A 144,179-nucleotide genomic window follows, 5' to 3' on the forward strand; every position below is an offset into this window, starting at 1 on the left:
TCTTCCCTTTTATACAAATGAAATGACTATCCTGTCTCCCATCACATACACCCTGAGACTCCTCATAACAAAAACACATACAAATGTAAACATATGTATATGTAATTCTTCTTATCGAATGATTCTTAGTCTACAGTTTGGTTTTGGAGAGTGGTGCTGACTTACAAACCTCTGTGGAAAAGTTATGAGACATGGTCCCCTCCAGGGTTATACACATATATGTATATATCACCCCCTGTCTTAGAGGGCTGTGGCAGGAGGACTTGTGTAGCCAGTGGTATGGTATTCATGCCTTTGTGTAATCCCCTCCCCTCAAATGTTGGCAGGACCTGTGACTTGTTTCTAAACAGTAGAATGTGGCAAAGGTGATGGATTTTGACGTGATTTTGTGCAGGTAATTACATAAGAGTGTAGTGTCCATCTTTCTAGAGCCTCTTTCTCTCTTTCACCCTGTCTGACTTTAAAGAAGCAAGCTGCCATGAAACCTACAGCTACGAGGAAATAAATTCTGCCAACAACATGAAGAAGCTTGGAAGCAGATCCTTCCTGTAAAAGAAAAAAATCTCCTGTGTTTCTCCTTTACTACCACACCTCACTTCACTTCTGACACCAGATGTGTGGGCTTTCTATGCATCAAGCAGTTCTCTGTGACACCAGCTGGGTGTCCTACAATTGAACTCAATTCTGACACTCTTCACCTGGAAATAGCATCAGATCCCATAGGTTAAGGACTCAGTCACACAAGACGCCCACCACCCAACTGCAGATGCCAATCACAAGTCCCAGGTTGTCACCTATACTTCTGATGGACTGTCTATAAATAGGGGTTCCCACAACCCACTCCTTGGGTTTGACAATTTACTAGAATGATTCACAGAAATCAGGAAAACACATTTACCAGTGTATTATATAATAAAGGATATGGTAAAGGATACAGATGAACAAACAGATGAAGAGATGTACAGGGCAAGGTAAAGGGGAAGAGGCATGGCACTTTCATGCCCTTGCCTGGTGTACCACTCTCCTAGCACCTCCATGTGTTCAACAGTCCAGAAGCTCTTCAAATACTGTCTTTGTGGGTTATTATGGAAGCTTTATTACATAGGCATAATTGACTAAATCATTGGCCATTGGTGACTGATTCAACCTCCAGCCCCTCTCCCCACCTGGAAGGTCTGTGGGTGGGACTGAAAGTTGTTGGTTCCCCTGGCAACCAGCCCCATGCTTAGGGGTTTTCCAAAAGTCACCTCATTAACATAAACTCATGTGTGGTTGAAAGGGGCTTGTTATGAATAGCAAAAGACACCGTTATTGCTCTTATCATTTATGAAATTCCAAGGGTTTTAGGTGCTCTTTCAGAAAGAGGGACAAAGATCAAATATATATTTCTTATTCCAAATCACAGTATCACACTTCCCCAGTCAAGCTTCTGATAAAAACCCAGCCCTGGGTGACACCTTGATTGAAGCCTTGCAGTACCCTAAGCAGAAGACCTAGGTAAGCTGTGCCAGGACTCCTGACCCACAGAAACTGTGAGATAATAAATGTATATTGTTCTAGGCTCCTACGTTTTATGGTATTTTATTACATAGTAGACAACTAACATGGATTTTGGTACCTGAAAGTGGGGTGTTGCTGTACAAATAGCCACAAACATGGGAATAGCCTTGGAACCAGATAGTAGGTGATAACTAGAAGGATTTTGAGGAGCAAGGTAGAGAAAGCCATAAATTTCTTTGAACTGTTAGTATAAATCTGGGCTTTGAGTGTGATGTCAAGAAAGACTCAATAGAAAATGAAGAATAAGTTATTGAAAAGTGAAGGAAGTGGGATCCTTGCTTTGTGGTAGGCAGAAAACGTAGCAAAATTGTCTACTGCAGTTATGTGGAAAGCACAGATTGTAATTGATGAATGTGGTAATTTAGCTAAGGAGTTTCCAAGCAAAGTGTTGAAGATGCTGCCTGGTTTCTTCTTGCTTCTTAGAGTAAAATGTGAGAGAAGGGATAAATTGAGGAAAGAGCTGTTAAACAAAAAGGAGCTAGAACTTGATTTTAAAAATTGTCAGCCTCTCCACATGGTAAAAAAGTGTTAAAAGTGAGAAATGGCTGTCTAAAGTGTAGAGAAAAAGCTGAGTGTGCAATTATACAATCTTTTGCTAAAACTTCAAAAAATCCAAAGGTCATACTATTCAATCACCCAAACGGCCCTTTCAAGATATTAAGGATGCCCCTCCGAGATCTTGAAGTATAGGGCTTCTAGAAACATAAGTGGTGTTGTGTCTCAGCAATCTCTGCAGGAGCTAAAGATAGAGAAAAAATTATCTTGAAAAGATAGGTGGGTGTGGCTTTTGTCTCATAGAGTGAACTCCAATGAAACCCATGGGAGACCCACAAAGTTATTGAGAAAATTATTTCAGTAGAAACACTGCCAGCAGGAACTGAATGGGACAGAGAGAGTGCAAAATGAAAGAAGGCTGCTGAAACAAGCCCCCCACTGACCCAGTTTTTCTGGCAAGAAGCAAGCTGATAAACTACTCAGCTGCAAACATGTTTTACCTTTTATGAAAAAAGAAGAATGACACAGAAAGTAGAATCAAGGGCTCAGAGATCACAGCCAAGAGCCACAGAGAATTATCCCCTACATCCTGAAATATTATCAAGGATCTTTGAGCACTTGATCAGCTGGATTTTAAAACTGCTATGGACATTTTTAATCTTTCATTTTAGCCTTGAGCTGGAACATTTGTACTATTATCCATTGCCTGTCCCATCGTTGTATGTTGAGTATTTTGAAATAGATAACTTGTCTCATTAGGTTCATAGTTCCACAGATGGAGAGGAATTGTGCCACAGGAGTTATACTTAGCAGACTATACCTGAGCACATCATCCTCACCTGGATCTGATTTAGACAATGAAATTGTGAAGCTAATGCTATAATGGGATGAAACTCTTGGGAATCTTGTGAGGGGGTGAATGTATTTTGAGTGTAGGAGAGATGTGAATCATTAAGGTCCAGAGTTCAGATTGTCAGACAGACTGTAGTATAAGCCCCGGTTCCTGCCTTCTAGAATTCACACTTTTGTGTAATCCCCTTGCATCCTCGATTGTGGGAGGGACCTGTAACTTGATTCTAACCAATGAAATGTGGCAAAGGTGATGGGAGAAATGTGATTACATGAAGGTAATTAAATAAAAATACAGCACTCATCTTGCTAGAACTTCTTTCTCATGCTGTTACTCGCTTTGAAGAAGCAAGCTGTCATGAATCCGATTGTCACAAGGAAATAAATTCTGCCTCAACCAGAGGGGTCTTGGAAGCAAGTCCTTCCCCAGTTGAGCCTCTGATGAGAATCCAGCCCTGAATATCAGCTTAATTGTAGTCTTATGAAACCCTAAGTGGAGGATCCAACTAAACAGTTCCTGGACCACTGGACTACTGCACAGAAACTTTGCAGTAAGCATGTGTTGTTTTATTTAAGCCACTATATTTTGGTTCCATAGGATAGGAAGTTAATACAGAGGCTCCTAGAAAGAAGGAAAACCAAAAGCACATGTGACAAATAAAAATAACAGATAGCATTATACTTCTACACTGGCAATGTTTTTTATCTGCTGCCAAGTTTGCTATCAAACTAGCACACCTCCCCCTTCAAGTATTTATCAACATCCATCCATCTATTCATTCATTCAATAAACATTTGTTATGTATCCAACACTGTAGGGGTTTCTGTCACAATAGGTTTCACACTCCTTCCAGGTGCTTCCATGTATATGTAAGTAATTAGATGACAAGGCATGTCAGCTAAGTTTCCTGAGAGTAATATTTAAAATGTGTGTGTGCACAGTATCAGTCCTTTCTAGTCATTTGCTCACGGAACTTACCTATGGTCTGCTGGAGGACACAGATAATAAGTTAAAATTATAATAAATAATTGTACACGGCATGGACATATATACACTATCAAATGTAAAATAGATAGATAGTGGGAAGCAATTGCGTAGCACAGGGAGATCAGGTCAGTGTTTTGTGACCACCTAGAGGGGTGGGATAGGGAGGGTGGGAGGGAGATGCAAGAGGGAGGAGATGTGGGGGTATATGTATACGTATAGCTGATTCACTTTGTTATAAAGTAGAAACTAACACACCATTGTAAAGCAATTATACTCCAATAAAGATTTATATTAAAGATATAATAATAAAGATTTCTATTAAAAATATAATTGTACAATCACATTTATGATAAAGGATATAAAAGAAAAGTATGGGGTTATCTGAGAGCAGAATAGGGGACCTAACTTGATGACAGGTGTCAGGAAAGGTTTCCTGGAGGAAGTGACATATAAACTGAGTCTTGACATGTATGTAGAAGTTTGCCACTAGCAGGTAGGGGGAGAACGGGTCGTGGGTGAGATTCTGTGAGAGGAAATGGTATGTCAAAGAGCACAGGGCAAGAGAGAACTTGGCGTTTTCTAAAGAACTGAAGAGAGACCAGTGAGGCAGGAACATGGTGATATCAGGGCAGAATTGTGGGAGAAGAGGGCAGAGAGGTTGGCAGTGTCCTACTTATGCAAGACCCAGTGAAATCATCTGTGACCTTATTTTGATTTTGAAAACTTTTAAGTGTGTAGATAGAAGATGGTTTTCTTTATTAGAGACAGAAATGTTAAAATGGGAAAAGGCCACAGACAGTCAGTAAATATAAGTATCTTAGATTTCTGACAGGTGTGAGGGAGAGTACAGGGTGGGAGGAGTGGGTACACTGAGCTCATTGCTGTGGGAATTAGGACAAAAGACAGACTCCTACGGTAGGTGGCAAATAAGTTCAGTTCGGATAAAGAGAAGTGGGAAATTATAAGACAGGTTCCCAAGAGATCTTGCGAGGGAGAGAGAAGAGGGCTATAGTGCAGCTTAGAGACACCACCAGCTTCTCAGGCACCCAGCAAGGAGCAGTGCAGGGAGTCTTTGCCCATGGCATTTTGGTAGTGTGTTTTTATTTTGTTTTGTTTGTTTATTTATGAGAAGTAGAGTAGAATATATAACCATTTCATGTACTGGGAGTTCCACACCTCAGTGTGGTGCAGAAAGACTCTCCCAACTTGAAGGCTAGAATCCTGGTTGCCTGGCTCCTCCCAACCATCAGCGTCACCTTGGGTCAGTCTTCTCACCAGTCTCACCCCAGTTGCCTCACTGGTTATGGGAGTAAACAAGCTCAAAGTTTCCAGAAGGAAGGATTATTGCATAAAGAAAGATATTGGAAAGTCAAATACCCCAGAGACTCCTAATCTACTGTTGGTTTTTTCCTTTCAGTTGCCAATCTGCCGAAGTCCTCAGATGGCATTATTATTATTATCATGAAGACTTTCTTTACAGTGCAACAGTTTTAATTAGCTTCATTTCCTGTTTTTTCCCCTCAGAGACCAGTGCATGACATCTGATGGTACTTGCCTGCCCAAGGAAAGTGTGATAAAGGAAAAACTAGTTACTAGTAGAGCTAGAAACTCTGGGAGAGAGTGGCCCGGTCAGGATAGGGGTGAGGATGGGAGAGAAAGGAAGACAGCCCAGCAGACAAAGCCTGCTCTGGCTGCAGCTTCCACATCAGCACCCAGTGACCCAGCTGTGAATAATGCTGTTGGCCTGGAGAGACCATCCCCTAGCTGAGTCTGGAGTGTTTCCCTAGCCTTGCATCAGCCTTGTTGTTTATCTGATTCTTCACTTCCTGGATTGTTTTGGCTAGAAGAACTTCTTCAATACTTGATGTGCCAACCTAACTGTAATTCATAAGACAAAAGGCTGCTGAATGCTCTTGATTTTCCTACCTTACGGACGAAATCAGGTCTGAAGAGTAAGAAGCTACCTGACCTTGGTGACCTCAATGCCAAACGCTTTGGGATATCTCACGGGAAACTGTGTTGTTGCATTTTTTTAGGATTCAACATTTTTTTGTTGTCATTTAAAAATTCTTTCAGGGAAAAGTCTTCCAAAATTCCAGGCCAAAGAGCAAGATACAGTGTTCAAATGTGCCTCTCATTAGCTGTGTGTTCATGGCCAAGTTATATAACCTATCTAATCTCAGTTTCCTCCCTGGTAAAGCATAGCTAATAATAATAATACCTACCACATGGGAGTACAATGAGGACTAGATAAGATAATGCATATTTACCAAATAACAACTTATCACCAGGAGTTTAGATCCAGGAGAGCCAAAACCAGCATTGTGAGGATTGGTGTTGCAGGAAGGAAGAGGGAGGAATAGGGCAACATAACTGAATCGTAATTATGCAAAATCATAGCCTAGTGGGTCTGACACATGGGTTTGACACATGTTTTAGTGTCAAACCTAGGAACAACTCCCAGTTCTATCATTTGTTACATGGGCAGTATTTTCCTCTCTGAGCCTGAGTTTGCTCTTCTGCAAAACTGTAATATAAATTGTATTTGCTTTATAGGGTTGTCTTGAGAATTAAATGAGATAGTGCATTGTAGCAGACACTTGCTAGAAACACAAGAAACCTGTTTCCTCTTCTTGCTGGATCACCAAATGAATACATTTCCCAGCCTCCTTGCATCTAAGTGAGGCTGTAAACTAAGTTGTGGTGAATGTAATGTGGGTGGAAGTGACATATGCTATGTGGTCTAAGCCTTACCCCTAAAACCTCTCTGTGATCCTCTGTACCCTCTTTTTCCTCATCTGCTGGGTGGATGCAGAGGATCCAGGAGAGGACTCCAAAGCTCAGGCAGAACCACAATCTGGAATGAACCTGGGTCTATGAATGATTACACAGAGTAGAGCACTCCTTCCTCTGCCCCTGCCAATCTGCGTTGTATTATGGTTTGAACTACTGAGATTTTTAGAGTTGTTTGTTAAAACATTTAATGTGTCTTGATTTATTCATCCTCATGAGGCACATAGTAATTCCCCAATAAATATTAGCTATTACTATTATTATTTCCTCCCTGCCTGGAATGGCTGAGTGGGAAGTTCCAAGCCCATCACACTTAAATGAGGCTTTAATACTACAAGACTATTTTTGTTCTCTCCCCTGGCTGGAACATTGACTCCCAAATCTCTGGATTTCTCCCTAAAGAAACTAAATGATTCATTCCTTCATTCATTTATCAAATTAGTAAGCCTTCACTGAATGTCTACTGTTTATATAGTTTGATTAGATGCTGGGAAATACAGTGAAGATAACACTGTCTTCATGGAATCGTCAATTTCATAAAGAGAGACTGACACAGAACTAGCTATATTATCATGCAGAATAAAGTGTGCACCTTAATTCTCACCAAATCATCATAAGTTGTGGCCTGTGATACTTTACTTCATAAGAAATCAGTAATATTCCTTCAGCGTTCAACCCAGGGTGGAATTATGGGAAAGTTTTGCCACTTTCCTGGCAACCTTCACCTTGACATTGCATTCTTATGAAAAGAGAAGGAGAAGAAGGGAAAGAGAAAGGAGTGTTAAGCAGTAGTTTTGTTTCACTGAAAAACCAAACATGTGTTTGTATGGTGCCACTCTGTGGCATCTTGCAGCTTTCCCAGCCTTCTTTCCTTCCTTCCTTCCTTCTTTCCTTCCTCTCTCCCTCCCTCTTTCTCTCTTTCTTTTGTTCTTCCTTCCCACACTCGACCACTCGTGCACCATGGGACACCTGCTGCTTCTGCACTGTGCTCTTACGATCTGCTCTCCCAAGGCAGGATGAACAGTTATGACAGTCTAGTGCTGTTTCTGTTCAACTTTGTCACCTCCCCTTCCTGGAACTCAGATCATCAAATACACGGTATTCTTTTCTATCCATTACAAACAGCACTAACATATCAAGGAACTTATTTTTGCTGATCCTGGACCTACACAAGCCATCACAAACATTCTCATTACAGACTTCCAGGCAGGTCCACCAAACAGTCATAGCTGGCCCAAGAGTAGATGATCTCTGGGCATCTTCGGTAAAAATAATTATCTCTTATCCTCTTAAACTTATTTTTTAAAACACTTTTGGATATATATACAATCTGTTAAACACCTTGAGGGTGAGATGGTCTATGTTATTTTGTACCCTTCCCCCACTGTGCTCAGCTCTCAAGGAGCCCTCGACAAATACTTGAGAACTGAGAACCCTCCTCCTCTTTTTCCTTTCTTCTGATCTATGTTTCTATTCCCTCACCAATAGATTCTTTCTCATCACAGGCACCAGTCTCATCAGCACTGCCTGTTTGACCAGAAATAACATGACCTCACAGGTTCATCTAGTCCATCCCTCTGCTCCCAAATAAACTTCCTCACTGTCATTCCAGCAAGGTCAAGTGCAGAGTCTATTGGAGAAGGACACTCCTTTCTTGGAATGCCTTCAGGTAAAACCAGCAGAAGGTCTTTGAACCTGTTCGCTGATGACTAGTTGGCTCAAAGGATTCCAAACCCTGACCATGGACTTTTTCCTCTGACTCTACCATTAGGTCTGGTTGTGTGCCATACCAGCTCAGAGGCAAGACTTTGTAAGTGTGCCTTGTGATTCTTCATTATTTTTAAGGCAGATCTGTTTCTCATTGACTGGGACTCATTGGGCCCCTCCTTTGCCTTGTCATGCTCAGGACAGCCAACCTGGCAGCCTTCCAAGGACCAAGCTTACCCGGAGGTGCTGTGGCCTGCCTCTCCTGACAGGCCTGGGCTGAGGCTGCCTTTGTTCTTTCACAGTGGGTTGCTTTTTCCCTGGACTTGGATGGCTCAGCAAAAGTTATTGGATGTTCTGCAGGGTGGGAGCCCTGAGTTGCAGAGTTTATGTTGGAAACTGTGTACATGGTTCTGGGTTATCCTCATGGTGGCTGCATTTTTCCTTTTTGTCTGCCAGGGTGAATAGTACGGCATGGGAGTGAGCTGGGGAAGGGGTCAGGCACAAGTTCATGCAGACTGCACTGTATCATGGAGACCCCTTTCCCAGGGTTAACGCTACTAGTGGTACAAGGGGAGAGGTTGCCAGTTAGGTGGTGAGGAGACAACTGTTTGGACTTGATCATTGACTGTAAAGCCACCCTCAAGCACAGGCAGGGGAAGGGAAAAAGAGAGACACAATAAAGGAAAAACAAAAGATGGTAGTATATCATTACTAGATTACTTCAGCCTCATTTGAGGTGCTATAGAATCTATTATAAACATGAAATAATTCACCTCACACTGTATAAATGTGTGTGACCTAAATGCTGCTTCAGGTTTGCTCTCCCCTCAGAGATTTTCCTACTCTCAGGCCTGAATTCCACTCTTCAGTGAGTCACCATCAAAAGCCCTTTGCTGCTGGAGACCTTCAAGATGACAGAGGACTGAGATGTGGAGATCGCCTTCCTCCCCACAAATACATCAGAAATATGTCTAGGTGGGGAACAACTCCTACAGAACACCTACTGAACGCTGGCAGAAGACCTCAGACCTCGCAAAAGGCAAGAAACTCCCCACGTACCTGGGTAGGGGAAAGAAAAAAGAAAAAACAGAGACAAAAGAATAGGGACAGGACCTGCACCAGTGGGAGGGAGCTGTGAAGGAGGAAAGGTTTCCACACACTAGGAAGCCCCTTCACTGGCGGAGATGGGGGGTGGCAGGGGAGAAGCTTCAGAGCCATGGAGGAAAGCGCAGCAACAGGGGTGCGGAGGGCAAAGCGGAGAGATTCCAGCACAGAGGATCGGTGCCGACCAGCACTCACCAGCCAGAGAGGCTTGTCTGCTCACCCGCCGGGGCGGGTGGGGCTGGGAGCCGAGGTTCGGGCTTCAAGGTCAGATCCCAGGAAAAGGACTGGGGTTGGCTGCGTGAACACAGCCTGAAGGGGGCGCCACAGCTAGCCGAGAGGGAGTGCAAGAAAGAGTCTGGAACTGCCTAAGAAGCAAGAGACCATCGTTTTGCGGTGCGAGAGGAGAGGGGATTCAAAGCACCGCCTAAACGAGCTCCAGAGATGGGCGCGAGCTGCGGCTATCACCGCAGACACCAGAGATGGGCATGAAACGCTAAGGCTGCTGCTGCCACCACCAAGAAACCTGTGTGCGAGCACAGGTCACTCTCCACACTTCCCCTCCTGAGAGCCTGTGCAGCCCGCCATTGCCAGGGTCCCGTGATCCAGGGACAACTTCCCCGGGAGAACACATGGCGTGCCTCAGGTTGGGGCAAAGTCATGCTAGCCTCTGCCACTGCAGGCTCGCCCTGCAATCTGTACCCCTCCCTCACCCCGGCCTGAGTGAGCCAGAGCCCCCGAATCAGCTGCAACTTTAATGCCCTCCCATCTGAGTGAAGAACAGACGCCCTCAGGCAACCTACACGCAGAGGCGGGGCCAAATCCAAAGCTGAACCCAGGAGCTGTGCGAACAAAGAAGAGAAAGGGAAATTTCTCCCAGCAGCCTCAGCAGCAGTGGATTAAATATCCACAATCAACTCGATGTACCCTGCATCTGTGGAATACCTGAATAGACAACGAATCATTGCAAAATTGGGGCAGTGGGCTTTAGGAGCAACAATACATATATACAATTTTCTTTTTTTCTCTTTTCGTAAGTGTGTATGTGTATGCTTCTTTGTGTGATTTTGTCTGTATAGCTTTGCTTTTACTGTTTGTCCTAGGGTTTTGTCTGTCCTTTTTTTTTTTTTTTTTGTATAGGTTTTAGCACTTGTTCTCATTGGTGGATTTGGTTTTTGGTTTGGGTGCTCTCTTCTTTCTTTCTTTTTTATTACTTTTTAATTTCTTTAATTTTTAATAATTATTTTTTACTTTAATATCTTTATTTTATTTTTTCTTTCTTTCTTTCTTTCTTTCCTTCTCCCTTTCTTCTCAGCCGTGTGACTGACAAAGTCTTTGTGCTCTGGCCGGGTGTCAGGCCTGTGTCTCTGAGGTGGGAGAGCCGAGTTCAGCACACTAATCCACCATAGACCTCCCAGCTCCACATCATATCAAACAGCGAAAGCTCTCCCAGAGATCTCCAGCTCAATGCTAAGACCCAGCTGCACTCAACAACCAGCAAGCTACAGTGCTGGACTCCCTATGCCAAACAACTAGCAAGACAGGAACACAACACCACCCACTAGTAGAAAGGCTGCCTAAAATCATAATAAGGTCACAGACACCCCAGAACACACCACCAGACATGGTCCTTTATAGCAGAAAGACAGAATCCAGCCTCATCCACCAGAACACAGGCATGAGTCCCCTCCCCCGGGAAGCCTAAACAACCCAATGAACAAACCATAGCCACTGGGGACAGACACCAAAAACAATGGGAACTATGAACCTGCAGCCTGCAAAAAGGAGAACCCAAACACAATAAGTGAAGTAAAATGAGAAGACAGAGAAACACACAGCAGATGAAGCAGCAAGGTTAAAACCCACCAGACCAAACAAATGAAGAGGAAATAGGCAGTCTACCTGAAAAAGAATTCAGAGTAATGATAGTAAAGATGATCCAAAATCTTGGAAATAGAATGGAGAGAACACAAAAAATGTTTAACAAGGATCTAGAAGAACTAAAGAGCAAACAAACAATGATGAAAAAAATAATAAATGAAATTAAAAATTCTCTAAAAGCAATCAATATCAGAATAACTGAGGAAGAACATATAAGTGACCTGGAAGATAACATGGTGGAAATAACTACTGCAGAGCAGAATAAAGAAAACAGAATGAAAGAATGGAAGACAGTCTCAGAGACCTCTGGGACAATATTAAATGCACCAACATTTGAAGTACAGGGGTCCCAGAAGAAGAAGAGAAAAAGAAAGGGACTGAGAAAATATTTGAAGAGATTATAGTTGAAAACTTCCCTAATATGGGAAAGGAAATAGTTAATCAAGTCCAGGAAGCACAGAGAGTCCATACAGGATAAATCCCAGGAGAAACATGCCAAGACACATATTAATCAAATGATTAAAATTAAATACAAAGAAAAAATATTAAAAGCAGCAAGGGAAAAACAACAAATAATATACAACGGAATCCCCATAAGGTTAACAGCTGATCTTTCAGGAGAAACTCTGCAAACCAGAAGGAAGTGTCAAGATATATTTAAAGTGATGAAAGGGAGGAACCTACAACCAAGATTACTCTACCTGGCAAGGATCTCATTCAGATTCAAAGGAGAAATTAAAACTTTCAGAGACAAGCAAAAGCTAAGAGAATTCAGCAGCATCAAACCAGCTTTACAACAAATACTAAAGGAACTTCTCTATGTAGGAAACACAAGAGAAGGAAAAGACCTACAATAACAAACCCCAAACAATTAAGAAAAGGATAAAAGGAACATACATATTGATAATTGACATAAATGTAAATGGATTAAATGGTCCAACCAAAAGACATAGACTGGCTGAATGGACACAAAAACAATACCCATATATATGCTACCTACAAGAGATCACTTCAGACCTAGGGACACATACAGACTGAAAATGAGGGGATGGAAAAAAATATTCCATGCAAATGGAAATCAAAACAAAGCTGGCATAGCAATTTTCATATCAGATAAAATAGACTTGAAAATAAAGACTATTACAAGAGACAAAGAAGGACACTACATAATGATAATGGGATCAATCCAAGAAGAAGATATAACAATTGAAAACATTTATGCACACAACATAGGAGAACCTCAATACATAAGGCAAATGTTAACAGCCATGAAAGGGGAAATCAACAGTAACACAAACATAGTAGGGAAATTTAACATCCCACTTTCACCAATGGATAGATCAACTAAAATGAAAATAAATAAGAAAACACAAGCTTTAAATGACACATTAAACAAGATGGATTGAATTTATATTTATAGGACATTCCATCTAAAAAACACAGAATACACTTTCTTCTCAAGTGCTCATGGAACATTCTCCAGGATAGATCATATCTTGGGTCACAAATCAAGTCTTGGTAAATTTAAGAAAATTGAAATCGTATCAAGTATCTTTTCCAACCACAGTGCTATGAGACTAGATATCAATTACAGGAAAAAACTGTAAAAAACACAAACACATGGAGAATAAACAGTACACTACTTAATAACCAAGAGATCACTGAAGAAATAAAAGAGGAAATCAAAAAATTCCTAGAAACAGATGACAATGAAAAAACAACAACCCAAAATCTATGGGATGCAGCAAAAGCAGTTCTAAGAGGGAACTTTATAACAATACAATTCTACCTTAAGAAACAAGAAACATCTCAGAAAAACAACCAAACTTTACACCTAAAGCAATTACAGAAGGAAGAACAAAAAACCCCAGTTAGCAGAAGGAAAGAAAGCATAAAGATCAGATCAGAAATAAATGAAAAAGAAATGAAGGAAACAATAGCAAAGATCAATAAAACTAAAAGCTGGTTCTTTGAGAAGATAAACAAAATTGATATACCATTAGCTAGACTCATCAAGAAGAAAAGAGAGAAGACTCAATAGAATTAGAAAGGAAAAAGGAGAAGTAACAACTGACACTGCAGAAATACAAAGGATCATGAGAGATTACTACAAGCAACTGCCAATAAAATGGACAACCTGGAAGAAATGGACACATTCTTAGAAAAGCACAACCTTCCAGGACAGAACCAGGAAGAAATAGAAAATATAAACAGACCGATTACAAGCACTGAAATTGAAACTGTGCTTAAAAATCTTCCAAAAAACAAAAGCCCAAGACCAGATGGCTTCATAGGTGAATTTTATCAAACATATAAAGAAGAGCTAAACACCTATCCTTCTAAAACTCTTCCAAAATATAGCAGAGGGAGGAACACTCCCAAACTCATTCTACAAGCCCACCATCCCCCTGGTACCAAAACCAGACAAAGATGTCACAAAGAAAGAAAACTACAGGCCAAAATTTCTGATGAACATAGATATAAAAATCCTCAACAAAATACTAGCAAACAGAATCCAGGAGCACATTAAAAGGATCATACACCATGATCAAGTGGGGTTTATCCCAGGAATGCAAGGATTCTTCAGTATACGCAAATCAGTCAATGTGATACACCATATTAAAAAACTGAAGGATAAAAACCATATGTTCATCTCAATAGATGTAGAAAAAACTTTTGAGAAAATTCAACACATATTTGTGACAAAAACCCTCAGAAAGTAGGCATAGAGGGAACTTACCTCAACATAATAAAGGCCATATATGAGAAACCCACAGCCAACATTGTTCTCAGTGGTGAAAAGCTGAAACCATTTCCACTAAGATCAGGACCAAGACAACGTTGCCCACTCTCACCACTATCATTAAACATACTTTTGGAAGTTTTAGCCACAGGACTCAAAGAAGAAAAAGAAATAAAAGGAATCCAAAGCGGAAAAGGAGAAATAAAGCTGTTACTGTTTTCAGTGTATACATAGAGAATCCTAAAGATGCTACCAGAAAACTACTAGAGCTAATCAATGAATTTGGTAACCTAGCACATTACAAAATTAATGCACAGAAATCTCTTGCATTCCTATACATTAATGATGAAAAATCTGAAAGATAAATTAAGGAAACACTCCCACTTACCACTGCAACAAAAAGAATAAAATACCAAGGAATAAATCCACCTACGGAGACAAAATACCTGTATGCCGAAAACTATAAGACAGTGAGAAAAGAAATTAAAGATGATACAAACAGATGGAGAGATGTACCATGTTCTTGGATTGGAAGAATCAACATTGTGAAAATGAATATACTACCCAAAGCAATCTACAGATTCAATGCAATCCCTATCAAATTACCAATGGCATATTTCACAGAACTAGAACAAAAAATTTCACGATTTGTATGGAAAGATGAAAGACCCCAAATAGCCAAAGCAATCTTGAGAATGAAAAACGGACCTGGAGGAATTATGTTCCTGGACTTTAGACTATACTACAAAGCTACAGTGATCGTGACAGTACGGTACTGGCACAAAAGCAGAAATATAGATCAATGGAACAGGATAGAAAGCCCAGAGATAAACCCACACACATATGGTCACCTTATTTTTGTTAAAGGAAGCAAGAATATACAATGGAGAAAAGACAGTCTCTTCAATAAGTGGTGCTGGGAAAACTGGACAGCTACATGCAAAAGAATGAAATTAGAACATTCCTTAACACCATACACAAAAGTAAACTCAAAATGGATTAAAGACCTAAATGTAAGGTCAGAGACTATAAAAGTCTTAGAAGAAAACATAGGCAGAACACTCTATGACATAAATCACAGCAAGATCCTTTTTGACCCACCTCCTAGAGAAATGGAAATAAAAACAAAAATAAACAATTGGGACCTAATGAAACTTAAAAGTTTTGCACAGCAAAGGAAACCATAAACAAGATGAAAAGACAACCCTCAGAATGGGAGAAAATATTTGAAGATGAAGCAACTGACAAAGGATTAATCTCCAAAATTTACAAGCAGCTCATGCTGCTCAATATGAGAAAAACAAACAACCTATCCAAAAATGGGCAGAAGACCTAAATAGATATTTCTCCAAAGAAGATATAAAAATGGCCGAGAAACACATGAAAGGATGCTCAACATCACTAATCATTAGAGAAATGCAAATCAAAACTACAGTGAGGTATCATCTCACACCAGTTAGAATGGCCATCATCAAATATCTACAAACAATAAATGCTGGAGAGGGTGTGGAGAATAAGGAACACCCTTGCACTGTGGTTGGGAATGTAAATTGTTACAGCCACTATGGAGAACAGTATGGAAGTTCCTTAAAAACCTAAAAATAGAACTACCTTAAGACCCAGCAATCCCACTACTGGGCATATACCCTGAGAAAACCATAATTCAAAAAGACACATGGGGGCTTCCCTGGTGGCACAGTGGTTGAGAGTCTGCCTGTCGATGCAGGGGACGCGGTTTCGTGCCCCAGTCCGGGAGGATCCCACGTGGCGTGGAGCGGCTGTGCCCGTGAGCCATGGCTGCTGAGCCTGCACATCCGGAGCCTGTGCTCCACAATGGAAGAGGCCACAACAGTGAGAGGCCCGTGTACCACACACAAAAAAAAGACACATGTACCCAATATTCATTGCAGCTCTACTTACAATAGCCAGGACATGGAAGCAACATAAGTGTCCATTGACAGATGAATGGATAAAGAAGATGTGGCACATATATACAATGGAATATTACTCAGGCGTAAAAAGAAACGAGATTGAGTTATTTGTAGTGAGGTGGATGGACCTAGAGACTGTCATACAGAGTGAAGTAAGTCCTAAAGAGTAAAACAAATACCGTATGCTAACACATATATATGTAATCTAAAAATAAATAAATAAATAAAAATGGTTCTGAAGAACCTAGGGGCAGGACAGGAATAAAGATGCAGACGTAGAGAATGGATTTGAGAACATGGGTAATGGGAAGGGTAAGCTGACATGAAGTGAGAGAGTGGCATGGTCAGATATACACTACCAAGTGTAAAATAGATAGCTAGTGGGGAGCAGCTGCATAGCACAGGGAGATCAGCTCAGTGGTTTGGTACCGCCTAGAGGTGTGGGATAAGGAGGGTGGGAGGGAGACGCAAGAGGGAGGAGTTACGGGGATATAAGTATATGTATAGTTGATTCACTTTGTTATGAAGCAGAAACTGACACACCACTGTAAAGCAATTATACTCTGATAAAGATGTTTAATAAATAAATAAATAAGCCCTTTGCTGTGCGGTCTGCATCTCCCAATTTTACTTCCTCAGGCTTTTCAAGGTCTTCCCTCTGGAGACTGTGGCCTCCTCTATCCACATCATTTACCTCAAAGCTGCTGATTTCCTTGGGGGGAAATAAAATCCATTGGTGCAAAGTATCTCAGGAATGCAGAAAGTTCACTAAAGCCTTGGGGGGTGATCCTAACAGAACTTCCTGCCACCACCTTGTAATTCACTACCCTCATTTTGCTTTGACACCTTCTCATAGGTCTGCGCTCCCACCTTCCCACATTTCTTTCAGTGAGGAGCTATCTTTTAACTCTCTCTTTTCTGCTCTGACACTATTTGACAGTGTCCTTTCCCCAGTTAGTTCTGTGGAATATAAATTACCCTCCATGTGGATAGCACTTTACAGTTTACAAGCTTCATTTAAAAAAGAAAAAAAAATCTTCACAACAATCCGATGAAACTCAGATATTAATTCAGCTAATACCTGGTAGAACTGGGCCTTAAATCTAGGCAGTATTACTCCATGTCTCTCTACCTCTCAGGAAGTGATGGGAAGTTTGTAGAGTGAGGAAGGGGAAGTAGGGACCTGTGTCTCCCAGGGTGAGCAGAGGGGTGAAAAGCTATGCAGGGGCAGAGGCCAGGGCTATGATCAATGCAAATCTCACAGGAAACCTCTTGGTTCAAGTCCCTTCTGTTTTTTCTTTCCTGGGCCTCAGGATTTGCCTGTTACAGTCATTTTCTTGTTCTCTAACTGTAGTTTCTGACAGCAGTTGTTCTCCATTTATCCATTTTTTCCCTCATTCATTCACTCACTCTTCATCCAACATTTCTTGGTGTCCAAAACACTCTAGACAGTGGTGCTTCTCTTGCCTTGGCTTTCTGTGGGGGGACTGTGGGTGCCTGCACAGCCACAGGGTGGATGTTTCTGTCCTGGGATCCAGAGACAGCCTCTTGGAGAATTCTAGCAACAGAAGTTAAGTGGGTCCCTGCCCTGCAACAGCTCAAGCTCCCCATTGTCACTGACAGCCTCAGGCAAAGACCAAGGCCACATAGTTTTCTATTAACATATGTAAGATGGAGGAAACATATTTTCATTCCAGAGAACATTCCAAAATCCCCCATCTTCCAAGAACTCAGATGGAAGCTGGAGGTGGTGGTGACACAGCTGATCTGCCCCCTCCTCCTTTATATGCTTCCCACACATGGCTTCTAGATCACCTGGTTTTCCCTCTGCTTCACTGGTTGGTCCTTCTCAGGTTTCTGCCCTCAGTCCTTTGTCATCTTTTCTTCTCTAACTACACTCACTCTCTCGGTGGTCTCATCCAATCTCATGTATTTAAATACCATATATATGAATGGATAAAGAAGATGTGATATATATGTATATATACACAATGGAATACTACTCAGCCATAAAAAAGGATGAAATAATGCATTTGCAGCAACATGGATGCAACCAGAGATTATCATACCAAGTGAAGTAAGTCATAAAGAGAAAGACAAATATAATACCATATGATATAAGTGGAAATATGACACAAATGAATCTATATATGAAATAGAAACAGAATCAGGGACATAGAGAACAGATGGGTAGTTGCCAAGGGGGAAGGTGTTGGGGGAGGGGTGGAGTGAGAGGCTGTAATTAACAGTAATTAACAGAGCAGTAACAGAGCAGTAACTAACACAACATTGTAAATCAACTGAACTTCAATTAAAAATATTAAATACCATCTATATGCCAATAACCCCTGTATCCCAAATCCAGGCTAGTGTATCTAACTGTATAACCAGCATCAAAACTCTGATGTTTGAGACATCAATCTTAAGAGTCTAACAGAAACTCCTAATCTTTCTTCATAAACCCGCTTTTTCTACAGCCTTCTCTACTCTTCCAGCTGCTCTGGCGACAAACTTGAAGCCATCTTTGACACCTTTCTTTCTACAATTCACATGTAATCCACTGATTTGATGTGAATCTAATTCAGAATCTCTCATTTCTTATAATTCCACCACTAGTATCATTTTCCAGGTCACTATTACCTCTCTCCTGGTTTCTTGCAACCCTTTCTACCTGGTCTTCCTGCCTCTGCCCTTGTCCCCTACCATCTATTCTCAGGACAGCTACCAGAAGGATCACTTTAAAACATAAATTAAATCATGTGACATCTCTCTTCCCCTTTAAACCTTAATGGCATCCCTTGATACTCAAAGTCAAAGCCTTTACAATGGGGTAGTAAGTTGATTGCATAAATGGTCACAATTCTCCAGCTCTCCCTGTATCTGCCTCCTTTACAAAGCTACTCTATAGCTCGTCTCAGTAAGAGGTGGAAACAATTTCCCCACCCCTTGAATCTGGGCTGGCCCTGCGATGTGCTTTGGCAGAATGCCGTGTACAGGATGATGTGCCACCTCTGAGCCTGAGGCCTTCTTGGAACCCCGCAGTGCCCATGTATACAAGCCCAGGCTAGCCTGCAGGATGGCGAAAGATGTGTGGTCCAGTCGCCTCCTCCCCCAACTGGCAGCATGTCAACAGTCAGACAAGAGAATGAGGCCATCCCAGAATAGCCAGCCTTGGGCCAAGCTACCACCTGACTCTCAATGAGCAAGTCCAGCTGAGGTAAGCCCAGACTGGCCAAGATCATCAGAGCCCAGCTGAAACACAGACTCATGAGCAGTAGAAGCAGCTTATTGATTTAAGCCACTGGGTTTTGTGGGTTTTTTTTATGCAACATTTTTGTGGCAATAAAAAAATGATACAAATGACCTACAAGGTCCTTCGTGATCCACAACTTCCCTTATTTTTCTGACTCCATCTTCTACTACTTTCTGGAAGTCTTGTTCACCATGGTCCCAGCCACAGTGATCTCCTTGCTTTTCCCGGGCTATACCAACTATGCTCCAGCCTCAGAGACTTTGTACTTGCTATTTCCTCTGCCTGGAATGCTTTGCTCTCCATACCCCTGTGGAGATTTATTTTGAGGCCTGCTTGAATGACATCTCAGCAAGGGTGATATTCAAAATGTTTTTTAAACATTATGGCATGAATTTTGACCAATCAGAATAGTCAAGGGCACAGAGCAGAACCAGGGTTCTGGTTGTCCCTTGCTGAGCCACGAATTTGTCTTTTAATAGCTGGATTGTGGGAAGTGTTCCAAAAGAGGGGCCAGGAGAGCCAACTTGGTGGCATGAGCAACAGCAGGTGGGCTGCAGGTCATGCTTGTTTACCAATTGGTAGGAACTATTTTAATATTTTAACAGAGAGATCAGCTCTGACTATCAGGAAGATGTTCCCTCACTACCCATCCCTTATCTCCCTTACCACAGTGCACTATTTAGACACATTGTTTTACTTAATATCCCTCCAAAGCACTTTTATCACCATCTGATCTATTTGTCTATTTACTCTTTTATTACATTTTTGCTCTTCTCCTCCCTCTAGAACAGTGTCATTCAACAGAAGTTTCTCTAATGATGGAAATGTTCTTTTCCTAAGCTGTCCAGTACAGCATCCGTGAGCCACGTGTGACTATCGAGCACCTGAAATGTGGCAATGGCGACTTAGAAAATTGAACTTCTAATTTTATTTAAATTTTAATTGCTCAAAATTTAAATAGCCTCATGTAGCTATTATATGTTATACTGAACAACCTAGTTCTAGAATGTACTAAAAGTAAGGACTTTTGTGTCTTATTCACTAGTATATCCACAATGCTTAGAATGAAAGTGGCTTATAGGAATTGCTGAATGAATGAATGAGCAAGCAAATGAATATGGTGGGTAGGGATGGCAGTAGATTGCAAAAGGAGGTGTTCACACCAAATGCTTTAACACCCATTGAAAGTTATGACCAAGATGGGTGTGTTTTTGGGGATATAGACGCTTCTCACCTACTCCCCATATCAACCTCTCAATTTGGCAGGATGTACTGAGAAGGGAAAGATTCCTTATGTGGATCACAGTGCACTAATTTTTACTCTCCCCTCAATCAGTTGGCAAATGGGCTGGGCATAATAAAAGGTTTTCTTTGGCCTGTGCTTGTGCAATATCAATGGGAGAAAGAGGGACTCTGTGACACTGGGGCTTTCTTATCCCCAGTCTTTAGGGATACCTGTGATAGAGTTCAGATGCTGGAGGATGACCCCCCAAGGACAACGGAGAGAGCCCACTCTTGAGAACTGTTCTTCCCACTGTCCCTATGGGGGTGGGAAGATCAGCAGAAACACCTCCGCTTGAGCCTCAGGCAGGGCTCAGCAGCTCTTGGGGACCCAGGCAGCCAGTTACAGGCACACCCACAGTAAGCAATTCCCAGCCACTGGTGTCTGCATACCCATCCCTGCAACCAATATTAGTTAATACCATATCCTTATGTACCAGCCGTCCTGGTTTTCTTGTGACAGTCTTCTTTACACTGTTGTCCCAACACCCAGTCTGTGCAGTGCCCCTTTCACTCTCAAAAGTGTCCTGATAAATTATAGAAGTTGATGAATTATATGGTTATCCTACATCTTGTGTGTTCTTAGTATACATCAGACATTATCCTAAGCATTTCACATATATATTTTTTTTACATTTACACTTTGTAACCCACAGGGCAAATATTACCTCCACTCACGCTAGAATCTGAGAGATTGAAGGACTGGTCTGCTGTCCTGGCAATCAACAGGTGTAGACCAGTGACTGAGTAAATAAGGCGTTCAGGAATGTAACACAGACTGGGCACCTCCTCCCACCTCCTGAAACATGTTTCCATTGGTGAGGAGACCCTACCAGGGAAGAGTTTTCCAATGGGGGATAATTGCTTCTCTCTTGAACAATCAGTAGCATGACAGTTTCCAGGGCAAAGGCGCCCACGTCTGCTCTATGGGACCACTTCCAGAATCCAGTAGAACAATGCTCACTCTCGGGCCTTATTTCCTGATAGCTGATGTTTATCCCATGGAATGATTCAAAACCCTTGGAAGCAGGTGGAGCCTTCCAGGGTGAGGTCCAAGAAAAGCTAGCAGAAGCCCTGCTGCAGAGAGCGTTGGATGAAGAGGCCCTAATCCATTCCAAACCTGGAATCTTCTTGGTTGACTCTGGGCATGTCAAGTGAAGGCTGAGGCCGAGGCAGGCAAACCAGAATGCAATGTGCCAACCATAGTTGTGTGATTCAAAGGGGAATCAAATTAACTCACGGAGTTGGATGATTTCCAAATTGCTTATAAATGTCATAGAAAGGCAGTCGCAACACGATGGCTGTATTCCCTCTTTTTTCACTTTTCTTTGGAGTCTCTTAAAAAGAAATTTTCAGCTCAGTGTATCATTGAAAATGCTAACAATAGTTTACCACTGAATAGCTCTTTATAATATATAAAATGTCTTTCACATCTATTACCTCAATGGGTCTGACACCAGCCTCATGAGGTAGACAAGTCTGTTATTAATAACTTTGTTTTAAAAGCGAGGGCACCAAGGTTCAGTGAGGTTAAGCAATTTGCTAGAATTCACTGTGCTATGATAATAATAAATATAATTTACTTAAGTGCTTTGCGTACACTGTCTCATTTAAAGCTCACAGCCTGTTACGAGGTAGAGATGCTATTCTCCCTAGGAACACTGAGACTGGGGGAGGTGCCAACCCACTGTCAAGTCATTTATCTAGAAAGAGGTACCGCTGGGACAGGGGTTGAGTCCCCACTCAGAACCCAATGTGACGTGGATCCCGTGCCCTTTGCCATATGCAGGGGAAGGTTTATGTTTTCAAGGCATTATTTTAAATGGGAAGAATTGTCTTACTGGGAAGCCTGAGACTTGTATTGGGCAAAGCAATGTGAGCAGGAAGAATCCCGGAGGTGAGATGGGATGAGAGAGGTTGGGTCTGAGAGATGCAGTGGGAGCAGATGACCCTGTTGAAACTGGTCAGCATGGGCCCTCATGGGACCTCATGGAGCTTCCTGGGCCCTGGCACACAGCACACTCTGTGAAGCGGGGACCACATTTCTCTTACTGTCCCAGAGCATACTGGAGGCTCAATAAATAGTTGCTTAGTGAGTAGAAGAATGGATGGATTTACAATTTATAAAATAAAATTAAAAAGTAAAAATCATTTTTAATGGCTACCTGGATAAATAATGGTAATCATCCACTTACCAGGTGCTTGGTTAAGGACTTACTAAATATTATCTCTTTTCCTTACATAACCATCTCATCTCAGTAGGCTGTATACATGAAATGAATTTATTATTATATTTAAATCACTATTTCTAACAGGGCTATGTTGACCATAGCTTCCAATTCCTTGATGATATGTTGGGTACAAGCTATATTTCGGGGTCCCTTTTTGTTATCCAAAGCTCTGTATAGTTTCAAAATTTAAGCTCAGGCTCAAAACTCAAAACTTTTCTCTTCTCCCTCCAGCATTGGCTTCTCGGGGCAAAGGCAGGGGCTGGCAGGTTATGCCTTGACTTTGGGATGTTTCCTTACCAGCTGCACCTCAAGACCAAGCCTCCTGGTGAGGATGGGGGCAAGAGATGAGAACTGAGGTGGAATCTTCTATAACTGGCCGTAGGGTGGTGACCAAGTGTCCCAGGCCCCACAGTGGTTTGGTCTGGTTCTGCTGCTCCTGGAGACTCCACTGGTATGATGTAGGAGATGTAAGTAGTTTTCCTGAGGGTGAGATGGAAGAGCACTTCACCTTGACCCCCTTCATCATCAAGGACCCTTCAGAGAGGGGGCCTGTGCTTCTATCTACTCTACCAGTGGTCTACATTCCTGCCTCTTTTCCATGTAGGGCTTTGCCTCATTTGGCCACTCGGTGACTCCTGTTCCTTGTTTTGACCCATGGACACCATCCATGGATCAGGAGAACCATCAGGGTCATCTTTCTAACTCCCCAATGACTGTGAGAACTGGATATATTGGTGGCCTCCTCCATCTTTTTCCTGGGCACAATAATCCAGGGTCCCTTCTTACCCCACTGAAGTGCTCCAACAAGACTTCGTCCTTCAGAAATCTCCAGAAATAAGTGGCATCCGTTCCCTATGTTTATTTACAACTCAAAACTTTGGGGTATACATGGCAGACTCTCCCAAGAACGCCCACATTATGCCCAGCTTACCTCCTGTGGCAATCCTAAGCAGGCTTGCAGATTCCGCATCTCAGCAAGAATACGGCAGGGCCACAAGATACCAGGTTCCCTTACTCCACATACTCCTGGATCTGTGGGTGATTCTCTGAGAACTTCAGTGCTTCCCTTGGCTTTGTGGGAAGGATACCTCTCTACCTTGCCCCTACCCCTTACCACTGAATGTACACAAGGCTACAGACTCCACCCAGATCTGACCCCTCATTTCCTTCCTTCTCCTTTCCCCACATTCACTCTGTGTGTAGACCAAGGTGGGTGACGAGAGGCAGTGGCAGTGATATTAGGTGAATCTTCCTAGACTGATTTTGTCTCCTCTTGGAAAGCGTAAGGTGGGGTGTGGGGGGAGGGGTGCGTGGAGGCAAATGGCTTGAATTATTCAAGACACACTCTCCCTTTTTAGTCAACTTATTTGGGAGTAATTTATATACAATCAAATGAACCCATTTTAAATATTTGTTTAAGTGTGCATTTGAAAATATATATGCCTATGTAGCCACCGCCATAACCAAGAAACAGAGCATTTCCTTCATCCCCAAAAGTCCCCTGGTACCTCATCTCAGCCTCTCTCTATTTTATTCCCCCATGGCCTTTAATTGCCCCTATTGGGACACTCAATGTCCTGTAACATTCTTAACAACATTGTGATATTATTAGGTAACATTTTTATTATCTGGAAGCCATAAAAGGGGCTCACACTAAATTGTTTTTCCAAGGAAAGAGGAAAAAAGCATTAGCTTGCTAAGAAGACTAGGGTAAGAGATGTGAGACTGTATCAGAAAGGGCTGGTGGTACAAAGTGGATGAGGCCTTCTGATGGCAGAGGCAGTCAGGGGCCTGGTCATCCTCACTGGCCATGTGAAGCAGATCTGTATAGTTCTAGAAATTCAAGCAACCACCTATGTCTAGTAGTTAAAGTTCCATTTCTCTATGTCAAAATGATGTGTGGACAGAGATGCCTCCACTGTGTGTGTGGAAAAAGAGAGAGGAGAAAGGGGAGAGAGAAAGAGAGAGAAAGAGAAAGAGAGAAAAAATAATAATATTTACATTTGGGTGGGCTTGGCAAATATCCCTCATCTAAAAATATTTATCAGAGTTACCATATGATCCTGCAGTCTCACTCCTAGGCATATATCTGGAGAAAACTATAACTTGAAAACATACATGCATTCCAATGTTCTTAGTAGCATTATTTACAATAACCAGGGCATAGAAGCAAGCTAAATGTCCATCGACAGATGAATGGATAAAGAAGATATGGTACATATATACAATGGAATATTACTCAGCCATAAAAAAGAATGAAATAATGCCATTTGCAGCAACATGGCTGGACCTAGAGATTATCATACTAAGTGAAGTAAGTCAGAGAGAGAGAGACAAATATCATATGATATCATTTACATGTGGAATCTAAAAAATGATACAAAATAGAATCAGACAGAAAAACAAACTCATGGTCACCAAAGGGGAAATGGGGAGGATGGATAAATTTAGAATTTAGGATTAACAGACACACATGACTATATATAAAATAGATAACCAACAAGATCCTACTGTATAGCACAGGGAACTATATTCAATATCTTGTAATAAACTATAATGGAAAAGAGTCTGAAAAAGAATAGATATATAGCTATAAGTGAATCACTTGGATGTACACCTGAAACATTGTAAATCAACTACATTTCAATTTTAAAAAATCTCTTGGCCTGTCAACTGCCTAAATTTTTTAAAAATATTTATGAATTTATCCTTCATATATAATGTAATGTGTGGTTTTTTGGTTTGTTTTTGTTGGGTTTTTTAAATAAATTTATTTATTTATTTTTGGCTGTGTTGGGTCTTCGTCTCTGTGCGAGGGCTTTCTCTAGTTGTGGCGAGCGGGGCCACTCTTCATCGCGGTGCGCGGGCCTCTCACTATCACGGCCTCTCTTGTTGCGGAGCACAGGCTCCAGACGCGCAGGCTCAGTAGTTGTGGCTCATGGGCCCAGCTGCTTCGCGGCACGTGGAATCTTCCCAGACCGGGGCTCGAGCCCGTGTCCCCTGCATCGGCAGGCAGATTTTTCAACCACTACACCACCAGGGAAGCCCCATAATGTGTGTTTAAAAAAAAAAAATGTAGGGGCTTTCCTGGTGGCGCAGTGGTTGAGAGTCTGCCTGCCGATGCAGGGGACACGGGTTCATGCCCCGGTCTGGGAGGATCCCACATGCTGCGGAGCAGCTGGGCCCGTGAGCCATGGCCGCTGAGCCTGTGCGTCCAGAGCCTGTGCTGCACAATGGGAGAGGCCACAACGGTGAGAGGCCCACATACCGCAAGATAAAGAAAGAAAGAAAGAAAGAATGTAGAACTAGGAATCAGGAAAATTGAATCTCCACCTTGATTCTCTCATGAAGGGCTTTTAATTCTGTCCATGTTGTTTCTCTTCCATGTTCCTCATAAACCTCACTGGTAAATGTATTGGGTTGGCCAAAAATTTCATTCAGGTTTTTCTATAAGATGTTATGTTAAAACCCGAACGAACTTTTTGGCCAACCCAATATATAATAATCGTGTCCTAACAGTATAAAAGCTCTTGCAAAAGTAAGAGGCATTTTGCAGCTGGTCTTGTTTCCTTATGGCTGGGACCTGATCCTTCACTTTGCAGTTTACTTCTTTTAGTTCAGAGTAAGGCCCAAAGTTACTACTGATTTATCATTTAAATAAAGGGCAAAGACATCTCAAAATATGGAGGTGGTATCTAGAATGATCCCTGGTTTTCCCTAAAGAACATTTGTTTTATCCTTTGTCAAAACAAGGAGGAAAATGAGAAGAAATTTCTAATTGCCAGGGAAATATACCAAAAGGAATATCCTTTTTTTGTTGTATAACTAGGTGACTTCCCTTAAGTCTCTAGCACTTAACTAGCATAGAAAATCAGAGAATTTTTTAAATGCTTAAATTAAATATTTACATACACAGAAGAATATTTATAGCACACAAATGAAGTATATTTAAAAAAGACAAAAATGAACATCTGCACACTCACCTCTGCAGTGTAAGAAAGGAAGAAATTATTACCAGTAGGTCATTGGAAGGCCCCATTAAGCCCTCCCTGATGCAATCCCTCTCCCTCCCCAGACTTAACCATTATGGTGGATATTGTGTTTACCTATCCCAGGGCTTATTTTAAAACCAAATACGATAATATCCCTTAACTTTTTCTAAGTGGACTCAGGTTGAGGGTATAATTCTGCAACCTGCTTGTTCTGTGCAGTTTCACATTTGTGAGGTTTATCTATGTGGATGCATGTAAACTGACTTCAGATATTTTCAATCCCATGCAGTGCTGCATTATATACTGTGTTGCAATTTGGTTACCGCTTTCTTACTGGTGAAAGTTTGGGTTGTTTTCCATTTTTACCATTATAAACAACACTATTTTAAACATTCTTGTCCATGTCTTCTGATACATATGAGCAGGAGATTTTCTAGATTTTAGTCCCAATAATGAAACTGCCATGTCTCAGTGTATGACATATTCAGTTTTTCTAGATAATGCCATATAGGTTCCAGGGTTATTGTGCCAATTTCAACCCCTACTAACAGCATATTAGGGTTGCTATTGTTCTGCACTCTTCTCAACTACGTATTCTCTGGCTTCTTAATATTTTTCCAAACTGATGAGTATAAACTGGCACCTCACTGCAATTTTACTAATGAGGCTGAGAACATTTTCATATGTTTATTTGCCATTTATGTTTCCCCTTCTGTTATCTACGTGTCCATTTCTTATTATAGTATCTGTTTTATTCTAATATGAGGAATTTAGGAGCTCCTTTCTGTCTTTTATAAATAGTAATCTTTTATTAGTTATATGCTGCAGATATTTATTTTAGCTTCTGATTTTCTTTCCATTTCCTTTATATTGCCTTGTCACAAACAAGAAGACATTCTGTTCATTATGGAACTAATTTTTTAACTTTAGTTGAACTTATCAATCTTCTTTTATGGTTGGTATATATTAAAGCAAATTCTTCCTAAAACTGAAATCATAAATATATTCTCCTACATATCATTCTAAAATGTTATATTTTGCCTTTTACCTTTATGCCCTAATCCATTCAGAACTGATTAGGTTAGGTGGGAATTCAGTTTTATTCTTTTCTGTAGGATAACTCATTGCCCCTCCTTTATGTATTGACTAGTCTCTCCTTTCTCCACTGATTTGCAATTACACCTCTGTTATGTATAAGGAAGACCCGTACATGCAGGTCTGCTCTGGGCTCTCTCCACTGAACTGTTTGTCCCTCACTTGACCAATACCACTTTGTTTCATTTTAATATTTTAATAATAACTAGTGATATACGGTAGGGCTCTCCCTCCCTACCTCATATTCTTCTAAAGGACTTTTGGGAATGTCTTTCCCTTCTGTTTTTCCATTTAAATTTTATAATCATGTCAAGGTCTATGAACATCCTATTAGGATTTTAATTGGGATTGCATTAAATCTATAGATTCACTAAGGAGAATTGACATCTTTGTGATAGTAAGTCTTCCTTATACATTTATTTAGCTCTTCTTTTAATGAAGTTTATAATTTTCTCCACAAAGTTCTCACATAATTTATTAGATGCATCCCAGGAAAATCTAATAAATATATATATTTGAAGATATTACAAGTGGCATTTTAAATTATATATTTTGGTTTGTATGGTTAGTATGTAAAATTCAATTGATATATTTTAATGTTAGTTTTTTATCCTCAAAGCCTACTAAATTCTCTAATTCATTATGATGTTTTTCTCTAAATTAGAGGAAAATAAACGCTTAGGTTTATTATGTAGCCAATCATATAATTCATAAAAAAACACCAGTTTTGTTACTTGCTTTTTGATCTTTTACATGTTATTTATTTATTTATTTTTGTTATTTATGTATTGACTATGACCTCCAATACAGCATTTACTATGAATAGTGATAATGAGAATCCTTACCTTCATCTTTTCCCCCCCAGCTTTACTGAAGTATGCTTGACAAATAAAAATTGTATATATTTAGTTTGTACATGTGATTCTTTTAAAATGTGCAACGTGATGATTTAACATATATACAGGGTGAAATGATTACCACAATCAAGTTAATTAATACACCCATCACCTCCCAGTTATATATATATATTTTTGTTCCCATGAGGAAAAATTTCAATGTTTTACCATCAAGTGGGATGTTTGCAGTTAATTTTATTTTGCAGTTACTCTATACCAGGTTAAGACAGTTTTCTTCCTAGTTTGATACATTTTTTTCATGAACATATGACACATCTTAAATGATTACTTTCTACATCTCTTGAAATGACTGTATACGCTCTCTCCTTTTACAGGCTCATGTGAGAAATGATGTGGTGTCATTGGGATGCTGCAGATACTGGCTAGCAGTTCTCTCCACCCATTTTTCTTCTCCCTGGGCATGCAGAGAAGGTATGCTACTGGCCGCCCTTGCTGTCAGGTGGCACATGTGACTGAGACCAGGCCAATGGACTGAGTGGTATGTACCACTTCCAGGCCTGACTTAATACAATCTCCCATGGGCTATCAACCCTCCGTATTTCTCTTCCACAGCTTAATGTGCCTTAGTGTGGGTTCTTGGAAGGCAATTACTAAAGATGGTAGAGCTGTCTCTACCTTAAAGATGGGAGTCGTCTCTGCCATAAAGATGGGAGGTTCCTGGGTCTCTCAATCCTCTTACGGAGGCAAATCAACTGATTTGGACTTTTCATGAGTAAAAAGTAAACTTCTATTATGTGAGTCAGTATACATTTTAGAATTTATTATGACAATTTGCTGACCCTAATCAATAAGTGGGAAAAAACAAACTTAGTCTTGATGTATCATCTTTTTAAAGATTGTTATATGTTGCTAAATAGAGTTTGCCAGTATTTCATTTAGGATTTCTTGGAACTAATTGCATGAAGGAGATTGGCTCGTCATATTATCTTTTTCATATTGTCATTGTCAAGTTTAACTCTCCAGACTGTGCTAGCTCTGAATTAGAGAATGTTCCTCTTTTCTGGGCACTAGACTAGTTTGCATATGTTTCTAATTATTTTTTCTTTTAATGTTTGGAGAAAGCTTTTCCAGCCTGTTTTATTTATGTGGGAAGATTTTTTTTAATGATTTTTAATGGTTATAGGCTCATATTTTTAATTCCTCTTAAGCAAGTTTTGGTAAATTATATTTTCCTGGGAACTTTTCCTTTTTATCTAAGTTTTCAAATTTTTGACACAGAGTTGTTCATATCATCTTACATTTTTAATCCTATAAAATCTGTGGGTAGACTCCTTTATCAGGTACCATTTTTTTATTGATCGGTCTTGCCTATGATTTGCTTTCAAAAAGGCTAAATTTTTGCTTTGCAGCTCCTCTCTTCATTTCTGCCCTCATCTTTATTATTTTTGTTCTTCTATTTTCTTTGTGTTTATTCTGATTTCCTTTTTCTAATTTTCAATTTTGATGCTTAGCTCATTAATTTTCAATGATTTTCCTTTATAATAAATGATTTCAAGGCTACAAATTACTCCCCTCAAATCATTTTAGCTACATCTCATTAGTCCTGAAAAATATTTTATTATTGTTTCATTCTGAATATTTAAAATTTTTTCCTCTTTTTTCACCTCACAGTTCTTAATTTCCAAATAGAGGATCTTTTTCTAGTAATCTTTTGTCATTAATCTCTTAGTTAATTGCACTTTGGTCAAAGAACTAGATCTAAATGATATCAATCTTTTGATATTTATTGTTATCAGCAATAGGTTGGTCATGTTTTCTAGTTGGTAATACACAATAGAGTGGAAGTTCTATCATGAAATTTTGAAGGTGGAAGACCAACGAGTATAACCTCTGAAGGAAGTGAGGCTCAAAGAGATTGAATGACTTGTCTGAGTTACTATTAGTAGTTAATAGCAGGGCCAGGATATTGGAAAATATTTCTCAACTTCCTACCAGTGTACTTTCTACTGTGCTTGCTACCTCCAGAACAATCTAAAACATTTTTATGTTCCATGAGTACACTAATTAATTATTGAAAAGTTGAAGTAACTACGCAGGTCTGTTTTGTATTTTCAAACAAAAATTTCGATTATTTCATTGATAAAAAGGTCTTTTAGTTTCACCAAAGTGACATATGTGCTTTATAGGATGTGGGATATTATATATATATATATATATATATATATATATATATATATACACACACACACACACACACACACATACATTGTATATTCATACAGTACATGCACATTAATATCTTAAAATTTTATCAGACTACAGATATGAAAAAGTATTTATTGTATAATTCCATTTATATGCAGTTCCAGAACTGACAAAATTTATTTATGGAGTTAGAAAACACAAAACTAGTTGCCTATTTGGAGGTTAAAATTGGCTGGAAGGGGGTATGGGATGGTGGAAAAATGCTTGATGTTTTATTTAGAGCATTGTTTATATGATTAGGTATATATTTTCTCAAATCCACAATTTTTTATTCAGCATAATATTTTGGGGTTCATCTGTGCTTTGTATGTGTAAGTAGTTTGCCCTTTTTATTTCTGACTAGTATTTCATTGCAAGACTATACCATGGTTTATTTATTCATTCTCCTGTTGATGAGCATTTACGTTGTTTCTAGTTTGAGACTTTTCTTTTGGAAGTTTTATAGATTTAGCTCTTATGTTTAGATCTGTAATTCATTTAGAATTAATTTTTGTGTGTGGTGTAACGTAGAGATCGATGATTACTTACTTATTTTTTCCCCATGTGTGTATCCAGTTTTCCCAGCATTATTTGTTAGGATGGCATTCCTTTCTCCATTGAATTACTTACAGATTTGTTGAAAGTAAATTGACCATTAATGTTTGGATCTATTTCTGTACTCTTAATTTTTCCCATTGATATATTTGTCTAGACTAATACCACTTCCAAACCTGCCTGATTTCTATAGTACTATAGTTTCTCTCGGATTCAGATAGTGTGAGTCCTCAAACTTGCCATTCACTTTCAAAATTGTTTTGGCTACAAGGCATCCCTTGGAGATATTGCAAGTTCAGTTCCAGACCATTGCAATAAAGTGAATATCACAATACAGCAAGTCACATGAATATTTTGGTTTCCCAGTGCATATAAAAGTAATGTTTACTTGGTATTTTACTCTATTAAGTGTGCAATAGCATTAAGTCTAAAAAAATGTATATACATTAAATGAAAAATACTTTATTGCTAACAAAATGCTAACCACCATCTGAGTCCTCAGCCAGTTGTAATCTTTCTGCTGGAGGAGGGTCTTTCCTCATTGTTTATGGCTGCTGACTGATGGTTGCTGAAGGTTGGGGATGCTGAAGAAATTTCTTAAAATAAGACCACAATGAAGTTTGCTTCATCGATTGCAGCAAATCAGAGAATTCATGAATGACTTCTCTGTAGCATGCAATGCTGTTTGATAATATTTTACCCACATTAGAATTTCTTCCAAATCAGAGTTAATCCTCTGAAACCCTGCTGTTGCTTTATCAACTGAGTTTATTTAATGTTCTTAACCCTTTTGTTGTCATTTCAACAATTTTCACAGCATCTTCAATGGGAGTAGATGTAATTTTAAGAAACCACTTTCATCCGTTAAATTTGTATAATGAAATTGTGGCACTTCAGTCACACCTTCAGGCTCTATTTCTAACTTTAGTTCTCTTGCTATTTCTACCACAACTGCAATTACTTTTTCCACTGAAATCTTGAACTTCTTAAAGTCATCCAGGAAAGTTGAAATCAACTTCTTCCAAATTGCTATTAACGTTGATATTTCAACCACTTCCCATGAATCATGAATGTTCTTAATGGCACCTAGAATGGAGACTCCCTCCCAGAAACTTTTCAATTGACCTTTGCCAAGTCCACCAGAGGAATCACTATATATGGCAGCTATAGGCTTACAAAATGGATTTATTAAATAATAATACTCGAAAGTTGAAATGACTCCTTGATCTATGGGCTGCAGAATGGATGTTGTGCTAGAAGACAAGAAAACAACTTAAATCCCCTTGTACCTCTCCATGAGAGCTCTCAGGTGACCAGGTGTGAGCAGCAGTATTTTGAAAAGAATCTTTTTTTCTGTGCAGTCACTCTCAATAGTGGGCTTAAAATACTCAGTAAACCATGTTGTAAACCAATGTGCTGTCACAGACTTTTGTTGTTCCATTTACAGAGCATAGGCAGAGTAGATTTAGCATAATTTGTAAGGGCCCTAGGACTTTTGGAATGGTAAATGGACATTGGCTTCAACTTCAAGTCACCAGTTGCATTAGCCCCTAACAAGAGAGTCAGCCTTCCTTTGAAGCTTTGAAACCAAGCATTGACTTCTCCTCTCTAGCTATGAAAGCCCTAGATGGCATCTTCAAACATGAAGCCTTTTAGTCTATGTTGAAAATCTGTTGTTTGGTGTAGCCTCCTTCACTATCTTAGCTGGATCTCGATAACTTGCTGCTGCTTCTACATCAGTGCTTGCTGCTTCACCTTGCACTTTTATGTTATGGGAACAATTTCTTTTCTTGAACCTCATGAACCAACCTCTGTTAGCTTCAGACTTTTCTTCTGCAGCTTCCTTACCTCTCTCAGCCTTCATAAAATTGAAGAGAGTTTGGGCTTTGCTCTGGATTCAGCTTTGGCTTAAGGGAATGTTGTGGCTGGTTCGATCTTCTATCCAGACCAAAAGAATTTATCTATAGAGCAATTAGGCTGTTTTGTTTTCTTATCATTTGTGTGTTCACTAGAGTAGCATTTTTAACTTCCTCCAAGAACTTTTTCTTTGTATTTACAGCTCAGCTAACTGGCACAAGAGGCTTAGTTTTTGTCCTATCAGCTTTCAACGTGCCTTCCTCACTAAGCTTAATCATTTCTAGCTTTTGATTTAAAGTGAGAGACATGTGACTCTTCCTATCATTTGAACACTCGGAGGCCATTGTAGAATTATTAATTGGCCTAATTTCAATATTGTTGTTTCCCAGGGAACAGGAAGGCCTGAGAAAATGGACAGAGACAGCGGTTGGTGTAGTAGTCAGAACACACATAACAATTATTAAGTTTGCCATCTTATATAGGCATTGTTCATGGTGCACCAGAACAATTACAATAGTGACATTAAAAAATTACTGATCACAGGGCTTCCCTGGTGGCGCAGTGGTTGAGAGTCTGCCTCCCGATGCAACGGATGCGGGTTCGTGCCCCGGTCTGGGAGGATCCCACGTGCCGCTGAGCGGCTGGGCCTGTGAGCCATGGCCGCTGAGCCTGTGCGTCCGGAGCCTGTGCTCTGCAATGGGAGAGGCCACAGCAGTGAGAGGCCTGCGTACTGCAAAAAAAAAAAAAAAAAAAAAAAAAATTACTGATCACAGATTACCATAACAAATAAAATAATAATGAAAAAGTTTGCAATTTGAGAGAATTACCAAAATGTGACACAGAGACATGAAGTGAGCAAATAGTGTTAGAAAAATTGGCACCAATAGACTTGCTGTCACATGGCTGCCACACACTTTCAATTTGTAAATAACACAATATCTGTGAAGTGCAATATAGAAAAGTGCAATAAAATGAGGTTTATCTGTATTCAGGTTCATCACATTTTCATACAAACTTTAGAATTAACTCTAAATTTTTACTAGTGCAACTATATATATAGGACTAGTGCAACTATATATATAGTTGATTGTGTTGATTCTAGTCTATTGATTCGGTTTCTCTGGAGAACCAAGGCTAATACAAATCTATAGATCAATTTGTAGAGACCTGATATCTTAACAATATTTAATCTTCTAATTCATGCATATGTCATTTCACTTACTTAGGTTCTCTTTAATTTCTCTCAGCATATTTTACAATTTTCATGTCTTGAATGTCTTTTTTAAGATTAAATCCCAAATATTAAACAGTTTTTTGATGTTGCTGTGAATAATATTTTTTAAACTTTAATTTTTCAATTGTTTGATGCAGCATACAAGAATACATTTTACTTTTGTATATTGATCTTTTATCCTATGACCGTGGAAGGACTAGTGCAATGAAATAATCAAAGAAGTATTTTAGGAAGAATAATCAGAAGAATCGCTCACTGCATATTGGTTGGATGCAGCCCCATGAAGATATATGAACCTTAATCTGACCCAGGACCACAGACCATACTTCTGACCTTGGACAGCTGCCTGCACATTTGTGCTCAGAGTCAAATGTGTTTGCTTTGAGGCCGAAGGACGTATATAGATGATTGCAAACCTATCCATCTCCCTGGCTGGCAAAGCAGCTCAAAGCACATACCTTAGAAATGGAACTGTAGCAGTGTCCTCTTGGTCTGTGAAGATTGGATGAACACTGCTGTTAAATTGCACCTCCTGCCAAAGCTTTCTTGCACATAAGTTGGTGGGAGCTGAGGAGCCAGTGTTGACTTTTTTGGTGGGGTGGGGGAGGGGGAGCTCAATTGAATTCTCAGGCTATTCATTTATATAAAAATTTCTCATCAGTTGCTCCTTTCTTCATCCCAGACTTCTGCCACTGACTCAGGAATCTTGCTGGGATCCTCATACTCCATATCACTTTCTATTTCTATCTTCATAAATCACTGGGCTGAGCTTGGGAGAACTTTCAAACTCCCCTTTACTTCTCTTTTTGTATGAACACCCCAAAACGTTAAGCCTATTATTTTACTAAAGCAGGGAGGTTGATAGAAAGCTTTTACGTTCCTTAGAAAGTAGCAAGAGAAAAATCAAAACATCCTCACCTTAAACATCCAGTTCTTTTCTATCTTTTTGGTAACTCACCTCCTTATTTTGATAAATATAACAATTTCATGGCTTTCTTCAACATTATTCAGAATTTCAAGACAAATTATATATCATGAATGGAAACAAACCAGTGTTACAGCATATGTATTTTCAAACTCTTAACACTTGCAAAGATTCTGACATGCCTGTTCTCTACCAGTTGAAACATATTTATTTTAAGTATCTTTACTGGTTTTACACTGCAAAAGAATGCAAGATGTAGATAAGATTTACTGGAACCTTGAGACAACAGACACTGTATCTTATTTTATAAAGTGTAGATTTTTGATCTTGACTCACTTGTAAGTCACCTGATATAGCTCTGACCGTTGTTACATTTGTAGAACTCTTCAAAGTTTTCCTCTGTACTCTGAACTTACTACATATAGAGCCTGGTTTAAGGAAAGGTAGAAAAGCTTTGCCTTTGGTACTTTTAGATGGTTCTAAGAGGTGACTAACCCCACCCCTTCACTTTGTAGTTGAAATACTAACACTCAGAGAGGCTGAGTGACTTGGGAAAGTCACACAGCTAGCTGGGGACTGAGCTTGGATGAGGACCATGTCTCCTGATTCTTGAGCAGGATTCTTTATGTTACTCCACATAGCTTTCATCTTTCTCCTCCACTTGAGATCTTAATTTTCCCAACAGGACCCTAGCATCCTCATCCGGTCCCATCACAGTGCCCTACTGACTCTGCCCTCCCTTATCAACCCTCTACATCTTTCAAATCAAAGACCCTCACCCTGTGTCCTACTCCTAGGGGTCCTAACAGGGCTTAGTGTTGAATCAAAATAATTGGTATGGAGTACAAATTGGTATGAGGATTGGTATGAGTACTAATGACTATTCCTTGTGTCCTATTCCTAGGGGTCCTATCAGGGCTGGAGGTTGAATCTAGAGCGCCATTGTTGGACTGAGTATAAATGTGTGTTCAGGGCTCAATATACTGCCTTGTGTCTAACGTAGTTTTAATGCCTCACTTCATATGAACAACTAATAATATTTCTAAGAGTTAAATTTATTGACATCTTACTATGTGCCAGACACTGTGTTTAAGGATTTTATATAAATTATGTCATGGATATCATGTGCATTATGTCATTATCTCATTTGAGTAATGAATTATAAGGGACAAGCCCAGTGAATGATATATTTAGAGACAGGTGGGGTTATCCTACTCCCTTTTTAATGATATCACTCAGCCTGATGCCCTGGGCATGGGGCCAACAGATGAGAGGAGCCTGCCTTCACTTCCAACTCCTTCAGCTCTCTGCCTAGTGAGTCCTCTGTGCACTCTGGTGAATGCCCAAGCAGTGAAAATTGCTGCCTGGGTGGGATTACAAGAGTTGCTCTTCTGGACAGGATTCCTAGAGCTGGGATGGCTAACATGACTGGGTATTCCAGTGTTCTGAAGCTCACTGTTTGCTAATGACTTGGGGAGTAATAGCCGGGCTGCAGATTACCATGTGTGGCTTAAGTGGAGAAGTGTCTAGAAAAGATGCTCTTGATGTAGAATTTATCATGGTTTTCTACCCATTCGCAAATTGCCTTAAGACCCATTTTCATGCTTTGTCAGAGTAGAACCAAACTATCAAAAACAACTGTTAAGAAAAATCCATATCTCATGAACATTTTATAGTGACATTATTGTAGCTCTAGTTTGAAAAGATTATTTTAGGGTTTATTAATATCTACAGTGAAAGATCCAATATGGAAACACCATCATCGGCAGAGCACCTAAGGATTGAAAAAGCAGCACACTAAAGCAACTTTGACTTTCAAAGATAGATGCTTTGGGGGCTCTTCTCTCAGGTGCAGGTCTTATACGTCAGGGTGCCGGATGTGGGATTCAAACCCTCCTCTCCTCAGGGAGAAGCTAGGGATTGTGAGTTCCCTCCTAATTGTGGCTTGCCATCCCAGCGGTGGGATTTATGGTGAGACTGTGTCTCAGCCTCTTTTATCTGCTTTGATGTGGGATTTTTTCATTCACATGGTGTGCAAAAGTTGATCAGCAAGTTTTAAAGTTTTTTTTGCAGAGGAAATTGTTCCATATGGAGCTGTTGATTTGGTGTGTCTGTGGGAGAAGATGGGTTCAGGCTCCTCCTATGTCACCATCTTGAACCATTCTGTGTCAACTTTGAGAAAGGGCATAGGGAAACTGAGACTATAAGTAATTAAGTAAATTACTGAAGGTAGGTGTTTGGGTCAAATGCAAATGCAATGATCTCTTCTTACCTACCTAATTCATACTGCTGTTATGTTGGGGTAATCAAGCCATGAAAATATAAAGGTTTCTTATGGTTCACTAGGAGTCAGTGATTTTAGATTGAGGACAACTAATTTAGTGCCCTTTGAGAATGTGTTCAAAATTGCCAGGATGCTCTGCATTGTCTTATTTCGAACAATTACTAACAGGAATTATTAGACAACGCCTAATCTCCTACTATATGTGAACTGATTTGCTTTCCATCTTTTCATTATCTGATTCATCTATCATTGTATTGGAAAAGTATAATATGTAGACTTCTGCAAAACTACTTCCCTTTGTGTATGTGTGTGTGGCTCCATGGAGGAAGACTATAAAGAAGGATTCATTCATTAAGTCATTCAACAGGTGTACAGTAGACCTGATCATCTGAGCCAGCTAAACTCAAATCATCCACTGGGGCTCAAAGCTGTCAGTCATCACCTCACTTTGTGTCAACAATGAGCTAAGCTCATCACTCAGACTAGCAAAAGAATAAGTGGGAGGGTCCAAGTGGGTGAGAAATGTATTTCAGTTTGGGGTGTTTTTACTAAGAAGACAAGATTTTAGCTAGTTCAGGTCCCAGATGTGGGATAGATGACACCAGAAAACATACAGGAAGCCAGAAGGAAAGGATTCCTGGAGAAGTGACTGGACATTTACATCAATCTGTCTAAACTGGACCATGGTTACTTATCTTAGAATCTGAATTGTTATCTTAATATCATAACATTGGTGACATTATAAAGTTCTTTGCTTCATTTGCTAGAACTTGTAGGGATCAGAAAATTGTATCTTTAAGAAGTGGTAACTTTTATGTTGTTTGACTATTTTTACTTATTTTTCTTAGTTTTTTTCTAGAACCCAAGAGGGGAAGTGATAAAAGGAGATTTTTTTTTCTCCCTCAGGTTTAGTCAGTATCTTCTTGGGGCCCATATATAATGAAATATTTCCTTGGAAACTCTTCTCTACTCTAAACTGGATGACTGTTGTTTAAATAAAGAGCTTATTCCCTTAAATTCCCTCCTTGGAATTACAGCTAGAGAATTTAGGATGGAGAGTTTCTAGTCCAGGGTAAGCAACTTTATGGTACAAATGCCTCTGCTTCCTTCTCTCGTGCTCATGACAGAACAACCAAATGAGCAGTTTCCTACTGAGCCTGGGTGTGGAGACAGTAATATAATTCCTGCTTTATAGATGAAGAAACAGAAATTTAAAAGTTAAATAACTTTCTTAAGTCTCTATGACTCTGAAGCCATCATTCTCCAGGGAATCACTACTAATTGATAAGAGCTGGCAACTAATACAAAATTTATTTACCATCCAAGATCTAGTTTACCCTCATTAATTTTCCATGAAAAGTGATGAGTCGAGACAGTCTGAATAATGTTGGTGAAAGTGTTTTGCAAATATGTAAAGAATGCCAAAGATGTTAATTGTTCTTATCAAGGACACAAGCCCAGCTAGTTTATAGCAATTCTCAAACTGTGGTGTGCAGCGGAATCACCTGGACAGCTTGTTAAAACACAGATTGCTGGACCCCACCTCAGAGTTACTGATTCAGTGGGCTTAAGGGCCAGCCTAAGAATTTGCATTTCTAACAAATTTTCATGTAATGTTAATGCTGCTGGTTCATGAACCACACTTTGAGAGCCACTGGTTTATAGCATACCTGAGCTCAAATATGATTACCATGAAATTTCTCTTTTGCATTGTTGCTAAGCTCAAAAATAATTGACTGATTTTTGTAAATATTTTTCTGCCACTGTCAAGCCTCTGTTCATGCATATTCAATGAAATGTTCATGTTGATAAATGTAAATGTGTAATCATTGAACCAGAGCCAGCAGAGTTTAATTGAAAGAAAAATCAAACCTAGGAATATGAGAAAAGTATTAGTCAGAGGCCAGGGTAAGGATGGAGTAGGTCACAGGAAGCTAGAAAATAGGAACCATTTGCAAAGGGATATGTTAGACAAGGCTTGCTGTCAGGGAGGAAAGCAGAAAGATTTCGGCATCAAAGAATAAAATAATACCTCAAGTACTGATGAACTGATCTGCAATGGAGCCATTCGCTGTGCATGAAAAACAGTCAAGTGGACTTTGGCTCAAATACTCGTAGGGCCACCAAGTGAAATAGAATTTAACTTATCCAAGGAGGCTGTGGAGAACAGAACTGGCTCCAGTGGGCCAGACTTTAGGGAGGCAAGTTCTGAAAGAGCTTTGTAACAACCATTGCGTATGAAGATGGATTGGGCTGCCTCCAGAACAGAGACTTTCTTAATACAGAAATTGTTTAAGTAGAATCAGGTGACCACTGGGAAATGAATTTAAGCAATAAATGTGGAGGTTAGACTTAGAGATGTGGAGATTAGATTACTCTGAATTCTTCTGGGACTAGGGAAACCCAAGAACACTTTAATTTAAAATAACAGTAGAAACAAGATGGCAGACAAGGTGAGAATGACTTCACTGATGTCTGTAAAGAGGCTGGGCTTTGGACTCAAATGGGTTTGGACTCAAACAGGACTCAGCTCAATTCGCAGCCCCGCATTTCCATGCTGCTCTCTACCCCATCTACCTATCAGAGACAGAGATGCAGTCTTGGCATCTGTAGATCAAGGGCAGAAACAGCTGTCTCAGAGTATCCTAGTGAGAACTAAAAAGTGTGTCACATGGAAATTGTTCTTGACACACAGTAGGAGTTTAATAGATGTTCATTGTCTGCCCCTCTCTCCCCTTTAGTAAGGTAGAGCAAACTTGACCCAGGGAAAGGCTGAATTTAAGAAATCCAGACTACTCAGTCTCTAAGATCTGTCTGTGAGGAGTACTCACACAAAGAAGACGTTGAACTTTGTATCTTGGATCTGAGACCCCTGAGATCTCACTCACTTGAACAGCAGTTTCTCCAATGATCACGATGGTCTGAATTTAAATTGGTAAGAATCAGTTAGTACTAATGAGTCATGCAGAAAGGAAGAGAGGATTTGGGGCTGAAGAGCCTTCCTTCAGTAAGATATGCCCTGCCCTAAGGCTTGGATGGCAAAATTGAATACTAATGGCAGTACAGAACCTCCCAGCACTGGACAAGGCAGATAGAAAACAAAGCAGATGCTGAGACAGGATATTCATGTCCACTGTGTGGATCTGGGTCTGGGAAGGAGTGTGTTTTATTCAGCTTTCATCCAAGGATCTAAACCTAACTGAGCTTGCCTGAAAAACGTTGTTAATACATGTATTTTCTGAGGTTGTATGTGTAGATATGTTACTATATCCATCACATGTTACCAGGCTAGGAAAGAGGGGATTATGAAAAATTTGTGTTCAAAAGAGGTACTGGATCTGATTAGGTAGAGAATTATTGACATGGACAAATAGTGCCTGAAGTTTCATTGGCTACTTTCAGTTGTAGCTGGGGGAGGAGCCTAATCAACCTGAAGAGAAGGGCAGGGCGTCTGTTCCTTAACTGGGGAGACGATCTTTCTTCTACTGCTTGAAACAGATGCAGCTTGCAGCCATCTTGTGACTATGAGGGGACAAAGCTACATGCTGATGGTTCCTGAGCAGTGGGGTCACAATCCTGAGCCACACATCTGGAGCCTCCTTGCATAGAGACTTTTCGATATGTGAGATAATATATTTCTTAATTGTTTAAGCTACTTTTAATTACGTTTCTTAGACTTAAACCCAAATGTACTCTAACTGTAAAGAGTGAAATGGAAGACTGCTGGTTCTCACTATAATCTTCTCTGAACCACTTGATTTTTTTAAAAAATAAGTATGCACTTGTATTGTTTTGATTTTTTTTCAATAAAATTTTAAAGAATCCTTGTTTTTTTTTCCATAAGGATTGAAGATGATTGATGTAGATATTAATCTTTCTTTTAGGCTTCATAAAAACTGAGAAGAGTTTGGGTTCTTGGAATTTCAATGACTAAATCAGCCAGTTCATTCAATCTATTTACTTAAAAAAACAGTTAATTCCATTAAGAGTTTAGAAATGGTAAATCTTTTAGCTATCACAGAATAAGCAATAGTTTAAATGGCTTCATTATTTTACTTTCTAACCAGTTGTGTGGCATCATGCAAATAGGGTATTATAACATCAGAATTTAGTAACTAGTAATATTGTACTAAAATATGATTAATACATTATGCAGCCAGAACTCAATGAAGCAATTTTCAATGCCCTATAAATAGCGAGACTTTTTGCAAAAAGAGGGTCATATTCCTGGCAAACGTGTCACAGCTAATGCCTGTCAACTGACTAATGTTCGTTAGCATTCAACACATTAATAGATTATCTTTCTGTGGGCCCTTCTGTTCTCGATTTATAGTTCATTGTGGTATGGTGTAGTAGAAATAGCATGTTCTTGGAGGCCAAACTTGGGCTGAAATGCCAACTTGGATACTTATTAACATGGTAACTTTTGTCAAGTTACTTGTTGCCTCAAAGCTTCAATTTCTTTATCTAGTCAATAGGGACAGAAAACCAAACTATTTCATTAGATTGTTGTGTGGATAGAATTTATAGGTAAAGAAACCAACAATGTGCCTTCACATATTAAGTAATCAATACATGTTATTTTCTTTTCTTTCCTTTCTCCTAATTTTCCTCGTGAGATCTTCTCAGAACCTCAATGTTTAGAATAGAAGAGGGAATCTAAGTATGACCGAAGTGAAAGGATATTCAGAAATGTCTATAAATGTCTAGTTAGCTGGTGACACTGGTTATTAGAGGCCGATTTACATGGTTCAGAGAGTTTCCAGGGAAAGAAGGCAAGCTTTCTGTCGTTGGGACCAGACACAACTGAGCACGTCTGGGGTACAGCTGCAATCACGAGCTGCTACACTTCTGGTCATGGTGGAGGCATGTGGCCTGCACAGAGCTCACAAGAGGGAAGGGTGATGCAGTAAATGTTGATCACAGTTTTGTTTTGTTCTGTTGTCCCAGTCTCTGTCTGAATCCTAGAACAAAGAACCTGTAAAAAATGCAAAAACAAGTTTTCAATAATTCAATGAATCTTTTTTTTTTTTTTTTTGTGGTACGCGGGCCTCTCACTGTTGTGGCCTCTCCCGTTGCAGAGCACAGGCTCTGGACGCGCAGGCTCAGTGACCATGGCTTATGGGCCCAGCTGCTCCGCGTCACGTGGGATCTTCCCAGACGGGGGCACGAACCTGTGTCCCCTGCATCGGCAGGCGGACTCTCAACCACTGCGCCACCAGGGAAGTCCAATGAGTCATTTTTAATGACTCATCTGAAGATGGCAGGCTGCTTGGGGGCACCTTAAACGAAATGCAGTGAGAAGGCTGAAGTCATTCTCTCTTCTCCAAATGCCCCCTCTCACTCCTGCTATAGGACAGCCGTGGTACCATTAGAACTCAGAGAGTTAGTGATGGGGCTGGTGGAGCTATGAGGGTCCAACAGACATAGAGGCTCGGCAGTGGCTGATCTTCTAAGGTGCTTCCAGCCTGGACAAGTAACAGAAGGGTCCATGGTGCACAGAGGAGAGGAATCTCAGAGCAGGAATGAGGGCCTGTGTGTCCAGATACATATGTGAGACATAGGCCTCCAAACTACAGCTGGGTATAAACTTTAAATTATTTTATCACTTTTTTGGGCATGAAGATATTCACAGAATGATACTGAGAAATTATTGCAACTCATAATTTTAAAAATTATTTATGGGGGCATATATATTGCATATCAATATAGTGTACCCCTGAAGTTCATTTAATTTTGTGATTGATGAAACAACTGCAAATTCTGAAAAGCAAAGGGTTAAATTTTCACATCCCCTAATTGAAAGAGAAAAAAATGAAGTGAACAATTGTTAGTTTGGAGTTGAAGTGTCAGCTCATGTAGATGATGTAGACAAGGACCCCAAATCACATCTTGGGCACATAACCATGATTAGCCCCAGGAGTAATGATCTCAAGTCCATTTATTGAGCACTTGCTCTATGCTAATCTCTGAGCTATGCATTTGAAATAAAATATGTCATTTATACATTCTATGTGCAGCAATAGCCCTCTGGGGTCGGTGTAATTTTCCCCATACGGATGGGGCTCTGAGGGCTGAAGTGACTTAAGTCACTTGGTGGTTGAGTAGAAGAGTTGAAATGTAAACCCAGGTCTTTCCAGCTATAAATCCATGCTCTAAACCACTATCCAGAGTTCTCATCTGTGTCAAGATTGTGTTTGATTTAGTTAAAGTGTTGATAACTGGGCCCACTACTAGGTCTTTAGACTGGCAGCATTGGTACCACTTGGGAATTTGTTAGAAATGAAGTATCCCTAGTCCCGCCCCAAACCCACTGAGTTACAATCTGCATTTTAACAAGATCACCAGGCAATCTGTATATGTATTAAGGTCTGAGAAGTACCGTCCTACATTATATTCACCTTCTCTGCCCGGGTACTTTTCAGTGTATCCATTTAATATAAAAACAGTATAAATCCATTGTCTAAGACCATCTCACAGCTTTGAGGAAGAACTAGCTAATGCAAAATTTATTCCTTTCTCTTTTTGAATGGATTTATATGACATGAGAACAATTGGTTGAAAAGTGCACAATTCAGGCAGGCCTATTATCTGATACCACGGTTGCCCCAACGATTCTTTTAAGAAAAAGTCTATATTTCAAAAGAAATGACCTCATTCACAGTAGTTGTGTGAATAGCTACAGCCAGCATGTTTCTTTAGACAAGGCCAGAAGGATCACTCCACGCCTATCTGGCCCTCCACCACCATAATGTTAACTCAGCATGTAGTCAGCCTTGTATCAGCTGGTTGCTGCCTATTTGTCTAAGGAAACAGTTCCAGGACAGATCATATTCACAAGAGACGCTGCCTTACTGAGGGCTCCAGAAATGTTAATCTTTGAATAACTTCTCTACAAAATCCAGAACAAAAAGCTGTACATAGCTGAATATCTAAAGAGTCTATGGTAATTGTGGTAAAAGAAGTAATTTTTTTTCATTGTTGTTCCTGGCATCTAGGAACCTAAAAATATCTTATTACCTAAGAACATTGTGAGAGAAAACTTGAGTTAATTTGCTCCTAAGGTGACAACCCACCTGACATTTAGGTACCTGCTTTGCAGAAGACTTCAAAGGTTTTATAAACCTATTCCTGGATAAGAGAGAAGGAAACCAACCACAGGAGAATGGTAGTGATAATTAAGACAATGTTATGATTCACTAAGAAATGGCTGGGTTATGAACAATGAACACTGTGGCATGTAAATTACCTAAGAACAGAGTCTAATGGTGTGTTCTTTCTTATTAATTGCTTGTTTGGTGATATGGTCTGTAAAAGTTATTTTTTAAAAGAAACAAAAGAAGTCCACTGCCTCATTGTAACCTTGGCAAATTTCACACATTGCTAAATTTTATGAGTGTCTTTAGCTAACCCAGGATTTATCAGCATGAACTGTAATTTGGTTTTATATGTTTGTATGATAATCATGAGATATGATTCCATATGGAATTTCCATAACTCTGAATGGCCTTCTATTAAATATCAGAAGTTGATCATTCAGCACACTGATTATGTTCACTCATTCATGTAAAATGTTCCCATCTTTGATATTATCTCTTCTAAATCAAACCCAAAATAAAATTTGTTTTGTCTAAATGAATACATTTTGAGCCATGGACTGTGTTTACATGCAGCTGCTGAAGCAGACTTCAGGGAGCCAGATATGATCATTTTGGCCATCTTCCCAAACAATCCCAATCACAGAATCTAAATGCCAGATGGAATCGTACAGTGGCCGTGATGATAGGATCACAGCTCAATCAATCAGCGAGTGTAACTGACATCTATCCAGCTTCACCAGCTGGTGGGTGAGAAAAAGTATTAAAATTTACAATAAAGTTTCCCAAATTTCAATAGCTCTGCACCCCCTACCCCCACCTGTTCACATAGATAGTCCAGTTCTTTTCAGATATATTTGTCCTTAAATATTTCTGAGTCTTTTTAGGAGGGCTTATAGGTGGAGCCTGAAGGCATCCTGGTCCCCACTAGTTTATAGACATGGGAAAGACCACTTTTCTCCAAGAGCCTTTCAGGGAACGAGGAGTGGACTGCCTCCCATTGAAGCTGAGTCACTGCTTGCACTCAAGGCCTTTTGCTCAAGGAACCACCAACACCCCTCTTCTCTATTGTCCATTTGTGTTGCACCCACTGCTTGCCAACTTCCTCTGGAGCCCCGAGCTCTGTGTCCGGATGCACAACAGTCCATGTATCTGCCGAGCTCCTTTGGGCCACCTACCTCTGGGCTGCCTTCATCTGGGTTTCTGGTGATCCCTTCTCCACCCAGTAAGAGAACTGACTTCCATTTCTTGTGTCAGTCACTCTCAGGGAACAATCTCAGACCAGAGAAGTATAGGGCCCTGGCTGACAAGTTTCTCTTTCGTTTAAGAAGTCTTCTCCTTCACAGAGTACACTCTCATATTATATGTGAACCACTGCCCCCAACACTCACATTCAGATGCGAAGGGGATCAAAGGATGGGCTTTACTAAGGATTGTATTTACTTTTCAAAATGCATGGCTCTCTGGTCAAGGTGGAGTGGAGAACGGAACTGGCATCTGAGACCAATTCACAGCCTCTCACTCTCTTCTTTGTGAATTGAAGATGTCTGAGTCTGCATGTTAGAGCCAGACTTATCTACTCCATCATGAGGAAACTGAGAGGGCGGACACATTGCTGGGGGGAAGTGGCAGAGTAGGGTAAGGAGGAAAAGGAGTGTCATGTAACTCCATGGTGTGGAGGCTGACATCTACTAAAAAGAGCCACCATGTGGCAATAATATTCATGATCCATCCACTTTGTGAACATAGAATCACAATGGCATTTGCATCCCAGAGAGAGATCAAGTTATGAGAAATATGCTCACACCATTCTTCTAACCATTCATGAATTCAACAGATATTTATTAAGTTCCTACATTGTGTCAGAGACATAGATAGTGTGGATGGATGTATAGATACATAGGTAGATAGACAGACAGATAGGTAGGTAGATAGAGTCTATGAAGAAGGTATTCTTATTTCCATGGAGTTGGATATTAAACAAACACACAGATGATGAATATATTCATACAGATTTTATTGTGATTATGAAGGACAATATAACAAGGGAGTTATGGAAGATCTTGAGGAATGATAATCATATTGTATAAAATTATATAGCACATCATGTTACTTTGTGCCAGGCATACATATTTACTCATATAATCCTCAAGGAAACTTTATAAAATAACTACTACTCATATCACCAATTTTATAGACAAGGAAACCTACAGAGATATTCATTAATTAGTCCAAGGTCACACAGCCTGTAAGTGGTGGATCATGGATTTGAACTCAGGATTTAGGTTGAGACTGAAAGATAAGTAGGATTGAACCAGATGAAGAGTGTGTAGTTTGTCAGACCAAAAGAATAGTATGTGTGAAGGTCATTAGGCAGTAATAACCTGGTGCATTTGAAGAAGTGAAAGACGTGAATGTAGTAAACAGAAGGACAATCACAGCACATGAGGCTGGGGACCTAAACTGATCATGTGGAACTTTTTCCCTTCTTTTTTACAAATTATGGTATAATATACATAGAGCAAAATCTGCCAGTTTGAGTGTATAGTTCTAATACACACATATATTGATACACATATGTTGATGTACACATGGTCATGTAATCACCATGACAATCAAGATATAGAACAGTTTTGTGAACCTCAGAAAATCCTCTATTGCCCCTTTGTAGTCAATTCTGTCCACTCTTTTGGCACCTGCTGATGTGTTTTCTGACCCTAGAGTTTAGCCTTTATGAGAACGTATGAAACGGGGTATATCGTATGTAGCTTTTTGAGTCTGGCTTCTTTCACTTAGTGTAATGCATTTGAGATTCATTCATTCATGTTGTTGTGTGTATCAGTAGTTTGCTGCTTTTTGTTGCTGAGAAGTATTCCATGCAGCAGTTGAAGGACATGTGAATTGTTTCTAGTTTGGTGTTATTATGAATAAAGGCACTGTAAATATTCATGTGCAGGTTTACTTGTGAATATAAATTTTCATTTCATGTGGGTGGACACCTAGGAGTAGAATTGCTGGGCCATGTGGTAAGTGTATGTCTAATTTTACAAGAAATTTTCAAACTCTATTCCAAAGTGTCTGTGCCATTCTGCATTCCTACCAGCAATGCAACAAATCTGTAGTTGCTTCACATCCTTACCCATGTTAGTTATTATCAGTTTTCTTTAATCTTTAAAAATTTTAGCCATTCTAATAGGTGTGTAGTGGTATGTCATTGTGCTTTTAATTTCCATTTCTCTGATGGCTAATGATATTGACATCTTTTCAGGTACTTATTTGATAGTGTCATTCAGGTCTTCTACATCCTTACCAACTTTCTGTCTACTTGTTCTACTGATTACTGTGGAAGTAATCTTGAAGTCTCCAACTTAAGTTTGTCTATTTGTCTATTTCTTCTTCCCATTCTGTAAGATTTTACTTTATGTAGTTTGAAGTTTTGTCCTTAGGCACATACACATTTAGGATTTTTGTGTCTTTTTGGCGAATTGATCCTTTTTAACACTATATAATACTCTTCTTTACGCTTGCTGGCTATAGTGTTATAGCCACTTCAGCTTTCTTTTGAATAGTTTCTATGCATGTATACATTTATATGTATATGTTTTTCAACCTTTATTTTCAACATATTTTGTTGTTTTATTTAAAGACAGCTCTTTATACAGACAGCACATGGTTTGCTTTTTAATTCAATTTGACAATCTTGGTCTTTTAATTGGCATATATAGACTGTTTATGCAATTACTGATACTGTTGGAACAAAACTGACTATCTTGTCAGTTGATTTTTATTTGTTTCATCTTTGAAATTATTATTCCTCTCATACTACCTCCTTTTGGATTGAGTATTTTTATGATTTTATGTCCACTATTGGCTTATACCTTTTAATAACATTTTTAATGGTTGCCCTAGGAGTTACAATATAGAACTTTAATTAACCACAGTCTACCTTTGAATAATACTTTACCACTTCAAGTATAGTGTACAAATGTTACAACTGTGTAGTTCTCATTTCTCCCTCCCCACCTTTGTGCTACTTTCAGGTACTCTATAGTATTTTGTTTAAACATAGTATATATACACAATACATTGCCACTATTTTTCCTTGAATAGTCCATCATCTTTTAGAGTAATTAAAATGAGAAAAAATAATTTTATATTTAGTTTAATTAATTCCATTTACAATACTCCTCATTTCTTCATGTAGACTCAAATTTCTATTATCACATTTCTTCTGCCTCAAGAACTTCTTTTAACATTCCTTATACTGCAGAGTTTCTGGGAATAAATTATCTCAATTATCATCAGAAAAAATCTTTATATATTTTCATTGTGTATAAACTTGTCTAGATTGTCCTTTTTCCCACATATTTTAAAGATGCTGCTCCATTGTTTTGTGGCTTGAATGGTTCTGACAAGAAATCTATAATTTTCATCTTTGTTCCTCTGCATGTAATGTGTGTGTGTGTGTGTGTGTGTGTGTGTGTGTTCTGCCTGATTTCAAGGTTGACCCTTTGTCTTTGGCTTTTAGACGTTTGAATATGATGTGTCTATGTGTACCATTTTATTTTCTATTTTAATTTATCCTTCATAGTGTTTTCGGAACTTCTTGGATTTGTAGTTTTGTATATTTCATTGATTTTGGGAAATTCTCCTCTTATATCTTCAAATACTTCTGTCTTTCTCTTCTTCTAGGATTCTAATTATATAGACTTTTTAATATAGTACCATAGCTCACTTGCTCTCTCTTGCTCTCTCTCTCTTTTTTCTTTTTGGTTTTCATGTACCATAGTATAGAATACTCTGTTTCTAAAGAATGTCCTTTCCCTTTGTGTTCAGTTTGATAATTTCTAAAGACCTGTCTTCAAGGTCATTAGACCAATGAGCCCATCAAAGGCATTCTTCATGTCTGTTACCATGTTTATCATTGTTAGCATTTCCATTTGATTCTTTCTTATGATTTCCAGTTCTTGGTTGATACTACCCATGTGTTCATACATGTCCACCTTGTATACTACAGCTTTTATCATAATAGTCATATTTATTTTTACATTTCTATCTGATAGTTCAAACATCTAGATCATATCTGAGTCTGATTCTATTGATGTCTTTGTCTCTTGACAGTGTATTTTTTCTTGCTTCCTTGTGTGAATCATAATTTTTGGTTAAAACCTTGACATTTTATATGGGACAGTAGAGACTGAGATAAATACTATTTACTCCTGGAACTGAGCATGCCTCTTCTCTTGTTAGATATTAAGTATTCAGGGTTGAGTCAATCTAGTCAGAGGTCGAGCTGGGTTTGGGCTTTGTTGTTGTTTTGTTTACCCTCAGCACCTCACAGCATTCATATTCCTCTAGAATTACTTTTTATTTAGGATTCAGTATGGTTTTTTGAGGATTTTTCTTAATGTTCCTATTCTACTTACAACTTTAGACATTCCCAGTGAACCTTGGAAAGAGAGTCTTTCTCCACACTCTTGTCCCATACCCAGTAGTAGGCTGCTGTTATAAGTTACTCAGTGCTTTCTAGTCTGCTTTAAGGGCCAGGGTAGAGGTGTTTCCTGTTGTCCTGGTTTAGTCCCTGTCTTAGGCGGGTACTGAGTTTCTGGGTCTCAGTGGTGGGGGCGTCTCAGTGAACCTGCCTGCCTCAGTGGAAAATGATGTCTAATGTTCTGGGCTAAGATCTTTTCCTAACATTTCCCCAGAGGTAGATTTTTTTCCATGCACTTTCCCCAGCTGCAATGGGTCTTCACCTGTGCCCTGAGGGTGACAGGGTTTGCTGTGCTTCCACTGGAAGTTTAAGGCCTTTGTTCCATGGAGGAGACAGGGAAGAACAGTCTGGGAGGGGCTTTGTTCTTTCTTGCAGTAGGTGTTTTTCCCTTTCCCCAAACCTTCACCACAAGGGAGGTTTCCTCCAGTCTCTTGCTTTGATCCCATCTCTCATATGAACATTCAGTGAGGTCTGTGGAGAAAAACCTGCTATTGTATCTACAGCTATGAGGGGTTCTATAATCTAGTGATAGTCTGTGCTTAGCCTTTCACAATTTGTCAAAAATTCCAACTTACCAGCTTTTTCTTACTAGCATGTGTGGTATTCAGCATCTGGTAATTAAGAGCCCATTCCTCATCTCTCCTTGGAGATACCTGTCTTTTCTTAGATTTCAGGGTAGTTGATTGCCTTGTGACTTCAGTTCTTTGATGCATTCAAGAAAAGTTGTGACTCTGTAGATTATCCATTTTTTCTTGTCAGTGTTGGATTGACTCTCCAGTTTTCTAAATCCTAAATGAAAGCCAGAAGCCAGGAAGCCTCAAGCCTTTAAGTCATGTTAAGAAGCTTCTATTTTTTCCCAAACGCAGCAGGGATCCATAGAAGGGTTGAAGCAGAGGATTAGTTAGTTTGGATTTATATTTTTAAAAATCATGTTTTATATTTATTGGACATCTGCTATATGTCAGAAACTGGAGTTTCTAAGATAAATTTTTAAAATAACAAGAAAATGCACTCAGATAGCTCATAATCAAGCAGATAAGTCTTATCGACTGTAACAAATAGCTATAAAAAATGTCAATGTAAGTGCTGTAAATGAATGTCTAAGTAGAGAGCTCTGGGAGAATTAAGTGGGAGAACTTAATTTTGGCACATAGGGGTAGAGATGGTAGAAGGTGACATTTGAATTGTATCCTGATATGTAAGTAGAATATGGTTTCAGAGGAAACTTGAGTGAGTAAAATTAATGTCTAAGGTTTTCTTGTAACTTGCTTTGTAAATAATGCTAGTTTAATTTCTTATCATTTATATCCAGGCAAAGGTGTGTTGCTAAGAAAGGAAGGAAAACATTCAGGTTTATCAACCAAACACCACCACTGCTAACAACAACTAATATTTTTCTTTTCTTTTTTTTTTATCAAAAGGGAGTTCCTTAGCCCTTGATAGCTATGAATGATGGCTAGTTTGCTGATACAGAACCATAGAAGTAATAAAAAACAAAACAACTTTGGAAGTCTGTGGTTGTGTATTACTGTAGTTCTTAAGCTGGCTTACTATTAGAACTTCCTTGAATGCTTTTACAAATGGAGAACTCTGGGCTTAGCATCCAAATGTTCATATTCATGCTGTGGAGTCCAGGATTCTGCACTTTTGTAAAGCTTTCAAGTTGAATCTGAAGATGAGCTAGTGTATGACAAGTGGATTGTCTCCTGTATTTACAATTCTTTTATCTTAGTTTGGGTTCCTCCAAAAGCAGATCCGAGACAAAGACTTGCTTGTAGATTGTTTATTTGGGAGGTGATCCCAGGAAGCATAAATGAGGAAGTAGGGAAAGTAAAACAGAGAAAGGACAGAAACCAATAAAAGGTGATTAAATGAGCTCCTTACCACTTCGGGCATGCAAGGTTCAACCCCACTGGACACTTTCTGAGGAGCCTATACATAGTTCTTCCTGAGAAGGCTGCCTTTGGATAGCCATATTTGGACCATGTAACTCAGTTTGCTTGCTTTACTTTGACCACTATATCTGTGTTTTCAGGGATGAACATCTGACCCAAAGGCTACCAACCTTTAAGATATCTAGTGTCCTACGGGATAAAAGATAAACACAGTTGACCAGATCCTCTCAGAAGGACAAGGCAGTTGATAGGATGTTTGAAACTGGGTGTGATGCCATGAATTACAGATGGCTCCCTGATAAACAAGTTGAAGTATGAGAGAATAGAGATACCATTTGAGAGAGATGTAAAGAATAGCCAGTCCCTAAAGCTTTCTAGGGTACTGATGGCTTCTCTGCTCTTGTTTCCATGAGGCCCAATTGAATAAACAGTATCTCTTCTTCTTGAGACTAAGGCGTCATTTTTTCTCAGGGGTCCATGCAGGTATATCCTTACAGAAAATTTCTCATTCCTTGAGATAAGTTGAATAGGTCAAAAGAGCCTTGACTTAAACAATTAAGGAAAGTAGCCACAGGGCCACAGATGGCAAACAAGACACAAAACAACCTCAGATGTCCACAATTTAAAAAAATCTAGGAGTAGATGATTAGAACTTGATTGTAACATAACTATAATGATTAGTTTTAAGTGAGAACACTTTTCCTTCATACAACTGTTAACCATGTGGTCAAAATAAACATTATAAAGATATTTATGCCTACATGCAGACACTATAGAAAGAAGAGCTTATTTTTGTGGAATTCCTCTAATGTATCTCCAGAAACCTGAGCCATTGAATGGATTTCTCTTTATATATGTTTTCTGATTCTTCATATAACCAATTCGAGGGAAAAAATATTACGATTTCAGATGGCTGTCCTTTTCACTTGGTTGTCCTTTTTTAAGTGAGTGAGAAGTACAGTGCTCTGTATTTCTTAGGTTGGGTCTTGTAGTCAGCTTCTCACAGCTGGTCATTAATACCCAGGTAGTCCTCTGGTCACAGCTGATCTTTAGAGCAGAGAACTTGGCCCACTGCAATTGCCTTAGGCCAAATTCTGTCTTTGGATGAACTTACTGCTTTTGCTGAAGCCAGTGGAAAAGGCACTCATCAGTGCATATGGAAAACCAGGTTTCCCAGACAATTTTTTTTTTCTTTTTGGCAAAGAGTAGCTCTTAAGGGGCAAGAGCTGTGCAAAATGGGACTGACAGAAAGAAGGGGGATTTTTAATGCTCAATAGTCTGAACTTTGATTATATTTATCTTAACAAATATATCTCACTATGTGTTTAGCACTATTCTCAGCATTATTCAAGGATAAAGAGAAATGTAAGACCCATTGTTTTCCTCAGAGAGCCTACGCTAGACATGAATGATTAATTATGAAATAAATTAATATTTCTATGGCACTACATATAATTTACAATTGCTTGTATGTGAGTGCGTTATATATATTTATATATAAATAAATATGTCTGTTTATATACCTATATGTCTACATATACACATATATTTGTATGCATTTCTTCTCAATTAATTCTCACAGCAATCCTCTAGGGCAGGGGTCCTCAACCCCCGGGCTGTGGAGCTCTACTGGTCTGCGGCCTGTTAGGAACTGGGCCGCACAGCAGGAGGTGAGTGGGGGCAAGCGAGCAACTGCTGCTCCCCATTGCTCACATTACCGCCTGAACCAATCCCGTCTGTGGAAAAATCATCTACGAAACCGGTCCTTGCTGCCAAAAAGTTTGGGGACCGCTGCTTTAGAGTAAGTGGTATTATTATTATTCCATTTTACAAGCATAAAAAAACTAGGTTGAGTGAACTTGCTCATAACCCCTGCATCCCTTACATCACTATGCTTACCATACTGCATAAACAAATCTGTATCTGTGTTCCTTTTCCCCAGTGGACCAGGAGCTGGTGAACCTGGACAGAGACCTCTTCACCTTTATATTGCTAGGACCTAGCATTTGTTGATAGTTATTGAATCTCAGCCCTGGTCTCCAGGTTACCCATATTGTCACAGAATAAATGTTCTCCAGGCTTCCTGGGGCTGCTTGTCAGTCTTCACTCCTGGTGCCTGGAAGTCCCAATACCCCCATCAGTGCTGCATTCCTCAGAACCCAGACCAGTGTGTCCTGCCTAGGTGTCCTTACCATTCCCCACCATTGTTCCCTTAACCCCCTGCCTGCTAATTACCTGCTAGATGCAGATGATGTCAGCCCTCTCAAAGGCTGTCTATCTGCAGGTTTCCCAATAAGCTCAGCTCCTCAGAGCTGAAGAATACAGAACAAAAATAACTAAAAATTCTAGGATCCTTTTGTAGGTCAATTCCTATACTTGTTTCTTTATATACATTATTTTATTTACACCTCACAAGAACCTACATATTATTACAAATGTGAAAATAGGTTGCAGAAGTGGTGGTTTGCCTAAGATCACACGATCAGCAAGTGGCAGAACTGGGATTTAAAGCCAGATCTCTCTGACTCTTGTATCCTTAACCATTAAGAATAATATCTGGACTTTTTACTTTTAGACCTTGCTAAAGGGCCTGTCTTACTTTGGAATGTTGAATAGGATGTTTGGAGGAAGTGAATAAATCTGTCCAAGTGCAAGTTGTTGGAGACTTTTGTGATTATTCATTTGATCTCATTTCTTTTTCCCACACACTCCTTGAGACTATAAGTTCCTTAAAAGCTGGAACTGGGCTTTACTGGTTTGTGCCTTATGCTGAGCACGTTCCCTGGAACAGCATAGGTGTTCTAAAAAGCTTGATGAATGAATAAATGAATAAAGGCATTTTTTTTTTTGTGCACATGCAATTTAATCTCAAGCTTATGGCCTTTAAGTGCTGATGTCACCATTCAACCTTGTATGCAATGTACTCATTACGATTCCTTCCATGAAACAGTCTCATTTCCTCAGCCATTGGGTATAAAGCTTTCCTCAAATTGAAAACAATTTGGAAAATAGCTATCACACACCTGAGAATGATAAAGGAGGGACCACACTTTTGAAGGCAGCATGTGGGATGATTTTGATGGCATCCTTGTAGACCCTCCCAGGACCTTAAGCAAAAGAGCAAAGGAGGAAAGTTGATTTTTGGTCCCATCTGTCTCTTTCCAGCCCTCCATCCTGTGTGCTGAGTCATTATCTCCTTTGTCATCTAAGAAACAGATTATGTCCTTTACAGTTCAAAAGTCCTACCTTTCCTCTCTAGTCCATACATGTTCTAAACTTTCCCTCCTCTTCCACTCCATCAACATATCTATGTCTCCACTGGCAATCTCTGCTGGGGTCAAATTATTTTATTGTGCAATTTATATTGATTCATGAATGACTGACAAATCTTTATCCCTTGGTTTTCTTTTGAATTAAGAGAAAAAATATTTAACCAAATTGATGTTTAAATCGGAAGATGTTACTATTCTGGTTGCTGAGGATAAAAAGGTGAATCAGGCCAAGTCCCTGCCCTCTAGAACTTACATTCTTAATGTGGAGAGATGAGAGACAAGGAAATAAATAAGTAGAACAAGGAGCAAGCCCTTCAAACTCTGGTCTTAAATGCATTATGCCATGCATGGGATCTATTGGAAAACTATGAATAACAGAGATCAAATCTATAATAGGAAGGCTCTGTTGGCTACTGCTTCTAACTTCTGGTCTCAGTGACCTGTTTGGTTTCTCTGAAGGTGCTGGAAAATGATTTTCCTTATTTATGAGAGCTTAGGAGGTGATGGAGTAGATCAGGAAATGGGGATTTTCTAAAAGAAGCTGCTGAGGTCTTTTCCTTTATGGTAAGGAACTGGAGTTACATTTATTGTTTAGCCCATAAAAGCTATGAGAAATAAATCCCTTGCAAAAGATGACTCAGACACCCCTCCTCTGTTATCTGGGAATAATGACTGTTACCTGCTACCAGGCTGGCTCCAGAGAGCAGGTGAAGAAATAGACAGGAAGCACCCTTGCCCAGAATCTGGTATACAGTAGGTGCTCTGGGTATGTTTGATACTTTTCTCTTTCTTCTCTGATTTTAAGGGAGAAATATATGCACAAACAATCATCATAAAATACAAGTGCAATAGTGAAGGCAGTGTTATATCTACAGTGTAATAGAATGAACATGGTGATGGAAGTGACAAATTCATTGGTGGTGTGGGGAGATGGTCATCCATATGTTGTCTGTAATATTTGAGTTAGATTTTGAAGAATGTATGGGATTTAATCAGATAAAGAAAGGAGAGCGGCTCTCTAAGTAGAAGCAACTACACATGCAAAGGCACAGAAGCTTGAAAAAACATAGTTCCATGTTACCACAAATTAGAGGGCATTTATTCATTAATTTATTTATTTATGTGTTCATTCAACCAATATTTATCCAGTGTCTACTATGCACTAGACACTTACGAGGAGTTTTACTTGTATTATTTTTATTTTGTGTCTTACTACAAGTTAAATTTATAGAAGTTGTTTCCACCAGCTAAGAGTGATACATTAAAGAACATGTAGCTGGAGAACCCTGGTCTGAGTAATTTTCAACCTGCTCAGGACTTTCTGTGCCTTTTTCTGACTTGTAGAACCATTTAGCCACTACCTTTCCCAGCTCCAGAGGAAGCCTCTCTGCTTTCTGGGATATATTCCCTGTTCTACACCTTCACCTTATACATAACAGAAGACTGTAACCAACAGTGATGGCAATTGGAATAACAAGAACTTTCCTTACCTTTAATTCAGCCCCATGGAGCTTGACAGATTCTGCTTGATATACCTTAACTAAGTAAGGTAGATTGCCTTTTATGTTTCTACAGCTATGACACAATTCTAAGCACATATTAGGGGCTCCATTTACCAAGTTCCATGTCTCCAGCTTTCATTCAGAGCTACAGAAAGGTTAGGTTGTTAAATCCCTTTAGTAACACTCTTTGGCACAGACCCTCAAGTGGAGATAATGAATAGGGTTAGAGTGGATAAGGATGGAAAGACTGTATTGGGAGCAGATTTAGCTGCTTATATTGGAAATTCAAATAAATGGCTTTTAAAAAACGAGATGTTTATTTCTCATGTTAAGAAAATGTAAGGCAGCCATCCAGGGAGCCATGGATGACCACAGTCATCCAGAGCCATGCTTCTCCCATTATCGGTCCTACTGTCCTCAGTGTGCATCTTCTCCTTTCAAGTTACTCATGTTTTAAGATGGCTATTGAAACTTCAATCCAAAAGTAGAAGGGAGGGAGGAATAGCAATTTAAAGTTCCTGCCCACTGCCTGTCCCCCTTTTGAGGCACTTTCCAGGCAATCTCACCGAGTAATTTTCATTCCCATCACATTGACCACCCCTAGCTGCAAGGAAAGATAAATATAGACTTTAGTTGGGCATATCTTCACCTGAAATAAAATCAGGCTTCTTTCTGAAAAGAAAAAGAAGAGAATGGATAGGTAGGTGAATCTCAGCACAGTTGCCTAACTCTTTGAGTCAGTAACGAAGCTTTACTGGGCTTCTGAAGTCTCCAGAGCACATCTGGGGTTTGAAGTCTGTGAATAGAGCACAGAGTAATGCATCTTTTCCACTGTAACTTCCAACTTCTATTCCTTTTCCAGATCCCTGGATAAAACTTTTCTAGAAAGTTAACTAACAGAAGTATAACAGGCATCAGGGAGAATATAAGCTTTAAGTAGAGGATGAGAATTCCCAAGAATCCTGCCTAATCACAGCAGGTATAGAGAAAAGATTTTGGACTGAGTAGAATGAAATTAATGGAGGGAAAGGGGCATGTTTTCTTCCCCCCCAGGTCAGGAACATTTTAATTCAACAACCCTTGGTTAAATGCCTGCTATAGGCAATCCCTTGTTTCCTGCTTTGATTGTAGTACTTTGCTCAATAAACACCCATACCTCTCCTCTCATTCTCTTTACTTGGTTATTTAATAGTTTCTGTCAAGGAGATCAAACATGTGCAGAGATGAACAGAACAACAAACATGTCATCACTGTTTCACCTTATGAAGAGTCATGTTAAGAACCAATTTTAAAGAATATTTTGCATTGAAATAAAGGAACAGCCTATATTTGCTTTGTCCGGCACCAGCTTATATAAAACATAGAAGAAAAACATCTGATATGGTCCTTTCTTTCAATCTCACTGGGAAGATACAACATATAAAACAGTTACTACTTGAAATAGGTATCAAACAAATCAAATAGGTCAGTGATGGGGTACAGGTGGCTTCAAGAACAGGGGGAGGCCTGGAGAAAAGCAAGCTGATGAACCATGGTGGGTAGTCCAGTGTGCAAAAAGAGGATGGGTAATGTAAGAACACCATGGTGTGGCCTGGCAATGAAATTGAGATCCATCATGAAGTACCAAGACAACATGGAGAAGTAGGGAAAGCTTGGAGTTGAAGTCAGTGACTGGGAGTGGATGCCTTGCTATCCAGCCCAAGCAAGAGGACATAAGTAGGAGTTTGGTTAGTAAGTCAAATGTTTGGGTGAAAAGGTCAAACCAGGCATGAATAGTAGGAGGATATGGTATAGACTAAGATACATACCTTAGATTCAAGCACAAGCCAGTCTACTCCATAGGAACAGAGACGAGATTGAGGATCATAGGACAGGGACCTTACTCCCTTGGCTCTGGTTCTCAGCCCCTGCATTGGGAAAGCAGATATGTCCTGGGAGTTCTGTGCAGCAACCAGGGGAGCAGGAGTCTCCTAGAGCTTGGGGTTGTGATTGCATCCCACGGGGGTGAACTTGTCAGATGCTTCTAATAGTTCCACATCAGACTTTAAAATGTCTGATGCCAGATTAATGGAATTTCTTCTACTGACAGTGCCTGTAGTTTTTGGTTGACTTCACTAGACATGGTAGCTTTGACATTGCACCTAGAGAATCTCTGATATGGGGAGAGAATATTCACACAACTGGGGGAAAGATCTTGTTAGAGAACAAGGAACCAAGCTCTTCACCTCTGGGTAGTAAGCTCTGTGGGGCAGAGGGACTCATGCCTAGGGTATATAGTTAGGCAACATAAACTCTTTGTGGTCTCCACGGACACAAAAAATAAGTCTCATTTTCAGTGACTTGGACAGAACTATATTGTTTTGGGGGAGCAAGTGATAAATGTATGACCTGAGTATCAAGGTAAGATGATTGGCCTTGCAAAAGATTGAAATAAATCTTCATATTTCAGTAGAAGCATGTATGTATGTATGGAGTGGAGTGTTAACATGTATAGTGTGCTCACTACATGCCCTACACAGTGTCAGTGCTTTCAGTATAAGTAGCTACTATTTTCTTTTTATTGAGCATCTCCTATGTACCAAGCAGGCTGCTAAGTGCTATAAGAATATGTCTCCTACTTAGGAGAGCTGGTTTGAACCAGCACTTTACAGATCTTATCACCACCCTGCAGTTCACATACTATCAGTTTTTTTTTGTTTTTGAAGTATAGCTGATTTACAGTATTGTGTTAGTTTCAGGTATACAGCATGGTGATTCAGTTTTCTTGAAGATTATATTCCATTATAGGTTATCACAACATACCAGGTATAATTCTTTGTGCTATACAGTAAATCTTTGTTATTTATCTATTTTATGAGTAGTTGTTTGTATCTGTTAATCCCGTACTTCTCATTTGTCCCTCCCCTGCTTCCTCTACACTTTGGTAACCATAAGTTTGTTTTCTATGTCTGTGAGTCTGTTTCTGTTTGGTATATAGATTCATTTGTATTACTTTTTGCACATAAAGAAACTAGAGTTCAGAGTGGCTAAATAACTTGCCTACAACATCAAATCACTTAAGTGACAAGGTTAGAAGTCTGTGATCTTTCCATAATGCCCACTGTAATTTTCCTGAGAGCAAAGGCCACATCTTTTTTCATCTTCATGCACCAAATATTAGAAAAATAGCAACTCGTGTTGCTGCCATCATGAGGATGAGCATGATGAAGAACAGTTTGGGGAAAATTGCTTTACAATGGTGTGTTAGTTTCTGCTTTATAACAAAGTGAATCAGCTATACATATACATATACCCCATATCTCCTCCCTCTTCCATCTCTCTCCAATCCTCCCTAACTCACCTCTCTAGGCTGTCACAGAGCACTGAGTTGATCGCCCTGTGCTATGTGGTTCCTTTCCACTAGCTATCTATTTTACATTTGGTAGTGTATATATGTCCATGCCACTCTCTCACTTCGTCCCAGCATACCCTTCCCACTCCCTGTGTCCTCAAGTCCATTCTCTACCTCTGCGTCTTTATTCCTGACCTTCACCTAGGTTCTTCAGAACCATTTTTTTCCTTTTTTTTTTAGATTCCATATATATATGTGTTAGCATACAGTATTTGTTTTTCTCTTTCTGACTTACTTCAGTCTGTATGACAGACTCTATGTCCATCCACCTCACTACAAATAACTCAATTTCATTTCTTTTTATGGGTGAGTAACATTCCATTGTATATATGTGCCACGTCTTCTTTATCCATTCATCTATCAATGGACACTTAGGTTGCTTCCATGTCTTGGCTCTTGTAAATACAGCTGAAATGAACATTGTGCTACAAGCAATCTTTTTGAATTATGGTTTTCTCAGGGTATATGTCCAGTAGTGAGATAGCTGTTTCGTAAGGTACTTCTATTTTTATTTTTTTAAGGAACCTCCATACTGCTCTCCATAGTGGCTGTATCAATTTACATTCCCACCAACAGTGCAAGAGGGTTCCCTTTTCTCCACACCCTCTCCAGCATTTATTCTTAGTAGATTTTTTGATGATTGCCATTCTGACTGGTGTGAGGTGATACCTCATTGTAGTTTTGATTTGCATTTCTCTAATGATTAATGATGTTGAGCATCCTTTCAGGTGTTTGTTGGCCATCTTTATATTTTCTTTGGAGAAATATCTGTTTAGGTCTTCTGCCCATTTTTGGATTGGATTATTTGTTTTCTTGATATTGAGCTGCATGTTTATTTTGGAGGTTAATTCTTTGTCAGTTGCTTGGTTTGCAAATATGTTCTCCCATTCTGAGAGTTGCTTTTTGTCTTGTTTATGGTTTCCTTTGCTGTTCAAAAGCTCTTAATTTTCATTAGGTTCCATTTGTTTAATTTTGTTTTTATTTCCATTTCTCTAGGAGGTGGGTCAAAAAGGATCTTGCTGTAATTTATGTCATAGAGTGTTCTGCCTATGTTTTACTCTAAGAGCTTTATAGTGTCTGGACTTAATTCTAGGTCTTCAATCCATTTTGAGTTTATGTTTGTGTATGGTGATAGAGAGTGTTCTAATTTCATTCTTTTACATGTAGTTGTCCAGTATTCCCAGCACCACTTATTGGAGAGGCTGTCTTTTCTCCATTGTATATTCTTGCCTCCTTTAACAAAGATTAGGTGACCATATGTGTGTGGGTTTATCTCTGGGCTTTGTATTCATTGATCTATATTTCTGTTTTTGTGCCAGTACCATACTGTCTTGATTACTGTAGCTTTGTAGTATAGTCTGAAGTCCGGGAGCCTGATTCCTCCAGCTCGGTTTTTCTTTCTCAAGATTCCTTTGGCTATTCGGGGTCTTTTTTCTTTCCATACAAATTGTGAAATTTTTTGTTCTAGTTCCATAAAAATTGCCATTGGTAATTTGATAGGGATTGCCTTGAATCTGTAGATTGCTTTGGGTAGTATAGTCATTTTCACAATGTTGATTCTTCCAATCCAAGAACATGGTATATCTCTCCATCTGTTTGTATCATATTTAATTTCTTTCCTCAGTGTCACAGTTTTCTGCAAACAGGTCTTTGGTCTCCTTGTGGGTTTATTCCCAGGTATTTTATTCTTTTTGTTGAAATGGTAAATGGCAGTGTTTCCTTAATTTCTCTTTCAGATTTTTCATCATTAGTGTATAGAAATGCAAGAGATTTCTGTGCATTAATTTTGTATCCTGCTACTTTACAAATTAATTGACTAGCTCTAGTAGCTTTCTGGTAGCATCTTTAGGATTCTCTATGTATAGTATCATGTCATCTGCAAACAGTGACAGCTTTATTTCTTCTTTTCCAATTTGTATTCCTTTTATTTCTTTTTCTTCTCTCATTGCTGTGGCTAAAACTTCCAAAACTATATTGAATAATAGTGGTGAGAGTGGACAACCTTGTCTTGTTCCTGATCTTAGAGGAAATGGTTTCAGTTTTTCACCATTGAGGATAATGTTGGCTGTGAGTTTGTCATATATGGCCTTTATTATGTTAAGATAAGTTCCATCTATGCCTACTTTCTGAAAGGTTTTTACCATAAATGTGTGTTGAACTTTGCTGAAAGTTTTTTTTGCATCTATTGAAATGATCATATGTTTTTTCTCCTTCAGTTGTTAATATGGTTTATCATATTGATCAATTTGCATATATTGAGGAATCCTTGCTTTCCTGGGATAAAGCTCACTTGATCATGGTTTATGACCTTTTAAATGTGCTGGTGGATTCACTAAGACTCTCACTAAGACACCCTTTTAGAAAATGTCATAAAGTAACTTTGCTGCCCAATAATTACATGGGACAGGATGGAACAGATGACTTGTGGGCGTATTTTAATGTAGAACACCTCAGAACATCACCTCTTTCTAATACACGTCAATACACCTAATACAAGTAAACAAGTTCACTTATTTTTGAAAAAAAAAAAAAAAAGGAAGAGCTTCAAGATGACAGAAGAGTAAGACATGGAGATCACATTCCTGTCCACAAATACATCAGAATACATCTACATGTGGAACAACCCCTACAGAACACCAACTGAACCCTGACAGAAGACCTCAGACCTCCCAAAAGGCAAGAAGCTCCCCACATACCTGGGTAAGGCAAAGGAAAAAAGAAAAAACAGAGACAAAAGAATAGGGATGGCACCTGCACCAGTGAGAGGGAGCTGGGAAGGAGGAAAGGTTTCCACACACTAGGAAGCCCCTTCATGGGTGGAGACTGCAGGTGGTGGAGGGGGGAAGCTTTGGAGCCACGGAGGAAAGCGCAGCAACAATGGTGTGGAGGGCAAGACAGAGATTTGCGCAGAGAGGATCCATGCCAGCCAGCACTCACCAGCCCAAGAGACTTGTCTGCTCACCCGTTGGGATGGGTGGGGGCTGGGAGCTGAGGTTCCAGCTTCGGAGGTCGGATCCCAGGGAGAGGACTAGGGTTGGCTGCGTGAACACAGCCTGAAGGTAGGTAGTGCACCACAGAGAGCTGGAAGAGACTCCAGGAAAAGGTCTGGAGCTGCCAAAGAGGCAAGAGACATTTTCTTGCCTCTTTGTTTCAAGGTGTGCAAGGAAAGGGGATTAAGAATGCCACTTAAACGAGCTCCAGAGATGGGCGTGAGCCGCAGCTATGAGCGTGGACCCCAGAGACAGGCATGAGACACTAAGACTGCTGCTGCAGCCACCAAGAAGACTGTGTGCAAGCACAGGTCACTATCCACACCTCTCCTCCCGGGAACCTGTGCAGCCCGTCACTGCCAGGGTCCCGTGATCCAGGGACAACTTCCCCGGGAGAGTACATGGCACACCTCAGGCTGTTGCAATGCCATGCTTGTCTCTGATGATGCAGCAGGCTCGCCCCACACTCTGTACCCCTCCATCCCCCCCAGTCAGTGAGCCAGAGCCCCCTAATCAATTGCTACTTTAACCCCATCCTGTCTGAGCAAAGAAGAGATGCCCTCAGGTGACCTACATGTAAAAGCAGGGCCAAATCCAAAGTTGAATCCCAGGAGCTGTGCAAACAAAGAAGAGACAAGGAAATCTCTCCCAGCAGCCTCTGGAGCAGTGGAGTGAATCTCCACAATCAACCTGATATACCCTGCATCTGTGGAATACCTGAATAAACAATGAATCATCCCAAATTGTGGTGGTGGACTTTGGGAACAAGAATATATATATATTTATCCTTTTTCTTTTTTGGTGCATGTGTATGTGAATCCTTCTGTGTGTGATTTTGTCTGTATAGCTTGATTTTACCATTTGTGCTAGGGTTCTGTCTGTCCATTTTTTTGTTTGTTTTTTTACTATAGTTTTTAGCGCTTGTTATACTGGTGGATTTGTTTTTTGGTTTGGGGGCTCTCTTTCTTTCATTCTTTTTTATATTACTTTATTTTTTTTTTAATTTTTAATATTTATTTTTTACTTTAATAACTTTCTTTTCTTTTCTTTCTTTCTTTCTTTCTTTCTTTTTCTTTCTTTCTTTCATTCTTTTCTTTTTTTCTCCCTTTTATTCTAGCCATGTGGATGACAGGGTCTTGGTGCTGTAGCTGGGAATCAGGGCTGTGCCTCAGAGGTGGGGAAACCAAGTTCAGGACATTGGTCCACCAGAGGCCTCCCAGCTCCATGTAATACCAAATGGCAAAAATCTCCCAGAGATCTCCATCTCAACGCAAGACCCAGCTCCACTCAATGACCAGCAAGCTACAGTGCTGGACACCCTATGCCAAACAACTAGCAAGACAGGAACACAACACCACCCATTAGCAGAGACACTGCCTAAAATCATAATAAGTTCACAGACACTCCAAAACACAGCACCAGACGTGGACCTGTCCACCAGGAAGACAAGATCCAGCCTCATCCACTAGAACACAGGCAGTAGTCCCCTCCACCAGGAAGCCTACACAACCCACTGAAAAAATCTTAGCCACTGGGGGCAGAAACTAAAAACAATGGGAACTAAGAGCCTGCAGCCTGAGAAAAGGAGACCACATAAACAGTAAGTTAAGCAACATGAGAAGACAGAGAAACATAGAGCAGATGAAGGAACAAGGCAAGAAGCCACCAGACCTAACAAATGAAGAGGAAAAAGGCAGTCTACCTGAAGAAGAATTCAGAATAATGATAGTAAAGATGATCCAAAATCTTGGAAATAGAATGGAGAGAACACAAAAAATGTTTAACAAGGACATAGAAGAACTAAAGAGAAGACAAACAATGACAAACAACATAATAAATGAAATGTAAAATTCTCTAGAAGGAATCAATAGCAGAATAGCTGAGGCAGAGGAACAGAGAAGTGACGTGGAAGAGATGATATTGGAAAAAACAACTGCAGAGCAGGATAAAGAAAAAAGAATGAAAAGAATTAAGGACAGTCTCAGAGACCTCTGGAACAATATTAAATACCCAATATTCAAAGTATAGGGGTCCCAGAAGAAGAAGAGAAAAAGAAAGGGACTTAGAAAATATTTGAAGAGATTATAGTTGAAAACTTCCCTATTAAGGGAAAGGAAATAGTTAATCAAGTCCAGGAAACACAGAGTCCCATACAGTATAAATCCAAGGAGAAACACTCAAAGACACATATTAATCAAACTGTCAAAAATTAAATACAAAGAAAAAATATTAAAAGCAGCAAGGGAAAAACAATAAATAACATACAAGGTTAACAGCTGATCTTTCAGCAGAAATCCTGCAAGCCAGAAGGGAGTGGTGGGATATATTTAAAGTGATGAAAGGGAAAAACCCACAACCAAGGTACTCTACCCAGCAAGGATCTCATTCAGATTTGACAGAGAAATTAAAAGGTTTACAGACAAGCAAAAGCTAAGAAATTTCAGCACCACCAAACCAGCTTTACAACAAATGCTAAAGGAACTTCTCTAGGCAGAAAACACAAGAGAAGGAAAAAAACTTACAATAACAAATGCAAAACAATTAAGAAAATGGTAATAGGAACATACACATCGATAATTACCTTAAATGTAAATGGATTAAATGCACCAACCAAAAGACAGACTGGCTGAATGGATACAAAAACAAGAACTATGTATATGCTGTCTACAAGAGACCCAATTCAGACCTAGGGACACATAGAGGCTGAAAGTGAGGGTATGGAAAAAGATACTCCATGCAAATGGAAATCAAAAGAAAGCTGGAGTAGCAATTCTCATATAAGACAAAATAGACTATAAAACAAAGACTATTACAAGAGACAGAGAAGGACACTGCATAATGATCAAGGGATCAATCCAACAAGAAAATATCACAATTGTAAATATTTATGCACCCAACAGAGGAGCACCTCAATATATAAGGCAAATATTAACAGCCATAAAAGGGGAAAACAACAGTAACACAATCATAGTCTGGAACTTTAAAACACCATTTTCACGAATGGACAGATCATCCAAAATGAAAATACATAAGAAAACACAAGCTTTAAATGATACATTAAACAAGATGAACTTAAGTGATATTTATAGGACATTCCACCCAAAAACAACAGAATACATTTTCTTCTCAGTGCTCAGGGAACATTCTCCAGGATAGATCATATCTTGGATCACAAATCAACCTTTGGTAAATTTAAGAAAACTGAAATTGTATGAAGTATCTTTTCCAACAACAACACTATGAGACTAGATATCAATTACAGGAAAAAGTCTGTAAAAATACAATCACATGGAAGCTAAATAATACACTACTTAATAACCAAGAGTCACTGGAGAAATCAAAGAGGAAATCAAAAAATACCTAGAAACAAATGACAATGAACACACAATGACCCAAAGCTTATTAGATGCAGCAAAACAGTTCTAAGAAGGAAGTTTATAGCAATACAACCCTATTTCAAGAAAAAAGAAACATCTCAAATAAACAACCTAAGCTTACACCTAAAGCAATTAGAGAAGGAACAACAAAAACACCCCAAAGTTAGCAGAAGGAAATAAATCATAAAGATCAGATCAGAAATAAATGAAAAAGAAATGAAGAAAACAATAGCAGAGATGAATAAACCTTAAAACTTGTTCTCTGAGAAGATAAACAAAACTGATAAACCATTAGCCAGACTCATCAAGAAAAAAGGGAGAGGACTCAAATCAACAGAATTAGAAATGAAAAGCAGAAATAACAACTGACACTGCAGAAATAAAAAGGATCATGAGAGATTACTAGAAGCAACTATATGCCAATAAAATGGACAACCTTGAAGAAATGGACACATTCTTAGAAAAGCACAACTTTCTGAGACTAAACCAGGAAGAAATAGAAAATATAAACAGACCAATCACAAGCACTTAAATTGAAACTGTGATTAAAAATCTTCCAACAAACAAAAGGCCAGGACCAGATGGCTTCACAGGCGAATTCAATCAAATATTTAGAGAAGAGCTAAAACCTATCCTTCTCAAACTCTTCCAAATATAGCAGAGGGAGGAACACTCCCAAATTCATTCTATGAAGCCACCATCATCCTGATACCAAAACCAGACAAAGATGTCACAAAGAAAGAAAACTACAGGCCAAAATCACTGATGAACATAGATGCAAAAATCCTCAACAAAATACTAGCAACCAGAATCCAACAGCACATTAAAAGGATCATATACCATGATCAAGTGGGGTTTATCTCAGGAATGAAAGGATTCTTCAATATATGCAAATCAATCAATGTGGTACACCATATTAAAAAACTGAAGGAGGAAAACCATATGATCATCTCAGTAGATGCAGAAAAAGCATTTGGCAAAATTCAACACCTATTTATGATAAAAAACCCTCCAGAAAGTAGGCATAAAGGGAAATTACCTCAACATAATAAAGGCCATATATGACAAACACACAGCCAACATCATCCTCAATGGTGAAAAATTGAAACCATTTCCATGAAGATCAGGAAGAAGGCAAGGTTTTCCACTCTCACCACTATTATTCAACATAGTTTTGGAAATTTTAGCCACAACAATAAGACAAGAAAAAGTAATAAAAGGAATACAAATTGGAAAAGAAGTAAAGCTGTCACTGTTTGCAGATGACATGATACTATACATAAAGAATCCTATAGATGTTACCAGAAAACTACTAGACCTAATCTATGAATGTGGTAAAGTAGCACAGTACAAAATTAATGCACAGAAATGTCTTGCATTCCTATACACTAATGATGAAAAATCTGAAAGTGAATTTAAGGAAACACTCCCATTTACCACTGCAACAAAAAGAATAAAATACCTAGGAACAAAGCTACCTAAGGAGACAGAAGACCTGTATGCAGAAAACAATAAGACACTGTTGAAAGAAATTAAAGATGTTACCAACAGACGGAGAGATATACTATGTTTTTGGACTGGAAGAATCAATATTGTGAAAATGACTATACTACTCAAAGCAATCTACAGATTCAATGCAATCCCCATCAGACTACTGCTGACATTTTTCACAAAACTAGAGCAAAAAATTTCACAATTTGTATGGAAACACAAAAGACCCTGAATAGACAAAGCAATCTGGAGAAAGAAAAACTGAGCTGGAGGAATCAGGCTTCTGGACTTCAGACTATACTACAAAGCTACGGTAATCAAGACAGTATAATACTGGCACAAAAACAGAAATATAGATCAATGGAACAGGATAGAAAGCCCAGAGATAAACCTCTGCACATATGGTCACCTTATCTTTGTTAAAGGAGACAAGAATACACAATGGAGAAAAGACAGCCTCTTCAGAAAGTGGTGCTAGGAAAACTGGACAGCTACATGTAAAGGAATGAAATTAGAACACTCCCTAACACCATACACAAAAATAAACTGAAAATGGATTAAAGACCTGAATGTAAGGCAGACACTATAAATCTCTTAGAGTAAAACATAGGCAGAACACTCTATGACATAAATCACAGCAAGACCCTTTTTGACCCACCTCCTAGAGAAATGGAAATAAAAACAAAATTAAACAAATGGGACATAATGAAAGTTAAGAGCTTTTGACCAGCAAAGGGAACCATAAACAAGACGAAAAGCCAACCCTCAGAATGGGAGAAAATATTTGCAAACCAAGCAACTGACAAAGGGTTAATCTCCAAAATTTACAAGCTGCTCATGCAGCTCAATATCAAAACAACAAACAACCCAATCCAAAAATGCGCAGAAGACCTAAATAGACATTTCTCCAAGGAAGATATACAGATTGCCAACAAACACATGAAAGAATGCTTAACATCATTAATCATTAGAGAAATGCAAATCAAAACTACAATGAGATATCAGCTCACACCAGTCAGAATGGCCATCATCAAAATATCTAGAAACAATAAATGCTGCAGAGGATGTGGAGAAAAGGGAACCCTCTTGCACTGTGGGTGGGAATGTAAATTGATACAGCCACTATGGAGAACAGGATGGAGGTTCCTTAAAAAACTAAAGATAGAACTACCATACGACCTAGCAATCCCACTACTGGGCATATACCCTGAGAAAACCATAATTCAAAAAGAGTCATGTACCAAAATGTTCTTTGCAGCTCTATTTACAATAACCAGGACATGGAAGCAACCTAAGTGTCCATCATCAGATGAATGGATAAAGAAGATGTGGCACATATATACAATGGACAATTACTCAGCCAGAAAAAGAAACGAAATTGAGTTATTTGTAGTGAGGTGGATGGACCTCGAGTCTCTCATACAGAGAGAAGTAAGTCAGAAAGAGAAAAAGAAATACTGTATGCTAATGCATATATATGGAATCTAAAAAAAAATTTTTTTTAAATGATCATGAAGAACCAGGGGCAGTACGGGAATAAGACAGAGACCTATTAGAGAATGGACTTGAGGACTCGGGAGGGGGAAGGGTAAGTTGGGACAAAGTGAGGAGTGGCATGGACGTATATACACTACCAAATGTAAAATAGATAGCTAGTGGGAAACAACTGCATAGCACAGGGAGATCAGCTCGGTTCTTTGTGACCGCCTAGAGTGATGGGAAATGGAGGGTGGGAAGGAGGGTGGGAAGGAGGGAATTGCAAGAGGGAAGCAATATGGGGATATATGTATATTTAAAGCGGATTCTCTTTGTTATAAAGCAGAAACTAACACACAATTGTAAAGCAATTATACTCCAATAAAGATGTTAAAAAAAAGAAGTTTCTGTCTCCCCTCTTAAGTCTTATATGGGAAAAAATTAGGTCTCATCAGTATCAACTTGTAAACATATAATAGGGAAATGTTTATAAAATACTTTGACTATAGAAAATAATCAGAAATTGCCATGAAACTAAAACCCCCTTATTGCACTCTTTCATAATACTTTCTCAACCACAACATTTCTTAATAAAACCCCGCCTTCCTGCCTCAGCTGAGTGGTTTTCACAGACACGCTTCTGGAAAGTGTCCTAAAGTACATTGGCTGCCCAATAATTACACAGGACAGGATGGGACAGATGTCTTGTGGCCTGATTTTAATGCAGAACACCTAACAACTTCACATTCTTGTCAATTCCTGCCCTTGTGGAATCACTATCTCCTTTTTCTTTCTTTTTCTTATTTTCAGTTTGAACAGATCGGATCCTTGCTTCCTGTTTGGCCATTCATTCATTCTCTCATCCATAACTCAGTTATTTAGGGCTAGACACTGAGCTAGGCTCTGAAGACAAAAGACAATAATAAGACACAGCCCATATCTTCAAGAAGCCTACTGTCTGGTTAGGGAGACAGACAATTAAGACAATTCCTGGACAGTGTCTTAAATGTCATGATTGCTGCTCTTATGAGGGCCCAAAATAGGCAGCCTAATCACCCTAAAGTCAGTTAAGGCAATGGAGTACATGTGCATACCCCTAAGCTAACTGTGGATTCAAGTAGGGTAAGAGAAGGGCATTTCAGGGCATGGGTTGCAAAAGGGCTTAGAGACCAAGACAGTACAGTCTAGGTGGAGAGTGTCTCTGAGTCTCCTTGGGGATATACACCTTTTCTGAATCTTCCTCATAGAAGGAAGCAGGGGGCTTTCCCTGGAGTGGAGAATCCACTTCTTCATGGAAGCTCAGCAAAACTATGTTGGGTTCCATGTCCTGGCCTCTTTCCCATTGCTCCAATAAGGAAGGCACGTTTCTCTGCAGCTCAGAAATATATGCAGTAAAGGTGACTACTGAAAAAACTCAGAAGATGTGAGTGATATATTTTTGATGCGCATAAGGCAAGCTGTCCATCCCCATTTCCACATGGTGGGGGCCGGTGGAGTCTGACACCTGCCAGACACTCGACAGATGCTGCTTTTACTGCTTCTAGAATAAATACAGTATGATCACTTAACATAGGCCCCAACCAACAAGAGGCCCCCAGTGGGAAGGAAATGTGGGGCAGTCTACTGGAGCAGACAGGAAAGCTGTTTTCCACTCTTCCTAATTGGTGTGGCTTGTGGGCCTGTGGAAGTCTTGGCTGGACAATATACCCACTCACCAGTTTCTTGAGCTCCCTACTGGTTCACGTTTTTGAAGACACCTTTTAGTTACAAAGCACAAATGTTATCACAGTAAGATGATTCGTTAAGCTGATATCAGATGAATTCAATGATACCAAGCAAGGTCTGAGGAATAGAACACAGAAACGCACAAAATTTAATAGAAAGAAGGAAATTCAAAAATATATGGAGCATGGGGTAGGGAAGGTGAAGGGTAGTAACAAGAGGCTCTTTGTGCTCTTTGGGGGAAGGGTTCTTCATGAGAGCAGAAGACTATCCAAAGAGTAGAGGAGCTCACTTTCCCACCTCACAACTTTGCACAGGGCCAGACTTCCTATACTGAAAAACTAGGAGCAATACATTTTGTCATCCTTCGGCCAATAGTACAACATATAGATTCTACCTCAAGGAAGGAGGGAACAACTCAGAGGTGATAAAAGCCTAGTATTAGGCCATAGGGCAGTGGACACCAGGGAAGCCTAAATGTTATTTAATAGTGATGAAATGAACACCTGGCCTCATGGATGCTTTGCTACTTCCTGTTTAGTAGTTATCTGACATCATTCTTCAATTCCTTTCACCTATTCCTCCCCCACTGTGTTTATTTTCTATGGCTGTGTAACAAATTACCACAGATTTAGCAACTTAAAACAACACATATTTATTATCTCACAATTTCCAGGGGTCAGGAGTTTGTACGTTGGGCTGAACTGAGCTGAGTCCTCTTCTCAGTGTCTCACAAGACTGAAGTCACGGTGTCAGCTGGGCTGCATTCTCATCTGGAGTTCAACTGGGGAAGAGTTCACTTCTAAACTCATTCAGGTTGCTGGCAGAATTCATTTTCTTGTGGCTGTATGACCAAGTGCCACCACCTTCTGCTGGCTGTAGGCTAAGGGCTGACCTCAGGTCCTAAAACTTTGCCACAGCTCCCAGGGGTCAACCATCCTTCCTTACCTCATGGACTTTATCAACATGGCCATTTACTTTACCACGCCAGCAAGGAGAGTTTCATAACCCAGTCTGCTAAAATGGATGGGAGTGACATCCCATCACCCTTCCCGTGTCTATTGCCTAGAAGAAAGTCACAGGTGGGAGTGTGTCCCACCTACACTCAAGAGGAGAGACACAAAGAGGGGGGAATTACAGGGGGTACCCTAAGACCTGTCCAGCAACCCATTTTCAATATTGTGCCTAGGTCACTACCCCTAACATCCTCCTCTAAATTATATCCTTGTCTCCCACTCCTAGGGAAAAGTCTTCAGATCAAAAACACATTGGCATCACTGAGTCTAAGATTCTGCCTAATACATAAACTTGAATTAATCATCTTAGAATAACAAGGCATTTAGATCTTCTGAAGCTCCCATCACCTTGGTGGCTTTCTCCTCAATACCTGGCAGAGCAGCATTGAGGACCTTCCTACTTGGAGCTGGAATCTGCATCTCATTCTGAATGCAGCCTTGCTGTTATGCTTGCTATTCCTTCTATCCCACGGCATCTATATTTATAGCAGCTCCTCTTTCAGGAAAACAATGTCACCACAATTTTTGGCTTCTTGTTTTCCTTCCTTGATTGAGTGCATGACAAACTGCCCCATGCCAGGGAACTGTTTTTACCTGCAGTCTTTGAATTATTATATTACTGGCCAGCTTTGCCTACTCAGTCCCTTTGTGCTCTTCATTTCTCCACTAATGCAATTTTTCTTGTGAGTCCTTGGTTTTGTCTCCCTGAATCTCACCTGCCTCTAGGGAAATTACCAGCTGTGAGTGAGATAGCACAGTCTGCACCATGCCCTAACTCTGAGGAATGCTTTCCGCATAGTCAATTGAAAAGGTACCAAGCTAAGAAAAACACCACCAATGGCAACTTAAGCCCCAAACAGCTGCTGGTGTAGCCTAATGAATACAGTGCTCCCTGGGATTGTATAGCATTTCTCACATTTCATCTTTCTTACTCCTGCTTTTTGCCCCTCTCTCATACATTCACGTGAACTCTCTCTTCTTTCCACATTACCTCTGGACTTCAGTTTGCCAAATGTTTTAGGTCCCACAAACTTGACTCTTTCTAATCTCCTCCATGAAGCAAGTACTCCAATTCGTTACTTGGTGGCCATCTCCCACATGAAACCAATCCTTTATGCTGCAAAGGGACCAGTTAGGAAACTATTTCTCTTTCCCTTAAGGAATTCACTGTGGCTCAAAATAATTTGACCAGCTTCCAGAAGTTTCTTTCTCCCAGCATGTTTAGCAGCAGGAAGAGTCAAATGTTGCTTAGTGCCTATGGCTGGCTCCCCATATACACAAACAGGTTTGACGAAATTCAGTTTTTAAAAAAACATTCAGTTGAGATCCGAAAATCCCAAATGTTTTTCAACTTGAAGTTTCCACTTCTCAACCAACTGTTTTTATATCCTGTTGGCTCAGCCTAAGCCACTGACTATTTGGAAGTTGTGTTGGTAGGAGGCTTGTTTATTTTCCAGGCCACTAGGAGACCTTGTGGGATATGATTTTATGGCTCTGTATCAAATCCAAAGGTAATTATGTGTGCACTGCAGTACATATAAGTAAGAATAAACCTTGTTTAAGTGTTATGGTATAAGAGGCATTGCTTGATGTATTTGTGCTAAAAGGGTAATAAACATACAGGCTGAAAGTATTACTTTCATACACAGAGAATAAAAATATATATGTTAACTACATACGGTATTTTATATAATACATAGACTATAGTATATTTTGGCTCTAGTATGTATTGACTATATCTAATATAGTATATGTGACATACATATATATGTGTATGTGTGTGTGTGTGCATATATATGTGTGTGTGTGTATGTGTATTCCATCCAAAGTAATACTTGCATGCTAACAATAAAATGTCACAATCCCACCCATGGCCCCTGACTTACTTCCATCAGTCCTGCTCCTCAGAGAATACCAATTTATAATGATTTCAGTTTTGGGGTTCTTTGGTGGTTATCCTAAATAACATGTTTATATTGTTGTTTCTGCTTTTGTAGACTTTAGACAGTTAGCTATTTGCTTCATACTGTGATCTATGAGAATTTAGCTACTGTTTTTCCCTATCTCTCTCTGGAAATCTTTAGGATATTCTTTTAACCGTCAGTGTTCTGAAATTTCACTATATTGTGTTGAGGGGTAGCTGTCTTTGTTTATTATGCTGGGCACTGAGTGAGCCCTTTATATTTAAAGATACTCTCCCATCAATTCTGGGAATTTTTTTTTATTGAAGTATAGTTGATTTACAAAGTTGTGTTAGTTTCTGGTGTACAGCAAAGTGATTCAGTTAAACACACACACATACACACACACACACATATAATTCTTTTTCATATTCTTTTCCATTATGTTTTATTACAAGATACTGAATATAGTTCCCTGTGCTATATAGTAGGGCCTTGCTCTTTATCTATTTTATATATAGTAGTTTGTATCTGCAAATCCAAAGCTGTGAACATTTTTCTTCTTTAATTTTTTTATTGAGATGTAACTGACATATAACACTGTGTAAGTGTAAGGTGTACACCATGCTGAGTTGATATATTTATTTATTGCAATATGACTATCACCATTGTATTACCATCACATAATTATCACTACTTTTTTTTTAAAACATCTTTATTGGAGTATAATTGCTTTACAATGGTGTGTTAGTTTCTGCTTTATAACAAAGTGAATCAGCTATACATATACACATATCCGCATATCTCCTCCCTCTTGCATCTCCCTCCCATCCTTCCTATCCCACCCCTCTAGGTGGTCACAAAGCACTGAGAGATGATCTCCCTGTGCCATGCGGCTGCCCCCCACGAGCCATCCATTCTACATTTAGTAGTGTACATATGTCCATGCCACTCTCTCACTTCGTCCCAGCTTACCCTTCCCCCTCCTCGTGTCCTCAAGTCCATTCTCTACATCTGTGTCTCTATTCCTGTCCTACCCCTAGATTCTTCAGAACCTTTTTTTTTTTAGATTCCATATATATGTGTTAGCATACAGTATTTGTTTTTTTCTTTCTGACTTACTTCACTCTGTATGACAGTCTCTAGGTCCATCCACCTCACTACAAATGACTCAATTTCGTTTCTTTTTCTGGCTGAATAATATTCCATTGTATATATGTGCCACATCTTCTTTATCCATTCATCTGTCAATGAACACTTAGGTTGCTTCCATGTCCTGGCTATTGTAAATAGAGCTGCAATGAACATTGTGGTACATGACTCAAACTGTGAAATTTTTGTTTTATATTATGTTTTTGATAATTTCCTGCCCTCTTTTATCTCTGTTCTCTCTAGAATTCTTGTTAATGAAATGTTAGATCTCCTGGGACTGATAGTTAATGTCTCTTAATTTTTGCTCACATTTTCTTCCTAACTACTTTCATTCTATTTTCTAGGAGCTTTCTTCAACCTGGCCTTATACCCCATCTACTGAATATTCGATTTTGGAATTATATTTTTAACTTCCAAAAAAAATCCTTATTTTTTAAAATATAAGATTCTATTCTTGTTTTATCCATGCCAAATATTCTTGAGTACTTCTGACTATATTAAATTAGTTTTATTCTGTAAGTTCTCATCTATTTCCTAAACTGTCTTATTCCTCTTGGGAGCAGCTGATGTGTCTGTTTATCTTGGTGTTTCTCTTTTTTTGCTGACTTTCTCAAATGTCTAGTGATTTTTGGTTGTCTCTCTAGATGTCAGAATTAGCAATAAGCAGACCTCCCACGATCTCTGGGTGAGCCCTCAGGATGCATCAAATGGCAGCTTTTCTCCAAGCTGGATGCTCTAGGGCCTGTGATAAAGGCAGAGAGCCCTAGGGAATGAGTGAGTAGGACCTTACTGTGGGTCACAAACACCCACACTGGCCACCCTAGTTTTTCCCACCCAAAGTTCATCCTGTTCTGTTAGAAAAGAGCTCTCTGATAATTTCACTTGTAAACAAAGACCTGGATTTGTATTGCATGTGGAAGGGAGGGAAAGGTGTGGCTGAGGCCACTTGATCTATACATAGACCTTCTACTTCAGTGTGACTTTTCCACTCCCATCTTTTTGAATCCAGAGCCTCTCTTGATTTTGCTGGCTACCTACCTGGTGTGCTGCAGTATCCCCCTCACATTCAAGGCTGTGTCTTTCTCCCATTGTTTCCTTAGTTGATGGTCTTCCTTCCACTTTCTGTATCCTACAGATTCATTGAAATCTCTCATCCTTTGCCTATTCATTTCATTGTTGAAGATCTTTTGCTTTTTTAAAAAAATATCTTCAAAGCAGAAACTAACACACCATTGTAAAGCAATTATACTTCAATAAAGATGTAAAAAAAAATATATATATATATCCTCTAATTAAGTCTTAGCAAAAAGAGGCAATAAACACATATGTTCATTCCATGATCCTGAATTAGAAATCAGAATGAGAATCCTATCTCCAGTTGTCTCTTTCAGGCACTCAGGTGAGGTTAGTGCCTGCTGAGTTGTTTTTTTTACTAAAAACTACATGATATCAACAGAGCCTTAAGTGATTGGACTCACAATGGAATAAGTTACTTAAAAATATTGTGAATATCTATGTCCTCTATAAGTGAGAACCACAGTGCCTATCTTGTACAGTTTTTATGAGAATGTAAGAATAATATAGATATATGAATATGCTCAGCAAAATTCCTAGATCATAGAAGGGACTAAATTAAAACTAGTTCTTTATCCTCTCCCTTGTCACCTGCCGAGTGTGTGCACTAGCTTAAATAACTATTAATTTTTAATTGAATTAATGATATCATCTCACCCCCTCTTCTGCTCTGTAGCAGCCAAAGATTTCACATGCACTAGGCATAGTAACAGAGCACTCTGCCAGTGATTTGAATGTTAGGGTTGCTGATTCTTTTTTGGTTATTACAAATAGTAGACTAAAGAAAATTGATCAGTAGCTTTTGGTTACTATCGTTTGCTTATTATTATTATCTTGCCTCTATTACTTGAACTCCAGTTAGGTAATGGAAGAATTCTCTCTCCAAATTTTGTGCAGCTGATGGATTTTCAATCACTGGTTTTAGAAGTTTCTTTTAATAGATTTCTTTTGGAAGGAGTCAGTATCCAGTGAGACCAAGTGTCAGAAGAAGGAGCAGAGACCCTGCAGTGCCAGAGGGAACTCCAGCCTGGAGGACACAGCACAGAGTCGGCTCATGAATCAAGAATGAACTCCATACTGTAAATAAGCCCAGAAACATTACACCAATGCAGGGCTCAGTTGACACATGCTCTGGGTATCGTTAGCTAGTTAGGTGGTGAAAAATATGAAGATCATGGTCAGGCAGAGCCCTTTCCTATGATTCATTTTTCCCTAAAACTGTGATTGGCTGAGGCTTTGCAGCTTGGGGAAGCAGCGTGTTGGTGTAGGATGAGCAAAGTTTAGGAGATGGAGACCTGTATTCAACCTTGACATTACCTTAGCTTTTACTTCCTCGGGCTAATTATATCAAACCTCTAAGACTTAGTTTCCTCATCTGAAAAAAGACATTAATAATATTTACCACATAGGGTTGTGGTAAGGACTGAAGTTTAAGATGTGAAGCAGTATGTCTGGCACAGAGTAGATTCTCAGTAGATGTTAGTTACTGTCCCTCTTTACCCCAAACCTTTATAGCGTATCCCATAAGGAAGTAAGACAGTGATTACCATACTGGCCAGAGCAGTCTGTGAAGGCGCTAAGGAACCCAGGCATTGTTGGGTTGGATCCCAGCCTTTAAACACTTGCATTCTCCATGACTGGGTGACGCATGAAAATGATGGGCCTTGAAATACAGGAACACAAATTTAGGGCAACCAGAAGAATAAGAAAGTGGATTAAAGCTATTTACAAAACAGTGGAATGGTGCAACCAATGATAGTTCAAAGTTTTAATTTCTGCACAAATATATTGGACCTAAAATTTGTTTAAGACATTAGGAATTCAAAATCATTCTACCTTCACCTCACAGAGATAGTAGCTCTTTCTTTTCCTTTTGTTTTCTTTTAGGTTGAGGATTTTTCTTGAGGTTGAGGAGATGGGGACCAAGAGCAGACATCCTTTGCATATTAAATCCATGGGGCATTTACCTCTTCTCTGGCTTATGACCTAAAACTAAACGAGTCACTATAAAACCTGGAAGAAAAAAAATACAGCAATTTTATGAGCAAAGGTCTTTAAGCCTGGTCAAGACATCCAGAATAGACAGGAAATGGTATTTCAAAACTTTCCCCTTTCATTTGGTTTCTGAGCTTGAAAGAAATCTAAACAAACATCTAAAAAATTTCTTTAAAATTCCCTCAGAATACTAGAATTCCCAGGGCATAAGAACTCTGGATGACTAAACCATTTCCCCACCCCCTTCAGGATGTCTGGGGATGAAATCTGCAAGGCAAAGACCCAAATACCCCAAAGATCATTTTTCATGCTTTCTAATAGATTTCAAAGGCTATTTTGGAAAGGTCGTGGGTCTGGACAGTACCCAGATGTATATGAAACACTTTTCACCTTTTTAGCAAAGAAGTCAGGTAATTTTTATTGCCAGGTCCACTGGAACCTCAGGATGGGCCTAACGCAGGCCTCTCACTGTTGTGGCCTCTCCCGTTGCGGAGCACAGGCTCAGTGGCCATGGCTCACAGGCCCAGCCACTCCACGGCATGTGGAATCTTCCCAGACCGGGGCACGAACCCGTGTCCCCTGCATCGGCTGGCGGACTCTCAACCACTGCACCACCAGGGAAGCCCCCCATATTCCAATTTGAAAACACTTCAATTCTACTTAAGTCTGAAAATCTGCTGCTATAGATTAATTTGCCGGGCTCAAGATTTTGCTCCTTATAGAGATTCCAAATCTCATCATGAGCCAGTTAACCATTTTTATTGTAGTTTGCATAATTTGAATGAGTAAATTAAATTTTTACTTGAGAGTCAATTTTGATGAGAGGCATAAGATGGAGGTAACAGGAGAATCCTTGGTCCTCTGTGGGGAGGGATCTTTGTGAAATGGGGAAAATACTGGTTGTTCCCTTACATACTGCATCACTTTGTTGAGGGCCACCCTCAATTCCATCCCCAGCCTTACTTCCCCTTCCACTAGGAGCCACAATTCAGGTTATTAGTAGAGAGGCAGTACTGTTGCTAGAAGGGGGCCTGAGGGCCCAACAATGGGCTCTTGTCTAACACTCAGAAATGAATTGTCTAAGGAGACACTCCTACTGACAAAGAAAAAGACTATATTGTAAAGGGGCACCTGGGTGGAGAGCAGGAGGGTAAGAGAACCCAGGAGAACTGCTCTGCCACATGGCTCACAGTCTCAGGTTGTATGGTAGTAGGGTTAGTTTCCGGGTTGTGTCTGGCCAATCATCTTGCTTGCGCCCGTAGTCTGGCTCAGGGTCCTTCCTGGTGGCATGCACATCTCTCAGCCAAGATGGATTCCAGCCTGAGGGTTTCTCGGAGGTTAGCAGGGCATATTATGGGCTGGCGTCTCCTCCCTCCTTTTGGTCCCTCCTGAATTCTCCCAGTTAATTTTCTGTGGCAGCACCGTATTCCTTATTGGGACCTCCTGTTGTGAGACAATTCATGCAAGTGGTTATTATGCTTAGCAAAAATGGGTGGTTTTGGTCAATGGTTCCCTAAGAGTATAGCACAATGGTCAAGCGAAACACTGCTGAATTCAAATTCCAGGCTCATTTACTAGCTTAACACCTTAAACAAGTGATTTAAACTTGTTAAGCCTCAGTTTCTTCATCTTAACAATAGAAATAATAACAGTTACCTCATAGGATTCTTGTGAAAATTTAATGAAACAATGTATATTAAGTCTTTTGGGTAGTGCCTAGTACAGAGTAAATACTCAAAAACTGTGGACATCATCACCTTCGCCATCATCAACATCATCATCTAGTCCCAGTAGGTATGACCTCTGAGCAGAAATCATTTGTTACTAGTTAGCTTCTGTCCAGCCAGACTCAGTTCTATTTTATCCTGGGTTTTCATCTGTCCTTTTTGAGCTATGAAAAATGAGGCACACAAATCACACCACTCTATTTGACCTTGGGGAGAGGACCAGACTAATAGGGATTCGTGCATATTTCTAGAGTTTCTACTGGATCTCACACACCTCCCTGAAATTAGATCTATGTCTTATTTAAGATCCCAAAGTCCTGAATAAGAAGATATAAACAGCCACAGAGAATTGTAGATGAATTTGGTTGGATCTAGATTCAGGACGGCTTTGCAAGAGGTGCTAACTATCCTCCCTGGCCTGTTTTTAAATTGTTGATGTTCAGGTCTCACCGGGAGAGAAAAGGATAAGTCAAGTTTGGGGCCTGCTTTCACATCCTATGGAATCTCTTGGGATATTTTTCTTCAAAATTCAGCCATCATGTGAATCTGACCCCATGATATGACATTTGTGAACAGCTCTGTGCAAACAATATGATCTTGTTTCTCTCCCTCTTTCCAATTCCCTGAGGAAATTTTGGGGATGAGCAGAGCCTTTTCATCCTGGAAGCGAGCAGGAATAAGTTAGTATCCAGTTCCCTTTTCACTGTCTTTCCTCCCCCACCCTCTTCAAATCTTCATTTAAGGATTTGTGGAGTGAAAGAAGACATGTCCTGAATTATTTTGTTGTGTGCAGAAGTTGAAAGGAGCCAGAAAAAAACATTCCCAAACCTCAGGAGCTTTGGAAAATAGATTGCATTCAGAGAAATGCATTCAAAGGCACGCCTTTCCAGTATATGTAAAATGAACTATTTAATAAAATCAGATTGCCCTTCCAAGAGTCTCCTTGAGATTTATTTATAAGACCATTGAAAGTCAGTCTGAAAATGCAAATTATGGGACAGGAAGCTCAAAACATCATATGTGGGCCTCATTTGCATAAAAGATTTGTAACTCAGATGATAACTTAAGATATGACTTAGGTAATGCAGATATGACTGATTTAATTTCAACATTTGTGTTCTGTGGAAAGTCCAATGACTTCCTAAGATTCTGCAAATCCCCGGGGGACATACATGCTTGTGATAACCTTTGAAATGAGCAGTTTACACTGAATTCCAGTTCACTCCATGAATCTCAAGCTTACCCTATTTTGAACTAGGTATGGAACAATCCCTGATGTTTACAAAAATCCACTCTCATGGGCCTTTTTTGGAGGTTCGTAAAAGCAGAAAAATAAATGTAAAGCAACATAGACACGTTAAATTTGCTTAATAGACAAATATGTCTTTAAAGAAGTACTTTAGATACCCTCCAGCTTGGGCACCAGCCTCTCCCCATGCTGATAGGCTGTCCCCTATCTTCCACCTCCCCAATCTTACTCATTTTTAGTGGACAATTTATCAGGCTCCCTTCTCTCTTTCTCTTTTATTCTTTTTTTTTTTAAACATCTTTATTGGAGTATAATTGCTTTACAATGGTATGTTAATTTCTGCTTTAAAACAAAGTGAATCAGCTATACATATATATATATATATATATATATATATATATATATATATATATATATCCCCATATCTCCTCTCTCTTGTGTTTCCCTCCCACCCTCCCTATCCCACCCCTCTAGATGGTCAAAAAGCACCAAGCTGGGCTTCCCTGGTGGCACAGTGGTTGAGAATCTGCCTGCTAATGCAGGGGACACAGGTTCGAGCCCTGGTCTGGGAGGATCCCATAAGCCGTGGAGCAACTAGGCCCATGAGCCACAACTACTGAGCCTGCCTGTCTGGAGCCTGTGCTCCACAACAAGAGAGGCCGTGATAGTGAGAGGCCCTCGCACCGCGATGAAGAGTGGCCCCTGCTTGCCACAACTAGAGAAAGCCCACACACAGAAACGAAGACCCAACACAGCAAAAATAAATTAATTAATTTAAAAAAAAAAAAAGCACCAAGCTGATCTCCCTGTGCTTTGCGGCTACTTTCCACTAGCTATCTATTTTACATTTGGTAGTATGTATTAGTCTATGCCATTCTCTCACTTCGTCCCAGCATACCATTCCCCCTCCCCATGTGCTCAAGTGCATTCTCTACGTCTGCATCTTCATTCCTGTCCTGCCCCTAGGTTCTTCAAAACCATTTTTTTTCTTTAGATTCCATGTATATGTGTTAGCATATGGTATTTGTTTTCCCCTTTCTAACTTACTTCACTCTATATGACAGACTCTAGGCCCACCCACCTCACTACAAATAACTCAATTTCACTGCTTTTTATGGCTGAGTAATATTCCATTGTATATATGTGCCACATCTTCTTTATCCATTCATCTGTTGATGGACACTTAGGTTGATTCCATGTCCTGGCTATTGTAAATACAGCTGCAAAGAACATTGTGGTACATGATTATTTTTGAATTATGGTTTTCTCAGGGTATATGCCCAGTAGTGGGATTGCTGGGTCATGTGGTAGTTCTATTTTCAGTTTTTAAAGGAAACTCCATACTGTTCTCCATAGTGGCTGTATCAATTTCCATTCCCACCAACAATGCAAGAGGGTTCCCTTTTCTCCACACTCTCTCCAGCATTTATTGTTTGTAGATTTTTTGATGATGGCCATTCTGACTGGTGTGAGGTGATAGCTCATTGTAGTTTTGATTTGCATTTCTCTAATGATTAGTGATTTTGAGAATTCTTTCATGTGTTTGTTACCATCTGTATATCTTCTTCGGAGAAATGTCTATTTAGGTCTTCTGCCCATTATTGGATTGTGTGTGGGTTGTTCGTTTTTTGAAATTGAGCTGCATAAGTTGCTTGTAAATTTTGGAGATAAATCCTTTGTCAGTAGCTTCATTTGCAAATATTTTCTCCCATTCTTAGGGTTCTCTTTTCATCTTGTTTATGGTTTCCTTTGTTGTGAAAAAGCTTTTAAGTTTCATTAGGTCCCGTTTGTTTATTTTTGTTTTTATTGCCATTACTCTAGGAGGTGGGTCGAAAAGGATCTTGCTGTGATTTATGTCATAGAGTGCTGTGCCTATGTTTTCTTCTAAGAGTTTTATAGTGTCTGGCCTTACGTTTAGGTTTCTAATCCAGTTTGACTTATTTATTTATTTATTTATTTGCAGTACGCAGGCCTCTCCCTGTTGTGGCCTCTCCCGTTGCGGAGCACAGGCTCTGGACACGCAGCTCAGCGGCCATGGCTCATGGGCCCAGCCACTCCATGGCACGTGGGATCTTCCCAGACTGGGGCACGAACCCGTGTCCCCTGCATCGTCAGGCGGACTCTCAACCACTGTGCCACCAGGGAAGCCCTTGACTTTATTTTTGTGTATGGTGCTAAGGAGTGTTCTAATTTCATTCTTTCACATGTAGCTGTGCAGTTTTCCCAGCACCACTTATTGAAGAGGCTGTCTTTTCTTCACTGTATACTCTTGCCTCCTTTAGCAAAGATAAGATGACCATATGTCCGCAGGTTTATTTCTGGGCTCTCTCTACTGCTCCATTGATCTATATTTCTGTTTTTGCGCCAGTACCATACTGTCCCAATTATTGTAGCTTTCTAGTAGTCTGAAGTCCAGCAGCCTGATTCCTCCAGCTCCGTTTTTCTTTTTCAAGATTCCTTTGGCTATTCGGGGTCTTTTGTGTTTCCATACAAATTGTGAATTTTTTTGTTCTAGTTCTGTGAAAAATGCCATTGGTAGTTTGATAGGGATTGCATTGAATCTGTAGATTGCTTTGGGTAGTATATTCATTTTCAAAATGTTGATTCTTCCAATCCAAGAACATGGTACATCTCTCCATCTGTTTGTATCATCTCTAATTTCTTTCCTCACTGGCTTATAGTTTTCTGCATAACAGGTCTTTTGTCTCCTTAGGTAGGTTTATTCCTAGGTATTTTATTCTTTTTGTTGCAATGGTAAATGGGAGTGTTTCCTTAATTTCTCTTTCAGATTTTTCATCATTAGTGTATAGGAATGCAAGAGATTTCTGTGCATTAATTTTGTATCCTGTTACCCTACCACACTCATTGATTGGCTCTAGTACTTTTCTTTTTTTTTTTTTTTCTAGTACTTTTCTGGTAGCATCTTTAGGATTCTCTATGTATAGTATCATGTCATCAGCAAACAGTGACAACTTTACTTCTTCCTTTCTGATGTGGATTCATTTTATTTCTTTTTCTTCTTTGATTGCTGTGGCTAAAACTTCCCAAACTATGTTGAATAATAGTGGTGAGACTGGGCAATCTTGTCTTGTTCCTGATCTTAGCGGATATGGTTTCAGTTTTTCACCATTGAGATCTATGTTGGCTGTTGGTTTGTCATATATGGCCTTTATTATGTTGAGGTAAGTTCACTCTATGCCTACTTTCCTGAGGGTTTTTTATCATAAATCGGTGTTGAATTTTGTTGAAAGCTTTTTCTGCATGTATTTAGATGATCATATGGTGTTAATCCTTCAGTTTCTTAATATGGTTTATCACATTGATTGATTTGCATATATTGAAGAATCCTTGCATTCCTGGGATAAACCCCTCTTGATCATGGTGTATGATCCTTTTAATGAGCTGTTGAATTCTGTTTGCTAGTATTTTGTTGAGGAAATTTGCATCCATCTTCATCAGTGATATTGGCCCATAGTTTTCTTTCTCTGTGGCATCTTTGTCCAGTTTTGGCATCAGTGTGATGGTGGCCTCATAGAATTAGTTTGGGGGTGTTTCTCCCTCTTGTATATTTTGGAAGAGTTTGAGAAGGATAGGTGTTAGCTCTTCTCTAAATATTTGATAGAATTCGCCTGTGAAACCATCTGTTCCTGGGCTTTTGTTTTTTGGAAGATTTTAAATCACAGTTTCAATTTCAGTGCTTGTGATTGGTCTGTTTATATTTTTTATTTCTTCCTGGTTCACTCTCTGAAGGTTGTGCTTTTCTAAGAACATGTCCATTTCTTTCAGGTTGTCCATTTTATTGGCATAGAGTTGCTTGTAGTAGTCTCTCATGATCCTTTGTATTTCTGCAGTGTCAGTTGTTACTTCTCCTTTTTCATTTCTAATTCTATTGATTTGAGTCTTCTCCCTTTTTTCTTGATTAGTCTGGCTAATGGTTTATCAATTTTGTTTATCTTCTCAAAGAACCAGCTTTTAGTTTTATTGATCTCTGCTATTGTTTCCTTCATTTCTTTTTCATTTATTTCTGATCTGATATTTATGATTTCTTTCCTTCTGCTAATTTGTTTTTTTGTTTGTTTGTTCTTTCTCTAATTGCTTTTGGTGTAATGTTTGGTTGTTTATTTGAGATGTTTCTTGTTCCTTAAGGTAGGATTGTACTGTTATAAACTTCTCTCTTAGAACTGCTTTTACTACATTCCATAGGTTTTGGGGCATCATGTTTTCATTGTCATTTTTTTCTAGGTTGTTTTTGATTTCCTCTTTGATTTCTTCAGTGATCTCTTGGTTATTAAGTAGTGTATTGTTTAGCCTCCATGTGTTTGTATTTTTTACAGATTTCTTCCTGTAATTGATATGTAGTCTCATAGTGTTGTGGTTGGAAAAGATACTTGATATGATTTCAATTTTCTTAAATTTACCAAGGCTTGATTTGTGACCCACGATATTGTCTATCCTGGAGAATGTTCACTGAGCACTTGAGGAGAAAGTGTATTCTGTTGTTTTTGGATGGAATGTCCTCTAAATATCAATTAACTCCATCTTGTTTAATGTGTCATTTAAAGCTTGTGTTTCCTTATTCATTTTCATTTTGGATGATCTGTCCATTGGTTAAAGTGTGGTGTTAAAGTACCCTACTATGATTGTGTTACTGTCGATTTCCCCTTTTATAGCTGTTAGCATTTGCCTTATGTATTGAGGTGTTCCTCTGTTGGGTGCATAAATATTTACAATTGTGATATCTTCTTGTTGGATTGATCCCTTGATCATTATGTAGTGTCCTTCTTTGTCTCTTGTAATACTTTTATTTTAAAGTCTATTTTGTCTGATATGAGCAATGTTACTTGAGGTTTCTTTTGATTTCCATTTTCATGGAATATCGTTTTCCATCCACTCACTTTCAGTCTGTATGTGTCCCTAAGTCTGAAGTGGGTGTCTTGTAGACAGCATATATATGGGTCTTGTTTTTGTATCCATTCAGTGGGCCTGTGTCTTTTGGTTGGAACATTTAATCCATTTACATTTAAGGTAATTATCGATATGTATGTTCCTATTACCATTTTCTTAATTGTTTTGGGTTTGTTATTGTAGGTCTTTTCCTTCTTTGGTGTTTCATGCTTAGAGAAGTTCCTTTATCATTTTTTGTAAAGCTGGTTTGGTGGTGCTGAATTCTTTTAGCTTTTGCTTACCTGTAAAGGCTTTAATTTCTCAGTCAAATCTGAATGAGATCCTTGTTAGGTAGAGTAATCTTGGTTGTAGGTTTTTCCCTTTCATCACTTAAATATGTTCTGCCACTCCCTTCTGGCTTGTGGAGTTTTTGCTGAAAGGTCTGCTGTTAACCTTATGGGGATTCCCTTGTGTGTTATTTGTTGTTTTTCCCTTGCTTCTTTTAATATTTTTTCTTTGTATTTGATTTTTGATAGTTTGATTAATATGTGTTTTGGCATGTTTCTCCTTGGATTTATCCTGTATGGGACTCTCTGCAGTTCCTGGAGTTGATAAACTATTTCCTTTCCCATATTAGGGAAGTTTTCAACTATAATCTCTTCAAATATTTCTTCAGTCCCTTTCTTTTTCTCTTCTTCTTCTGGGACCTTATTATTCGAATGTTGGTGCATTTAATGTTCTCCCAGAGGTCTCTGAGACTGTCCTCAATTCTTTTCAGTCTTTTTTCTTTATTCTGCTCAGCAGTTGTTTTTTCCACTATTGTCTCTTCCAGGTCACTTATCCGTTCTTCTGCCTCAACTCTTCTGCTATTGATTCCTTCTAGAGAATTTTTAATTTCATTTATTGTGTTCTTCATCATTGTTTGTTTGCTCTTTAGTTCTTCTAGGTCCTTGTTAAACGTTTCTTCTATTTTCTCCTTTCTACTTCCAAATTTTGGATCATCTTTACTATCATTACTCTGAATTCTTTTTCAGGTAGACTGCCTATTTCCTCTTTGTTTATTAGGTCTGATGCCTTTTTTCCTTTCTCCTTTATCTGCTGTGTGTTTCTCTGTCTTCTCATTTTGCTTAACTTACTGTGTTTTGGGGTCTCCTTTTTGCAGGCTGCAGGTTCATAGTTCCCATTGTTTTTGGTGTCTGCCCCCAGTGGCTTAGGTTGTGGGTTGTGTAGGCTTTCTGGTTGTGTAGTGGGTTGTGTAGGCTTTCTGGTGGATGTTGCCTGTGTTCTAGAGGATGAGACTGGATCTTGTCTTTCTGGTGGGCAGGACCACATCTGGTGGTGTGTTTTGGGGTGTCTGTGAACTTATTATGATTTTAGGCAGCCTCTCTGCTAATGGGTGGTGTTGTGTTCCTCTTGCTAGTTGTTTTGCATTGGGTGTCCAGCACTGTAGCTGGCTTGTTGTTGAGTGGAGCTGGGTCTTAGCATTGAGATGGAGATCTCTGGACGAGCTTTCACTGTTTGATATTACATGGAACCGCGAGGTCTCTTGTGGACTAATGACCTGAACTCGGCTCTCCCACCTCAGAGGCACAGGCCTGACACCCGGCTGGAGCACCAAGACACTGTCAGACACACAGCTCAGAAGAAAAGGGAGAAAAAAAGAAAGAAAAAATGAAAGTAATATAAAATAAAGCTATTAAAATAAAAATTTAAAAAATAATTATTAAAAATTTAAAAGTAGTGAAAAAAAGAACAAAAAAGAAAGAAAAAGGAGAGCAACCAAACCAAAAAACAAATCCACCACTGATAACAAGGGCTAAAAACTATACTAAAAAAAAAAAAAACTGACACAGAGTACCCTAGGACTAATGGTAAAAGCAAAGCTATACAGAAAAAATCATACACAAAGAAGCATGCACATACACACTCACCAAAAGAGAAAAAGGAAATATATATATATATATATATATATATATATATATATATATATATATATATATATATATAAAACGTTGCTCCCAAAGCCCACTGCCTCAATTTTGGGATGATTTGTTGTCTATCCAGGTATTCCACAGATGCAGAGTACATCAAGTTGATTGTGGAGATTTAATCTGCTGCTCCTGAGGCTGCTGGGAGAGATTTCCCTTTGTCTTCTTTGTTCGCACAGCTCCTGGAGTTCAGCTACGGATTTTGCCCCGCCTCTGCATGTAGGTTGCCTGAGGGCCTCTGTTTTCTGCCCAGAGAAAACGGGGTTAAAGTAGCAGCTGATTAGGGGGCTCTGGCTCACTCAGGCTGGGGGGAGGGAGGGGTACGGAATGAGGGGCGAGCCAGCAGTGGCAGAGGCTGGCGTGACATTGCAGCAGCCTGAGGCGCTCCGTGTGTTCTCCAGGGGAAGTTGTCCCTGGATCACGGGACCCTGGCAATGGCGGGCTGCACAGGTTCCTGGGAAGGGAGGTGTGGATAGTGACCTGTGCTTGTGCACAGGCTTCTTGGTGGCTGCAGCAGCAGCCTTAGCGTTTCATGCCCATCTCTGGTGTCAACGCTGGTGGCCACGGCTTGCACCCGTCTCTGGAGCTCGTTTAGGCGGTGCTCTGAATCCCCTCTCTTCGTGCACCCCAAAACAATGGTCTCTTGCCTCTTCGGCAGCTCCAGACTTTTCCGGACTCCCTCCCAGCTAGCTGTGGCGCAGTAGCCCCCTTCAGGCTGTTTTCACACAGCCAGCCCCAGTCCTCTCCCTGGGTTCTGACCTCCCAAGCCTGAGCCTCAGCTCCCAGCCCTCATCTGCCCCAGCGGGTGAGCAAACAAGCCTCTGAGGCTGGTGAATGCTGGTTGGCACTGATCCTCTGTGAGGGAATCTCTCCTCTTTGCCCTCTGCACCCCTATTGCTGCACTCTCCTCCGTGGCTCCGATGCTTCCCCCCCACTGCCAATCCCCATCTCTACCAGTGAAGGTGCTTCCCAGTGTGGAAACTTTTCCTCCTTCACAGCTCCCTCCCAGTGGTGCAGGTCCTGTCCCTATACTTTTGTCTCTGTTTTTTCTTTTTTCTTTAGCCCTACCCAGGTACATGGGGAGTTTTTGCCTTTGGGGAAGTCTGAGGTCTTCTGCCAGCATTCAGTAGGTGTTCTGTAGGAGTTGTTCCACATGTAGATGTATTTCTGATATATTTGAGGGGAGGAAGGCGATTTCCACGTCTCACTCCTCCGCCATCCTGAAGGTTTCTTCTTCCATTCTTTTCTTCCTCTCCTTTTGATTGTCTCCTGCTTATGTATGTGCACAGGGCACCACTCTTTCAACCCTTCAACCCCCAGGACTTCCTAAGGTACTTTTGTATATAAAAGCAGTTCCTTTCCAAAAAAAGAATTATGGAGAAAGCTGCTAAGATAATAATGGTTTTCCAACTTTTACAAGTATGTTCTGGAGGTGTATGAAAGTTCACCGAAAAGTGACTCCAACCTTAAATTAATTTGAGGAAAGTTCACTATTTAGGGGGCTGATATGTTGAAACAATAGGCAATGTGAAAAAATCTTATTATGGATTTCCAAACTATTTTAATGAAAGAATTCTGAGTTATTCTTTCTACTTGGCACCAGGATGGATGCAAGGGCTCTGTGATATTTCTTTCTGTAGGGAGAAGGGTTATGGCCAAGCTATTTATTAGCTTCTAAGAGGAGATGCAAAGCACATGCTTTTAAGCTGTATTTTGTTGTCACCCAGTGGTGTCTAGGCCTTGTTCCCACACAGAATGCACACATAAACACCTGCACCCATTGCACATCCAGAAGAACATCTCTTTTACTCATGGTGGGAGAGGCAAACACTTAAATTGGCATAATTTACAAACATAGAGGAAGACACCTTTTCTTTCCAAAATAACTTCTCCAATTTCATTCTGACTCCTGAAATGCCTTTCACAGAAGATTTAGTCCTCTCTTCTACAATTTGATATAGGACTTAAAGTGCAGTCCAACAAAGGGAGCATGGGAAGTGTATGTTCATACCAAGATTTGAATTAATATCAGATCTTTTTTCCTAAGAGCTATTTTTTTAAATAGGGAAAAGAAATCACAAAGACCTTGAAGTAAGGGAGAGTTGAAAAATTGAACAGAATGGAAATGCTGTGATATAGATAAAAGTCTATTTATAAAAGGGAGAAGATTGGAAGGGAAAGGGAACTAATGTCCATTGAGTACCTGCATTATGCCAGGCAATGTTCTGGGATTTTACCAATGTAATATATCTTATATAGTTCCAAAACACTCTGAAGGATATGAAAGATTGCCTTCTGTACTGAGCCACAACTACCTAACTCTTAGTCATCCTAACCCATTCCCTAACTGATGCATAATTCAAAAACATCTATGGATAGACTCCCTCCCACTACCCGCCACATCCCCACCCCCTGCCACACAAGCATAATGATGTGCAAAGTATCTGATATGAATCTGTAGGCACTAAAATGTAGCACTCCGCAACACACACTCACTCCAGTATCTGCTTATCTCTTTTTAGATGCCTACAAAAAGAGCCACTCTTTTATATATCAGGGGAAAGAAAAATGATGCAGAATATTAAGGAGATAGACTAATGCCTGTTTTCTTTCTCTGTATAAGGCAAGGTTGCATGCATGTGTGTGCATGTGTATGTGTAAATAAACTTTTAATGTATGAAGAAGCCTGGACATGGGTGGGCAACACTGGTCACTTTAAAAACACATGATGTGTGGGCTTCCCTGGTGGCGCAGTGGTTGAGAGTCCGCCTGCCGATGCAGGGGACACGGGTTCGTGCCCCAGTCCAGGAAGATCCCACATGCCGCGGAGCGGCTAGGCCCTTGAGCCATGGCCACTGGGCCTGCACGTCCGGAGCCTGTGCTCCGCAACGGGAAAGGCCACAACAGTGAGAGGCCCGCGTACCGCAAAAAACAAAAAAAAAACATGGTGTGACTTCACCATTAAACCGTAATGATGACTTGACCACAAAACTCCTTTCTAGGGAAAGAAACTTCATAAAGCCTTTTCCTTCCATTTTTATGCCATGTAACCAAGAAGAACAATTCATAGTTCTATTATTTTAAAAATCTAGAAGAAATAAACTAAAGAGTCATTATTTCATTGCAAGTAGATTCAACATAGCAGCCCTCCCACAAAGGAGCTTTCCCCCATTCATTATGGGTGGTTCTGAGCCTCAAGTGGAAAGGAGCCAGAAGGAGAAACCGACTTGACTGTTCAAGAGAAATTTCATCATGCAGCTTTCCAGTACAGCTCTTTTGAGGCCCGGGCAACAACTTGTGGCACAGATTTTGGAAGAAGCATCTTCTGTCTCATGTCATCACTCTCCTCGGCTGTATGTATCAAATCAAGCAATACTGCAGCACCTTGAGAATGGGGAGTGTTGAGAACGTCTTGGGGGAGCAGCTCAGGAGCAGATACTGGTACCCTTACAGTGGGCAGTGGGTCTAGAAAGTCTTTTTCTTGCTGCTTTGCAGGTAGCCAATGGCGGACAAAAGGGAACTAGAGCAGGACAGAGAGGCTGAGCTGACACCATGTGCCGACCACGATGAACAGACCGGTTTAAGGAAAATTGCAAAAAATTCCTTCAAGGAATCTGTTATTACTGAGGAGCAAGGGTGGAGGGACTCTGTGGAGGTTGGTTGGGGTCCTGCTCAGATGGGAGCACTTAGCCTTGTAGATATTTAAACTGAGCAGGCTTCCTTCCTTGATGAAATAAGGTGGTTCCTCCAGTGGAAGAAATATCCATCAAATATCCAAGGACAATATATAACTTGTTTTCCCCAGGTCACATTGGTCATGGGAGAAATCAAGGTTCCTATCAGGCCCAAGGTAATAATCAAAGAAGTTTATCTCCAGTCCCACAAAGTTGTTACCTGGGCTCCAACTCCAAAATCACCCTCAACCTCAACATCTCATCTTAGACCGTTTTTCTTGGTAATGAGCACTGTTATAAGAAATTGCTCTTGCTGATTTTGCTAACATCTGACATCTCCTCTCCCCACCATAGAACTCAAAAAGGAGCCATAGAGACTGGGCTGGGAGACAAGTTATTGTAAGAAGTATGATCCTATGCGTGGAGAAGAAGGATAATTCCTTCTAGAGCGTTAGATGAAGTTTGTCAGCCTGACTTCTCCCTTGGGTTAAGTTCTCTCATAGTCCCTAATGCAAACAGATTACTGGCAGTGCCATCCGCCCAACCCATCCAATATGATCTGACATGTCTTAGTCTCACCAAACACTATTTAGGTCAAGGTTAAGGAGGTTAGTTAGATTAGATACAACCTCATTAGTGTCAAAGGATCTGTTTGCCAGTTCCAAAGTCCCTAAGCCATGTTGCTTTCTCTCAAGTGACCTGAAGACCCTCATTCAAAGTGTCTGCCTCGACTTCTCAGAGTTCTTGAAGTGAACACACAGATTGTGTTTCCCGGCATCTTCTCTTTGATACAGAACATAATTTTTTAAAAAACAAAAAACAGTGATGTAACTAGTATAAGCAATGTCCTGGGGTAGGAGCAAGGTAAGAACGATTCATTCTAACTGGGAGATCAGATAAGATTTCATGAGAGAGGTTAAATTTGGATTAAGGTCTTTTAAACCTGGGCAGAATTTCAGCAGATGAATAAGCAGTAAAGGCATTCATTCATTCACCCATTCCAGAAGCATTTACTGAGATCCCATTGTGTGGCTGGTTCTGTTTTAGGCCCTAGGAACACACATGAATAGGACATCATTCCTGCCTTCAGAGAGAATGCAGGATCTCCCTTGCTGGCTGAAGAGACAACGTGAGCAAAGGCACAGAGGCCTGAAAGGCGTGTGGCAAGTTCAGTGAAGAGTGTGGCTGAGACTCAAGGTCCATTGTATAAGGGAACAGGGAAGAAGGTACAGGGGGGATGAGGCAGGAAAAAAAGGCTGGGGACCAAACCCAGAGGATTTATTTATTATTAGTTAATTTATTTATTTTTGGCTGCATTATATCTTTGTTGCTGCATGCAGGCTTTCTCTAGTTGCGACGAGCAGGGCCTACTCTTCTTTGTGGTGCGTGGGCTTCTCATTGTGGTGGCTTCGCTTGTTGCAGAGCATGGGCTCTAGGCGTATGGGCTTCAATAGTTGTGGCACGCAGGCTCAGTAGTTGTGGCTTGTGGGATCTAGAGTGCAGGCTCAGTAGTTGCGGCACACAGGCTTAGCTGCTCCGTGGCATGTGGGATCGTCCTGGACCAGGGCTTGAACCCGTGTCCCCTGCATTTGCAGGCAGATTCTTAACCACTGCACCACCAGGGAAGTCCCAAACCCAGAAGATTCTAATAATACAGTAGAAGGTGTAAATTATTCTGTAGGCTGTTATAAGTCATTAGCAGTTTTTAGCTGAAAGTATTCCAATGGCTTCCCATTGCTTAAAACGCTTCAAGGGCTCGTCATTACTCAGGAGATAAAGAACAAAGTTTTTAGCATGGATTCTAAAGACTGGCAATGTCTGGCCCCCACCTATCTCTTCAGCCTTATTTTAAAACCCTCACCCCCACTTGCTGCATGTGGGCCTCACTGATCTTCTGTTATCACAACACACCACCACCCACCACAGGACCTTTCTACAGGTTGTTTCCTCTTCCAGAAACCTTTCCCCTTTGCTTAATTAACTTCTCCTCCTTCAGATGTCAACTGAATCATTATTTCTTAAAAAACCTTTTCCTGATCCCCACTCCCATAGATCTAATCCCCTACTATGTCCACATGTGTATCTGTGACTCCTTGATTACCCTCTGTCTCTTTCACCAGACTACAATCAAGGGCAAGGACTCTGTTTTGTTCATCATTTTCTCTTCAGTTCCTATCACAGTGCCTGGTGCATTATAGGCATGCAATAAATATTTATGCAAAGCAAAACAAACTGGAAAATGTTTTTTTCTGTAACAATGTAGAGGATCATTTGGGGTGGGGGATTGGGTCGTAGGCAGGACTGTAGCTTGCACCCAGGACACCAGCACACACTATAGTCAAACATGTAGTCGTAGATGAAGAATAATTTCTCCTTCTGGCAGCCCCGGGCCCATCAAAGTGATGTCTTCCTCTAGCAGCTGATTAGGTGGAATTCAGGGGCTGATTAATCCCTTTCTCCAGGAATTGTCTCAGACTAGCCTTGGATGTGAAGTGGACTTGTTTTTTTCCATTGGTTAATTATGCGCAGTGACTGGTCACAGATCAGAAAGGTGACGGTATCATATTGAGTGAGAATGTGCAGAGAGTGGAAAGACAGTGAATTTTAGCTGTGTATGGATAAAGGGGTTAACATTCAAATCACAGAAAGGAGACAGCACAAGGAAAATTGCTTTATTACAACTGTCTCTGAAACTGTGAAGGGTTAGAATAAGTGGGCGGATGAATCAGTGCTTCTGCCTTCCCGCTGACGACTGCATGAGAGAAAAGGGGCTCCATCCACAGGGAGAGAAATTTAGCAAATTATTTCTCAACAGATTTCCAGAGGGAGTTTATAAAGTCTTTGTTTCTGGAGAAAGAATAAGGTGGAACCAATAACTTTCACTGTTGAGCACTGTCCTGCCTTAAGATGGTGTGAGTGGTGGTGGTGCAGGGGAGCATACAGTCTCCCAACTATGCCATCCACACTAGGATTACATTGCGACACAGGGTTCTGAAGCTATGGAAGTGCTGCTCTGCGTGACGTTTCTTGTCTGAATCTGGTAGTGCTTTGCAAACCCCATGAATCATCACATATGCCATGCTCAAAAGATTTTGACAAGGTTTATGAGTCCACCTAGTGCTATTTATTTTTGTTCTCTCTCATTCCTTCCCTATAGGGAGGCGTACTTTCAAGGGCGTATTTCACAGAATTGGCCAGGGTCCACAGTGACAAATCTAACTCCATCATCCTGGGGCAAGGAGTAGCATGTTTTGCCCTTGCCAGCTCCCTGGTATGATGTAAACATGACTGATGGAATCAGCTATTTGCACAACCAATAACAAGGGCAGATTGCAGAAACTGGGTGTGAGCAAGTGAGATGCTAATTTTTAATGTAAATAAGCCACACTGGGATGTCCAAATCCATATGTTTGTTGAGGACCTATCTGGTCGAATTAAAGAATCACCCACAGGCTCTATCCCCAATATTTCCCACATGGGCCAGTGTCTAAATTATCCTCCATGATAATCCATCCTTTGGGATATGGCATTGAAAGAACTATAAATAAGTAAAATTGCTATATGGAAATAGTAGCAAAACAGTGCTATTTTTTATCATCTAACTAATTAGTTTAGTTGGCTTAATTATCTAAATCTGTGTTGCCCAATATACTGACCACTAGCCCACATATAATTATTGAGAACTTGAATGTGACTAGTGACTAAATCATCACATTCTGCTTAATTTCAATTTTGTAAGGTTTTGACTAGTATTAAACTCCAAAACTAAAGCGGGGATCCATGGTCTGAGTTTGAGACATCTGACTTTTAAAATTGTTTTCTACAGCACAATTTCTAAGAGACTTCAACATGCCAATGTTCATGATGTCTTTCTCAGAAGGAGATGCTATAGGCCAATTTTACAACAATATCTAACCACCGGAGAGATTTTGTTTCTTTCCAAAATGTATCTTGAGGAACACCACTTGGGAAATGACACTCTACATGGCTAAGACCCAGAAGGAGTATGCCAGGCAGAGATCTATGTCTCTAATGAGAGAAGTGTGTCCCCAAAGCAGACTCTGGACTTAGTTTCTTTGTTATGTATTTATTCATTACTGTTTTTGCAAACTTTGACATCCCATGGACTTTACCTATCACTTTCGCCCTATACTGACCTTAGTGACACTGTTTAAACTTTGAAAAAAGAGGGAATTTGATGATAAGAACTATATGATCTTTACCAAGTTTAAAATTCTATTGCCCATTCTTTCTAATACTAATCGTTGAAATCCCCTACTTTTCAGTGCTTTAAAACCCTGGTTGGATAGTGCTTGATTAAGTCAGAAAATAAGCTGAGATAATATCCAGTGGATGGTAGTTTTCTACTTCCCTGAGTGTCTCCTAACTGTAAGAAAGGGAAGTAGACCATGAAGAGAATGATAAAATCCTGAGGGATATACATAGTATCAAAACAGGAAGGTGATGCAGAAGCCTGAAGAAAAGGTAAAACCATTTTTTTTTTTAGTAAGTAAATTGGTCTGCAAGGGTTTTAGATTATAAGAGTTTATCATTTTAAAAATTGGAGTATATTTGATTTACAATACTGTGTTAGTTTCAAGTGTACAGCAAAGGGATTCATATATATGTGTATATATATATACATATATACACATATATTCTCTTTCAGATTCCTTTTGTAATATTATTACAAAATACTGAGTATAGTTCCCTGTGCTATACAGTAGGTCCTTGTTGTTTAGCTATTTTATATATACTAGTGTGTATATGTTAATCTCAAATCCTAATTTACCCCTCCCCCACTTAGATAACCATGAATTTGTTTTCTATGTCTGTGAGTCTGTTTCTATTTTGTTTATAGGTTAATTTGTATCATATTTTTTTAAGATTCCACATATAAGTGATATCACATATTTGTCTTTAGCTTACTTCAGGTAATCTCTAGATCTGCTCATGTTACTGCAGATGACATTATTTCATTCTTTATTATGACTGAGTAATATTCCATTATATATATGAGATATATATATATATGATATACATATATCACATCTTCTTCATCCATTCATCTGTCAATGGGCATTTAGGTTGCTTCCATGTATTGGCTATTGTAAATAGTGCTGCTATGAAATTGGGGAGCATATATCTTTTCAGATTGTGGTTTTCTCTGGATATATGCCCAGGAGTGGGATTGCTGGATCACTTTTTTTTTTTTTTCCCACATCTAAGTTGGAGTATAATTGCTTCACAATGTTGTGTCAGTTTCTGCTGTACAACAAACTGAATCAGCCATATGTATACATATATCCCCATGTCCCCTCCCTCTTGAGCCTCCCTCATACCCTCCCTCTCCCATTCCTCTAGGTCACCACAGAGCATCAAGTTGATCTCCCTGTTCTATGCAGCAGCTTCCCACTAGCTATCCATTTTACATTTGGTAGTGTATATATGTCAATGCTACTCTCTCACTTCATCCCAGCTTCCCCTTCCCCCACTGTGTCCTCAAGTCCATTCTCTACATCTCCACCGTTATTCCACCCCTGCCACTAGGTTCATCAGTACTGCTTTTTTAGTTTCCATATATATGTGTGTTAGCATACGGTATTTGTTTTTCTCTTTCTGACATACTTCACTCTATGACAGACTCTAGGTCCATCCACCTCACTATAAATAAATCCATTTCATTCCTTTTAATGGCTGAGTAATATTCTATTGAATATATGTGCCACATCTTCTTTACGCATTCATCTGTTGATGGACATTTAGGTTTCTTCCATGTCCTGGCTATTGTAAATAGTGTTGCAATGAACATTGTGGTACATGTATCTTTTTAAATTATGGTTTTCTCAGGGTATATGCCCAGTAGTGAGATTCCTGGGTCATATGGTAGTTCTATTTTTAGTTTTTTAAGGAACATCCATACTGTTGTCCATAGTGGCTGTATCAATGTACATTCCCACCAGGAGTGCAAGAGGGTTCCCTTTTCTCCACACCCTCTCCAGCATTTATTGTTTCTAGATGTTTTGATATGACCATTCTGACTGGCGTGTGGTGATACCTCATTGTAGTTTTGATTTGCATTTCTCTAATCATTAGTGACGTTGAGCATCTTTTCACATATTTGTTGACCATCAGTGTGTCTTTGGAGCAATGTCTATTTAGGTCTTCCACCCATTTTTGGATTGGGGTGTTTGTTTTCTTGATGTTGAGCTGCATGAGATGCTTCTATATTTTCGAGATTAATCCTTTGTCAGTACCTTTGTTGGCAAATATTTTCTCCAATTCTGAAGGTTGTCTTCTCATCTTGTTTATGGTTTCCTCTGCTGTGCAAAAGGTTTTAAGTTTCTTTAGGTCCCATTTGTTTATTTTTGTTTTTATTTCCATTACTCTAGGAGGTGTGTCAAAAAGGATCTTGCTGTGATTTATTGCAAAGAGTGTTCTTCCTATGTTTTCCTCTAAGAGTTTGATAGTGTCTGGCCTTACATTTAGGTCTTTAATCCATTTTGAGTTTATTTTTGTGTATGGTGTTAGGAAGTGCTCTAATTTCATTCTTTTACATGTAGTTGGCCAGTTTTCCCAGCACCACTTATTGAAGAGGCTGTCTATTCTCCATTGTATATTCTTGCCTCCTGTATCAAAGAGAAGGTGACCATATGTGTGTGGGTTTATCTCTGGGCTTTCTATCCTGTACCATTGATCTGTATTTCTCTTTGTGTACCAGTACCATATTGTTTTGATTACTGTAGCTTTGTAGTATAGTCTGAAGTCAGGTAGCCTGATTCCTCCAGCTCCATTTTTCTTTCTCAAGATTGCTTCGGTTATTCAGGGCCTTTTCTGTTTCTATACAAATTGTAAAATTTCTGGTTTTAGTTCTGTTAACAATCTCATTGGTAATTTGATAGGGATTGCATTGAACCTGTAGATTGCTTTGGGTAGTATAGTCATTTTCATGATATTGATTCTTTCAATCCAGGAGCAAGGTGTATCTCTCCACCTGCTTATGTCATCTTTGATTTCTTTCATCAGTGTCTTACAGTTTTCTGAGCACAGGTCTTTTGCCTCATTAGGTAGTTTTGTTCCTAGGTATTATATTCTTTTTCTTGCGATAGTAAATGGGATTGTTTCCTTAATTTATCTTTCTGATCTTTCATTGTTATTGTATAGGAATGCAAGAGATTTCTGTGCATTAATTTTGTATGCTGCAAATTCAACAAATTCATTGATTAGCTCTAGTAGTTTTCTGTTGGCATCTTTAAGACTTTCTATGTATAGTATCATATCATCGGCAAACATGACAGTTTTACTTTTTTTTTTTCCAATTTGTATTCCTTATATTTCTTTTTCTCCTCTGATTGCTGTGGCTAGGACTTCCAATACTATGTTGAATAATAGTGGGAAGAGTGGACATCCTTGTCTTATTCCTAATCTTAGAGGAAATGCTGTTAGTTATTCACAATTGAGAATGATGTTGGCTGTGGCTTTGATGTATATGGCCTTTATTATGTTGAGGTAGGTTCCCTCTATGCCCACTTTCTGGAGAGTTTTTATCATAAATGGGTTTGAACTTTGTCAAAACCTTTTTCTGCGTCTATTGAGATGACCATATAGTTTTTATTCTTTAACTTGTAATTATGGTGTACCACATGGATTGTTTTGTAGAGATTGAAGAATCCTTGCATCCCTGGGATAAATCCCACTTGATCATGGCATATGATATATATTTTTATATTATTTTTTTCTTTTTAACATCTTTACTGGAGTATAATTGCTTTACAATGGTGTGTTAGTTGCTGCTTTATAACAAAGTGTATCAGTTATACATATACATATATCCCCATATCTCTTCCCTCTTGTGTCTCCCTCCCTTCCACCCTCCCTATCCCACTCATCTAGGTGGTCACAAAGCACCAAGCTGATCCCCCTGTGCTATGCGGCTGCTTCCGACTAGCTATCGGTTTTACATTTGGTAGTGTATATATGTCCAGTCCACTCTCTCACTTTGTCCCAGCTTACCCTTCAGACTACCCGGGTCCTCAAGTCCAGACTCTAGTAGGTCTGTGTCTTTATTACTGTCTAGCCCCTATGTCCTTCATGACCTTTTTTATTTTTATAGATTCCATATATATGTGTTAGCATATGGTATTTGTTTTTCTCTTTCTGACTTACTTCACTCTGTATGAGAGACTCGAGGTCCATCCACCTCACTACAAATAACTCAATTTTGTTTCTTTTTCTGGCTGAGTAATATTCCATTGTATACATGTGCCATATCCTCCTTATCCAGTCATTTGTCAATGGACATTTAGGTTGCTTCCATGTCCTAGCTACTGTAAATAGAGCTGCAATGAACATTGTGGTACATGACTCTTTTTGAATTATGGCTTTCTCAAGGTATATGCCTAGTAGTGCGATTGCTGGGTCATATGGTAGTTTTTTGTTTAGTTTTTTAAGGAAACTCCATACTGTTCTCCATAGTGGCTGTATTAATTTACTTTCCCAGCAACAGTGTAAGAGGGTTCTCTTTTCTCCACATCCTCTCCAGCATTTATTGTTTGTAGACGTTTTGATGTTGGCCATTCTGATCAGTGTGAAGTGATACCTCATTGTAGTTTTGATTTGCATTTCTCTAATGATTAGTGATGTTGAGCATCCTTTTATGTGTTTGGTGGCAATCTGTATATCTTCTTTAGAGAAATGTCTATTTAGGTCTTCTGCCCATTTTTGGATTGGGTTGTTTGTTTTTTTTATATGGAGCTGCATGGGCTGCTTGTAAATTTTGGAGATTAATCCTTTGTCAGTTGCTTCATTTGCAAGTATTTTCTCCCATTCTGAGGGTTGTCTTTTCATCTTGTTTATGGTTTCCTTTGCTGTGCAAAAGCTTTTAAGTTTCATTAGGTCCCATTTGTTTATTTTTGTTTTTATTTCCATTTCTCTAGGAGGTGGGTCAAAAAGGATCTTGCTGTGATTTATGTCATAGAGTGTTCTTCCTACGTTTTCCTCTAAGAGTTTTACAGTGTCTGGCCTTAAATTTAGGTCTTTAATCCATTTTGAGTTTATTTTTGTGTATGGCATTAGGAAGCATTCTAATTTCATTCTTTTACACATAGCTGTCCAGATTTCCCAGCACCACTTGTTGAAGAGACTGTCTTTTCTCCATAGTATATTCTGCCTTCTTTATCAAAGATAAGGTGACCATATATGTGGGGACTTATCTCTGGATTTTCTATCCTGTTCCATTGATCTATATTTCTGATTTTGTGTCAGTACTGTACTGTCTTTATTACTGTAGCTTTGTAGTATAGTCTGAAGTCCGGGAGTCTGATTCCTTCTGCTCCATTTTTTTCTTTTTCAAGATTTCTTTGGCTATTCGGGGTCTTTTGTGTTTCTATACAAATTGTAAATTTTTTTGTTCTAGTTCTGTGAAAAATGCCATTGGTAATTTGATAAGGATTTCATTGAATCTGTAGATTGCTTTGGGTAGTATAGCCATTTACAGAATGTTGATTCCTCCAATCCAAGAATATGGTATATAACTCCATATATTTTTATCATCTTTAATTTCTTTCATCAGTGTCTTATAATTTTCTGCACACAGGTATTTTGTCTCCTTAGGTAGGTTTATTCCTAGGTATTTTATTCCTTTTGTTGCAATGGTAAATGGGAGTGTTTTCTTAATTTCACTTTCAGAATTTTCATCATTAGTGTATAGGAATGCAAGAGATTTCTGTGCATTAACTTTGTATCCTGCTATGTTACCAAATTCATTGATTAGCTCTAGTAGTTTTCTGGTAGCATCTTTAGGATTCTCTATGTATAGTATCATGTCATTTGCAAACAGTGAGAGCTTTACTTCTTCTTTTCTGATTTAGATTCCTTTTATTTCTTTTTGTTCACTGATTGCTGTGGCTAAGACTTCCAAAACTATGTTGAATAATAGTGGTGAGAGTGGGCAATCTTGTCTTGTTCCTGATGTTAGTGGAAATGGTTTCAGTTTTTCACCATTGAGGACAATGTTACCTGAGTGTTTGTCATATATGGCCTTTATTATGTTGAGGTAAGTTCCCTCTATGCATACTTTCTGAAGGGTTTTTATCATAAATGGATGTTGAATTTTGTCGAAAGATTTCTCCACATCTATTGAGACGATCATATGGTTTTCTCCTTCAATTTATTAATATGGTGTGTCACATTGATTGATATGCATATATTGAAGAATCCTTGCATTCCTGTGATAAACTTCACTTGATCATGGTGTATAATCTTTTTAATGGCTGTTGGATTGTGTTTGCTAGTATTTTGTTGAGGATTTTCATATCTATGTTCATCAGTGATATAGGCCTGTAGTTTTCTTTCTTTCTGACATCTTTGTCTGGTTTTGGTATCAGAGTGATGGTGGCCTCCTAGAAAGAGTTTGGGAGTGTTCCTCCCTCTGCAATACTTTGGAAGAGTTTGAGAATGATAGGTGTTAGCTCTTCTCTAAATGTTTGATAGAATTCACCTGTGAAGCCATCTGGTCCTGACCTTTTGTTTGTTGGAAGATTTTTAATCACAGTTTCAATTTCAGTGCTTGTGATTGCTCTGTTCATATTTTCTATTTCATCCTGGTTCAGTCTCAGAAGTTTGTGCACTTCTAAGAATTTGTTCATATCTTCCAGGATGTGCATTTTATTGGCATATAGTTGCTTGTAGTAATCTCTCATGATCGTTTTAGTTGTGCAGTGGTAGTTGTTACTTCTCTTTCTTCATTTCTAATTGTGCTGGTTTGAGTCTTCTCCCTTCCTTTCTTGATGAGTCTGCCTAATGGTTTATCTTTTTTTTATCTTCTCAAAAAACAAGCTTTTAGTTTTATTGATCTTTGCTATCATTTCCTTCATTTCTTTTTCATTTATTTCTGATCTGATCTTTATGATTTCTTTCCTTCTGCTAACTATGGGGTTTTATTGTTCTTCTTTTTCTAACTGCTTTAGGTACAAGGTTAGGTTGTTTATTTGAGATGTTTCTTGTTTCTTAAGGTAGGATTGTATTGCTATAAATTTCCCTCTTAGAACTGCTTTTGCTGCATCCCATAGGTTTAGGGTCATCGTGTTTTCATTGTCATTTGTTTCTAGGTATTCTTTGATTTCCTCTTTGATTTCTTCAGTGATCTCTAGGTGTTTGAGTAGTGAATTGTTTAGCATCCATGTGGTTGTATTTTACAGATTTTTTTTCCTGTAATTGTTATCTTGTCTCATAACTTTGTGGTCAGAAAACATACTTGATACAATTTCAATTTTCTTAAATTTACCAAGCCTTGATTTGTGACCCAAGATATGATCTATCCTGGAGAATATTCCCTGAGCACTTGAGAAGGAAATGTATTCTGTTGTTTTTGGATGGAATGTCCTATAACTATCAATTAAGTCTCTTTTGTTTAATGTATCATTGTATTTCCTTATGTATTTTCATTTTGGATGACCTGTCCATTCATGAGAATGGTGTGTTAAAGTCCCATACTATGATTGTGTTACTGTTGATTTCCCCTTTTATGGCTGTTAATATTTGCCTTATGTATTGAGATGCTTCTATGTTGGGTTCATAAATGTTTACAATTTTTATATCTTTTTCTTGGATTGATCCCTTGATCATTATGTAGTGTCCTTCTTTGTCTCTTGTAATAGTCTTTGTTTTAAAGTCTGTTTTGTCTGATATGAGAATTGCTACTCCAGCTTTCTTTTGATTCCCACTTGCATGGAATACCTTTTTCCATTCCGTCACTTTCATTCTGTATGTGTCCCTAGGTCTGAAGTGAATCTCTTGTAGACAGCATATATATGGGTCTTGTTTTTGTACCCATTCAGCCAGTCTATGTCTTTTCATTAGAGCTTTTAATCCGTTTACATTTAAGGTAATTATCAAATGTATGTACCTATTACCATTTTCTTAATTGTTTTGGCTTTGTTTTTGTAGGTCTTTTCCTTCTCTTGTGTTTTCTGCCTGGTGAAGTTCCTTCAGTATCTGTTGTAAAGCTGGTTTGGTGGTGCTGAATTCTCTTAGCTTTTGTTTGTCTGTAAAGGTTTTAATTTCTCTGTCAAATTTGAATGAGATCCTTGCTGGGTACAGTAATCTTGGTTGAAGGTTTTTCCCTTTCATCACTAAATATGTCCTGCCATTCCATTCCGGCTTGCAGAGTTTCTGCAGAAAGATCAACTGTTAACCTTATGGGGATTCCCTTGTGTGTTATTTGTTGTTTTTCCCTTGCTGTTTTTAATATTTTTTCTTTGTATTTAATATTTGATATCTTGATTAATATGTGTCTTGGTGTGTTTCTCCTTGGATTTATCCATATGAGACTCTCTGTTCTTCCTGGACTTGATTAACTATTTCCTTTCCCATATCAGGGAAGTTTTCAACTATAATCTCTTCAAATATTTTCTCAGTCCTTTTCTTTTTCTCTTCTTCTTCTGGGACCTCTATAATTCAAAATGTTGGTGCATTTAATGTTCTCCCAGAGGTCTCTGAGACTGTCCTCATTTCTTTTCATTCTTTTCTCTTTATTCACTCTGCCTTGTTTATTTCCACTATTTTATCTTCCATGTCACTTATCTGTTCTTCCACCTCAGTTATTCTGCTATTGATCCCTTCAAGAGAATTTTTAATTTCATTTATTGTGTTGTTCATCACTTTTTTTTTGCTCTTTAGTTCTTCTAGGTCCTTGTTAAACATTTCTTGTATTTTCTCCATTCTATTTCCAAGATTTTGGTTCATCTTTACTATCATTATTCTGAATTATTTTTCAGGTAGACTGCCTCTTTCATCTTCATTTGTTATGTCTGGTGGGTTTTTACATTTCTCCTTCATCTGCTGTGTGTTTCTATGTCTTCTCATTTTACTTAACTCACTGTGTTTGGGGTCTCCTTTTCGCAGGCTGCAGGTTCGTAGTTCCCATTGTTTTTGGTGTCTGCCCCAGTGGCTATAGTTGGTTCAGTGGGTTGTGTAGGCTTCCTGGTGGAGGGGACCAGTGCCTGTGTTCTGATGGATAGGGATGCATCTTGTCTTTCTGGTGTGCAGGTCCACATCTGGTGGTGCGTTTCGGGGTGTCTGTGACTTATTATGATTTTAGGCAGCCTCTCTGCTAATGGGTGGGTCTGTGTTTCTGTCCTGCCAGTTGTTTGGCATAGGGTGTCCAACACTGTAGCTTGCTCATCATTGAGTGGAGCTGGGTCTTTATGTTAATGGAGATCTCTGGGAGATTTTCACTGTTTGATATTATGTGGAGCTGGGAGGTCTCTGGTGGACCTATGTCCTGTACTTGGCTCTCCCACCTCAGAAGCACAGCCCTGACACCTGATTAGTGCACCAAGAGCCTGTCATCCACATAGAAAAAGAGAAAAAAGAGGAAAAAAAAAAAAATATATGTATATCATTGCTCCCAATATCCACCTCCTCAGTTTGGGATGATTCATTGTCTATTCAGGTATTCCACAGATGCAGGGTACATCAAGTTGAATATGGAGATTTAATCCACTGCTCCTGAGGCTGCTGGGAGAAATTTTCCATTCTGTTCTTTGTTCACACAGCTCCTGGGGTTCAGCTTTGGATTTGGCCCTGCCTCTGAATGCAGGTCATCTGAGGGCGTCTGTTCTTTACTCAGACAGGACGGGGTTAAAGGAGCAGCTGATTTGGGGGCTCTGGCTCACTCAGGCCGGGGGGGGGAGGGGTACGGAGTGTGGGGTGAGCCTGCAGTGGCAGAGACTGGCATGACGATGCACCAGCGTGACGCGCGCCATGTGTTCTTCTGGGGAAATTGTCCCTGGATCACGGGACCCTGGCAGTGGAGGGCTGCACAGGCTCCTGGGATGTCGGTGTGGATAGTGACCTGTGCTCGCACACAGGCTTCTTGGTGGTTGCAGCAGCAGCCTGAGCCTTTCATGCCCGTCTCTGGGGTCCACACTGATAGCCACAGCTCACGCCCATCTCTGGAGCTCGTTTAAGTGCCACTCTTAATCCCCTCTCCTTGTGCACCAGGAAACAAAAAGGCAAGAAAAATTCTCTTGCCTCTTCAGCAGCCCCAGACTTTTCCCGGACTCCCTCCTGGCTAGCTCTGGTGCACTAGTCCCATTCAGGCTGTGTTCATGCAGCCAACCCCAGTCCTCTCCCTGAGATCTGACCGAAGCTGGAGCCTCAGCTCCCACCCCCCGCCTGCACCGGTGGGTGAGCAGACCAGCTTCTTGGGCTGGTGAGTGCTGGCTGGCACTGATCCTCTATGTGGGAATCTCTCCGCTTTGCCCTCTGCACCCCTGTTGCTGTACTCTCCTCCGTGGCTCTGAAGCTTCCCCCCTCCGCCACCTGCAGTCTCCCTCTGCAAAGGGGCTTCCTAGTGTGTGGAAACATTTCCTCCTTCACAGCTCCCTCCCACTGGAGCAGGTCCATCCCTTTCTTTTGTCTCTGTTTTTTCTTTTTTCTTTTGCCATACCCAGGTACGTAGGGAGTTTCTTGCTTTTTTGGAGGTCTGAGGTCTTTTGCTAGCATTCAGTAGGTGTTCTGTAGGAGTTGTTCCACGTGTAGATGTATTTCTGATGTATTTGTGGGGAGGAAGGTGATCTCCACATCTTACTGTTCCTCCTTCTTAAAGCTCCTCTCTGGTGTATGATTTTTGTGTGTGTGTGTGTGTGTGTGTGTGGTACGTGGGCCTCTCACTGCTGTGGCCTCTCCCGCTGTGGAGCACAGGCTCAGGATGCCCAGACTCAGTGGCCATGGCTCACGGGCCCAGCTGCTGTATGGCATGTGTGATCCTCACAGACCAGGACATGAACCCGCGTCCCTGGCATTGGCAGGCCGACTCCCAATGACTGCACCACCAGGGAAGCCCAGGTGTATGATATTTTTGATGTTTTGTTGGATTCTGTTTGGTAGTATTTTTTTGAGGATTTTTGCATCTATGTTCATCAGTGATATTAGTCCGTAATTTTCTTTGTTTGTAATATGTTTGTCTGGTTTTGGTATCAGGGTGATGGTGGCCTCGTAGAATGAGTTTGGGAGTGTTCCACCCTCTGCAATTTTTTGGAAGAGTTTGAGAAGGAGAGGTGTTATCTCTTCTATAAATGTTTGATAGAGTTCATCTGTGAAGCCATCTGGTCCTGGACTTTTGTTTGTTTGAAAATTTTTAATTACAGTTTCAATTTCATTACTTGTGATTGGTCTGTTTATATTTTCTAATTTTTCCTGTTTCAATGTTGGAATGTTGTACCTTTCCAAGAATTTGTCCGTTTCTTCCAGGTTGTCCATTTTATTGGCATATATTGCTAGTCGTAGTCTCTTATGATTCTTTGTATTTCTACAGTGTCAGTTGTAATCTCCTTTTTCATTTCTAATTTTATTGATTTGGGTCCTCTCCCTTTTTTTGTCAATGAATCTGGCCAAAGCTTTATCAGTTGTGTTTATCTTCTCAAAGAACCAACTTTTAGCTTTATTGATCTTTGCTATTGTTTTCTTCATTTCTATTTCATTTATTTCTGCTCTGATCGTTATGATTTCTTTCCTTCTACTAACTTTGGGTTTTCTTTGTTCTTTTAGGTATAAGGTTAGATTATTTATTTGAGATTTTACTTGTTTCTTGAGGTAGGATTGTATTGCTATAAACTTCCCTCTTACAACTACTTTTGCTGCATCCCATAGGTTTTGGATTGTTATGTTTTCATTCTCATTTTTTTCTAGGTATTTTTTTTTTATTTCTTCTTTGATTTCTTCAGTGATCTCTTGGTTATTTAGCAGCACACTGTTTAGCCTCCGTGTATTTGTGCTTTTTACAGTTTTTTTCCTGTAATTGATTTCTAATCTCATAGTGTTGTTGTCAGAAAAAATGCTTGATATAATTCAATTTTCTTAAATTTTCCAAGGCTTGAGTTATGACCCATGATGTGATCTATTCTGCAGAACGTTCCATGTTCACTTGAGAAGAAAGTCTAATCTGCTGGTTTTGGATCAAATGTCTGATAAATATCAATTAAATCTATCTGGTATTTTGTGTCATTTAAAGCTAGTGTTTGCTTATTTATTTTCTGTCTGGATGATCTGTCTATTGGTATAAGTGGGGTGTTACAGGCCCCCACTATCATTGTGTTACCCTCCATTTCTCCTTTTATGGCTGCTAGCACTTGCCTTATGTATTGACGTGCTCCTATATTGGGTGCATAAATATATATAATTGTTATGTTTTCATCTTGGATTGATCCCTTGATCATAATGTAGTGTCCTTCCTTATCTCTTATAACAGTCTTTATTTTAAAGTCTATTTTATCTGATATTAGTATTGGTATTCCAGCTTTCTTATGATTTCCATTTGCATGAAATATCTTTTTCCATCCCCTCACTTCAGTCTGTATGTGTCCCTAGGTCTGAAGTGGGTTTCTTGTAGACAGCATATATAAGGATGTTGTTTTTGTATCCATTCAGCCAGTCTGTGTCTTTTGGTTTGAGAATTTAATCCATTTACATTCAAGGTGATTATTGATATGTATGTTCCTATTACCATTTTCTTAATTGATTTGGGTTTGTTTTTGTGGGTCTTCTTCTACTGTGTTTCCCACTTAGAGAAGTTCCTTTAGCATTTGTTGTAAAGCTGGTTTTGTAGTGCTGAATTCTTGTAGCTTTTTCTTGTCTGCAAAGCTTTTAATTTTTCTGTTGAATCTGAATGAGATCCTTGCTGGGTAGATTAATCTTGGTTGTAGGTTTTTCCCTTTCATCCCTTTAAATATATCCTGCCACTTCCTTCTGGCCTGTAGAGTTTCTGCTGAGAAATCGGCTGATAATCTTATGGGGATTCCCTTGTATGTAATTTTTTGCTTTTCCCCTGCTGCTTTTAATATATTTTCTTTGAATTTAATTTTTGTTAGTTTAATTAATACGTGGGTTGGTGTGTTTCTCCTAGGATTTATCCTGTATGGTAGTCTCTGTGCTTCCTATACTTCAGTGGTTATTTCCTTTCCTATGTTAGGGAAGTTTTCGACTCTAATCTCTTTAAATATTTTCTCAGACACTTTTTCTTTCTCTTCCACTTCTGGGACCCCTATAATTCAAATGTTGGTGCATTTAATGTTGTCCCAGTGGTCTCTGAGACTGTCCTCAAGTCTTTTCATTCTTTTTTCTTTATTCTGCTCCATGGTATTTATTTCCACTATTTTATCTTCCAGGTCACTTATCCATTCTTCTGCCTCAGTTATTCTGCTATTGATTCCTCCTAGAGTATTTTTAATTTCATTTATTGTGTTGTTCATCATTGTTTGTTTGCTCTTTAGTTCTTCTAGGTCCTTGTTAAAGGTTTCTTGTATTTTCTCCATTCTGTTTCCAATATTTTGGATGATCTTTACTATCATTAGTCTGAATTCTTTTTCAGTTAAGTTGCCTATTTCATCTTCATTTATTTGGACTTGTAGGTTTTTACCTTGCTCCTTCATCTGTAACATATTTTTTTGTCATTTCTTTTTTTTTTTTTTTTTTTTTGATGTGTGAGGCAGTATTCCTGCCTTACTTGTTGTTTGGCCTGAGGTGTCTAGTGCTGGAGTTTGCAGGCAGTTGGGTAGAGCTGGGTCTTGGTGCTGAGATGAGGACCTATGGGAGACCTCACTCCGATTAATATTTCCTGGGGTCTGAGGTTTTCTGTTAGTCCAGTGGTTTGGACTTGACACTCTCACCACAGGAGCTGAAGCCCAACTCTCAGCCTGGGAACCAAGGTCTCTCAAGCCACACAGCATGGCAAAAGAAAATGAAAAAAGGAGCAGTACAACAACAAAGAATAAAAAATAATATAAAATTAGAAAGGTAAAAAATATATTAGGAAAACTAAAAATATAATTGAAACAATTGCAACAAAGTAAAATGAAACCACAACAGAAAAATGAAAGAAAGAAAAAAAAAAGGGAACAATCCATAAGGAACAGAAGAATAACAAATTATGAAGAATAAAATAAAATTAGAAAAATAAAAGATTTATTAGAAAAAAATAAAATATAAATAAATCAACAACAACAAGGTAAAACTGAACCCCAACCTAAAAGAAGAAAAAAAAATGTCCAGAGAAAGTCTTGGCTATGGGGCAGCAGATCTTAGGTGTGGCGGGGGGGTAGGGGGGCGGGGAGTGGACTTAGGTAGGGGTGGGGTTTAGGGTGGCACGGGGCCTAAGCTCAGCACCCACACAGCCAGAGAAGCCCTTGGGGGTGGGGCCTAGGCTTAGGACCTGATAGGAAGGGGAGAGGCAGCACGTCAAGAGGGGGGCTTCTGGCGTGTGGAGTTCTGGAATTTGGAGGTAAGGTCCTCAGTGAGGGTGTTTCAGTGGGGTTTAGGCCCATCATGGTGGGAGGGGGTCTCAGAGGGGGTCTCTGAGTGCCAAGTGCCATGTGTAGAGGTAGGGCCCTGTGTGTGGGTGTAGGGGCAGGGCTTGGGCTCTGTGTGGTAGGAGGGAGGCTTTGAGGGCAGAGGATTAGGCCTGGGAGCTCAACAGGCTCCCTGGTGCCCAAGTGGGAAGAGAAAGTGCTAGCGATACTCCCTTCTCTTCCTCCGTCCCTGGAGGGTCTCCCCCATGCTGCTGGATCCCTAACCGTGGGTGGGTCTTGCCAGGTGTAGGAACTCCTCCCCACCCCCAGCCATCCCTCAGGGGCCCCGGTCCCATCCCACCTCCACTTCTCCTTGCCCCTCACTCCCTCCCACATCCTACCTGGTTTCTGGGGGTTCCTCCCATCCCCTTAGGTGTCCATAGTTCCCCACCAGTGTCTGGTAAGTCTAGTTTTAGTTTTTTACAGAACTTCCATATAATGTTCTCCATTATAAGAGTTTATGTTGATAATAGTTTCAAGCCCCTGAATATAGAGAAGTGATAGGGTCACTGGCAGACCAGGAACAGAGAGTGGTTGGTGAGGTACCTGTGTGTAATTGAAAGTGACATGACTAGATCAAAAATACCAGTTGGAAATAATAGCAATTATCTAAGTGTGAGGTGTTGACTAAGAATTATGCCCAGGTTTTTGGCTTGGACAACCAGGTAGATGGAGGTATTCATCCTAGGAGATAGGAAGGACTGAAAAATAGGCAGTTTGGAAGGTGGGGCCCAGATATGATGGCTTCAACTTGGGACATGTGGACTTTGAGATGGCTGTGACATTGCCCAAGTGGTGACGTACAGTAGGAAACTGGCAATATAGATTTGGATCTTAAATAGAGAGAATGTGACTGGAGGTGGTATACTATAGTATAGTTTAGTATTATAGTATCAATAGTATAGGAGGAATGGCTAACTTAAGAGGCAATATAGGATAATGGTTAAAAGAGGTACCTCCAGAGCACCAATGTTTCCTTGCTTTGTAACTTTGGGCAAGTTACTTTACCTCTATATATCTGAGTTTCATTATCTGTAAAATAGCAATAACTATAGCTTTTACCTCAGAGGCGTTGTGAAAATTCAATGAGTCAATACATGTAAAAGAATGCATGACATAATAAATATTATTGTTACTATTTTCTCCTTTTCAAAGGTAAGGAAATGAAAGCTAAGAGTGGGTAAATAACTGGCTGAATATGACACAGCTATTAATTGGCAGTGGCAAGATTCAAACTCAGCTCTTCTTGAGACACATCCTATGTTCTTTCCATTACATCACTGTGGCCAAAAACTAAACATTCAGTGCATTAGTTCCTCATTTGTGAAATGGGAATAATACTAATACATACCTTATAGGATTGGTATAATATTTGTAAAGCATTTAGAACAGTGCCTGGGATATTGTAAATGCAATGAAATGTTTGCTATTAACAATGATAATAACAATAACAACAACAATAATAGTAGTAATAAAATTTGTTCTACGGACTATCATCTGGAAGAATAAAAGTGCCTCCTTTTAGAACTAACTCAAGCAAGCTATGTGGTGGCTGGAATGGGGTAGGTGGAGGGAGTCAGCAGGGGCGTGTCTGATGTTCCCTTTGCATAAGAAGAGAAGAATCAGAGGCGGGAGCTTAGTGGAGCTGGCAAGCCTGAATGGCTGTTACTCTTTAGACTGGCCAAATGGGCTTGGGAGGGGGTGGATACAGTAGGAAAATTTCAAATCTTTTAAATCTGCAGATCTCCAGTGACAGTGGCCACATCTGGTATCAGCTGGAACATATCCTTAAAAGAAATACCTCTACAAAATGAAGCTTGGATGATAGGCAAATGGGAGACAAATGAGGCCAGGGGTACAGAAAACACACAGGTCAAAATAAATCTGACTTCTGGTTTCCTACACTCTGATCCGTTCATGTAGCTGGAGGATTTGTTTATGATTGTTTGCATAGTTGAGACTCTCTGGGGGTTTTGATTGTTTTTTATTTCAAAATCCAACATGGCGGGATACAAGTTTTATGCTTCTATTCCTATTTTATCAGGAAAGAACAGAGTGAAAGCTTTTCAATCTCCCTGCCCCACTCCCAACATTGCTGAGATGATTTAATGCCTCATAAGAAAAGTAATTTTGTGATAATGACACAAAGGCAGCAATTAAAAAATATTGCTTGTTTCAGGGCCTATAAATTGACTGTGGGTAATTGACAACAGAGTGTGTTTTCTAATCCACTGAAATGATATCTTATTGCAAGCTGGCATGGTAATTACTGTATTTGTACAGTACCAGAGGAGTTCCAGCCCAAGTTTGACAGGGAGTTGATTAAATCACCCAGGTGTAATTGAAGGTTTTGATTGCATTGCCTTTGAGCTGATCAGCATTAGTAATAGCCCAGCTTTCTGCTGTCATGTGTTTTTAGAACTGGTGATATATCAGCCCTTTCAATCTCCCTCCCACCCCTCAGCCTTCTCTGTCGTGCCAGTGTCAAGGGAAGCAAAGAGAGCTCCTCAGAGCAGAAAAAATGAGAACAGACAGCAAATCCTTCGTGCTGGACCTAAATGACATCATCTGAAACAAAGAGAAACCTGTTTCTAACTGCCAGCTTTGTTTCTTCAGAAGGAGAGGGCAGGACTGTGGCACTCAAAGATGCGGCTTGCACACGGCCTGTCAGGGCAGCATAAGGACATATGTCCATGTTATACAGAAAAAGGCTTCTGCTCATGATTTGCTCATTTGGTGATTGCAAATTTTTTGAAAAGTATTGCATTTCAAAGGGGGAAATTTAACTTGTTTATCTTAAATGCAGCATTTCAGTCAGTTATCAGGAAAGATTTTATGATGCTATGTTGTGACGAACCCTTGAATTCATTGGTGTTATTCCATTTATTTAAGTAGTATTTTCTGAGTGCCTGCTTTGCATAAAGTACATCACAAAAAAGAAGATAAATAAATCCTTATACAAAGCTGAACATGATAAAGGCTTTACAGATAATATAAACTAATTGAGATAGAAGTACAGAAAATATTCAGCATCTTTCAAACACTTATCGACCACCAGCTAAGAATATCTATAAGTGATAGGAAGACGAACAAAATGAGACTTCTTTCTTCTAAGGAGTAAACAATCTAATCAAGAAAACAACAATGACAATAAAATTATAATAGTTATTTTTTTAACATGCTTTATCACTTTGAATTTTCCTAGGAACTTCTGTGGGAGGTGCAATCTCTATTCCCATTTCACAGATTCATAAAACGGGTGTAGAGGAGTTAAATAATACCTCCAAGGCAGACCTGGAAACTGGGGCTTCATAATTTGAGTCCAAGTTTCTCACAATAGCTTGACAAAATAATTGTTATCCCCATTTACAAATAAGAAAACTGAGGTAGAGGGATTAAGCAAATTACCTAAATTCAGCTGTTAAAAAGTGGTAAAGTATAACCATAAACCAAAGCAGAAATAAATGTTTTAGCATATCCGAGAAAAGTGCTATGTGAGCACCAAGGAAGGGGGAAGTAATTCAGATGGGGGTTGATTGAGGAATCCTTCATAAATAATTCAGCTTTTGAGTTGAGACGTGAGAGTAAGAACTGAGAGGTGGAAATGTTGGAAGGGCTTCTTCACCTTGGGAATGTCAAGTCCAAGTCAACCAGTTTTCTTTTGCTACCTATCATCAGATACAACAAAGAGTTGGGCAAAAAGGAGAGAATTTTTTTTTTTTTTTTTTTTTTGCCATACGTGGGGCTCTCACTGTTGTGGCCTCTCCCGTTGCGGAGCACAGGCTCCGGACGCGCAGGCTCAGCGGCCATGGCTCACGGGCCCAGCCGCTCTGCGGCATGTGGGATCTTCCCGGGCCGGGGCACGAACCCGTGTCCCCTGCATCAGCATGCGGACTCTCAACCACTGCGCCACCAGGGAAGCCCAGGAGAGAATTTTTAAAAAGCAAATTTGCTGGCACAATTGGGAACTTTGGAGCATCTATGGGATTCTTTTATCTACTCACATTCTCACATTAATATGATAATTAATCACTGGTTATAAAATTCAGATCGCTTCCTTCCAATAATTAAGTCTAGTAAACAGTCTCTGAGCCAGCTGCCGTGTTTTCTGGAATGGATGGAAACTCACAAGAAAGGGCCTCCCTTCAAGGTTTGTTGTTTTGTTGTTTTTTAGCACCAAGAGGGAAACTGAGCCTGGGATGAAAAGGCTGCCCACGCTCACCTGACAGAAGCGCAGGCAGACCCGGAAGACATTGGCTCACTTCCGGGGAGGATCGGAAGAAATTAAATCGAGGTTTAGGTGAACATTCCAACATGTTTGAATGTTGCTTCTGAAAGGAACGCTACAGAGGTGAAGGTTTAGAAAGAGTTCTCCTTTCTAGGATGGCATCTGTTCAGCAGATCTGCTTCTTGTCAGCCTCTAGAAGCCAATGTTACACATTAGTTGTCTGGATTTATTTTCTCAATATTTAAACCAGTGAGGCCATTTTACATTATTTCCTCTGGACAATATCAGTCTCCATCTATAGGGATTAAGAGGCGTTTTGAAATCCAAAGGAGAGGAATATAGATCACTGAAGGTTGAGCACATTGAGTAAAGAAAGACCCCAGATGGACTTTATTTCCTATGCAAACTATGTGGTGAGGATCAGTTCAAGAACATGTTTGGAACTGTGTCATTTCCTGTGCTCGTGTGGACCAAGTCATTATTAATCCCCTTGCAGAAGGGCAAGGTGAGGACAAGGATGAGGCAAGTGAGGCACTAACTTCAGGCACAAATTTAAGGGGGTGCCTTAAATTCAAACTCTAGTTAATGTCTACCCTAATCCAATCTTAACATAAACAAAGACAGGATCAGTATCACAGATTTTTTTCCTCTTACTTTAGTTCACAATATGGGTTGGCCGGGCCTTTCAGAGGGGTGAACCTTTGGTGGTACCCTAATGTGCAGCTGCCACAGCATCTGGGATCCTAAGGATAGAGTCTGGCATTCTGGAGACCTGATGAACTAGGATCTAATTAGTAACATGGATTTTGTTCTATTATCGAAGTCATTCAGAGGATTCCAGGATATCTCAGGCCTAGGACCTACTGCCACTCCAGTTTTGTTAAGTTTGCCTACTATTGTTTGCAGTTATGTGTTGGCAACCAGAGGTTAGAGTCTTGCAAGTACAGTCAGAATATATTGTACATAAGTAGTCATGATACATGTGGACTAACAGATGTATGAATTACCGTAGCAACTAGTTTGTTCTCAAACATAGTAACTAGTTTGCTGAATAAATAAATGAATAAGTGAACAAATGGGAGAAATAAGACAGAGATTTAGGAAAGCCCGGGAAACTTTTATTGCATGGTTGCTGGTTTATGCTTATTTGCATGCTGGCAGTTGAGAGCACACTTAGATCCCTACTACTCTTAAAATAGTGAAGACCCTGTTACAGAAAAAAAAAAAAAATAGTGAAGACCCTGTTACAGTATGAGCACATATTTATTCAGCAGCTACTAAGTTTAGCTCTATAATGGGCATTTAAATTTGTTTTGCCATTTTTTTAAAGCTAGGTTTCTCATCTGTTAAAATGGAGATATTATGCCTAAGGTTGTGGTGCAAAAATAAATAAATAAATGGTAGCAAGTTTTACTATCCCTGAATTAAAATGAAATAGAGGTAGAGAAGAAATACAAAATATAGTTTCTGCATAGTGTTTTGACCTGAAGTTAATGGGAGCTGATCCTATATTTCTGCACAAGATAAACTTGAAGTGATTTCTTAATATCCATGGGGTTTGGTACATTGTCAGTACTCAATAAATGTTTACTATGTAGGAAAATGTGGGATAAGAGACATTAATTTAATATCTTTGGAAAGAGTCACACATGCTTTTGTTTGAGTTTTTAAGAGGTGTCAAAGTAAAAATACATCATACCTACTAATTATGTGCATTAACTTATTGAGTGACAAGGTTTAACTGTCTCTCAGGGGCCAATTGGAAATAAGATTATATTTATAAGTAGTCTCTCCGTGTATAAGCAGAGTTATAGAAAACTCTATACCTACTCTCACAACATTTAACCACGATTCGATCAACTGTCAAATCAATCCCAGTTGATCTGGACTGGAAGGTGCCATTTTGGGGTGGGTGGATTCACTTAAGAGGCAAAAAAAGCCTCAATTTCCTGAATTTATCCTGTGACACACAGTGAGGAAATAGATCATGGGAAAGTGAACAGAGCAAACTGTTGCTCATCTTTAGGAAAGAGACTCAATAAAGTGATTTTCAAAGGCTACATGGCAAGTAAGCAGTACCAGGTTTTGAAGCTGGATCTTCAGATTCCAAATCCCATGAGCATGTTGCAGTGATGGCAAGAATAGTCTCTCCTAGCTTCCATATGATTTCTCAACATGCTCATCTCACCCCACTATTCTGCCTGCTTCTGTATCCACCTATGGCAGGTATTGTTCTAAAACCACTAATTACCTCCTAATTTTCAAATCCAATTACTTCGATACAACCTTATTTTCCTTGTCCTCTATTTAGCATTCTACCATGCACTCTCCATCCTCCTTGAAACTATTTTTCCTTGACCTCAATTATGAACAAAATGACCCATCCAGTTTTTCAAATCAGAAAATTAGGTAGCATCACTGTCATTAATAAGTCCCCCTCCCTTCTTTAACTTTCTCTCTCAAATACACACACCCCACACACTGGATTTTGGTAACCAATACCTAGCATATATGTCTTTTAAATATCCTTCTAATCCCCTGTTCTTGATCTTCACTGTCTCTGGCTTTGTTTGTCTTCTATTGACTAGAATGTATTGCAGGAATCCCCTATGTGGCCAATTTGTTTCCAAACCAACTATATTTCCTCCGTGCACCCACCCATTCCATTCTTTACTAGATCTTAAAACATGACTCCATGGGAGATGCAAGCAACAGGAGAAAGTTGTGTTAACATATGGCAGTAATTCCAACATGTCTTCATGGGCCAATAGTCCTTAGAGGAGATCCATAAGTATAGAGACACCTCTTCATTTGCTGAGCCCTTTCCCTCCCTTCTCCCCTCCTCCAAGACCTTTACATTCTGCTAGGTGGTCCAAAGGGAGGTAAGCTATGAGCATGTAGAACTACATGGAAGATGTGAAAGTGTGCTGTGGCTACAGATGCAGCATAGGATGGTGGAAATAGCACTGGGGTTGAGTCCTATCTCAACCACTCCCTAACCATGTGACCTTGAGCCAATCCCTGAATTCCTCTGAACTACAGTTTTAAAATAGAGTGATAATTAATACCTGCCTATGAGATTGCTATGAGGTTTCAAATAAATATTAAATGTAATAAATATAAAATCACTTTTTCAACCTTATACGTAAGTATATGCAAGTTGGTTATTTTATTATTAAGCTATAAATGGAGAGAAATTTGGGAACTGTACCTCTAGAGAAAGTGAAAGAAATAAAATAGTGGCAGTGAAATAGGGAGTGGGATCAAAATATAAATTGGGATGCAGCAGAAACTGCTTGATCTAAATGGCTGCACTCATATTGAGAGAAATTAGAACCTAGAGTTTATGAGCATCAGCTTAGACTGTCCTGTATTGGATTTTTAAATCTCCGCTTAAAAGTTGTGTCCATCAGACACATTAACAACTCTAAAGTATTAATAATAATTATTATTATTTTCCCTAACCTTTATTAGTATGTGTGCTAGACACTGTTCTAAAGGTTTATGTGATTATTTCTGAGTTTCAGTTCCTTTGTGTATAAAATGGAAAGAGTAACTATTATGCTTTCCTCATAGGAATACTGTGAGAATTAAATGAATTAGATGGTGCTGGTCACGTAGATACAACTCAAAACATGGCAGCCACTGTCATTATTATCAGCTATGGAAATATTAAATGTGAAAACAAACGAGGGGGTAGATACACTTCTCTCTATTCCTCCTGCTAAGTATAGTTGCAAACACTGGACATTGTACGTAAAACAAATGCAAAAAGACTCAAAGGTGGAGTGAAGAAGGCCATCTGGCAGGGCACCTTGGATCATGGCAGTGAGTTTTCTGGGCTTTCTCTGTGCCTCACATATCCCAGACATGAAGCTGAAGAAGGTGGCAGCCTGGAAATGTCAATGGGAGAAATAACAAAAGTCCCAAGGAAAGCCTGCTGTCTCGAGCCAAAGACCAGGAATAGGGCACCCCAGCAAGACAGAAAACTTTTAGAGAAAAATTGTTCTCCCACAGCGAAACACTATGGAAAAACCCGCAGCGTCACCTGCATTACCTAAGGCCGAGTGGGGAACCTAGCTTGGCTAGGTTACAGCCCCTCTTGCTTGGTTACAACAAAGTTATAACAAGGCTCCTACCCCGCCTCCCACCCTGGGGTGTCAGAGAAGACAGAGCAGAGAGCCAGGACTTTCATATCCATCTAGTGACGATGTCCCCCCCACATAGGAGGCCACATGGGGACCACATCCAGAGGTAACAAGGCCCTCCTACTTCTCCCTACTGGGGTAGTATCAGAAGAGGCCAAGTGGGGAACTTGGGCTTTCACTCCCACATGGCAGTAACGATGAGCGCACCCCTACCATCTTCTGCCAGAGTAGTGTCAGAAGAGGCCTACTACAGCAACAGATTTAAAGGAGATGCAGAATTCCATGACAAATACTCAAAATGTCCAGGTTTCAATAAGAAAGTCACTCATACCAAAACCCAGGAAAATCTCAACTTAAACAAGAAAAAGTAAGCAACATGCACCAGCACCAAGAAAACAGATGTTGGAATTATCTGAATAGACTTCTAAAGAAGACATCATAAAAATGCTTCCGTGAGCAATTATGAACATGTTTGGAAGAAACGAAGAAAGAGAAAGTATCAGCAAAGGAAAAAAAGATATATAGAAGAAGTAAACAGAAATTTTAAAACTGCAAAATACAATAATCACAGTAAAAAATAAATGGGCCCAAAAGTGGAAGGAGAGGACAAAGGAAAGAACAAATGGACTTGAAGATAACACAATAGAAAATACCCAATCTGAACAACAGAAGGAAAATAAACCAAGGGAAAAATGAACAAAACCTAAAGGACCTGAGGGATCTAACATTTGTGTTTTTAGGCACAAAGAGGGCAGAAAGAGACAGGGATGAAAAAGTATTCAAGAAATTATGGTCATACTCTGGTGGTAATCATACTGTGATATATAAGCATATCAAATCAACATGTTGTACACCTTAAAGTTACACAATGTTTTTTGTCAATTATATCTCAGTAAAGTAAAAAATAAATAAAAAGGCCCAACTCATAGGGAAAAAAAAACCTAAAGGACTAACTTAGCAAAATTAGGATATTAAAACAAAAGAAAGAATGGCTGAAAATTTCACAAATTTGGCAAAAAACATAAACTTACACATTCAAGAAGCTGAACAAACTCCTAACAGGATAAATTAAAACAAATCCACAAGGTCCTTCATACTCAAACTTCTGAACGCTGAAGACAAGAGTATTAAAAGCACCCATAGAGGGGAAATAAAAAGCACCCATAGAGAAATGATACATAACCTACAGGGGAAAAACAGTTCCAGTGACAATGGAGTTCTTATCAGAAACCATTGGGGATGGAAGGAAGTGGCATGATATTCTTCAAGTGCAAGAAAAAAAAATCAACCCAGAATTTTATATCTAGGGAAATATTCTTTGGAAGTGAATGGGAAGTCAAGACTTTCTCAGATAAGGAAAATATAAAAGAATTTTCACCACAGACCTATCCTAAAGGAATGGCTAAAGAAAGTTCTTGAAACAGAAAAAAAAAAAGATTAAAAAAATCTTTGAACATCTGGAAGGAAGAAGAAAAAAACAACAGAAAGATTTAAAATATGGATAAATTCAATAAACTTCCTTCTGTTGAATTTTCTAAATTGTGTTTGATGATTGAAGTAAAAATTATAACATTGTTTGATGTGGTATTCAATACATGTAAAGAAAATATTTAAGACAATTAAATTGTAAATGGGAGAATGTAAAGGAACTTAAAGGAAGGTAATATTTCTACACTTTATTCAAACTGGCAAAATGTTGACATCAGTTGGTTGTGATGATTTATATGTGTGTATAATATAATGCTTACAGGCATCATTAAAAAATCTGTACAAAGAGATATATCCAAAAATGCTATAGACAAATCAAAAGAGAATTCTAAAATCTGTTCAAGTAACCCACAGGAAGGCAGGAGAAGTAAAACAGAAATTAAAAATAGAGGAAACAAACAGGAAAAAAAATGGCAAATTTAAGCCCTAAAATATCAATAGTTATATTAAATGTAAATGGCCTATGATTGCATTTATATAACATTTTCGAAAAGACGTAATTAAAGAGATGGGGAACAAATTAGTGGCTGTCAGGGTTTAGGAAAGGTGAGGGAATATGAGTGGATGTAACTGGAAAGGAGTAGTGCCAGGGAGGCTTTTATCGTGAGAGAACAGTTCTGTATCTTGATCCCAGTGGTGGTCACATGAAACTACACATGTGACAAGATGACATTGAACCACACACACATTGTATCAATGTCAATTTCCTGGTTTTGATATTGTAGATGTAAGGAGTGGGGGAAATAGGTGAGGCATACAAGTAATGTACTATCTTTACAACTTACTGTGAAACTATGCTTATTTCAAAATACAAAAAGTGTGTTGCTTTGCTTTGTCTTAAGTTAGTGTAGAAAGCAGCAAGGGAGGTAGGTTGTTTAGTAACTTCCCTCAAAATTCACAGGCAAGTAGGGATTGGGAGTGAAATTTTGAGCACTTGTTATTCCCCCTAGGTTTCATTTCAGTTTAATTTTTAAAACTTGTTGGAGAATGAAGACTTTGCCACCTTCTACTGACTGCTAAGCTTTTGAGGTTACGTGTAGTGAAAAACAAAAATTTGTCAGAGGCTAGTAGGCTGTCTCCAGATTTAGCTGGATTAAGCCTCAAAACATCATCAGGCACAAAGATTCAACCACCAGCCAAATGTATCACTAAGATACTGTTCAATGCTGGGATCAGGGAGAGGGTGAAAAGGGAGACAAAGAGTGTGGCACATGTTTCACACAAGAAATACTCCATTTTCTTGTGACTATGTTCTCATCCTCTGCCAGCAACAATATTCAGTTTTGAGATCCAGTGTTGTATAGTAAAACCTTCAGCACTTTACAAAGCTGAGGTTTTTTTCTTTCCCTTCACAGGAACATGGCAATTCGATTACCTTCTGAGAGTGAAACAAGAGTAGGCTCAACTCTGGGGCTAAAATTGTCTGAGGACATCCATGCATAATCGTATAATCTTGCTGGTAATGGAGCATGCCTAGATTGCAATCATATCAAATTAATTATATTGTCTTTTTCCTGAAGAAAGAGTGCTAATGAAATAAAAAGAAAGAAAAGAAGAATAATAAAAAGAAAGCCCAGGCAGCATGAATTTGTCAGTGTTTGCCCAGAATTGTACAAATGGTAGAGACAATGAGTCTCACCCAACCCAGCCATACCCTGGCCCTTTACCCTCTGGATCTGTAGTACCTAGCTTGTCTCTGCACTTTTCAGCCATGGGAGATGATTCTACTGTTCGCTTATGTCTTTCCTCTAATAAATTGTCAGTACCTCTAGGAGACACCTCAAGCTGGTTCCATTCATTCTTACACAAGCAAATACAGGTGAAGCGGGCTTTTCTTTCTGTTTTAAGGTAAAGGCTAGGTTTCTATAAAAAATAAGACCATCAATCATTGTAGCTTAAATGGACGAGAAATAGTCTAACAGTGAGCAGTGCAGTCGGAAAAGATGCTTCAAGGACCCAGGTTTCTTCTTTCTTTCTGCTCTGCCATCCTCAGGTGTTATTCTAGCCACAGGGCTGGATCTGGGTCTTGCCATGTAAGTACTTGCCAAGTTAACACTTTACAGTCCATGGAAAGGGCAAGATGGGTGGAGCATATACACAATGTTACAATTCCCTATCAAAGTCTGGTATGACTGCTCACATCCTAAACACATGGATTTATCCAGCTATAGGGAATCTATAAAATACAGACTCTGGCTCTCTAGCTGGGCAAACATGCAGCCTGATTAAACTGAGGGCAGATATATGTCTTGTGTGGATGTGAGTGTCTAACAGTGGGTGTGAGACAGTTAGCAGTGTCACCATATTTCCCATCTCACTACCATTCCCCTAGATGTCAAGAGTACAAGCTTCCAACTCAGAAGGATATTTGTGTCCTGAGACGTTGAACAAAAGTCTCCAAATGAGTCAGTCTGTGGGGATAGAATGGAGTCTCAGGAAAAAGGTGGTACTAAGCAGTCAGTCCATGCTCTGGATATTATTGTAGCCTTCACAGGACATTAATGGGAAGAGTAACCAATAAGACAGATGAAGCATGAATGGAGTTCCCTCCAGCATGCTCTTCTGTTGTTTATCCCAAGTCCTTCCATTCGCCTGGGATCTCAACTTCTAAAATTCAAAGGCTAACTTCTTCCTCTCTGTTTTTTAGCTCTGACCATCCTTCCATGAGGTAAGAAAGCAGACCATGAAAATGATTAAAAGAAGGGTGGACCAGAGGGATAGCAGAAAATTTGCAAGAATGAAATTCACAGCAAAATTAGGAGCATATTCCTTATTCATCTTAATACTCTCAGAACATAGAACACTCCTTGACATGTAATAAGTTTTTTTTTAACATCTTTATTGGAGTATAATTGCTTTACAATGTTGTGTTAGTTTCTAACATATAACAAAGTGAATCAGCTATATGTATACATATATCCCCACATCCCCTCCCTCTTGTGTCTCCCTCCACCCTCCTTATCCCACCCCTCTAGGTGGTCACAAAGCACCGAGCTGATCTCGCCCTGCTATGCAGGTGCTTCCCACTAGCTATCTATTTTACATTTGGTAGTGTATATATGTCAATGCGACTCTCTCACTTCCTCCCAGCTTACCCTGCCCCCTCCCCGTGTCCTCAAATCCATTCTCTACTTCTGTGTCTTTATTCCTGTCCTGCCACTAAGTTCATCAGAACCTTTTTTTTTTTAGATTCCATATATATGTGTTAGCATACGGTATTTGTTTTTCTCTTTCTGACTTACTAGACTCTGACTTACTTGACTCTGCATGACAGACTCTAGGTCCATCCACCTCACTACAAATAATTTTGTTTCTTTTTATGGCTGAGTAATACTCCATTGTATATATGTGCCACATCTTTTTTATCCATTCATCTGTCGATGGACACTTAGGTTGCTTCCATGTCCTGGCTATTGTAAATACAGCTGCAATGAACATTGTGGTACATGACTTTTTTTGAATTATGGTTTTCTCAGGGTATATGCCCACTAGTGGGATTGCTGGGTCATATGGTAGTTCTATTTTTAGTTTTTTAAGGAACATCCATACTGTTCTCCATAGTGGTTGTATTAATTTACATTCCCACCAACAGTGGGTTCCCTTTCACCACACCCTTTCCAGCTATTATTGTTTCTAGATTTTTTTGACAATGGCCATTCTAACTGGTGTGAGGTGATACCTCATTGTAGTTTTGATTTGCATTTCTAATAATTAGGGATGTTGAGCATATTTTCATCTGACTCTTGGCCATCTGTATGTCTTCTTTGGTGAAATGTCTACTTAGGCCTTCTGCCCATTTTTGGATAGGTTTGTTTGTTTTTTTTTTTGATATTGAACTGCATGTGTATTTCCTAGATTAATCCTTTGTCAGTTGCTTCATTTGCAAATATTTTCTCCCATTATGAGAGGTGTCTTTTCGTCTTGTTTACGGTTTTCATTGCTGTGCAAAAGCTTTTAAGTTTCATTAGGTCCCATTTATTTATTTTGGTTTTTCTTTCCATTTCTCTAGGAGGTGGGTCAAAAAGGATCTTGCTGTGATTTATGTCGTAGAGTGCTCTACCTATGTTTTCCTCTAAGAGTTTGATAGTGTCTGGCTTTACATTTAGGTCTTTAATCCATTGTGAGTTTATTTTTGTGTATGGTGTTAGGGAGTGTTCTAATTTCATTCTTTTACATGTAGCTGTCCAGTTTTTCCAGCACCACTTATTGAAGGGGTTGTCTTTTCTCCATTGTATATGCTTGCCTCCTTTATCAAGATAAGGTGACCATATGTGCGTGGGTTTATCTCTGTGTTTTCTATCCTGTTCCACCGATCTATATTTTTGTTTTTGTGCCAGTACCATACTGTCTTGATTACTGTAGCTTTGTAGTATAGTCTAAGGTCTGAGAGCCTGATTCCTCCAGCTCCATTTTTCTTTCTCAAGATTGCTGTGCCTATTCAGGGTTTTTTGTGTTTCCACACATATTGTGAAATTTTTTGTTCTGGTTCTGTGAAAATTGCCATTGGCAGTTTGATAGGGATTGCATTGATTCTGTAGATTGCTTTGGGTACTATAGTCATTTTCACAATGTTGATTCTTCCAATCCAAGAACATGGTATATCTCTCCATCTGTTTGTATCATCTTTAATGTCTTTCATCAGTGTCTTATAGTTTTCTGCATACAGGTCTTTTGTCTCCTTAGGTAGGTTTACTCCTAGGTATTTTATTCTTTTGGTTGCAATGGTAAAAGGGAGTGTTTATTTAATTTCTCTTTCAGATTTTTCATCATTAGTGTACAGGGATGCAAGAGACTTCTGTGCATTAATTTTGTATCCGGCTACTTTGCAAAATTCATTGATTAGCTTTAGTAGTTTCCTGGTAGCATCGTTAGGATTCTCTATGTATAGTATCATGTTATCAGCAAACAGTGACAGCTTTACTTCTTCCTTTCTGATTTGGATTCCTTTTATCTCCTTTTCTTCTCTGATTACTGTGCCTAAAAGTTCCAAAAGTATGTTGAATAATAGTGGTGAGAGTGGGCATCCTTGTCTTTTTCCTGATTTTAGAGGAAACGGTTTCAGTTTTTCACCATTGAGAACAATGGTGGCTGTAGGTTTGTCATCTATGGCCTTTATTATGTTGAGGTAGTATCCCTCTATGCCTACTTTCCAGAGAGTTTTTATCATAAATGGGTGTGGAATTTTGTCAAAAGTTTTTCTGCATCTATTGAGATTATCATATGATTTTTACCCTTCAGTTTGTTAATATGTTGTATTACATTGATTGATTTGCATATATTGAAGAATCCTTGCATTCCTGGAATAAACCCCACTTGATCATGGTGTATGATCCTTTAAATATGCTGTTGGACTATGCTTGCTAGTATTTTGTTGAGGATTTTTGCATCTATATTCATCAGTGATATTGGTCTGTAATTTTCTTTTTTTGTAACATCTTTGTCTAGTTTTGGTATCAGGGTGATGGTGGTCTTGTAGAATAAGTTTAGGTGTGTTCCTCCCTCTGTTATAATCTGGAAGAGTTTGTGAAGGATAGGTGTTAGCTCTTCTCTAAATGTTTGATAGAATTTACCTGTGAAGCCATCTGGTCCTGGGCTTTTGTTTGTTGGCAGATTTTTAATCATAGTTTCAACTTCAGTGCTTGTGATTGGTCTGTTCATATTTTCTATTTCTTCCTGGTTCGGTCTTGGAAGGTTGTGTTTTTCTAAGAATTTGTCCATTTCTTCCAGGTTGTCCATTTTATTGGCATACAGTTGCTTGTAGTAATCTCTCATGATCCTTTGTATTTCTGTAGTGTCAGTTGTTACTTCTTTTTCATTTCTAATTCTGTTGATTTGAGTCTTCTCCCTTTTTTTCTTGATGAGTCTGGCTAATGGTTTATCAATTTTGTTTATCTTCTCAAACAACCAGCTTTTAGTTTTATTGATCTTTGCTATTGTTTACTTCATTTCTTTTTCATTTATTTCTGATCTGATCTTTATGCTTTCTTTCCTTCTGCCAACTTTTGGGGGTTTTCTGTTCTTCTTTCTCTAATTGCTTTAGGTGTAATGTTAGGTTGTTTATTTGAGATTTTTCTTGTTTCTTAAGGTAGGATGGTATTGCTATAAAATTCCCTCTTAGAACTGTTTTTGCCTCATTCCATATGTTTTGGGTTTTCATGTTTTCATTGTCATTTCTTTCTAGGGATTTTTTTATTTCCTCTTTGATTTCTTCAGTGATCTGTTGGTTATTTAGTAGTGTATTGTTTAGCCTCTATGTGTTTGTATTTTTTACAGGTTTTTCCTGTAATTGATATCTAGTCTCATAGCATTGTGGTCGGAAAAGATACTTGATATGATTTCAATTTTCTTAAATTTTCCAAGGCTTGATTTGTGACCCAAGATATGATATATCCTGGAGAATGTTCCATGAGCACTTGCGAAGACTGTGTATTCTGTTGTTTTTAGATGGAGTATCCTATAAATATAAATTAAGTCCATCTTGTTTAATGTATCATTTAAAGTTTGTGTTTCCTTATTTATTTTCATTTTGGATGATCTGTCCATTGGTGAAAATGGGGTGTTAGAGTCCCCTACTATGATTGTGTTACTGTTGATTTCCCCTTTTATGGCTGTTAGCATTTGCCTTATGTATTGAGGTTCTCCTATGTTGGGTGCATAAATATTTTCAATTGTTATCTTCTTGGATTGATCCCTTGATCATTATGTAGTGTCCTTCCTTGTCTCTTGTAATAGTCTTTATTTTAAAGTCAATTTTGTCTGATATGAGAATTGCTCCTCCAGCTTTCTTTTGATTTCCATTTGCATGGAATATCTTTTTCCATCCCTTTGCTTTCAGTCTGTATGTGTCCCTGGGTCTGAAGTGAGTCTCTTGTAGACAGCATATATATGGGTCTTGTTTTTCTGTCCATTCAATGAGCCTGTGTCTTTTGGTTGGAACATTTAATCCATTTACATTTAAGGTAATTATCAATATGTATGTTCCTATTACCATTTTCTTAATTGTTTTGGGTTTGTTTTTGTAGGTCTTTTCCTTCTCTTGTGTTTCCTGCCTAGAGAAGTTCCTTTAACATTTGTTGTAAAGCTGGTTTGGTGGTGCTGTATTTTCTTAAATTTTGCTTGTTTGTAAAGGTTTTAATTTCTCCATCATGTCTGAATGAGATCCTTGCTGGTTAGAGTAATCCTGGTTGTAGGTTTTTCCCTTTCATCACTTTAAATATTTCCTGCCAGTCCCTTCTGATTTGCAGTTTCTTCGGAAAGATCAGCTGTTAACCTTATCAGGATTCTCTTCTGTGTTATTTGTTGTTTTTCCCTTGCTACTTTTAATATTTTTTCTTTGTTTGTAATTTTTGTTAGTTTGATTAACTTACTCTCTTTGGGGTCTCCTTTTTGCAGGCTTCAGGTTCATAGCTCCCATTGGTTTTGGTGTCTGCTCCCAGTGAGTAAGGTTAGTTCAGTGGCTTGTGTAGGCTTCCTGGTGGAGGGGACTGGTGGCTGTGTTCTGGTGGGTGGGGTTGGATCTTGTCTTTTTGGTAGGCAGGGCCACATCTCGCAGTGTGTTTTGGGGTGTCTGCGAACTTAATATGATCTTAGGCAGCCTCTCTGCTAATGGGTGGGGTTGTGTTCCTGTCTTGCTTGTTGTTTGGCATGTAGCGTCCAGCACTGGAGCTTGCTGGCTGTTGGGTGTAGCTGGGTCTTAGCGTTGAGACAGAGATCTCTGGAAGAGTTCTCACTGATTGATATTACTTGGGGCCAGGAGGTCTGTGGTTGTCCAATACCCTGAACTTGTCTCTCCCACCTCAGAGGGTCAAGCCTGACACCAGGCCAGAGCACCAAGACCCTGTCAGCCACATGGCCATGTACGTGGGGATTTTCTTGCCTTTAGGGAAGTTTGGGATCTTCTGCCAGTGTTCAGTAGGTGTCCTGTAGGTGTTGTTCCACATGTTGATGTATTTTTGATGTATTTGTGGGGAAGAAGGTGATCTCCACATCTTACTCCTCCACCTAATAAGTCTTAATCAATGTTTCTTGAACTGAATTATATTTCTTGAGAGCAAAAGTAATTCTGGGTTAATATTCTGAGATACCATACAGAAGACTTTATTCCACCTTTTGATCATTAGCCCCTGCAGTGCGATTCTGCCAGGTATTTAATAACAAAGCTTTTGCTCCAGAAACCTCAAGTACATACCACTCCACAGTGAAATAACACAGATCAGTATTCAGCTTGCTTCTATTTTCCAAACAAAAGATAAGCTTTTCCTTTTCAAACAAATGAGCCACATTAAATTTACTGTGTTATTGTGTCAACAACAAATATCATGTTGATGGCCAACAAGAAACATGTAACACTTTTTAGTTTAATCTATCCACTTTGCACAGATTTCTGATAAAGTTAAATAGATCTTTTTTTCCTAATTTTTTTTCTTCCAGACTTCTTCTAAAACTATATGCCCATTTGTACTTTAAGGGTCTCTGGCTAGTTTTTCATATTAACTCAGTCATTTTCATCACTGAAAGGCCTTCTTCCTTTTAATTAATTGGAGATATTCTCTCTGAGTACACCTGGCCTTAATCAGTTCAGGACCCATCAGACGTCCCCCTTTATTTCACAAAATGATTACATTTTCTAAATAGTGGACTTTCAAATAAACCTTTGCATAGCTTTTCTGGGCATGTAATGTACAACACAAAATATGACATCTGAAATCAAGGCTAATTTTTTTTTTTGTATTTTACACTTTATAGATCACCTTTCACCTTCATTATCTGACAATTTTCACAAATTCATGATGAGTTATTTTTATTATCAAAACTATGTAGACAGGGCTTCCCTGGTGGCACAGTAGTTGAGAGTCCGCCTGCCGATGCAGGGGACACGGGTTCGTGCCCCGGTCCAGGAAGATCCCACATGCCGTGGAGCGGCTGGGCCCGTGAGCAATGGCCGCTGAGCCTGCGCGTCCGGAGCCTGTGCTCCGCAATGGGAGAGACCACAGCAGTGAGAGGCCCGCGTACCTCAAAAAAAAAACTATGTAGATGAAGAAATTAGGGCTCAGAAACATACCTAAGGGCACACAATCAAGATCCGAATTCAGGTCCACTGACTTCAAATATTTTCCCTACACCAACATTTCCCCCTTTTGTGCTTTGTTTACAAAATGTCAATATTTGTCATTGAAAGTCAAGGTTGATCATAGACTTTCCTCCCATAGATGTTGTTAACCACAGAAATATATCAAGAACAAAAGGACAATTCAAAGCCCATCCAGAGACATTTGTGAATGTAAAGTCCACAAAGCATTGTCAGCAATAAAACACAATCAGCTTTGCATGGCCAGACAGGTAGTGGAAAGTGACGTTAGTGAGAAGAGCTGAGTTTGGTTTTCTCCTCCAGAGCTTCTCACCCCCTGCTGCTGGATAATAAACAGTGAAGTCACATTTGTTTTTAATCCAAATCTCTGATTGCAGAGATAGACACCATTCTTGTGCTCTCCTATTGTCCTAATTACACTTATAGTCTTCAAAATATGCTAATATGATGACAGGTGGAGGTGATCTTCCAAGAATTAAACACTGAAAGGTGATAGTAATGAGCTATAATGGAGATTATGCCAGAATTAGAATCCAAACCTCTCTTTCTCTGTACTACAATTTGTCTCTCCTTATAATTCATAATGGTTGACAAGAAGAGGCTATATGGTTAAAATTTTTAAGATTTAAGAGATTCTTCTTTGGGGACAGTCATAAGTTTCCTACACTGGCAGTTTCAGAGGAATACTTTGATACCTGTCAGAAATAGTTACAGAAGGAAGTCTGGAAAGGGAAAAGAGGGAACCATCATAGAGAAGGGCTGTCTGTATTCTAGCAGGATTTTTCCTATTAGGTGGCTCTGTCAAGAAGTGAGTTCTTTCTCAGGAAATCACTGAAGTAGATGCCTCCTCCCTCCTGCCATCGTTCCATTTGTTTATTAATTCATCAAATATTTTTTGATCATCTCCTATATGCCAGGCTGTGTGTTACATGATGAACATGGGCCCTGACCTGAAAGATTTGTGGTCCCTGGAAAAATGGGGAGGGAGTGAATTTTGGGTGTAATCATGGTTGCTGAGAGAGTGAGAGTAGCAGGTTATGACACAAAATTGAACTGGCAAGTTCAATTCCTATGGGAGGAAACCCACCCAGGCTTTGAGTATCAGGAAAGACTTCCAAAGGACTAGCACTCAAAGTGGGTCCTGAATTAGGAATCAGGAAACAGAACAGATATATCAAATATATTTCCAGAGAGCTGTGAGTTTACAGGAAGATGAGGAAGCTCAAAGGCAAGGGTGCCTCACTTGCACAGGCCCCTTCCAAGGTCCTTGGAGGGGTCCTAGAAATGGATCCATGGTCATTTGTTTTGTAACATTTTAGAAAGTAAGACATCATAGTCCCAAAAGATTAAGAATCCTGTCCGTTTGCACTTTGACTTACCCTCCCTCATAGGTCACCTTCAGTTGGGTGGTGTTGGGCTGGCTGTGGGCATTTCTGAGATCAAGCATAGGAGAAGCTGAGTTGGGGACACCTTTAGTTTGCATTGGGTGGGATAAATTTATATGATTTATAGTCTCTTGCTTGCATGTCTCCCATCCATATACTTCCATGCCAAAGGACACATTTTATGACAGGATGGCCTTGGATCCTCCCAATTACATGTTCTTCCCCTCCCAAGCCCTCCTAAGCAAACTCTGCCACTGGAAAGGGTGAATTATTTTTCTATTCTTTTTAGAAAATAATGTTATGCAGTTGTTGTCTCACGAAGAGGCAGTTAAAGACTATGCAGCCAAAAATGGATGTTTTCTCTGCGCATCCAACTTGGAACACGACTGAATTTGCCATCCTGGAACATAATAAATTACTCCAAGATTTTATGAACATATAGAAAATGCTTGTGATGCCCTACTCATATCCCCTCAACCTTCGCTGGAAGTCACAGGCAGTTTCCAGGCATATGGATATCTTTCTGTGTGTCTCTTTGCTTGAGAGCATTCAAATAGCTATGGATGAGTCCTTGGTCCAAAAACAGGGCAGGATGAGCTGGTGCCCCAGGAGGACTCCTGAGCCAGTGATGGACTGTGGTTGGTGGAAAATACCCCAGCTTTCTCTCCCCTCAGTGGGAGAGTTCTGAGTTCTGTTCTTCCGGCTATCGAGGATACAGTCCTTGATCTCCACACCTGCATCTCCTTTGCTATGACTGAGGACCCTGGATGGATGCTCTGCTTTGTGGGTGTCCATGTCTGTGGATCAGGCATTCCATATGCCCTGGTTAATGGTGCTAGCTGAGACTCTGTGGGACACAAGGGCAAATCCATACCCAGAAAATATATCTAACCCTTTCGGAATGAAAGGGCCCCATGTTGTCACCTTGACACTAAGGTGGTTTCCTCAAGCAATAGGGCTGTATCAGAGGTTCAGTGCTTCTCACTATTGCTGGCAGATTGGACATCAAGAGGTAGCAGGAGCTAGTAGTCTTGGGAGGTAGGTACCCACATTGTTGGGCTCATATGTAGCTTTGTGCTACTGGCCACTACACTCCTGGGTACTAAGTGCCAGTCTGGAGTTACTGATAACAAAAGCTAAGTAATGTCAACTAGCTAAGTCTACTTGGTAATTCATTTTGTTTACTTGGTTTTTCAGCGTGTCTTCCATGATGGATGCTTTCTAGCCGATGTTAGCATGTGAAAAAAATCTTCACGTTCCATGCCCATTGCATCTAACCAGACCTCTTTGTCTCCAATCTTCTAATCCTTTTTATTCCAAGCCCCTGACCAAACAGCAAAGTCATTGACCACTGTCTAAAAATCTGTACTTGTTCTCACTTTGGGCTATTTCTCTTTTCACATAAAGTGGAAAATCAGATACATTGCTCACAGCTCCACCCATTGAGAAGGCTAATCCCCTACCCACTGTCTTTCCAGGCCCCCAGAATATGTCTATAATAGAGCTGCCATCCATTTTTGGCTTGCATCCATGTACCAAGCTGACCCTTCCATAAACTAAGCTTGGGCTTTTTCTCCTCCATCAGCTGATTATAAGGGACACAATATGACCATAGGTGTGAGTTAGTGCAATTAAGGGGGGTGATGTGGGAATCTGGGCTACCTACTAGTGTAGTTATTCATGTCCACTGATCCTGCTCGGGTTCAATCCTGAATGTACCCCTTCCATCTTCCAATGGACTACTGCTGTGCCCATCTGACTTTATGACTGGGCGAGTCCAGCGAAATTCAACTTATAATGGACAGTTCCAGTGGCATGATTAATTGACACCTCATAGCTAAGTGTTCTGTCTTTACCAGGGCAATATTCCAGATGCTGTTTCTCAAAAGTCATATAATTCTCTGCTGCAGATGGCATGGCCTTCCTCCAGAATCCCAGGGACCTGAGTTATGATTCTTGCCCTGCGGCTGCCATAAGCTCTGTATGAGGTCTTTTCCCACCATAGACACCTCCAACACCATAAGGTCTTCTGATCGTATGGCTAAAGTGGCAGGGCTGCTTGAGCTGCTTTTAGGGCTGGCTGCAGAACCCCTTCCTGCTCCAGGCCCCACTCAAAGCTGGCTATCTCAGTAAATGGGCTAGAACAGTATCCCAGGTGTGGAATGTGATACTTTCTTATTCCGAAGAGGTCTAACAGGTGCTGTGCTGCTTTCTTTATGTTAGAGGAGAGGAGAATCATTGATTTGCCTTCTTACTTTGGAGGTTTTACTCCTTATCCCTGGACCACTAAAAACTTAACTGGTGACAGTGTTCCTGAACCTTTGTAAGGTTTATATCTCTTCCTCTGCAACTTATGTGTCTTCCAAGCAAATTAGTCACTTTTTGCTCATCCTATATGAACAGCATGAGATCATTAATATATTTTATCCGTGACAATCTGTGTGATGGATGTTTGGGTCATCCTGATCTTTTATTAATATATCATGACAGAGGATGGGAGAGTTAATACAGCCTTGAGGCAAAATCTTCCCTCTTCAGCCAGATGATCCAGCAGACCTTATGAAAATTGTTGTCTGTCCTACATAAATACAAAGTCTTTCTAATCCTTTTTTCTAATTAGAATGGAAAATAACACATCTGTCATATCAATCTTACATACCATGGATTTGAAGGTTTATTAATCTGCTCTAGCTGTAATACGTGCCTGGCATAGCAGCTGCAATTGAGGCTTCTAGTTGGTTATGCCTTCAGTGAATTGGTTATGCCAATGAAGTCATTTGTTCTTCAGAATCCATCTGGTTTCTGCAGGAGCCAGATTGGCGTATTAAACAGAGATATGATTACTACCACCCCTTCATCCTCTAGGTCTTTATTTAATGGTGGCACTATCTCTCTGCCATGCCTCCAAGGATGTGTTATTTCTTTTGATTTACTATCTTGACCAGGTATCTACTTGTTCTTATCCACCATAGTAGCTCTTATCCTACAAACCAAAGACCCACTGTAGGGATTATTCCAACTGTGAAGCATATCAATTTCAATTATACACTCCAGAACAGGGGAAACAAGAACTATGTGGGTTCCTGAATCCAGTGAGTCCACTGGGAGCCAGATATTAGCCAGGACTTCATACCTGGCTCTCAGAAGCCCCCTCTCTAACAGAGGGGCCATGATTCTTTAGGTCACCAGCTACGGACACCAGATCAGGCTCTGTGTCCAATAGTTCTCAAAACATCTAGGCATTTCCATTTCTACAATGTACAGTCACCAGAATAAAGAGCCATCCGTCACTATGGGGGAAGACTCAGAGAATCATTATAATTTATATTTGCCGTAGTATCACTAGATTCTTCTTCCTGGTTCTCTGGCATCCTCTTCAGCTAATGAACTTCTAAATGAAAATTGGTTCAGTTCTGGGATCAGGCCTTTTTATTGGGGTGAACACCCTCAGTAAGTCTCCTGCTCTCTGATTCATTCATTCATCCTCTCTTTCTTTCCCTCCTTCCTCCCTCCCTCTCTCCCTCCCTTCCTTCCTTTTCTTTTTTGTTATATGTTTAGCAACATCCTTGTAGGCTGCCCACTTTTTTTGCCCCTAAGGATCCCGAGCTCTTTTAACCATCTCCACAACTCCTTGTGTGTCAAACTTCCGTGATAGTAATTGTGGTCTCCTGGCTTCTGCTAATTAAGTGCTGCCACCTGGCCTTTATTATATAGGGACCACATCATTCTCATGTCTGTTAAAGCTCTGTGATTGTCTCTCCTACCATCATCCCTGGCCTGCAGAGGACAGCCACCACTTCTCAGTGGTTCTGGTACCCCTCTCACCTGTGCATTCCTGATAGCCTTGATAAAAATTGTGTCCTCTGGACCCTCCTGTGAAGCATAATCCTCTGATGGGTTTTCTAACCTCACAAAGTATAACTGTGTCAGAATTCCCACTTTGTTTCTTCCTCTACCCTCTACCAGGGCAAGGCAGGCACTTATACTTTGTTCAATATTGGTCATCACTTTTTCTAAGCTTCTAAGAACCACCCTAGCAGAAAGTCTGTCCTATTCCCTGGGATCCTTGCAGATGTTAAATCCCATGTCCCAAGAAAATGTTCCCAAGTCAATAAATTCTTATTTTTCCAAACTTACGTACTAGCCCTCTTGATCTAGTACCCTCAAAATTCTATGCCAGTGGTACTTCATTTTCTCCTTCTGGTACATCTGATTCCATCTTGGGATCTGCTTCTTGCAGAACCAAATTAACACACAGTCTTTCAGAGAACCCCAGTGGGTGTGAGCCAGAGTTGCCCTAGTGGAAATTTACTCATTAGCATGTTATTTATTGGCTTTTCTATTTTCACTGCCTAACTCCTCAATTCTCTTACATGTTTCCCAACATCTCCTTTCAGATATACTACTAGCATCCAAATGCCTGTGTCAGAGATGACTTTTGGAGAAACCCAAACTAAGACAATCTCTCTCTTAAAGGATAGCTATATAAAGGGAATAAATAATTTCTGCAAATATTTATTTGCTAAAATCCTTTTTATTTTAGAGATTATCTTTATTTTCTGACTTGTGCTTCTTTTAGAGTCATGATAAGTTATGATTGGATGTCATTTAAGATGACCTCTCCTACCTTATAGAAAGATAACAGGTATCAGAACCTCTCTGCTCTTTAAAGCCATTTTTTCAGTTACACCCATGGTGCTTGCTGACAGGTTGTGACAAACCCTTTTGAACACCTCTAAGGACCACGGGAACTATGTCAGCTCAGCAATTCAGTCCACTTTCATTTCCAAAGAAATTCTGCCTTTGGGAAAGGGCAGAGTTGGTCTCTATCTCTTAAGATCAGGAAGCTTCTGCTTCATTGTGAATAAAAGAATGTAATTAAGAGGAAGCTTTGAGGTGTGGGAAATGAATTTCTTTATTTTTTTTCACAAGCCCTAATAAGGTTTATATTGAACTTTTTAAATTCTTAAAAATCTTTCATTTTAATATATTATTTCTTTTTAAATATAAACTGATATCCTCAAAATCAGCAATGAAAATTAACATGCCAGAAAATATGACTTGTTTTCATAAGAATTCACATTTTTTCCTTGAACACTGCTGCATATCCCAGCCCAACTTGAGAATTGTGTCTTTACATTACAAAGATCCACTGCCCCAAGACCCTTCCTTTGGGGTCCAAAAAGAAAATGAATTCTTGACAGTAGTGATATGAATGCATATATGAATATAAATGTATGCATGATATAAACTCTGCTATGTTCAAGCAGTTCCCAAAGATATACATGTAAAAACAAAATAATGAGAAAAATTATAAAAAGGGAAAATAAGGGTAGCAGGGTATTAAAAAAAAAAAAAGAAAAGAAAGCAATGAAATGAGTATATCCCCAACACTTATGCACTGGCTTGAACAGCAATGGGAAAAGAGAGAATTTAACCAAACCCAATGCACAAAATGTGAAAGGATAATAGGAAAATAGGAAAGAGATTCCCAATAACTACAGCCTAGAGGAAAAGTACCTCTATGAACAACAACACCACCAACAAAAGCAGTCACGAAATCTTCTAAAAACTTTCTACAGTTAAGGTAGCAAATTCCATGTGATAAAATGCCTTAATGTTAAATAAACAGGGGACTCTGAAATCCCTACTAGTCAATCAGTCTAATGAAATCCCAATTAAAATACTATTTTTCTCCACTGACTTAAAAAAAAACATTTTGAATCTGATTGGACCAAGTAATTATCTGTTCCTTTATTGATGCCTGATGAACGGTGGATCCGTGATTGAAATACGTATCACTCAGTTTGGGATCTTGAAACTATCATACTTGGTTGGTCTACCTGCCCCCACCCATCAGGATGAGTGGTGGGAGGTGGTTACATCTTGGCAGCTGAGCAGCCAAGATGCTGCTGTAATCTCAATGTCATAAAGATCTGGCACCTGTACAGGGATGCTGAGCTCAAAGTGATGCCAGCTTTGCATGCCCCGCTACCCTTGTCCCTAATTACATTTTGCCTTTAGCTACTCATTTATAATAAAGTGTCCTGGAACAATGAAGCATAACAAATTTTGGGAGAGATTCTGGCAAGAGTGAAGATTGGCTCTCCGTGGCATATACGATGCCCCTGGGGTAGCTGGTGAGGCTGTTAGAAGGATGAAAAATACAGCAGTGTCTCTGTCAGTCCTTCTGTCAGGAAAAGACAGTGGCTGCTCAGGGCGAAACACATTAATCATTGATAGGAGAACTCAAATGCAGTCTTCCCATCTCAGAAAATGGTACCAGAACCCACCCAATCGCTCAGGCTGAAAACTTAAGAGTCATGATCCTTTTTTACTTTTTCTCCCTCATACACAATTTCCAAACAACTAGTATGCCCTCTCTATCTCTGAAACTATCCTGAATCCACCCACTTGTCTTATCTCTGCAGACTTTACCTTGGGCCAAGCACCATCATTTCATATCAGGCTCCTGGAACTATCTCCTCATTGGTTACTCTGATTCCTTCTTGCTCCCTTACAATACATCTTCCTCACAGAAGTTGGTTATATTTTTGAAATGTAAATCAGATAATCATTCCTCTGCTTAAGACCTTTAGTGGTCTCATATTGACCTTCAAATAAATCCAGAATTCTCACCATGACTTACTTTGCCCTCTTCACTGACCTCATCTTATTCCCCAATTTTTGCCCTATTTTAGGCATTTTTTTCTTTAAGTTTAGTCCCACCTCAGGGCCTTTGCACTTCCTGTTGCTTCTGCCCAGATCTTCCCACTTAGGACTTTACTCAAATATTGCCTCCTCATTCTAGACTTTATTGGTGAATGTTGTCTAAAATACCTCTCCCTACAGCCTACCCTTGTTCAGAGTAATTACCTATCATATTATCCTCTTTTATTATCTTCATAGCATTTATCACTATTTCAAATCATCTTATTCATTTATGTGTATGTTTATTGTCTGACTCCTCCCATCTAGAATGTAGACTCCAAGAGACCAAAGCTTTTGGTCCCCAAAGCCTACATCAGTGCCTGTTACATAGTAGGCAACCAAAACACAATTGTTGAATGAATGAATGAATAAACCACGTTTGTTGAATGAATCAAGTAATCAACCAATCAACCTTGCAATCAGTCAATGGGAAACTATATTTTATATCCCAATACAAAGAAACCCTGCCATCTTTAATTTAGTAGGTCTAACAAATACCTAATTTTCTTCTGGGGAATATGCTTGTTGATTGGGATGGCAGGGTGAAATTTCTAGGGCAAGTTTTTTAGGGTAAGATTTTCCATGATAAATGATATCATTCAGCTAATTTGATGTTAAGAATAAAAGTTCATTCAACCTTCCCTCATAGAATAGAGCATCCATTGTCCAATGTACTTCTGATGTTTATGTACTTCCAGGATCAGAGCATGTTATGAGAAAAAGAAATAATATAAATGAGACCCCTTCTCCCACTAGCCCTTAACCTAATCTTTCTCTGACCACACAGAAGATGAGCCTTGGGTGCAGAAAATTTACTAGAGAGTACTATCAGGATCAACACCTGTAGAAGGGAAGAGAAGGAAGAACTGAACAGAAGGAGAAGTTAAGCTGTTATTCAGTCTCATTGAAGGCCTTAGTCAACCCTACAAGGAGTTCTGGAGATGGAATTACCCTTCCTTTGTCTCAAGTTGGGGCAGGTAGGCTGAACTTTTATATTTCCACTGGGATCAGTCATTGGATGTGAGATGCTCTGAAAAATGGCACAACTTTCAGCCAGACAGCTCTCTTGAGCAGAGGTGATCCCCATAAGGGAATCAGGGATGCCAGGGCTCTCCACCAGCCTCACTCCCAATCAGTTGGGGAGTAAGTCAGTCAGGCTCAAAGGGGAATCTGGGAGATGAATCACAGCGTCCACCACAGACCCAGAATCCAAGAAGGACTGAAGTTAATACTTCCTCACAAAACAGAGAGAATAGGAAACTTGTGCTCTCTGCTTTGAGCCAACATTACAGAGTGGGAAGTCAGGGATGTTCTTAAGTGTAACATTCAACAGCTGCTTTTAAAAGACAGGCTTTTTTCTTGTTCTTGTTTTTTATTGCTGTTGTTGCTTGTTTTGTTTTGTTTTAAGATTTTTTGTTTATTTCCTACTTAAGAAATGGAAAAATCTTTCTTCTTTGCTCTGTGTCAGACCATGGCTATGCTCTTTTCAATCTAAATTCCTGCCTTTGCTATGGAGCCTCCTCATTTAATGACTCTCTTCCATCCATACCAGCTTCTAGGACACAGAAGGGTGCATCTGAAAGAAATATTTTCTTAAACCCTATAATGACCAAAAACTAGTGGTAGGGGTTGACCTGGGAAAAATCTATGATGAGTATACTTCTAAAGTTCAGAAAAGAAGGAGTAAATATGCCAAACTGTCTTACTCATGTTTTCTGTTTTGTTTTGTTTTTAATTCACTCTAACGTCTCTGATGTTAACAATGTGTATTTCTTTGGACCTCAAACTCCAATGTGTCTTAGAATAAGCTGGTATGCTTATGAAAAACAAATTGTTGGGCTTCATCCCCATGGAGTCAGAAGATCAAAGTGGGACCCAGGGGAATCCACATTTAGAAAAAGAAAATTCCAGATGATTTCTGATGCAGGTGTCCCAGACATTATACTTTGAGAATCACTAACTCATTTCATGGCAAGCACATTTAACTAATGAAACAGTACTCGCAGTGACTGATTCTTATGAGCAATACAAGTAATGCAATTTGAGCAAGAGCTTAAAGACAGGCTGCTGCCTTGCACAACTTCAGGGAACTCCATTCACACAAAACACAATCGGATTATGCTCCCAGGGTTCCATTCGTGTTGTGGTGCCTGCAGTCTGATTTGAGAGGTGGCTCTGTTAAAGGCAATACAAACATCTCAGGACAAGTGGGATACCTAGGTCCTCACTCAACTGCTGCAAACTCTGGTTTCCTTTCACATAGAGAAGGTCAACAATGGCTCTCATTCATCCGAAAAGTAATAAACTTTCTCCCGGTTCCAGTCCTGGGGGCTTCAGTCCGTTCCCGGATACCTTCAGAGAAAGAAAGTTTCTTATTCCCATCCCATCCACACCATGTTAACCAGAACACAAGCTTTTCTTAATCTCTCTCCCCAGCCATCTTGAACCCCAGCTGCCATCTCTCATAGGAGGCTAAACCCCATCTTTCTGGGAGGCAAGGAACATTCCTCGGCGTTGTCCTTCTCCTAAGCCACTCCCTCGAACTTCTCTCAGTTAGAGAAAGTGTCCTTTAATTGGTAACTTAGCTCCTCTGATGGGTCAGACTCTTTTCTTTTGAAGATTTTAAAACCACCAAGCAAAACACAACATGTTATGGTTATGAATCAACTTATACAGATCTACCACAATTACAACGTGCCCAACCTAAAGAAGCTGTTTCCTTCCCAGGATCAGGAAAGAAACCATATTCACATTTGCTATCAATAGTTACACTCTAAAGAGCAGCTGTGTAAATTAATCCTTCTTTAGGTCAAACAAAGATTGTATTTGCGTAAATATATTTTTGGAAGATGGGACTGTGTACTTGAAATGTACCAGATACTGTACCCAATATACTACCTGTTAATACGGGCTCATTTAAGCCTCATTAAAAACCCAAGGTGGGAAGCAGTGTTAGTCTCCCCATTTTACAGACAGAAAGCTGAGTAAAAGTTAATTTCTAATGATCACATAGCAAGAATTGGCAGAGCCAAGACTTGTACCCACGTTTATGTAATTCTAGAATCACAATTAAGCACAAAAAACACACTTCCCTGGACAAGGCTGCAGTCTACCTCATGAGATTTTGTAAGTATCACAAGGTCTTCCCTGTCCCAAAGATGTCTTCCTGCAGTCTTGCTACCATAAACTTCATATTATTAGACAAATTACTTGACTTTCAGAAAACCATCATTAAAGCAGGAATATAGCCTAAGACCAACAGACCTTTTCCTCCTTTACATGCAAGCACCACTAGAAAACATTTCTGGAATATTTTAGGAGATAAATGTAGTCTAATGTTGAAACACAGTGAAAAGGAGGCCTCAGGGAAGAGGATTTAGGACTGGTAACTATTGATGGAGGAATGAAAGGAACACTCTGGATATTGAATCACTGATTAAATTTCCTTGCACATTTCTGGGAAGCTCTGACTAGTGAATACGCTTTGAGAAGTAGAATTGAAGAGAAAGAGTATATAAGATAAAGTCAAGAGATGTGCTGCCCAGGACAGATTAGGCCAATTTTTACCATTTTGCTTTATTCTTTACAGTCTTCTTTCTAATTTGACTTTCAGAAATTGACTTGCCAGGCACAGCTTCAAGCTTTCCAATGGATGATCAGGAAACTCTTTCTCCAGATCTAACAATTGAGTGCTTATCGTTTAAAATAAACCCCTACCTGACAGCTCACACCACTTCCCCACCACACTTTATCTTGATACCCTGATTATTCCTCTTCAAAATCCGCATCATCACCTGAAATCATACTTAATTATGTTATATTTTATTTTGTTATGTTATATTATTTGCTTGTATATCACCCGTCTCTCTGTCAAGATAGTAAATTCCATGAGGAGTAACTTTGGCAGTCTTGTTCACCCCTGCCTTTCTAGCACCTAAAATAGTCCTTGAAATATAGTAGGTACATAATAGATATTTGTTAGTTGAGTGAATCAATTATGGTATAGACTGCTGTAAGAGGTACGGAAACAGTTCATACATAACATTATTTAGTGTTTACTATTTCCCAGGATTGTTCCAAGCACTTCACATCCACTCAGTCCTTTAATATTCATTACATTTCTATAAGGTAGATACTATTATTATCCTCATCTCATAGATAAAGAAAGTGAGGCACAGAAGTTTATGTAACTAGTTCAATGTCATGCCCAGGAAGTGGTGGTTCCCTTAAACATCACACTAAAATAAGACAAGACACTGCCGGTTTGTTTGGGAAGACAAGTCTCACCCACATGAAAAACAATGAAGTTCATTTCGAATAACAAAAGAGGGATGATCAAGTTTTCCAAGGGTTGAGAGGAGAGAAGGCTCCCAGAGGATTGAGATGGTCAAGGGAGGCCTCAAAAAGAATCTGAAATTCGGACTGGTTCTTGAGTAATGATTTGGCTAGTGATGGAGATCTCTTATCACTGAAGTCCCAGTGATTATAATTACAAAAAAAGCCTTGTTCCAATAAAGATGTAAAGGACAGTGATCACATGACACACAGATATCTTTTTGAAGGTTCTGTTTGCCTTGGCTTCAAAACATTTACTGATGCTTATAATGAATCAGGAAAAGAGGAAACAAAAACTAAGGGCCTGAAGATGTCAGTCCCCTGAGATGTTCTGGAGAAAGCAGCACTGCTTTGGGGACCCCAGTAGCCCAGGAGTCAGGAATTCTGCCTGGAGAAAGCAAGACAGTTGAGAAACATTCACCCTCCTTCCCCCATTCTGTCTTCCATCACTGCAATGAAAACTGGGTTATTACCAGAATGTTTAGAAAGTCGGAGCTTTGTTAAGAACGACTCATCTGTACTGGTTGGTGATTTCCCAAGTGAAGTCAAAATTTCAATACATGATTCAGCACTGATTGCTGTGATGATTATCAAGATGTCAAAAGATTGGCATTGCTGTCAATGAGAAGTGAAGAGGCTCATTCTCTTTTGGGTTATGATCAACATAGTCTTAAGCACTGTAGGGTTTCAGTGAGGTGGGGAATGCGTTAGAAAACAACATGCAAGACATAGCTCCCATTTTTTACTTTCCTATCCAAGACTAGACCACAAGATTCCATTAGTGGTGCTTTCAATTCCTTCTATTCATCAGGGTAGCAGGATTCATTATTCAATGACATAAGAATTAGAATCCTTTCTTTTGAGAATTGGTTTTTAAAAGTGCCTGGTGGGTATGACTAAGAGGTTTTGTGCACTGGGGTTTCAGTTGATGTTTGTATTTTTTCTTGTTATGACTTAAAGGAAAAAACCCAAATCTAAAATTAGCACTTGTTTTTTTCAACTTGGAACTTTGTAAACACACCAGCAGTGGGGTGTGTGCATATGTGTGTGTGTGTGTGTTGCAATAAGCAATATTACAATTTTTTGACATTTTCATTGCTGTTCCTTGACATATTTAGTGAGGTTTTTAAAGGTTTCTTTAGAGAGAAGGGAAAAAAAAAGAAAGAAAAAAAATGGCTGGCTTCCAGATCACCATATGTTTCCAATTGCAAATTCAAAAGCAGAAGACAAGCCTCAACTCAAGCTGTACAGACTTTTGTGGGAGTTATAGAGCTGGGGAAGTAGGTCCTCTTTTTAAATTTACTTATTAGAACTTCAGTGTTATCCAATAACAAATGATTGGGAGGAAGATGAAGCATTCAGCAAATATTCATTGAGTAGCATCTATGTGTAAGACAGTGGGTAGGGGACGGTACAAAGAGGTTTAGATGGGATATAGTTGGGGACATAAGATATGAGGGAAAACAAAAATCCAATACAAGATGGTAAGTGTGTTCAACCAGAAATTCTCTGGGAGATCAAAGAGTAAGGAGCTGACCTGTAAAAGAAGGATTCATGGAAGAGGTAAGATTTGAGATGGGTCTTGACGCTGGACAGTAGGATATTCCAGGTGAAAGGAACTATAGCACCAAAGCCACAACGATGGAGTTGTGCAAAGCATTAAGGTTTGGTCACTGAGTCTGTGCAGCTGTAACTGAGTACATATGAGGGTGGAGAAGGGAGAATGGAGAAAAGATTGGAAAAGTAAGTGTAAGTCAGATTACGGTGAACTTGAATGACAGGTTTGATATATTGTTGTTTAAATTTTATTGAATCCAAACAATTCCTTGAGTTAGGTATTAATTATTAGCCCCATTTTATAGATAAAGAAACTGAAGCTCATAGAGACTAAGTAACTGTCCAAAGTCAAATAGTGAATATTTGCTGAAACCAGACTTGAACTAAGGTCTATTTGATTTCAAATCCTCTTAATCTCTTTACCCACAGTAAAGAGAGAGCAGACTTGAGTGATAGCTACTGTGAGGTATTCCAGTAGGAACAGTGATATTTTATCACAAGGCAAAGAAATTAGAATGTGGAAATTAAACAGCAACTGCTTAGACCAAGGGGGCCACAGGCATGGTAGAAGTAGTAGGACCCCTAGAGCTATCGTGCCCTGGATGAATCCTCAAGAGGGACCTTCACTGAAGTCTAGACTTCCTAGCCTCAGAGTTGGACAGTTCTCCTTCC

Source organism: Orcinus orca, chromosome 8 (assembly GCF_937001465.1).
Source record: "Orcinus orca chromosome 8, mOrcOrc1.1, whole genome shotgun sequence".
Lineage (NCBI taxonomy): Eukaryota > Metazoa > Chordata > Mammalia > Artiodactyla > Delphinidae > Orcinus > Orcinus orca.